Below are 135,918 nucleotides of genomic sequence, written 5' to 3' on the forward strand. Positions count from 1 at the left end.
ACGGTTTGATCTCAAACAATTATAAAACATTCATATTATAGTAACTAAAACTGTCAAACAGAAGAAAAATGTTCCTCTGAAATGGAGTGAAGTAAAAGTACAAGGCAGTGGAAATATTCATGTAAAAGTATATGTAGCTCAAAACTGTGTGAATGCACTTATTTAGTTTCCACCTCTGCTGTGATGGGGTGTGGAAGTGAAAAAGATAGAAACTGTGGCAGCTGAAATCAGAGAAGTGAAGCTTTCTACTGACTATCACTTTCATGGTTCTGAACTGCATGGTGATTTCCAGCATGTTATATCCGCAGGCTCGTCAGAATCACAGCTGTCAGATAGCAGCGATGCAGACCAGGCGACGGAAGAAGCTGAAGGATCACAAGATGCCAAGATCTACATCCCCTATGAGTCAGCCGAGCACTGCATCACTCAGGTAAAATGATGAGCGTCGGCAGCGCACAACAAATACTGTTTCTCATTCAGGCAATGTATTTATATTCAGAATAGAATCAGTTTTAAACCATTAGACATGGATACTGAAAAAACATTGCAGAGTGAGACAGTGAGAGCAGATAAAATAAGCTTCACTTTATTTCATGAAATGGTGACGTGTGACTTGGGGCTCTGTCCAGTTGTTCAGTGAGAGGGCATGCAGGCACACAATGAACACACTGTCAGACACTGTGTTGTGGTCTCGCTCACACTCACATGGTTAATCTGATGCTGCTACTGTGGCCCTGGAAGGCATCTCATCAGGACCATGATACTATTTTGTGTATGTGAAGTCTGTGTGTTTGTATGCACTCCACAACAGATAGCCGAGGACATGGAGGCTATGAAGAGACGACACTTGGAAATGGTGCAAGAGCTGGAAGAGAACTTTCAGATCACAGCACGAGAGACACAGGTGAGGAAGTGTCTGTGCTTGCACGTGTGCGTGTGTGTGAGAGAGAGAGAGAGAGAGAGAGAGCATGCACTAAAACATATCTAATGCAAATGACGGTGTGTGTTATCAGGAATGGACCATGCAGAAGATCAGATCTCAATACCAGAACAAGTTAAACATTCTGCGGAGGATCCTGGACCTCTACCAGGAGAAGGTGGAGAAGAAGAACGCTGACTGGGAGAGGAGAGTTGCGGTCGGTGTCGTCCGTCTTTCCTTCAGAGTCATCTCTTACTTAAGTGTCTCTTTTGTTTCAAACCAATTCCCTGTCCTAACGTCTCCCTCATCTAAATATCTGGCTTTCCCCCTGTGATGCCTGCAGCTCTCTTGTGGCACACTTTGTTCTTTCTGCTCATAAAGTTCAACAACACAGTCAAACTCTCTGACCTCTGCTCCAAACTTTGGAATTAGTTAATCAGCAATACTTGTGCACACATTGTCATCAGTATAGGTGACATATCAAAAAGTAATTTATCTATTCATCTCGTCGCCTGGCCCTGTTTCCTGCAGGCTTTGACTGCACAGAACGAGCATCTGCTGGAGGAGCAGAGAGCTGAGAGGAGGAGGAGCAAAGAGGAGACGCTGCAGTGGCACAGAGAAAAGGTGGAATTCTCTCTCTCATGTCTTCCTCTGAACTGGAGCGCCCCCCTGTGGCCATATTTCAGTATAAACCGTTTAATTTTGTTACATAATTATCTTCTCTCTCTCTCTCTCTCTCTCTCTCTCTCTCTCTCTCTCTCTCTCTCAGAGCAAAATGCTGGAACTGTTCTCCAACAGGCTGGACGTCCTGCACAGCCACCAGGCCTCCAGTGAGTCCACGTGCATGCATTCATATGCATGTGTGATCATTACATATTACACCTTTATTAATGCTCTGTGACACTGTACAGCACTGCAGGAGCTGCAAATGGCCAGACAGGAAGTAGGGAAAGTCCAAGAATTGTTGATGGTATCATCACAGGAGCAGCAGGAGGAAGCAGAGGAAGGTGAAAGCTCAGAGAACAAAGGACAACAACAGACTGTGGTGGGTTGGAGTTAGTTGCCATGGCAGTGCTGCTCATATCTCAGAACATGATCTAAGATTATAAACATGTGAACAGAAAACCAACAAAACAATCTAACCTTCTTAAGAACATGATCATATTACAAAGACATTAAACATTAAACATTAAACATGTTTGAACTGATGTATTGGATGGTAGCTGAAGTTTCAGAGGTCGATATCGCAAACATTATGCACATAAAAACAAAACTATTCGCATGGCTGGTGGTACAAAATAAGTTTTTGTGATTTGGGTGTACTGGCCTTTTGTATTTGCAGGATTGCAGTGAGTCAGATCTGCCACTGGAGGGGGCTAAAGCCCGTCTAGAGGAGCTGAGGGAGAGTTTGTACCAGAGGGAGAGAGAGATCACTGAGCTGCTGGAGGCAGAGAAGAGCCATGTCCCTCCTGTTCCTCCGCCACCCTGCAGTCTTCTGCTTCCCACTGTCATACACAAGGTGCTGTTCAACTATTAACCTATGTGTGAACTGTTAACTGTCTGCGTATTTTATTATTATAGATGTGGTTTTTGCTGCAGTAAATGCTTCATTTCTCCCTGAAAAATGATCACCCTGATTTTATGACTTTCTTGTACCAATACCATAACATTGCTTTGTTTTATTTTCAAGGCGCATGTAATCTGCAGTGCAGTGACTGAGACCAGAGCTCTGTTGGACCAGATGATTGAGGAGAATCAGGCTGCTCTGGTTGAAGCCAGACACAAACTAGACCGTCTACAAGCGGCCAAAGAAGACAGTAATGGCAAAGAGGATAAGACTTCTGACCATGAGCGGTTAGATATCATGGAAACAGTTGGCAGATATAAACAATATATGGTTTCTTATTGGTTGAAATAGCCACAGCCAGTCTCATTACAGAAGTGGCTAGTTTAAATTGAGCCAACTTTTGTATTTTCTTCATTCCTTTTGTTGTCTGAAATATAATAATCATGAAAATGATTTCTCTTCCACACTTCAGGTCATATGAATATGAGTCAAGTTTGTCATTACTACAAGCAAAAGTGAGGGAGTACGAGGTCTCTCAAGTGGCTTTAGACTGCATCAAAACTGGAGAAAGCTCCGTAACAAATGGTAAATAAGTAACTTAAATCCCCTGAATATGTTTCTTGCTAAAGCTAAATGAATCACTACATTCACTTTACATGCATCCAGCAGTCATGTTGACATGGACTGTGATTGTTTCTACATTAGATTTGACTCACTGAGTGTACAGTGCATCCACTTACATCAGTGGTTTTAATTTTTAATTTTATTTAATTTTTTTTGCTCAGATTGTGACACAGACTCAGAGTTGGATGACATCTGGGGACGAGGGACAATCCGAACCACAGAGGGAGTGAAGAGCGTCAGTCAGCAGCTCCTCTTACTGCAGGATCAGGTTGGTTTTATATCACATAGGTCAGTGTATCAGCTCAGATCAAGCCTCAGGGGTAAAAAAAAATACTGATGATAACCTCCCAGCTGCCCTGTACACTAGTAAACAACAAACTTATGTACCAGAAGAAGTATTTGTATTAACCTGTGCCACTATATGACATCAGTGGTGATCATTGTGAGCGTCCACAACCTGCTACTGGGTCATACTCCGACCTTTGACTTGACTTTTCTATGGGTTTTTAAGTTTCCGGATGCAGAAGAGGTTTTGGATTATTAAAAACTGGTTTAGCTTTCTGTTGTCATACCTGTGTGTTATCGTGCTCTTCTCTCAAGCTCAAGCAAATTAAAGAAGAGAAAAAGAAAATAATTGAGAACTACACTTCAGAAAGAACAATGAGGAAGAAGTACTACAATATGGTGGAAGATATGAAAGGTACACGTTAGCCAGCATTCAGTGTTAATGCATGGAATTAAACACCAGAAAGTGAGGCCCTCTCAGTTTAAACCTCAGCTTTTTGAGGTTATTTATGTTTTTTTTTTTAACCCCACAGGTAAAATCCGAGTGTTTTGTCGGATTCGTCCAGTGAGCAGAACTGAGGATGTGCAGGGTGAGGCCGTTGTTGTGTATAAAATAGACGATTACTCTGTCACCGTGGAAACCCCTCGTGGGCTGAGGGAGTTTCAGTTTGACAAGGTGTTCAGTGCTGAAGTGTCTCAGGAAGACTTGTTTCATGACACCTACAGGTGAGGGGTAATGTGCTTCCAAATCAGGGACTAATACAGTATGTACACATATCTACAATAACACACGTATAATGGGCACCAGATGTGTCTCGTCTGGGTTCTGATAGTTTATAGTACATCCTGAAGTTTAGGTACAAGTACTTATGTAATATATAATGTATCACACTGATGGAGGCCCCCAGATAATCTACAGATGTTTTAAAGCTCGCAGCTCAGAAATATTTTCCCCGCAGACTCATCCAGTCGGCTATTGATGGTTACAACGTCTGTATCTTTGCGTACGGCCAGACGGGCTCAGGGAAGACCTTCACCATGGTGGGGGACAAGGAGCAGAAGAATCCCGGGATCATACCGAGATCTTTTAATGCCATATTTGATATCATACGGGAGAACAGTACCAAATTCGACTTCAAGGTAACAGACCACTGTAATTAGATGTTACTGGGAGGAAAGATCTTAGATTTTACTTGAATTATGAGAACCTCCCATCAACTCTTTCCTCTTGTCTCACCCAATTTCTTCTTGTCCCTTGTGCTTCTTCATCTTTCTGCCTCAGGTTTCGGCCTATATGCTGGAGCTGTACAATGACAAGCTGCAGGACCTCTTTGTGAGCCTGGCTGGTGAGGCCCATGCACAGCCCCAGTCCCATGGGCAGGCCAGGCGGGTGGAGATCAAGAGGAACAGAAAGGGAGTTGTGTTCGCCCAAGGAGCAGAGACAAAGGAGGCTTCCAGTGCCCAGGAGCTCTACGCTCTGTTCCAGCAGGCCTGCGCCAACCGACACATCTCTGCCACCAGTGAGTTCTCTGTGCCGTGCTGTTCTGTGCCGTGCCGCCCAGTTCAAACAGTGTCCTGCTAAATGGTTTGGATTAATTGTGTTAGTTACAGTCAGTATGGCTACAGCAGCTAGGTACATCATTACTGGACGGGACGGTGAGCGGCAGAGCAGCCAAATGGTGAATCAGCAACACTGTCTTATAGGTGCACACAGGTCATCAGAGGCTGTACAGGATACACTTAATGTTTTAGTTTAACAGAGCTAGAGCCACTACAAAATTATTACTAACTATTACAACAATCTATAATCTATTGACAGTGGATACTGAAACATTTGTAAAAACCTCACACACTATATGGAAGGAAGGACGGTACAAAAAAACCCACATTTTTTGTAAGAATGTTTTTACAGGTAATTACGCTATTTTTTTCACCTTAATCATTAACAACTTGACTATAGGTGAAATGATTAGACGATTAATTGAAGTCAAGTCATTTGTCACAAAAAAACGGCATTTAAGACAAACAATTGATCAGTAATTAAAATAAATTTTAGTTGTAGCTCTAATCTTGACTACAAGTTTATTTGAGAGAAAAACTAAATTAGTGAACTTTTTTCGGTTATGTTTCACAAGAGATGAATGTGGAGAGTTCCCGCTCCCATCTCATTGTTGGAATCATGGTGGAGAGCAGGAACCAGACCAATGGGAGCGTGATCACCGGGAAGCTGAGCCTCGTGGACCTGGCTGGCAGTGAGAGAGCAGCCAAGACTGGCGCCAAGGACCACCAGCTGAAGGTTTGCATGCATATTATGTTTTTGATTGGCCCATCAAGTGACAGTAAGGATGATTGATATTTCTAATGGCCTCTTTAAATTCCCCTCTCTTCAATAGGAGGCTAACTCCATCAACAAGTCTCTGAGTGCCCTGGGTGATGTGATCTCCGCCTTGTCTGCTGAACTGTCCCATGTACCATACAGGAACAGCAAGCTGACACAGGTAACTTTTTAAACCAGTAAAGTTTAGCAATCCAGTTTGATTCAGTTGTGAAGGAATTCAAACTTTATTAACTTCAGACACAAATTATAAAAAATAGCAATGAAGTTTCTTGTGATTTCTCATGTGTGGTCATGCTAGGTCATCCAAATCTGACCTGTGCTTTTAATGTCCCTTTAGGTGATGCAGGACTCCCTGGGTGGCAATGCCAAAACCCTCATGATCGTCAACATTTCTCCTTCAGAGTGCAACCTTGATGAGACTCTCACATCTCTCATGTAAGAAACAAAGACAGAGAGAGAGAGAGAGAGAGATTATTATCATTTATTTGAATATTAACAAACTGAATAACACCTGAACCTCCTGAACCTTCCAGTTACGCAACAAGAGTGAAGGCCATAACCAACAATGCTCAGAGGAATGTGGAAAGCAAAGAGATTGCCCAGCTGAAAGAGGTGCATGTCACTATAATGTGCTACAGTTGTGTCAAAACCATGAATCTATATTTAGGATGAAACTGAAAGAATTTGATAACCCCATTGAAACAGTCATACCAACTTTATTTCTGTTTTAACTTTTCTCTGACAGGTGATCAATAAGCTGAGGTCAGGACAGACAGTGGAAGAGGAGGATGTTTGATCTGGACTACACTGCACATTGTGCACAATAATGCACTTAAGTGGTGAAATGGGATTGTTTGGACCATTTCTTGTATCTTGTATGCTTAAGCCGCAAATACTTCTGAACTGGCATTTTTGGGTAATTTAAATCATATTTAGTCACATGGAGGGATGGGTGACATCACTATAGGGCATTCAGGGCGTACAGCATACAGTGGCGGGGGGTGAGAGCTTCATGACGGTGGGTAAAGGCAACCGTTAGACGGGCACTGTTTAAAAGCTGCCAAAGTTTGCAGGGGAAATTTATGGATTTTTGTTATTTATAGGCATTAATATATCAAACGAGAGAGACCTCCAAGGTTTTATTTCCCTTTAAATGTCTATATACTACAGTTTTATGTAATCATCCATTTGAAGAAGGCAGTAATTTAATTGAGGAGTCATACAGAGATTTATTCTGCTGTTTATTGGTTTGTTGTTCTCTTCAAGCCTTGGCTCAGACTGGAACAGTCACAGCAGATCCAAGGCTTCAAACAGAAATCATTTGAGCCAGGATGGCATTTCAGTGCTGATGGGGGATAACAGGTTCTATAAGTAGGCTGCCTTTTGTCTGCATTTGGGCCTGATCTTAATTGTTCATCATTTTTTATCGATACCGCGGGCCCCACAAGAAGTTTGTCTTTGTTATGCCACATTAGCTAGCTTTGCGTGCTGCGTTTTATTGGCTGCTTTAGATCAGAGGCCACTCAGCACATGTTCACCGTGATTTGTTATTCTTTAATGACGGCCATAGTTTCAATCATACTGCGAGCTCTGTGGACTAGAACAAAGTGAGGGACAAAGACACAGAGTGCTACAGAGAGCACATGGAGAGGGAACAGGGTTGATGAGGGGGCTGAGGTCTCATCCTCTGGGTGATTTTTGTTAATCAATCAACACAAAGCAATTCACTGTAAATGGTTTGCATACACGACCACCCACTGGCAAACAGTGAATGATGCCTTAATACAGTTAATGACTGCAGGCTTGCTGTCACTATATGACTTCTGTCAGTATACATTTGTATAGAGGACAACTGAGAGTTATCATTCTTGTACAATAAGCTTTAAAGGACAGGATTACCTTGGAAATAGAAATATTACAAGTACAACACAGAGGTTAAGCACTTCTTTTCTTATTTTCATGTTGCATGTTTCACCACAGATATCACGATATGCATCATACAAAGGCAATGTTAGATGCTGACTACTGTTTTACTTCATAATTAGTGCTTTTATCTGAACAAGATTTAATGAAAGAAAAATCTGCACATATCATGGGGTAAGTTTTATCTCACTCTTATTGGTCTACTTTTCCGTTTTAAAATGTTGTAAAAAAAAAAAAAAAAAAAAAAAAAAACTTAAAGCCTGCTGATAGTATAAACTATAATGACGAGAGCCCGGTGCTCAGAGATTTAGTGCTCTGAGTTAATCTTTTCAGGAGGTAATTAAAGGTAATTAGGTATTATTAAAAAAAAGTGAATACCTGAATACCTATGACAGTTATAACGCTCACAACAAATGTCCAAGGAACGTGTGTTGAAAATATGTCCACACACACACACTAACCAGAAGGCCTGGTGGTAACTCTTTTAATCTCTCTAATTTCATTTCCTTAGTTTAGGAGTCTTTCGGCATGATACTCAAAACTCACATATACAAAAAGATCAATAATTGGACACATAGCGTTTGGTTTGATATAACATACAGTTTTATTAGCCATTTTTGACAGTATAGATATCTATTTGGGGTGCACACATTCAGTTAACTTTCTTTGTCGATTTTGATATATTAGTTTCATAAACTTATTTCCAGGATAATTCAGTTTTCTTTGAGTTACCAGTTCCAGGGGATTGCAGCTGGAGTTGCCTGGTTTCTCCAGTGTATAGGCTGCTAGCTCGGAGGCTGTTGTTTCCTGTAGCGAAGGAGATTTTTAAAACAGTAACAGGCAGGGAAAGTGGAAATGGAGACATGCTGCAAATGGAAGGCTTATACCCACAATCTACATCCAGTGAGTCAGACTCATGTCAGATAAACCTTGGTCCCAATCACCAGCTCTGACTTGGCTTCCTAGCTAACTTAGCTTGCAAAGTACAGATATTATTTTACTCCTTGTTTTATGTAGCATAATGGGTATCCGAGGTAAGCTATAGCGTAAGGATATGGAAAGCCCCACCCCCCTAAATTGACAGGATTGGTTTGTTATGTATGAATCCTTGGCTGTATGAATTTCTGCTTGTTTTGTCCATGATATGTCTTGTATCATATAAATAAACAACATATGATTTTTTTTAACAAGGTTAAAAGTTTGATTTTCATTGGAAGGGGTCTTTAAATTTTACACTGCCTAATACCATTCCTACACAGCCTAGAGGTTGGGGAAGGGTATGACCTGAGGGTTGCCAGCTCAGACTTCTCCAGGACAGAAGAAAGTTTAAAACAGAGAATAATGTCATGAACACAACTTTCAAACTCTCCATTTAAGGGCGAAGTTTCCATAAGTTATTCAAACACATACTGCCATGCTTCTTTACATTTAACTTATGAAAATAGAACTGCCTGATTTCACACTTCGCTGTCCTCTTTACCTCCCTCAAAGATGTCTGGGACTGTGTCTAATCTGAGTGTGTGGGAGGTCACAGTACTGATGGGAGACGAGGAGGAGGTTCAAAATGTCTGAATATATACTTTTGCGTCATTCCTCAGAGAGCCACTGGGGGAGACTGGAGATGGGACAGATGAGTTAGCTCGGCAGTGTTTGCCTTGGAGCTACAAAAAAAGAGGAGGAGGAGCCAGGGCAGGGGGATAAAGACAGGAAGAAGATGAGGACATGAGGGGGATGAGAAGATGAAAGGGAATCTAACAGATGAGGAGGCAATAGGAGAAAAGTTGAAACGAGGAAGGAGAGACGAGGGCCAGCGAGAGTGAGGATGAACCCTGCATGAACACAGTTTGAGGCCTGAAGCGATGATCACCAATCTGAAACACCCTCTCTCTCCCTCCCTCAGTGTTTAACTGTAACTAATAACTTGAGATAAAGACATTTAATGAGGGGCTGTTTTCGAGCTAGTTTCATTTTTAATGTGTTGGGACAGGAAGGCAGAGGGACCCTTTAGAAGTACAGGCACAGAAGCACTTTGAATGACCCTCACCCAGTAAAGATTTTGCTCAATACAAACAAGTTAGTCCATGGTAAATGCTATGTCTATCTATTTTTTGATATCTTAGAAATACTTTTTTACATACAGTATATTTCCCTTTTGTAGTTCATGTGTGTGCTTATGGTTTTGACCCCTTTTGCCAAAACAAAAACTCCAGTCTATGAACAAGTTATAATGAGAGGTACTATATCTCTGTGGTGTTAGGAAGGTTAGCCAAAGATGGTGGCTAATAGAAATAATAATTAGTATTTATGTTGTGATATTCCAAAACATCCACACAGAGCATCATTTGGGTTTTTTGAGGATCTAAAACCTCGAGGAGATCATGATCCTGTACGGACGTGGTTTCATAGTCAGACCGAAATCAGTGCTGAGATCCAGCTCCTGCCCTGGAACATTTTCAATCCGCAGCCCATGGAGCAGCGTGGTGAGAAAGACAAACATCTCCAAGCGTGCAAATCCATCACCGAGACAGCGTCTCTTCCCCATGCCAAAGATGAGAACCTTCTCCGTCAGCTCCTTGTTGAGGAGTCCTGATGGACCCAGGAAGCGTTCAGGCCGAAATGTGTCCGGGTCACCCCAAAGATCACTGAGACATCGTGAGAAACACGAAGACCATTAAAGTATTAAAACACAAAAACACTATCTTCTCAGCTGAAAGAGATCAGCATACTTCAGTCTTTACTGATACAGCAGCATGTCTTATTAAAATCTAATTCAAAGTCCTTATTAGGTGATGATTGCTCGTGGCTACTCACATGTCATGATTGACTTGATACTGGTTAATGAAGACACATGTGTCTTTGGGAATGAAATATCCATTCAGGGTGATGTTTCTTGTCGTACTAAAAGAGCGGAAAGGCGAAGACTGCATTAGCAACAATACAGACAACCTGAAATTTACTGTATAAAAACATTTTGTCTTACCAGTGAGGTATGGTGAAAGGGACGTAGGAAGCATGACGAAACACTTCATATATGAACGCCTCTGTGAAAGGCATCTTGGGCTTATCTGAAAACCTGGGCAGTCTGGCTGTGCCAATGTGGTCATCTACATGAGAAAAAAAACACCAAACCTATTAGAAATGAATGGAGAACTGAGTTTGCACAACTTGTAGAACTTGAGTGTTATGTCTGTTGAGTGACTTCAAGGCCAGACTGACCTCCCACCACCTCCCCCAAATGTGATGGTCTATCCTTACAGAGACAAAAGGAGAGGTGCATTCAGGCGCTCCTATTAAGCTTGCCAAGTTCAGAAAGTTCACCCAAATGGCTGACGATGAAGTGGTGAGTAGCAGTGATAAAGTACAGCTTCATGCTAACATGTTCAGGCTGTTTACAAGAACAAACACTGCTGTATTTCCAAATATCTTACCACACATTTTGGGAGTTGCAATAGAAACTAGACACAATGCACGGGATTTATCACCTCAGCTGGGATACAGGTTAAGTCAGGGTATGGCCAGTAGAGCCCTTGAAGTCGGGGTCTGCAATGACATCAAACTAATGGGTTTTTGATATAAGTGATAAAACTGCATGATCAGTGGGTTTCATTCAGACTTCAACAAATGTTTCCTGTCTGTAAAATTCAGCTGCACTTCAGTTCATTAGGGGATAAAGGGCCGAGATGTGTTTGAGTTTGTCACATTTCATTAAACATGCACTTCACAAATAATTACTATGACATAAAGTTGTAGTACAGCTACTGTACCTTCTGTAAACAATAGAATAAAAGCTTCTAAGTCAATTCAAGTTTAATTCAGTTTAATTCAAGTGATGAGTATGTGAAGAATGTTAGACAGTCTGTGTTCAATGCCTTGCGTGTTACTGCCTTTGTGTCAGTCTGGAACAACTCTCTAACCTTTCTCTCTCTGGCTGTTTGTGCCTCCCTCTCTCGTTCTGATTCATCCTGCCTTTTCTTAGTGTCTCCCTCTCTCTCTCCCTCTCTCTCTTTCTCTCTCTCCCTCTCTCTCTCTCTCTTTCTCTCTCCCTCTCTCTCTCTCTCTCTCCCTCTCTCTCTCTCTCCCTCTCTCTCTCTCCCTCTCTCTCTCTCTCTCTCTATCTCTCTGTCTGTGAAAATGCAACGTGCCTCAGAACAGGCAGCACCAGTTCTGTCAGCCCACTTCAAAAGTAGCTCTGGCATCAGCAAATTGGACTGATCTTTTGTGCGTTTCTCTCGTGGCTGTCAGATTCTGTCTGTTCGGGAAGGGCACTCGGGTTGGCTATTGTTGGGTCTTTATTGTGTTGATTCTGCCTGTAATGTTGATACTTCCTAACAGACATCACATTTGCCTGGTTAGTCCTGTGATGATGATAAATTTGTTACAAAGAGATGCATTTTCACATGTTTGTGTCCTTGAAAACATCTTTCAACTTTCTGAATCCTTTTTGGTGCATATTTTATGAGATAGGTTTGACAATAGTCTGGTATTGGACTCTGCAATAGTCTGTATCTCAAACATTAAGATCTACCATATGTGAAGCAACACCTATAATAAACCACCGGCCAAAATCTTTTCTCATTAGTGATGTGCAAATCATTAACGAGCAACCTTCTATTTCTGAACTATGAGTCATTCATGAGACCCGACCCTGGACAGGCTCTCGCTATTCAGCATAGCATGGATTCTCTCTCCTCTGATGCAGTAATGCTCTGTGAGCAATGAATTAACCACAGTTCCCTCTGGCTCCCTTTCTGGTAAAAGTTTATCTCGGTATACAAATTAAAATGGAAGCACAGCACATTTTGTATCATATAGAGAGCAGAGATTTGTCATATTAAAACATAAGACAGCACCTATATCCTGGTGTATTCTGTCCTGGATGTTGGGAAACTTGATGAGGTACAACAGGCTCCACTGTAAACCAGCAATGATGGTGTCGAATCCTTGAGCAAAACACAAACAACACAACTGCAGTGACAAGAGAGTCATCACCTTCATTAATATGATCAGTTTAATGTCATTACCAGCAGCTTTGTCAATCGGTGTTAATATAAGTGAGATGTCACTGATTTCCAGTGTGTCTAACCTGCGCCAAAGATGTCTATGACAGTGTGAATGATCTGAGAGTTGGAGAGCACAGACGTTTCCTTATTTTCTTCCCTGTCCTCGCAAAGTGCAATCAGAGCATCTGTAATGTCCCGGATACAGTTCTGCAATCACAAGCACGCACAAACACACACACACACACACACACACACATACATAAACATATATAAACATATATATGATATATTAACATTTGACTGTAGTTCTGTCTTTGTTAAATCACTGACGAATCACACTGTTATTATTAACAATAAGGTGATTTGTCAGAAATAGAGGTTCAAAATTTAAAAGCAATAATTAGGGCAGAGACAGTAATCAGTTACGGTACGGCGCGTGTCTTCCAGTGGGTTGCTAATTCCTAATTAGAGTGCGTGCGAACATTTTAGCCACTCTGCACAAGAACAAAGGTCCCTCCCAGGGAACTTGTTTGTTATTTTTTTGGCTACAGTTGCACTCACAGCTACTACTGCATGAGTGCAATGTCAGATTAAACAGTGGACGGCAAATTAGTGGAACAGACATACTGTAAAAAAGAAAACAACACTTACAGACACGCCATCCACCACATGAGGCCGTTCTGAAAATATCTTGTTTGTATTTTGTGGTCACTGTAGCAATAGATTGGCTTAGGTCAAGTTTAATTAAGCATAATCAAACCAGTGATCAGTCAGTCAGTATAATACATTTTCATGTTACTTAACCACTCATTAGGGTATATAAATATTTATTTCCTATTGTGTGTCCTTCAAATAAAAGTGTAATATTAAAACCAAAATAAATATGTAATGTACTTAGTCGTGAAATTCTGAGATGCTGCTTTTGTTCCTCAACAAAACCGTAATGTTTCGTCATACAAAGCAGGGGATGCTTTCAATTTTACTGGCACTGCATTAATGTGTAATTATGCATTTCCCTTTTCATTTCCCCCTACTTAAACAATATAAATTCTGGTCTACTAGGGTGTCTACCAGGCTCCTTACTTTATCAAAGGTGTTGATGTGTTCCTCAATGCTCCTCTCCATGAATCCATTCATCCGGCGGATGTGCTGGACCATCTTCCTCAGAGAAGGACTCGGAAAGTAGCGAAACACGGGAAAAAAATCAGCCAGGTTCCCGGCTGCAAAGATCCTCAGCACCTCGTTGTTGATGTGGACAATAGTGAGAAACTCCTTGTCATTATAGTCGTACCTTTTCCCAAAACAGAGGGCACACACAACATTTGCCACTGAGGTAACCAAGGGCACCACTGGATCTATACCCGTCATTTCTTGGCCCATTTCCCCTTTAGCAGCAACCTGCTCCCGAATCACCTCCACCATCTCAGCAGCCTCAGCACAGACATGCTCCTCCAACAGGCAGGTGGCACCAGATCCCCTGGGCTCAGCCTGGGAGAAAGACCTGAGGGCATTCTTACACAGCTTCTTGTGGAGCATCCAGGCCGGTCCATACTTCTCACTGAAGGTCATACTGGTCCCGTTGGCTACAGCAGAAAAGGTGAAAAGGTCAGGCCGTCCAGCAAAAGCTTCCCCCTGCCGAACCAGTGCCTGTCTGATGGTGGTGTATCCACTCAGGACCACAACAGTCAGAGAGCCCAGACGCATCTGTGGTGAAGGAATGAACAAATGACTGAATGAAAGAAAATTCTTAAAATCTTTTGCCCATCTAAAATATTTCACATACCTTGAAAACATCACCGTACTGGAGCCTCAGATGGGTTAGAGAAAGATGAATCTGGTCCCCCATTTGGAGGAGATTGCCAACAAGCGGCCACGGTGTAGGGCCAGGAGGAGGGGGATATTTTGTGCGGTCCAGTTGGGAGGCGTGATGGCTCTTGCGGCCCCTGAGGGCCATTAGGAGGAGGGTGAGAAGACACAGACCAATAGTGACACCAGACAGGGAAGCACAAGGGTTCTCCTTGATGGGCAGAGTCCCAAACGTCAGTCTCATCTTGCCTGGTAAACTGCAAAGATACTGAGACATGGAGAGTGAAAGTGAAAACTTACGTATAAGAAAGAAAAAAATAGACCCTTATTAAATTAATGTATGTCAAAAAATTGTGACAAGTGCTAAAAATATAAGTATTTTTTCACAGAAAGTAAGTAAGAAAGCTATTAAAAGAAAGAAGAAAAACAAAGGAAAAAAAACAAACAAACACATATATAAGAAAGAACAAAATATGGGAAACAATTTTGTTAGAAAACTCACCTTGCAGTGTCCTCTGTAACTCTGGAGTAAGAAAAATAAGTAGAGAGCCAGACTCAGATGACAGAGAGCAAAGCAGAGACAAAATCCCTCAGCAGGCAGAACTTTGAGGTCCGATCCTGGGGAACTTAGTGAGAGTAGCTCACAGTCCGGGACGTCCCTTTCAGCAGCAGCTGGGCCCCCTGCAGAGGGAGCTGCTGCCCGCTCACAATAGAGAGGCACACATGGCGAGAAACTTGGCTCAGGGTTTAGGACGAGTCCGGCCAGACAGTGACCGTATCGGCCCATTTGACCGCCGACCGGAACCATTCACAACATGGGCCCCTCCCCTCCTGTTTCTTCTGTCCTTAACGAAGTTGGAGACTGTTTTTTAGAGTGTATAGGTTTAAAAATAATTTTCAAGGACTTAAATGTTGTGAAATGTGTTTTAAAACATAAAGGGATGGAAAAAAAGCCAAGAAAACAAATACTGCCGATGAGCATCCTGCAAATGTACCACAGCCATCCACTGATTCATACATTGTGAAGCAAGGTAGTTTATAGCTCGTGTGCAGATACATTTTTTTTTTTTTTAGCCAATCTCTAAATGAAATTAAAATATGTAAATTTACTTTTGTGTTTTGCAAGGAAAAGGGAATTTACATGAATCCATTGTTAGTGAAATATATAGTTATGTCTGAATTGTTATTATGGAGCAATGCAAATAATGAAACATCCCTGTTAACTCTTGGCCACTCTTACAGCACTTTTGACACTTTAAAGTAAGTTTTAAAAGTGTGGATGGATATATATCTGTGGTTTTAGGTACCTGACCTTTGAATATGGGACTTTTAACCCTGTGATATTAAAACTTTTACATCAGGAAAACACCTGAGTGTTTCCTCCATCACTGGTTCACAGACCCCACCACTGCTTTATGAACAGTGTAATTGCCATATTGTGTCACAAGGGGACGCTCTCTGTCTGCTAGGGGTGACTTCATGTCCCTGCAGTTTGACTGCAGCCTGCAGTTCATGCTCTCGGGCTGCATATCAACTAGTCATGGTAGTAATGATATGTATACGTATCATACATGATACTGTCACACCGCCAGGTCTATCAGTATAATCATTTCATTTAATAACATTTCCCTTTCATTCAAGCAGCCATCATTTTTACTTTTTATCATTTGTAATATTTACCTTGTGGCCTCTAATAGATTATTAAGGTCCTTTGTTTCTCTCTTATATTCTCTCCTTTATTTCCAACCTTTTCCCTTGTGCCCTCTTCCTTCATTTTCACTATCTTCATCCATGCCTACATTACATCCTCCTGCCCAGTTCTCTCACTGTCTTTCACTCTCCATCTTTCATTCCTTTCATTCTCCTTTCTTTCTCAATCTCCATCGAACTGTCAATTTAGCTCATGCTCAACTGTGGGACACCCGGTGCTGTCAGGCCGAGCGACAGCTCCTTTGACCTAGTAGTCCAACTCCTCTCCAGGCCGAGGCGGTCCAGTCATGTCATTAACTATGGCAGACAGAGCCAAGACACACTGACTCTGTGGAGCCAGACTAGATGGTGAAGTGTCTAGAAGGAGATCGTGTTGCTTATATTCAAAGATTAAGACCAGGGTTACTGACCTAACGTTCATACATGACTCAAAATACTTGAATGAGCATATGCATGTGTTCAACATATACAGACTGCTACTACTGCTAAATGATATTAATATTTAACAATGATAAATACCAGGCAAAAACTTTGCCTTCACAGTACAAGCTTCAAGTTATCTAAATGACAGGCCACATACATTAGTATGGGAAGATGGTTTCCACTGGTTTTGCACATTCCCTAAATGCAGTTCTGCTGATCTTTTCATTGTTTAACAAGGGTTAATTATAGAGGTTGTGTTGTCCCGGGGGATATTTCTCAAAGGGATGTGTGTATTTCTAGACCAAAATAGGCGCATCAGACAAAGTTATGTGATCACATTGTTCCTGGGAGACAGTGAAGCAGCAGGAGGCCCCTTATCAAAGCAAACATCTTCCCAATTATGTTTGCTGTGTTGTAGATGGGCCTATCCAGGCAGTTTGGCTGAATTGATTCATAGACAACAGAAGAAATACAGCAAGTGGCCCTCACTTGACTGAACACAGCTTGTGGTTGCCTTGATTTGCAGCATAAAAAGTTCATGTTTATACAGGTGTAGGTTATCTCTATAGTAAATTAGAGCACAGATAGACAGATGAAGATAATGTCATTGATAATGTTCTTCAAGTGTCAATAATAAAAGTATTTGTCATGGAGACAGCCTCTGTGATTGTTATATTGTTAATTTATCATTGGTTTATTGTTTGGCTACTAGTACAACAATGTGAAAGCAGCATTTTACTGTTGCAGTTTGAGGGTGCTAATTTTAAAATTTTTATCTGTTTAGGAATGTAGCTACCATAGCTGAAAAATTTAATCAGCAAAGTAAACACTAGGCTAACTCTAGCTGTCAGATAAACTGTGCAGTAAATTTAAATTTCTTTTCTAAATATAGTTGAATATAAGTAGTCTATGAAGTTGCGTTTAATGGAAACATTCAAATTAAAGTACCTCAAAACTGTACTTAAGTGTGTTGGGGCTACTTGACTAAATGTAGGTTAAGTTTTACTGACTGCCTGTTACATATCAAATATACACAATATATATGAAAAATACATATTTTTTAAGGCTAATATTTAAAAACTTCACCTTACCACCTTACTGTGTTTCACGGTCACATCATCATGCGCGCGCCTGCCTCACAAGGGCACGTGGGGTAAACCGCTTCCGACTGAGCGGTGATAAGCGCGTGCAGGGGAGACCCTCGGATGACCAGAGAGAACTCCCGGTGCGTAATGCTGCCGTTTCCTGTTTTCTAGCGCTGACAGCTGCAGGTATATAAAGCTGCTCGGCGGAGAGAGAGGAACCGGAGAGAAGCTGCGACATGCCGGTGACCGGAGTAGGAGTGCACCAAGCTGAAGGCACCTCATCAGCATCACCCACAGGTAACAGAACTTCTCATACTTCGGAATGGTAAAGCTTTACAACCTTAAAACATTTTAGTTTTATAGTGAAAGTCTATACTATTTCCTCTTCAGCTATTTTCCAAATGTAATCCATTTAGTTGATTTTTGATTATTAGTCAGTGTGATATGTTGATTTTTTTTCTCAATGAACTGATAAACTGGTTTGTCGACATAATGTCTGAATATTACTTAAACTGACATTTTCAAAGTCCTTGTTTTGTCTGATTAACAGTCCAAAATCAAAAGATATTCAATAATCTATTTAAAACAGACAAACAGAGAAAACACTCAAACAGAAAAAGTTGGAAATAGAAAATGTTTGGCACTTTGCTTGAAAAGTGACTCAAATGATCGATCAATATTAAAAATGTATTGTTTATATTATTTTATATTTTGTCAATTGCCTAATCGATTGCATCTCAGCTCTGAAATGCTGAGTGCAGGTTTATTCAGATTAGTGGTATTTTTTGTGAAACAAAACAAAATATTTGTAGATAATGAGCAATATGTTTATGTTTGCTGTGAATTTGTGGGCGGGATTAAACGTAGTTGGGGGTATCTGTGTATGTAAAGTGGAATATTCTTAATCATCCATTTTGCATAATGCAGATCTTCATTGTTTTTTAAATTGAGCCCATTTGTGATCAAAGCTTTGAGTTTTTTCGGCAAATGTGATAAACCACACCTCTGGCAGTTTTTTGGTCCGGCCTGCATCCTGCTGTTCTCTGATCCCCTCTGATCAAATGAGGTCAGTCCAACCCACCGCTCAGAGCCAGCCCGACTTTACGGTGCCAGTCATAACCCTTGACCCTGTGGTGTTACCCCGCTGCCAATGCCAGTAGCTCATTTGGCACAGTTTCTGTTACTCCACTGGGTTGGGATGGCATCTCATGCACAGGGTTATGACAAAACACGAAAGGAACTATTCTCACTCAGTGATCCAGATATTAGCTTTCACAATCAAGAGGTCCCACACACATGCAGTACAGTATATGGGTAAACACTCAAACACGCTCGGGTGGACACCGGCTTCCATTTGTGTGTTTTTCAGAGGGAAAACATGCAAACATGAACTCCCAGCCTGACCATTGCCACCAGCAGCACGCTGGTAACGGGTGCAACCACCAGGGTCCAAACCAGAACCACAAATCACAGCATGTAGGTGAACCTGAGGCGCAGGCCCTGCCCATGCCGGTCCCAGACCCCCCAATACAATACACAAAGGTAAGCTGTGCCGAGCAGTCAAGGGTCAAAGACTGAACCAAATGTGAGGAATGATCCAAGCTCCAGTTTGGCCCAGATGTATTTGTTCCTGGGGGGAAATTTAGCTCATAATAAAAAGTCAGAGTTCCATATAGTTTACCAATAAGACACTCGTATTTAGGATCTTATTATAGAAAATGTAAATCAACCACATATGTAGGGTTTGGCTTTCTCAGTCATTAATGGGACACTATGTGCAGAAAAATCCACTGCAAAGGGATCTGTGTAGGTGTTTTATATTAGGCAGTCAAGTTTTAATTACAATCCTGATTTGATGTTAAAAACTGCAGGTTTTGTTATTTTCCTTTTATCCTCATCTTAACATTTCCCATGTGTCTCAGTGGTCAATTTTCTAACTGTGTTGCTTTGTTACCAGGCGGGTTGTGAGTCTTATCATCTGGTCTGAATTTGGGTGAATCAACCTGTTCATAATTGGTTCAGTTGCCCTTTAATATTGGATTGTGTACCAGTGATGTAGTAATTTAGTATTTATGGTTTGTGTCCAAACTGAAAAATGAAAAATAAGCTGTGTCTGTTTGTAATTAGACAAGAAGTGAAATGTGGTTTTTATGAGATGAAACAAGATGAATATGGGAAAATAAGTGCGGGTCCTTTATCAGTTCGGGTACTGATGAAGGCAGTTACCTGAAAATACTCTACGTGCTTTACAGCATGCAGATGCACCTCATAAAAATATCAGAGCCAGCAAAATGACTCCCACTAAATCCAGGGAGCCTGTTATTAATTTCATCAGGCTGAGAAGAGCTGATACGCTTCACCATGTGCTCAGGACCGTCTTTGATCTGCCTTGAGACAACATGCAGAGGAGATACTACTTGAAGGAAAAAAAATTATCTGTGCCGTTTCTTTGAGTATTACTGCTCTTTACTTCTCCTCTGGTATCTCAGTTGTTCATCAGTAACGAGTGGCATGAGTCATGCAGCGGCAGAAAGATTCCTGTGTATAATCCCGCCACAGGAGAGCTGCTGTGTGAAGTGGAGGAGGCTGATGCAGTGAGTATATTATACATCACCAGTAAATTAGATGGTCTTTTTACCTCTGTACCCGCAAGAATTGGATAATGAAGGTGGTGGAGAAGTGCATTGTACCATCTTATGTTTTTTTATACAGTTGTTTGAGTCTGTAGAATTTTCCGTCCTGCAAGAGGGACCCTCTGGTATCCATATCCAGGGTCCAAGGATGGAGGGTGTTAAATACATATTGTAAAGCCCTTTGAGGCAAAATTGTGATTTGAGATATTGGTCCATAAAACTGAAACTGACTTGACTTGACTTTTGTGACCACTACCTCAAAGTGTGCCTTCTCTTGTAGGAAGATGTGGACAAGGCAGTGAGGAGTGCCCGAGCCACCTTCCAGGTGGGGTCACCATGGCGATCCATGAACGCCTCAGACCGAGGTCATCTACTTAGTAGACTTGCTGACTTAGTGGAGAGAGATCGGCTGCTACTGGCAGTGAGAAACACACACACACACACACACACACACACACACACACACACACACACACACACACACAATAAATCCTCAGTTTGAATGTTGCTTCATCTTTTTCTATTTCTAGACCCTAGAGGCCCTGGACTCTGGCAAAGTGTTCCTCATGGCATATTTTGTAGATCTGATGGCCACAATCAAAACCTTTAGATATTATGGTGGCTGGGCTGACAAGATTCACGGCAAAACCATCCCAGTAGGCGAGTTCCCCTCTTTTCAACACTCCTCACAACTTTACATATAGACGGAGATACTGCTATGTTTGACAACTATTGTTTTGTTGTGTTTTTTTAGATGGAGAGTACTTTACTTACACACGACATGAGCCCATTGGAGTCTGTGGACAGATTATTCCTGTGAGTAGATAAAATAATTCTGTCCAAACACTAGAGAGTCATACACTTAAAGGACCTGTTTGTAAGTTTTGTTCTTGCTGCACAGCCAGCGTTAGCATTAACAGCTGTTTACTTACCAGTCTAGATGAAACGTTGCAAGTGTGAGCATAGCATTAAGATATTTATATTTCTGGTTAGAATATTTTGTACTAACAATAATGTGATCTCTACCCGTGTCAGTTTAACAACAGAGAAGAAAACACCCTCGTGTATTTTAATGCTTATTAAATATGAATTATACTAACCAAGAATTTAGTAATTTTCCCCATGTTGTTGAAACTCAAACATGTTTGTGTATTTCGGCCGACAGTGGAACTTCCCGTTGATGATGTTTGCGTGGAAGATTGCGCCTGCTCTGTGCTGTGGGAACACTGTAGTCATCAAACCTGCTGAACAGACCCCATTATCAGCGCTGCACATGGCCGCGCTCATAAAAGAGGTACTTGGATTGTTACTGTTTTCCCCCAACAACGATATAAGAACAAAGAACATGTGGACAAAAGCCATAAACTTGCATTCAGACACTGTCGAGACCTACGTGGCTGTAAAAGTAGAAAGACTGCTCTAAGATTATGTCTCAGTTAAAGCTGAGCATGTGTAGTTTAGGCTGTTTATTATATCTTTCCCTCCGTCTCTCTGGGTCCAGGCCGGGTTTCCCCCAGGTGTGGTGAATGTGGTGCCAGGTTATGGTCAGACAGCAGGCTGTGCCATTTCCCACCACATGGACATAGACAAAATAGCCTTCACTGGATCTACTGCTGTTAGTATCTACTGAAATCTTCTCTTCTCTTCTCTTCTCTTCTCTTCTTGTACTTCTTCTAGTGTTTTAGTGTCCTTTGATCCTATTTACTGATCTCACACTGTTGTCACTGGTTGCCAGGTTGGGAAACTCATCCAGAAGGCTGCAGGGGACAGCAATCTGAAAAGAGTTACACTAGAACTTGGCGGCAAAAATCCAAATATTGTCTTTGCAGACTGTGACTGTGAGTATTTTTCTTTTCAACAGTTACTTGATTACTTGCTTGAGTACTTGCTTTTTAAATATATCGTTCTTTTTCTACTTTCAGCATGAATTACAGCGTACATACACTGAGTGTCACTGAAGAGATTGCTTTATTCTATGCGCTGTTGACAAGAGCAAAAAGCTTTAAAACTACTCAATGTAAAAGTAAAGGTGTGACAAATCAATGGACATAAAATATGAAATTCAAGTAATCAGAACATGGAGTGTGCATGCAACTCCAAATTATGTCCTTTAAACGGTTTTAAATGTCACTGGTAAAAATTGAATCTCAAACAGGGGTGATACTGTAGTAACCCTTCTTACTGCCTGTCAGTAGTCTAGCTGCAGCATTTTAGACTAGAGTATGTGTCTGTCTTGCAGTAGAGTACGCAGTGGAGCAGGCCCACAGTGGTCTGTTCTTTAACCAGGGCCAGTGCTGTCTGGCTGGATCCAGGGTGTTTGTGGAGGAACCGATCTATGAGGAATTTGTCCGTCGCAGTGTAGAGAGAGCCAGATCCAAAGTCCTGGGAGACCCACTGCTGCCAGGGGTGGATCAAGGGCCACAGGTATACAAGAACCCTATTTATTTGACAACTGATACGGGTAACAGGTCAGGAAGCAAAAAAAAAAAAACCCAAACACACAAAGAGAAAATAATTTGAGCTGCTGGTTGCTCTTTTCTGTAGATTGACCACAAGCAGTTTGATAAGATAATGGAGCTGATAGAGAGTGGGAAGAGGGAGGGAGCCACGCTGGAATGTGGGGGGTCCCCATGGGGTCAGCAGGGACTTTTCATCCAACCCACCGTCTTCTCAAATGTCACAGACGATATGCGTATCGCCAAAGAAGAGGTACTCTGCTCTCAAACACATCTGCACATACACAACCATGCTCGATGGTGCGCATGACAAACACACAGATTATTTGTGTCCTCATTTGAACACTGTGCTCTGAATTTCCTCCTCGTATAACATCTTTATCCCTGTACTCGCACTCGCTCAGATTTTTGGTCCAGTGCAGCAGATCATGTGTTTCCGTAGCATCCACGAAGTCATCCAGAGAGCCAACGCCACACACTACGGCCTGGCAGCAGGAGTGTTTACCAACGACATTGACAAAGCCCTGACAGTCTCCTCTGCTCTGCAGGCTGGCATGGTGTGGTACGGATCAAATCCTCTACAGTTTAGCTCTTACAGTTAATCTTGAGTATCAAGCAGATCATCAAAGAAACTTTCCTTAAAGTTATATTAGAATCATATTAGATATCATATCAATGCGTAATACATGCCTTTGTCTGTTATGTAATGAGGTGGGGGTTTTTTCTAGGGTGAACTGCTACAATGCCATGAGCGCTCAGTGTCCATTTGGTGGCTTCAAGATGTCTGGCAATGGGAGGGAACTGTGAGTATAAACTTTCAGGCAGTAACCCTTTATACTTGCTGTATTTATGTCCACCACACAGCTACATACAGGTCTGTACTTGTAACATTGCAACTTCACGGGTAAATGTTGATCATTTAATGTGAGGAAACACTATCACAAGTGGCATATAGCACGTTTTCATTGCATAATCTATGTTTTTTTTTTATTATTATAATTTTAGGGGAGAATATGCTCTTCAGGAGTACACAGAGGTCAAGGCAGTCACCATCAAAATCTCACAGAAGAACTCATAACACCGTGATATCACAGGAATGACTTTTTCCTGCCTTTTAAATTCTCTGCCACCCTATGGCTTCAGATCCTCTACAGACGTTTTGTAATAATCAAATGACACCGGGATGTTTTTGAAGGCATCGTCGATTCTGTGTCACTTTATGTACGTTCATTTCTGCTGAGATAGTCACTATTTTTTCAATACCCTGTCAGTGTTACGTCTCTGTTGCTTGTTATTACTGTGACAATGTAGACTTCTGTGTTCCCCCAGTGTACTATCTCAGATGTTTTACTTTAACAGTTTAGCGATCAGTACGTTCTCTATAGCAGTGTCTCTTTTGTGTTTGTTAGTTTAGAGAGCCTGTTTTTTTGTTCAGACTTAATAACTTCAATAGCACTTTGCCAGAGATGAAATATTTTAATTGGTGTCATACAAAAAAATAGACAAAAGACATTTTACAAACTATTTACAGGGATTTCAAAATGAAATCAATAAAAGTTTTGACCTATATCGATAACCACTAAACATTATCTGATTTCAGTGCACTTAACATGAACATGTCCATTTCTTGCTATATGTCTGTATTACAACAAGGTACAGTGCCATGGTGTTTGTTGATATTTTTGCTGTGGTAATTCTAGTCATTTCTGCGTCTTTACTTTACACTGCAGTAATCATAGACTTTTTCTGTGGTTAATCATAATTAATGCATGTTTAAAATACTAGCTACAACACTTTTCAGTTATGCAGTAGAAAAAAAAACTATAATAATGTAATAAATGATTGATGAAAATGATTATTATCCATGCAAATGAATTTCTGAAAAGTCTATAGTTATCGCAGTGGTGCATCCGTCCTCCGTATATATGACAGCGACTGCAGCATGCATGCTTACAGACACCTGTTGTTCGTTGTTAGTTGTAGGTCTCGTCTGGGTTTTGGTCCATGAACCGTGTCTCTCATTGCCTCGGAGGCCCGCCGCGACCTCTTCCTCTGCCCGCCCCAGGTTGAGGCCCCCTGGCATTTCGAGGAGGCGCACCTCTCGGGCTTGGGGCACGGGTCACTGGCCTTCTGGGGTTTGGGGCCGCCAGTGACACGTCCTTTTGCAGATTAACCCCTTTCCCTGCCGCACCTGGCTTCGTTTTGGGAGACTTGCTGCCCTTCTCAATTACGACATCTGAGATGACAGATGGAGAGCGAAAAGAGTGGTGAGGACAGTCAGGTGCAAATTGGCTGATAGCATGTGCAATAAAGGAATATGCAGGTGTGTGGGTTCACCAGGGGAAGGGGGCTCTTCCTCGATGGGGGGTGGTATTAGAGACTTGTCTGGCAGCAAGTCCTCCAAGTCTTTCATCACTTGGTTAGTGCTGTCCTTGTTGTTCCTGCGGTTCTTCTCCTCGTCTCGAGCCTAAAGTGTCCACCAATAAATTAGACAGTCATTTTTTTTGATTGAATCTTTTGAAAAAAGAGGGAAACAAGAAGAAAACACTCATACTAACCATTTGCATCTTCCTTTTAAGGTCCGTGTTCGCTTGTTGGTATCCTTTTGACACTGCATTCAGGTAGTAAATGGCCAACCTGTTATAGAGGATTATAAGTCTCTTAGGTGAAAGCCATTGTAAACAGTACAACAGCTTAGACCACAGGGCAGTCGACAAGTTTTATCACTTTACTTTCTTCAATTACACACAATAAGAATACATAATGTATAATGTGAAAACAATCTTGTTATGTTATTTCAATGTCTACTTACATTTACCTTCCTCTCCAGTACATGGGATGGTATTTCACTCCCTAATTTTTTTTTTTGATATTTAAATGATACATACACCATGAGAAGGACAGCAGGCATGATGAGTCCGGGTTGGTGGCATAGGTAAAAATGTTCCCTATGAAGGACGGAAGATCCTGTTCTATAGTCTCCATGACCACATCATACATCTTCTCTTGACCACTGGTGAAAAAGACATGGACCAAATTAACTGTTTGTTGTATCTAATCTTTGGACAAAAAGAGAATTTTAGTATGTTTAAGCACAAATGTGCTTGTATGACCTGAAGGGGACAGCAGAGGAAAACTAGCTTCATGCTGGCTCTTTAAGCTACATTCATTTGTGTTTAATATTGTACATGTTCCCTTACAAATAAACAAATAAAGTAAATAAAAATACCTTTTGCCCAGGTGTAATGTCTACTAGGGCTGCAACAATGTGAAAAATGAATGGTGTGATAATCCCACTACAACCCAACAGAAATGTTCCTTCTTTTACTGAACAGAACCAGAAACAGATGAAAAAAAACAAGTTGTTGCTGTCTCTGTGGCTTACTGGTGTGTCACAAAGTCAGGAGCCTAAAACACTAAAAACAACCAGTACATATGGATAAATTGACTTTAGAAGTTTTAAATTGTTTCTTGTAGATGCAGTTAATTAATAAATTGAAGTACTTTTAACATGCAGAAGAATTCACCGTGAACTATTAATTCATATTTCACTGTCTCGTAGTCAACTATTTCAGTCCTACAGACCTGAATGGCCCGCAGTCGAAGGAAGGGGGCAAGGTCATGATGGTGTAGACGACTGGAAGCAGACTGAGGAACAGCACGAGCAGCAGCAGGCCCATGTAGAAGTTGTTTGAGCGTGAGGCCTTGAAAACTCGCTCATGAGGAACATTACAGGCCATCACTGCCCAGCACTGGTAGTACATGGAGCACAGGAGGCGCAGAACATTCATACCCACCAGACCTGGAGCATAAAATGCCCCCATCCTGAGGAAAAACAAGATGATCTAATCATTTATATAAATCTGAGTCCTCTAATGAGTGCAATATCAACAGGCAAACAAATAAAACATCTTGAAGAGTCAGGCACTCATCAGTCTGTATTTTGTTAATGAGTGGAGACAGACAAGGACAAACCAGAAACATGAGCTGTTTTTCATCAGAGAGAAGCTCATTAGTCAACCATAAGTCCCATTAGAGAATCTCTTGTTATATAGAAAGAGGCAGAAAATAAAATATGCAGATGTAGAGTCATTCACCATATCATTCCTTGATTGAAGACAAGCCCCAGCACGTTTCCACTGATGTCAAACTCTCCATATGAAGGCTGGTAGAAAACACAACATGATTAGCATGTTCGCCTGAAATGAACAAAGAACAGGTTGATAAACTTTGCATTTGCCCCTCTCTCTGTGCCTACGTTTCGCTCTCTCTCTGTAATTAAGTTCTCATTGCAGTGTCCTCTTTCACTCAATGTTAGGGATCACCTGTCTCGCAAGATGTCGTGGTATGGTATCAGGTGGACTCGGTTCCAATAGGAACCTTGCTGTGCTATCACAGAGCTGAATGACATGTTCGCTATACAATGATGCCATGAGCACTCATTTAACTGATACACCCACTTGAAATTCACACTGTATAACTGCAGAGACAAGAGGCACAAATGTCAGGCTTAATTTCATGTAAAGGCTGGTTTTAACGACAGGATGTCAAAATGGTGATGTTTTGATAGATAGGTAAAAAGAAAATAACTCTTTAATTGATTTAACAAAACAAACAAAAAAAAGAAACACACATAATCTACAATCTACACTGAAACACCGAGACCCACTGACACACATTGCCAGTACTCACAAATCCAGCTTCCAGGTCCCAGCACCAGCAGTAGTTGAGGAAGCGCACAATGACAGCTCGCAGGAAATCACCAATCAGGATGGTCAAATAGGTCACTTGCATGTCTGACACGATTAGCTTCACAAATTCCTGCACAGAAAAAGACGACAGCGAGAAAAATAGCAAAGGAAATAAGGACAAATATAGACCAATGAAATCAGATGTGAGGTCTGTTCTGTTTGATTTGAAGTGTGGTGAAGTGCAGGAATGATGCTGCAAATGGAGTTAAACTAGGCTACTCTGCACCCCCAGTTTCCCATTCACCAAAGGACAACAGTATATAATGCCACTACTGACTATTCCCACTCCGGTCTCCCAGCAGGGTCCTCTAATGACGTCAGCTGGGTTCACATCTGGAGGAGGCACGTCTGTCGTGTTGAAGTGGGAGGTGTAGTTGGCATAGTACAGATTCATAGACCATTCAGTGGCATTCTTGATTGTCTTCTCCCTCTCCAGCTAAAGAGAAGAAAGTACATCAAAGAGCAGTCGAGGCAAAGCAAAGTTTATGTCAAACAACTTGCAGACAAAATACTCAGTTCACAGCCTTGATTCAAAGGAATTGTTCCATATTGGGAATTACTGCTCACTTTCTACTTGAGAGTTGCATCAGAAGATTGATACCACATTAAATATAGCTAAAGCCAGCAGCAACTTATTAGCTCAAACACTGGAAACGATTAATATAGTTTTTTAAAGGCCAGTCAGAAATGTAGCTATTTTGCTCTTAAATTGTTAATATTTATATAATATATCAGAGGGCAGAGCAAACACAGAGAAGGTTAGTGACTCTCATCACATGAGATAGTGTCCATTAACGTTGGTAAAAATAAGCCCAAATGTGTATTACTACCTCAGGGTCATACATCATACCTTGGCAGTAACCTCATCAAACAGGGCAAAGAGGAAGGTGTAAAGGTTTCCCAGGAAGAGGGCAAAGATTCGACCCAGCTGCCACTTGAGGGCGATACGAGGGTGGTAATCCTCCAACTCTGCAATGGTTTCAAACAGAGGAGGACACACCAGCCCCAGCAGAGACATCACAAACTCCACCTGATACATCAGACAAGAGAGGGGGAATATTCATCTTATTTTTCACCCTAATTTTCAAGCCTCAGCTCTCCCACATCGCCAAAGATCCTTGTGAACTCTATAAAATAATGATCTGAAAACTCATAGCCTAAGCAGAGAAGATAACGTTTTAATGTTTAGTGTCAACCTGCCTCGTTCTTTTCAAACCATGAGAGATCGTCGTTCTTCCTATCAGCAAACTCCTGAGAACGTTTCACAACAAAGTAGATGAGGTATCCGCTGCCTCCAAGGCAGCACAGGATCATAGCGTTTGCAAGGACCCTGAGGAACCGCCGGAGATGGATGTTCTCGTCTTTCTGGTTCTCCTGTTCATCCACGATGGATTCCTACAGTGGGGAAAAATTACCGGCCTCTTCAAGTTTTATGTTTTATGTACCACATTGCATGTTTCAGAATTTGAAATCTCACTGCAAACCCTGCAAGGAAAATGAGATTAAAGGAAACATCCATCCTGTAATGCTCTTATATTGGTGTAAACTGTACTTTATTATTCTGAAATGTGCAGTATTCCAGCATTTCATTTCTTCTAGTGGGTTGTCTTGTCTCATTAAGGATGTCACCTTCATGACTGTTCAATTTTGGTGCAAAATATTGACTCAAGAAACCTTTGCTCTCAAAAGACATTTTTTTCATGTTCCAGAGTTCATCCTCCAAACACAGATACACAAACACACCTGCTAACCTTGAAGCTGGTGGTGATGGAGGCGTACTTATTGTCTGCAGTCTCAGGGTTTCCTATCAGGTAGTCCCAGCTGGTGAACATCTTCCAGCTGAAGATGAACTCTCCCTCCTCCGCCCCGTCTCCTCCTTCATTTGAGTTACGAGCCATTCTGCGAGAGAGAAGGATGAAAAGCAGCTCTCAAACATCTCCATACACATACATGTACTGTACATCCGATTGCCTGCATTAGTGCGTCTCGCTTACGTTCTAATGACAACCATCAGGCTGTATCCAAAGAGGCCAACACCCACCAGCAGGTACGACAGAGGGAGTCTGAACTGCAGCAGTCCGATTGTCCGATCGCTGTTGTAGTACCCGTAAAACAAAAAGGAGTACTTGCAGTATCCCTGTTGATGAGGTGTACAAGGAAATTCTTACGGACACATATCCAGCTGCACAAGCAGGTGCAAAGCAACTTTCACTTTTTTTTATTAAACAAGACTAAGAAAAAGTTCAAATATAGCAAATAAAATAGTAACTTCTAAGAACCTACAGACACGCTAACGGCCCTGTGAGGCTGTACTTGGGACATTTCTGTTGAAGCATTTCCCCTCAAAACCACATGTTGGCAGCAAGGGAAAAGTCAGGGGATCACCAGCATCATTAGGATTCGTCCTCTGAGCACTATGAATGTCTGTACAGAATTTCATGACAATCCAATGAATGGTTGATGAGATATTCAGTCTGGACCAAAAATGGTGGACTAGTTGCCATCCCCATAGCCCTGCCACTAACACAGCTTATCTGTGGTATACCGTGTCTTTCCTATAATACTGATTGTAAATGTCACCCACATATTGTCATAAGTTGAGTCAGCTTTGATAAACTGATAAATGAAGCTAAGATCCTCACACCAAAGTCAAAGAGCACAGAGAAGTCCATGGCTGTGGCCTGCTCGTCGCGGGGCACAGTTTTCCTGGGAATGGAGCCGTAGGGAAGACCCATAAGGACCTACACACAGACGAGAGGGTCAGAGGTGAGGAGGGAGAGGGATCGGAAAACTTGCACAGTGTATTATGGGAAAGTCTGTACCTCAGGCAGCACCACCAGGCCAAACATGAACCCAAAAAGGACCAGATTCAGACCGTACATCCACCTCAGGAAGATAAAGTAAGATGCCACAGATGACCCAAAGTGACCTATGGTTAGGAAAACAGGGAGCCTGACTTAGAAATGTAGTAACAGGTTATTAGAAACAGTAAGTTTCTTAGTGTTAGTATTAGTATCTTTCACATAAAATCATCGTGGTACCAACTTTCTACTTCCTTTATCTTCCTCTCCCAGGGTATACAGGCTGTTTTGAAGTTCTCAAAGTCACGTTTGAACTTGATAAGTTTCTGGGGACAAAAAAATGTTATTTTAAGAATATAGTTCACATTATAAATTGATAGAGTTTTGTTGTTGCAGTAAGTGTAACATGAACAGATTACCTTTGTGAGCATGACTTTGAAAGCATACAGCTTCCTGCCTCTTCCTTTCCCCAGAGCTCCCTCAAACTTTTCAACAAACTCCTGAGCCTCCCTGTGTGAGCAATCGGAGAAAACACAGACAACCATGACCTACCTAACCCGTGAATGAATTAGTGAGTGGTAAGCGGATGTTGAAACGACAGGTGTGGGATGTTTTAGTGATTGATAATACATCACTACTTAGACTTGGCAAGCAGGAGGTCAGTCAACCACAGCGACATGCATTAAACAGTGTCAAGCTCATTAAAAAAATAATGCAGCTCACATATCGTATTCCCTTCCCCAGAGCCATGCTTACACTGATCTGTATGCAGAGAAACGTACACACTTACCTCACACACACACACACACACACACACACACACACACACACAGGAATACACTCAGTTACATAACTCCCAGCCTTGGGCCTGGCAAGGCAGCCTGAACTGTTCCCAGCCCTCTCATACTGAAGATGTCCAACAGACTGAACTGCAGCCAGCCTTGTGTGAGATTTATAGACAGCTGTCGTTTCTACTTTTTCTACTGTGCATCTCACAGACGGTAAAAAAAAAAAATCCATAGCTGATTAAGATATTCAGTGTGAGTGAACAAATACAGGCTTGGATCTAATCACTTTCAGGGGTTTCAAGATGTTGATTTTCTGTTGAGTGCTTTTATTTCTGTGCAAAGATAAGTTCATTGAAGAGAATGTGATTAACTGGGCAAACTATGGCATCCATCCATCAGAGCTCAGTTTTGTGTCCAGCAGATTTGTGAAAGCATGATAGCTTTGATTTGTAATATGACAAAACAGGGTCATAGGAAACCTGGTGTGCCCTCTCTGTAAAGCATCTTTTTTAAAGAACTTTGTTTTGACTGTCTATAGATCACAGCACTGACAAAGAGAAATAATAAACAGCTAAAGCAATGAACAAGTTTTAATAATGCATTATCAGCATCACATGTACATGACATGAGTGATGGTAGGCATTAAGAGAAGTGGAAAAACAAATGAGTGACACACAAAGTGCCAAATTAAAACAAGCATAAAGAAGAAAATGTAGCAACAACATTCACAAATTGAAATAACCACAAGCAAACAGCCGGAGGACGTGAGTCACTGTTTTGGATTTGGTTTTTACTTGAGCAGTATGAGTCTCCTCTTCATGCGCCAGGGTTTGTTCCTTAATGTAGCGATCAGCTTCTTCTTCTCCTCTACTTGTTCCTTCAGGGCTGCGATCTCTCCCTCCGACAGCGATTCTTCATCAGAGTCAGAGGAAGAAGAGGAGCTAATAAAGGGAAAGATGTGTCACGTACCGTGGCTTTGACAAGGTGCCACAGGATTGAAACATCAGCAACTTGTGAAAATCCAACACCTCAACTCATCTGTACGTGAAGATCAATTTTACAATATAGTGGAAGAGCAGAAACTCAGTGAAGCTCAACTCTCAACTCTCGAATTCATGTGAGACAGTTTGTTTTTTATGTTGGTTGCGGTTTTTTTTTAGACGGGCGCTTTAAAAAGGTTTCTTTTACCTTCTAAGCTGCACTTTGTCGAAACATTTTGTTTCAAAAAATCTACTCAAATTGAATTATTATATTAAACAATTTTCAATGACAGAATTAAGAGTTATTGTATGGCATTGAATTCTGCTTTTAAAAAAGAAGTTCAGATCTTGTTTCTTGACCCTCAGAACCAGCAGTAAGCTGCTTTTTAAAATGCTGCCAACTCACACCAAACACACCCAGTGAAACAGTAGGAAGATGAGGTTACTCGGGATGTTTTGTCCCTTTACCTTTGTTTTAAGGCGGCAGTAAATAATGGATGAACTAACGAGGATAACACCATCACCATTACCAGCAGCCAAAAGTCTTTATCACCCAAACTTGTTTACCGAAACTGAGTTTTGCTTGTTTTGTAAATCCTCTGATAGGATGATGATATAACCTTTTCTGTTACCTGGAAAGACTGTAAACCACTGGCCCACTAAATAATTAACCTAACATTTGGTTGTTGCGGCACAGTGTTCCCCATAAACAGCATCTGACTGCTGAAATGTCACATTAAAAATCAACCAGATGTACTGTACATGCCATTTATTCAGGGAAACGAGTGTGTATTCTGTCTTTTTATAATATTGAATTGAGTTCCTATATAATTTGCAGTGTTTCATCTCCCTGAATACATGGCACATAGTAATTTCATATCACTAGTCTGCATGAGACTGCATGGACAAAAGCGCGTATGAGTGTGTGGAGCCTGCAGGTAGGTGAGAGACAGCTCTCAGAGAATACTGCACCTGCTCAACTTCCCATTCTTCCTTTTCTTGTCCTTCTCATCGTCTTTATCCTTCCCTTGTTTCCCTTTAACATTTCCCTTCTTCTCCTTGTTCTGCTCCTCTTTCTCCTTCTTGGACACCGTTCTCCCTCCTCTTTTCCTCTTCTCTCGGTCGTCTTCGCTCTCCTCATCGCTGTCCTCCTTTGCGGCTCTCCTCCTGGAGGCTTTGGATCCTTTGCTTTTCACACTCCTTTTGTCTTCTTCGTCATCTTCATCACTGTCTCTGGGCCTGGCCTTCTTCCTCCGTCCTCTTTTCCGTGGCTCCTCGTCCTCATCCTCCTCATCCTCCTCATCGTCACTGACCTGTTTGGCTCTACGTTGTGGCCTGGCTCTTCTGTTTTTACTTCTCCTCCTGGCCTCATCTGAGACACACATGTATGCATTTTTTACACAAATAGCTTTATCCAGTGACAACACAATTTATACTCCCAACTTTAATTTACATCATCACACCATCGGATTGTGACAAATCTTCAAGATATAGACATTTCCTGCACAACTTAACTGTACCTCCGATAAAAATGAAAATTGTCTCACAAAACTCACCTTCACTCCCACTATCTAACACAGCATCAACCTCCATCCCAACTGGAGCATGTGAACAAAAACACACAAACATAAAATCAGCTGATCAATCTCAAAAATGACTTTTTTCAGTCATTATCAGTATAATGAAAAAGGGTGAATATTTAAAGCTGAAAAATTGACAGACGTAGAAAATATTTGAAAAAAAAAATCTTCTCACCATCTTCAACCTTAACTGCAGCATCGTTTTTTCTTTTTGGAGGCATTCTGCTCGGGTACTTTCAGTTATCTGTGTGCTCCTTTTGTCCAGTTAGACCTCGTCCGCTCACTTCAGACTCTGCCTCAGCTCCATCCATGAGTCACTCACTGATGCACCTGTGACGGTACTGTGTCAAAAAGCCAGGATACACACACACACACACACACACACACACACACACACACACACACACACACACACACACACCCACACACACGTAGGCACAGGTGTGTCTGTGTTTAGGCTGTTCAAAGCCCAGGCTCCTTGACAACCGTCAAAGACACACAGTCCATTAGATGATAATCAGGAGCCCGGGGAGAAAACAGAGCCAGACAATGGACTTGTCAATCAAATGCTAATTGATATTTGATTAGAGCAACAACAGCACACATGCAGTCCACATGCTTTAAATGCAACTTGTATTATTGTCATATACTATATGTGATTATACAACACCACAAACTGATGGTTGAACATTTGCCATCATTCAGTTGTGACCCAGAAAGGAGACACCGGGGCAAATGTAGACATAAAGGTCAGGTCTCATTAAAGTTTGATGGAAGCTTAAGTAATCCTGAGTGAAAAGAGAAACAACTCACTGCATTTAAATACTGTACCCGGCGTCCTGTGTGACTCTGAACTCTGGACTTACTGTACTCCAGTGAATAAGTGATTTAAAATAAAATGTTTTATTTAAGAGAGAAGTCAGACGATTTTACAAGCTGTTTATTAAAGGATATGGTCCCATTTTTTTCAAGTCTTATCATAAAACAATATTGCCATGCTCATATGCACATTGAAAGAGTAACTGGTCAGTGCAATCATTGCTCCTGTTTGTAAAGCATTTCCAATATAAATCCACAGTCATAGTCCTGTTTATAAAAAACAATAATCCCAAGTTCAGCTGAAGCTAAAATATGAGTTAGTCAAACTAAGCGGGTTTGAAATAAGATATAATCTTTTTGTTTAAGATTCTGTCTTTGTGTTACTGGTGTTACTGTCTTCGCTCAATGAGGAAACAAATAGGACTGTACGTCTGAAAAATACCCACTTGATCTCAGACTTGATTATTGGCCTTGTCTAAACTTTTGAATTTGGTTTTGCCATTGTTTTAAGACAGAGTTAATAAAATGTGAACCTGTCTGTCATTAATAGCTGTTATAGCACAACAGTGAAAGGGGGTGAAAGTGAGGCCTGATGGATGAACGGTGCAGCCTGAATTGTCCACATTGCATGTTTCAAACACTAAGATGCAGGTACAACCTGTGTGGTTATGGTCAAATGTCAGATCTGACCTTTTGAATAATGCAGGAGGAAACAGGAGACTCTGCTGCTATTCAGCTAATACACAGAGGAACACTCTTCCGGGGTTATATGAATGCTGGCTTGAAGGCTTGTACCTGAGAGACAAGCTAAGTCCTCGGGGTTGGAGCCTTTCACGTCTTCTTCGTCCAGCTCCTCCTCTTGCTCCTCCTCCTGATTGTCCCCCTCCACTTCCAGTAACCATTCAAATGCTTCCTTCTCACTATACTGTACTTAGTCTCGGAGAACGCCTAGCTGCGTTTATTCTTCGGATCCATTAACTAAAAAGGGTCTAACTTTCCACCAGTTCACATCGAGGCTCAGCACCAACCTTTGCTCTCCAAAGCAAAACTGGACACCATCCGAGCTGTCAAATCACTGTTGATCAATGTCTCACTCTTCATTACTGTTAGTGAATACAGCGGACATTGAGATATCCGGTAATGTGCAACCTGTCATGGCTCGGTTTTCTGCCACATTGTACCAGCATGGAGCGAGCCTGGGACAGGGCCAAAACACAGCTCCAGTAGGAGGGTGAAACAGCGGGCATGTGGGGGTTGGTATTACCTGGACAAATAATAGCCAAGTGGATTAGAGAGTCAGAGTCTCCAGTATACAGAGAAGACGGAGGGTTTACTTGACTCCTTAACAAAGTCTTCATTGAATAATGTGATTGACACTCCTTGGCTCAAGACGAAAGAATAAAGCATAGGGACTTACTTCATCCTCTGGATCTCAAATAACTGCAGAATTAATACTTAATGTTAACTTGCCATGAATTGATCATGAGCATCAATGGAAGTGGGTTTGATTGACACTGTGATTTAATGTCAGTTGCATTATGAGCTTGTTGGCTTGTTGTCTTAAATGGTTTAAGACACAGAAAGTATCCTATAGACCTTGAAATTCAATTAAATCTGTACAGGGCCTGACTTTCAACGACTGTCAATATGTAGAATTTCAGGTTAATAAAGTTTAACTAATGGGACAACACTGTTATTTTCAGATTTGACTGACATGTGAGCTGCAGAGCAGAACCAGCTCCTGGGACACTGTATATGATCATGCAGTTATCAGATTAGCAGAAGTCTGATATCCATGTTAAATGATGCGAAATAAGACCACAAACAAGTTTTGCACAGGTTATATATGTTCTCATTTGTGCAAAACTTGAATAATCTGACACAATCTGAGAGTGTTTTCCAAGTTCAGAGCTTACTCGTGTGTCAAATGTATAATATACGGCTGAAAAGCAGATTTAAGTTGAGTGTGTAAGTCCAGCCTGAGTTGCGAACTGATCTATTTAAGCCTACCTAGATAGGTTAAACAGCCCCAATGTCTAATGAATTGTTTAATACTTTGGTCCAGTTACAGGTCCAGGCCCGGTTGTGCTCAATGTCTGCGAGGTTAACAACCAAAGTTAAAAGGTGGTTATTACATGTGACGTCATATTTACATCTTTTAAGACAAAAGGTTCATCAGAAATAAATTAATGCAATTTCAAAAAACCAACATCTGCATGTTTAGTTTACCCATTTCAAACACATATCATAAGATAATAGCTTTGGAGTGATGAGCTGCTGTGATATGAAAGATTAGGTGACACCTGTCTGTAGTCAATGTAGCATAAAGACATATTTCCCCTGTTGTGTTGGCTGTATAGGAAGACAATTATCATCTTATTCAAATTTCAGATTAATATTGCAGATTAAATTTACTCATTTATTGATTAGTGGTTTCAAAAGACATTGACAGATATACGAATTGCTAAGTAACACTTAAAGAAAATGATATGCTGCTCTTGTTAATGTCTATCTAAACAAAGCAACAACTGCTACTGTAATTCGAAATGCTCACAATGTCTTTTTTATCATGAATGCATAGTTTAAAAAAAAAAAAAAGTTTCAAGTCAGTCATTCTCACTACTCTCAGTTCACAGTACATCTAAACATCAGGTTCTCAGTAAAGTGCTTTGTTTTGAGTCTCTTTTGCTAACATGCTGGTCTTCACTCCCTCAGTGTCTCTGCAGGCTCGGCACCCTGTACATCCTGGGTTCACTTTGCCGAGAGAAACCGGGCAGGTACCCGGGAGCCCTGTGGTTGCCTTGGTGATAATTCCTGGTGACGGGGGCTCTGGTGGCCGGGGGCTGGTGTTCTTGGTCTCCAGCAGGAGGAGGAGGGTCGCGTCCATTCTTACCATGATACAGCCTCTGATGACTGCCATGGTTTTCTTCCTCATCGGCTGAAAGAGAAGGTAGAAATCAGAGAGATGAATCAGATGTGGGCAGAAAATGACAACATGGATTATTAACATTCAGTAGAAAGTCAAATGGATAACATTTAACTGTTGTTGAAGGAAAGCTTTACTGAAAACACTTGTAGCTGTAAGCACCAGCTTTTTCAGCTAGATACCGAGATACCAAATTTGTTATATGGAGGAAGAATGAGACCCATCTTTTAATCCTGTGGTAAAAATTATTTTCATTCTGTTTCATTTTCATTTAGAACTGAACAGTCTCACTCTCTTGGTCTTGTAGTGAAGCGTCGTTGTTTTGTTGCCCTGCATCCTGTGATGCTGCTTTTCTGGCCTCCTCTAGATCCATCTGTGCCTTCAGTGCTGCTCGTTTGTTCTTCTTCTTGTTTTCCTCATTTTGCTTGAAAAGGAAACACAAGCAATTGTGAGTTTCAAAACAGAGAAAGAGGCAAAAGGAAATGTAAAAATCAGCTCTTGGATGAAACAAACATCTTCTGCATTTGACAACACAACGACGAGTGTTAAGTATCGAACCCTTTGGTTCGTGGGTACATATGAACTGTTACTCTGCTGCTCTCTGCTGGAGTGATGAAACTAATACAATTACAGTGGTCACAGTCAGACACCTCAGGCGGTCTGTTTGTGCACCTACACACTGTTGGGAAGTTTTGAAGCTCAGACAAACCATTGGAAAAGCTAATGTGGACGACAAACAAATAACAAACATGAACATTCATGAGAATTAGTGACCTTTACTTGCCTAGAAATTCAATATAATATAGTATATAAATATGAGTGATAGAGTACTAGGACAAACAAAAGCAAATGTCGGGTTACCGCTTGTAGTTTTTTCTTCAGTTCCACATTGGCTTCTTTGTAGCTTTTGGATGTGGATTGTAAGTAATAGATGGCTAGTCTGAAAAAGAAAATAACAGATTATTATCGTCAAATAACCTTAAACGTTACCACTATAATGAAGTTATGACAGCAATGCAAAATATCTTAAACTGTGTAAAAAAAAAAAAAAATTAGTGCAGTGTTTGCTGACTCACACCATAAGCAGTATGAAGGGCAGCACCAGTCCAGGGTTAGAGGCGTAGCTGAACACTTTACTAAACCAGGCAGGGAAGTCTGACTCCAGCGTCTCGTGGATCACATCAAACATACGTTTTTTCCCACTAAGGAGAGGAGAATGATTATGACAGAAAGTCAACTAATTAAATTGTAAAAGCCAGATCCCCTGAACGAGTGTCATTACCTGAAGGGTCCACAGTCAAAAGAAGGAGGAATGGTGACGATGGTGTAGATGGCAGGCAGAGTGGACAGGAAGAGGATGACCAGCAACATGGCCATGTAAAAGTTGTTGGAGCCAGAGGCCTTGAAGACTCTTTCCTGCGGCACATTACAGCACATCACGGCCCAGCATTGCAGGTACATGGACACATGGAGCCGGAGGACATTCAGGGCAGGTAGGCAGGGGGCATAGAAAGCACCCATCCTGGAGCAAACAGAAAAGAGGGAGAGGAGGACAGGCTGAAGGTGCTGCTCTTCATCACTAGTTAGTTTTACATTATACCCCTGCAGCTAGTTGTAAATAATAACACAAAGATTATCAAATCAAATCAGTTTCGTTTTCTTACCATATCATTCCTTGATTGAAGATCAGGCCCAGGACGTTCCCACTGACATCAAACTCAGAGTAGGATGGCTATCACAAACAACACAGGAACGACAACAAGACCAGGTCAAAACCTAGTAAATGCATTGTCGGCTATTTGCATCCTGCCCAGTGTCACCCAGAGTCCGCCCTTTATCTGTTCGCTCCTCTCCTACTCTCTGTGCTCACATATACAGTATTTTAATACAACTGAATTTCCAACAAAACTGTTCTCATTTACATGTTTTTCTGTTTCTGTTGTCAGAGACAATTATGGGACAATTATGAAATAGTGACTGAAACGTGGCCCATTAAGAGTACATGTTAACGCCCAAGCCATTAATAGGCTGCTGCTCTGCTGCTGCTAAAATCCTGATTTTATAACAGTGATTTTGCCATGTCCTCATCCACACAGACTTGCTATTGTTACCAGTGACCGTAGTTACGTCAATATGTTTTTTTGAACATCCCAGTGCAATAGCATGTGATCTGTCTTTGGCAGAGATAAAATACAATACAATACAATGGCAAAAGGCAAAGCAAACCTGCAGTGTTTTGTGTTCACAATGCACATGTTGAAGGAACCACTACACAGACTTGAAATGCACCTTGAGAGGTGGGCTCAGTGAACCAATCTGAGGCCAAACTGAAACCTTAGTTCGGTCTAAATGCACTATGTTGGCAACACTGCAGGCTGTATACACCCTCCTAATAGAAACTAACTTATTTATTATTTTTATTATTTATTATTTTAAAGAGCAGCAGCCAATGGGGTAACTCCAACTCAGTCATGTTACACTTGGCTGTCCAATGGTGGAATTATGATCACTCATCAGTCAGCAACATTCACAATTATAGGGCTGGTCTAGCCAGAAATAAATCTGCTCTGACTCATATTCTCATAGACAGTATTTCTATTCACCTCCGGAAAAACAGGCACATCTTTGATGTGTAATAACAAATAAATTATACACTGTTGAATTTCAGCGGCACTGTCACTGTGATCAGTTAGAAAAGATGACTCACGAATCCGGCCTCCAGGTCCCAGCACCAGCAGTAGTTGAGAAAACGAACAAGCACAGCTCTCAGGAAATCACCAATCAGCAGCGTGATGTAGGTTGTCATGGTATCAGATATGATCAGCCGGACAAACTCCTGCATAGGATGGAGCAATCATATATATAATATAGTATAATATCTATATATAAATATTTGATAACAATAACACATTCTAATTATACGGATAATTTAAAAGAAAGAATAATTTTTTTTCCATGTTTGCATTATGATGATCATATAAGGTTACACTTTTTATTTACAACTTTATCATTGAGTATATGTCTCAATATTTAACATGTATGGTTTGTTTAGATTTATTGTGTATAGGTTTTATAAGCATATGTAACTATTTGTCCTACCCAATGTAAAATATACTGTGTTTTATCTTTAACCCATTGTATTTTTTTGCACTTATTATCAAAGATTTCTAAAAGCAACATAATGTGATCGGAACACATTTTAATTAGAAATCATCGTTAAATACAGTTTGGTTTGATTATGGTGTCAAGCAAGGCAGTGCAGTAAAAATGAAAGTGAGCATTATGAAATAAAATAGTCGAATGAATAGAATAAAATGCCCTTGTGAAATGTAAACTGACTTTGCTAAAAGGAGATTTTATATTCCACATTTTGTTCATTCATATGATTATTTCATAAGCAGTCACTTTGAGTATCCACAAGTTTATGATGCATCAACATTTACGTCATACAGTTATATAATGGTTTGCAAACACATGCACACTGACCTGCCCCACCATGGTCTCCCAGCAGGGCCCTCTGGGTACATCAGCAGGTTGGATAGTGATGGGCGGGGCAGTGCTGTTTTCTGATACTGTGCCATTGTAAAGACTGGCTTCCCACATGGTTATATTAAACTTTATGATCTTTTCCTCCTCCCTCTGAGACATACACACACACACACACACACACACACACACACACACACACAAACACACACACACAAACACACACACACACACACACACACACACACACACAAACACACACACACACACACACGCTTGATATTGATTATAATGTAACATTACAAAAGCATCTCACACATCTACTCACACTAGCTCTCACTTTGAGGTTGATCTCATCCATGAGTGCGATGATAAAAGTGTAGAGATTTCCCAAGAAGAGGGCAAAGATGCGACCCAGCTGCCACTGCAGAGCGACACGAGGGTGGTAGTTCTCCAGGGTGCTGATGACGTCAAAGAGCATGGGGCAGAACATCCCCAGTAATGACATGACCATGTTTACCTGAGGAACACGTGTTTTTAGACTCAAGACAGCTCATATCACACGTGAGGACAATGGAGTGTAGCCTATTATTTTTTTTACCTAGTATGCAATGCCAGTCTGTTACTTAACACAGTAACTGTGTCCCAAACCTGCACTAAATACTAAGTCTAAGCAGCTTTAGAGTAAGTAGTTTATTCATATTGATAAAGTGACAAAATGAGTCAACAAAAAGCTTAGATTTTTGAGAATACTATTCCTCCACAAAGTAATGCACAAAGGAAAGAGGGAAGCTGCTATTCTTGAAATGAGAATGTGGTGCAAATGCTTTAACCCCATATATAGCACCACTCTACATAATGAACTTGTTCAACAAGTCTTGCCTGCCACTAAAATGATCCACATACTTTTCCCCTCTGTATTCTGTCTCTTTGATTCCCCACGTCTCCATCTCTCATTTCTCATTTCTACCTCATTCCTTTCCCACCAGGTGTGATTCTCCAGTCCATCTAGGGCAAACTTCTGAGAGCGACGCACTACAAAGTAGATGAGGTATCCACTTCCTGCTAAGCAGCACAAGACCAAGAAGTTGGCGAGCACTCGCAGAAAGCGAGTCAGATGGATGTTGTCATCCTTTCGGCTCTCTTGCTCCTCTAAGATTGCCTCCTGGAGAGGTAAAAGTAGGGTTATACAGGATACAGATAACTGTATAATAAGTGGTGTCACTTAGCTACTATATTGGAGCACCAGTGGTCATCAGTACTGACCTTGAAACAGGTGGTGATGGAGGCAAACTTATTGTCTGCAGTTTCAGGGTTTCCTATCAGGTAGTCCCAGCTGGTGAACATCTTCCAGCTGAAGTTAAAGCTGTTATCATCTCCAACCCCCGACTCATTTGCATTACGGGCCATCCTTTAACCAGAAATAGTCACAGATTCAGTAGATTATTGTGCCTCAAAGACATTAATTAGTTCTTTGTAGTCATAATAGACTCACGTTCTTATGACCACCATGTAGCTATAGGCCACTGTTCCCACACCAACCAGGAAGTACGACAGAGGCATACGGAACTTAAGCCAGCCAATGGCTCGCTGGTTGTTGTAGTAACCATAGAAGAGGACTGAATACTGAGCGTAACCCTGTGGATACAAATCATAGTTGGAGCACAGTCATAGATTCTCATATTTGTAGGTGTTGGTAGCACTTAGCAATTTTCTTCCAGAACTTTGGGCAACAATACATCTTCATTTAAAAATTGTAGCAAATAAAAATATAATGTTATTTAAATTGGGTGAGGTGAGCATGACATATGTTGTCAACTGACCCCACAGTCCCATAAGACAGCAAAGTCCATGGCACTGGCCTCCTCAGCCCTGGGGACAGTCTTTCTTGGGATGCTGCCATAGGGCCTCCCCATCAATGCCTGTAATAATAATAATAAGAAGAAGAAGAAGAAAGTCAAACATTTAATATACTCAAAGCAGTATTTTAGGGCAACCAAACTCCACCATACCTCAGGCACCATAACCAGGCCAAAGGTCAGACCAAACAAGATCATGTTGATGCCATACATCCACCTCAGGAAGATAAAGTAAGAGGCAACTGAGGAGCCAAAATGACCTGAAGGGCAGAGGGAGTAAATATGAGGATGATCATTACACTGATACTCAACTCTTCAAGCAGAGAAACTAAATGTGAGGCCTGCAAAACATGTAAACTATACTATAGATGCATTTACTAGAAAACCATACATACTCTATGTTAATGGCTTGCATAGTTTTATTATACTCATTTACTTATAATAAGTATATTGGAAAAAAGATAAAACAAGCCTACTTTCAATCTCCTTTATTTTCATCTCCCAGGGAATGCAGGCCGTTTTGAAGTTTTCAAAGTCCCGTTGGAACTTCATCCATTTCTAATTAAAAAAAAATAAACGAGATGCATAACTAAAAATGCATCATATATTCCTTTACATCATCTAGATGATATTGTAAATAAGTCGAAGTCAGTGACTTGCCTTTGTCATCATGACCTTGTAAGCATAGAGCTTCCTGCCTTTCCCTTTCCCCAGAGCTCCTTCATATTTCTCCACAAATTCCTGAGACTCCCTGTAACAAAGCAGGCATCTGATTAAATGATTTATAGGTGACACTTTGAATTGCAGCTGAGAATTCAGGGGAATCTGATCACTTCAGGATCCTACTTTTATCAATGAGAAAACAAAGTACCGTAAAGTGACGAGTTTCTTTTTCATTGGCCAGGGTTTCCCCCTCAGACTTTGGATCAGTTTCTTCCTCTCGTCCACTGCCTCCTTCAGCTTCTCCAGCTCCTCCGGTGACAGAGACTCTGGCCTCACCTCTTTCTCCTCATTTTCCTCCTCTTCATCATCTTCATTGTCTACTTCACTTGTCTCCTGCTCTGAACTGAGGCATATAAGAGTAGTGTGTTTAATGTCCATGCACCTTTCTTGTGAGCGGGATAGGACAGTTTTCCTCTGTAAGAAACTACAGATTTGTGAGATAATGATTTACCTTGTTTCAACTACTTTCTTGTGCTTTTTCTTCTTCACGTCCTGTGTTTTGTCCTTCACTGTACGTTTCCCTCCATCATCTTCTTTCTCTTCATCTTTTTTGGCACGTTCGTGTTTCTTTTTTCCCTTGGCAATTCTTTCTTCAGCTTCTCCCTCCCCCTCCTCAGTTTTTCTTGTTTTTTCATTTTTGATATTCTTCCCTGTTTTTGCCATCTTACCTCTTTTTATTTTGACCTCCTGCTCCTGCTCTTCCCTCTCTCTTCCTCTTGTTTCTTGATCATTCTTTGTTTTCCTTCTCCTGCCCCTTTCTCTTTTCTCCTGCCTGACCTGTAATTCCTCTTCCCCTTCCCCAGCTTCTTTCGATGCTCCTTTCTTCCTCCCATTCCCCCTCCTCCTTTTCTCTCTATCACCATCCCTTCTTTTTCTTCTGTGTCTGTCCCGCCCGTGTTCCTCATGAAGAGTGGAAACCTCATCCTCGTCACCTGCAGTAAAAAATGTAGACACTGTGTTTATTCAGTGATAAAATAAGCATTAACATGCTCCATAGATTATTCACACTCACTCACACATTCACATCATTCTCTCTGTATCCTACAATATTGTGAAGTTGTTCCCTATTCAATTAAACCATCTCATTTTCTCTGTCACTGAAATGTTTTTATCCAGGTGTGATAATCCTGTGGTAATTATGGACACAGGTCATGACAGAAGGGCAAATAGGAGTATGCAAATTACACAGGACTGGGTATGAAAAAGAAAAAACCTCCAGTGGATGAACTGGTAGAGCAGCGGTGACAGATTGGGTTTAATGGTGGCAGCAGAGACAGTGGAGCTTCTCAGAGAAATTAATGAATAAAATAATAAAGACAAAAGGGGACATTTGGAAAGAGACTCCTCTGCCTCTCCAGTGTTCTGTAAAGTAGAAACAGTCTGAACCACTTGATGTGTCAGTGATTAATGTTATGATATAAGAGAACCCACCCACCTGCAAACTCCAGCCCAACGTCAACTGTGGAACAGACATAGTTTCAGTGTAAAAATTAGTGTTCTCCAAAAAGTTTTCCAGCTTTGAATGGTCATTTCTTTCAGCCTATACGACAAGTTGGAGTTAATTTGTTATTTTACATCGAACCCTTTTTTTTGTGAAAATAACTTGTACCCGTTGGTGTCCTCTATGTAGCACCCTTGAGTGATGCCTCCTGATCCTTAGCATCAAATCCTTGCATCTTTTGCTGCATTGCCTATTTTGACACCGTCTGACCTTGAGCACTGCTGTGAAATAAGGCATTCATAATGTCTCTATCTTCATCTTTACATTGTTTTCATTTTTATCACAGAGAAGATTACGTGATTCATCTGAGACGCAATTAAAACAAGACACATAACAGCCTCAATTATCTTCAAATTTGAAAATCAAAGGCTTTTTGGGAGGATTCTGACTCCATGAATATACTAATGAGCTAAATGTGTTTGTAACCAATTCGATTTGATGAGTCAAGTGAAGGATCAGTTGGACATTTATTCAACTCATTATCCGAAGTTACACTACAGGACTTTTATTTATAAGTTCTGAGAACCAGAGAATTATAAGCTGATCTGAGGTCAGCACTGATGTAATCATCAAAGAAGACGAGTTTATTCATTATAATTGACAATGCTTTCACATTGGATGCGTTTGTTTTATTTTACACATAGTTGTATTGCATTGTTTCTTACATCATATTTCTGTAAGGTAATGTGTGACTTTGTTTTGAACTTTGTGCTGTTGAACAAAAGCTTATTATTAATGTTGGTGTTATTAGTATTTTTTAAATGATAAGATATACTGCATCTAATCACCTCCAATGGCGTAACCAACCTCCGCCTGCTTTGATGACCTCAGCGTTAAAAATCCAGTCCATTTTTTATATCCTCAACACAACCCTGACCCCTTTCACTGGCAGAGCTTAGCCTACCTTATTGTGTACCTGCCACTATTGTCCTGCCTTAAAGGGGGATGAAGAGGACAACAGAAAGGACCACTGACAGACTGAACAGATATTTATGTAGTCGGCCCTTTGATGTGTGTCCTTAGTGTAACCGGAGTGGCCAGCACACAGGTCATTACGGCCATGTGCAGCAGAGGGACACAAAAGAGACAAACAATGGTCTAATGAAGGGAGACGGGGTGGCTAAGCCCAAAAGGATGGGGGAGACAGCCAGAGGCCAGAGGCCAGCTCCCAAATATGCAGCGGAGTGAGTGGGATGGAAGAAAGTAGTGTATAAATATGTTTGTGGTGGCGGATGGCTGGCCTTCCTTTGATCATAAACTTTGATCAGCTGTAGTATTTTCACTTGTATGTTATACATATATATAAATGAACTTCAGGCTCCATTAAACTCAATAAAAAGGGACGGTTTTGTCCAAAAATAGGTTCAAAACAATTATCACAAATACATCATAAACACACTGCAAAGACAGAGACCAAAAGGCCTTTCTTTATTTAAAGAATCAGTAATATTTTCTCCTACTGAACATCCAGCCATAAACTAAAAATTGAAAATAATTTATAGCAGATTATGGCACAAGAATCTATGAACAAAAGACCTGTGCCATAAAATGTGAAAACCAGAATAGCAATTTGGTAATGAAGATATAAAGATGGTCACGGTCTTACTGTCATTCTCAGAAGTGATCAGACTGTCTCCCCGAGGCATCTTCCTGTCATGGTCCTGTATCTCCTACAACAGTCGTCCCAGCATCCAGTGGAGGTGAGGTGATGTGAGGTGGACCAAGCGGCAGGGTTTGAGTGGTCTCTCTCCTACTGCATCTTTACAGGAAAGGATGCAGTGTGTGTGTGTGTGTGTGTGTGTGTGTGTGTGTGTGTGTGTGTGTGTGTGTGTGTGTGTGTGTGTGTGTGTGTGTGTGTGTGTGTGTGTGGAGGGGCTGGTACATGATGAGTAAGTCGCATGAGAAGTTTACTTTTTCCTCGCCACCCATCGACCCGAAACAGGGACAATGACAGCATGGAAACCCTAGAGCCACGCAATTTCACTAGCAATCAATTATTCAAAACAGTTATGACTGCCTTTATGCAGCTGTGTGTGTGTTTTGTGAATGTTTATGAGTGTGTGTATGTGTGTGTGTGTGTGTGTGTGTGTGTGTGTGTGTGTGTGTGTGTGTGTGTGTGTGTGTGTGTGTGTGTGTGTGTATGTGTATAAGACAAAAACATGAGGGTCATGAGAGCAGTAGGCCTAAGTGAGGGACATGGCTTTTGTGTTTTCATTGTAGCATAACAGATGACTCAGCTGCCAATTTTTTATTCACATACCCATCAGTTTCGATATACTCACTCACATCCTCATCATTTCTAAATGAGTACCTTTGGCTAAAAGTAGTTATATGAATCTATGTAAAGCCACAGTGAAGAGGTGAATAAAATGGGACCATGATACCAATACTTGACCAACTGTTTCTTTAAATTCACATTTCATTTTTTTGTCTCTTTCAATAAGTGTCTCACAAGTTTGTGTAAAAATGACTAATAGAACAGCATCATTCAGTCTGTTACTTTATCCTAATTATTTATGTGTGAGTTGTGCAGATGTTTCGGGATATAAAGCCTTTCCTCTGTCACTGTCAGATGAAACTATAATAAAGACATTTCGCAATGTGGTAAAGAATATGAAAACAGCCACAGATGTTGTCTCAGTCTTGTGTGATTGAGATGGTTTCTGGACTAATTCAGCCATATAGCACATCTAAATGTGTATGTTTGTGTGCATGCCTTTACAATTATTTTGTGGTGAAAAAAACTTTCGCACTAAGGCGACTCAGTGAAATGTAAACTATTACATTTTAGGGTTGATATATGTTTGTTTTTTTTTTCTTGTTTTTTTTTGGTTACCTCTAGGGGTCAGGTTAGTGTAAAGTTTGGGCTTGCTTATGCATTGTACTTTTCACTTAGAAGGATGTTGTATGTTGTTGAATTGTTGTATTAATTCCTTGGAGACTTACAACAACCTGGACCACTTTCTCTCAAGGTTTTGGCGAGTTTGACAAAAGAGATAAAAATGTGATGTTTACTGTAAGAAGCCTGTTGAGCAGAACAAACCATGTGACCTTTTGAAATATCAGAGTTAATGTAGCATGAGTATGGTGGAGTATGGTGTCATCCTGACATGACTGAACAAGTGCGTTCAACCTGCTGTGCATAAAGCTACAGCCTGTAAGATGAAGGCAAAGGGGTGAGCTCCAAGCTAATTAACCTGTAGAGGGCAGTGTTGCTCTATACTGTAATGTGTAGGAAGCAACACCTCTGCCTGGTAGAGATGATTTTTATCTTTAACTGACTTGTTTTCTGCATGTGTGTCTGTGTATGTTTGTGCTTGCACGTGCAGAGACAGCCCAAAGCTTAACAGACATATAAGCATGTTTGTGTACACGCACATCAACTCACGCGTGTTGTGGAGGAGAGAGAGTAGGCGAGAGATCGGTTTCCCAGTGCTAAAGTTAGCTGCAGCTACGAGGAATCATTGAGCAGAGAGGCGACGGAGGTCATCAAGGCCACTTGAGTAGAGAGTAGAATCAAAATATACTGCAACAACTCCAAGATGAATCTGACTGTAAATGGACACATCACTGCAGTGCAGCTGATTATAAATTACAGGCCACCAAACTGTAAGAGGAGATTTCTGTCATAAAACTGATACACATAAAACTGGGTACAATGACACAACAATACAAATTTACCAAATTTTGTTATGTCTGAAGTCAGGGTGATCCAGTTTTCATTTGAACTACTTTCTACTACAAAAAATAGTCCCTGGACAAACTATCCATGTGGCGAGATGCCAGCCTTTAAGTTTGGGTGATCAGACAGAGCTTTTAAGGAGCAGGATTTATACAGGTTATGTGGCCTTATTGGCACATACAGTGTTTTAATGCACACTTTCAAAGTCAAATTTTGAGAAGCTGAGTATGAGCACCTATGTGACTACACATTTGGAACATGCAATGCCTTTAAATTAATGCATTTTTATAATTTATATACAGAACAGGGAATCAGAATGGGACATATTCATGGGAAAAAGAGGATTATCACAATCATGGAGTAAAACTGACAAACTGCTCAATCAAATCTAATCAAAAGTTCACATGTGTCTGTTCGTCTTGTCTCAGTCTGTTCTGATAAGTGTGCCTTTTTTGTTGAAACACTAAAATCATTTGGAGCTATCAGTGTGCAAGGGGTTAGACAGTGATTCATCCATCTGTTGGCATGATAAAAGGCTAGCGAGGCCTGCAAAGTGCCTGCATGTACCGTATGAGTCAAAGAGCAGCTCTGCAACAGATGATCAGTCTGTCACCAAGCTCCCTGCCCCTCTAATGCAGGTCACAGAGGCAGGAAAAACAGCACAGCCACAGAGGAAGTCTGTCGAATGAGGTCTAAAGGCATTGTGCTGTACCTTGCTAAAAATAAATGTCAGAAGTTAACAGAGAAAAACATACTGTATCAGAAGCGTTGTGGGTTATCATGAATAACAATCTGAAAAACATTTTTTCCAAAGTCAAAGTGCAACACAAAAGACAAAAAAAATGCACAACCACTGTCTGTATGACTGCCTCTTCCTGCCCCTCTCAGCTGATAACAATCAACTGGTGAACTTTGTATAGCATTAAAGTCTCCTCAGCTGTTGACGCTAAACGTAAAGCAGCAGGGAGTTGTGGCTGCAAGGGTGAAACCTGGCTTGTTTTTGTCAGAGGGAGAGAGAGCAAGAGAGAGAGAGAGAAGGAAGCTGAGGAGGGGAGAGTGCAGGTAATCAGGTGTGACTCAGACTATAAACACATTTTTGCCTCAGGGATTCAAAATGGGACAATCACTGCATACAGAGACATGTCATTAAAGACGTCTAAAGCACACTGTATCATGTGCAGTTTCACAGTGATACAGGCTGTTTATCTGGAAGTCTGTCTGGGATGATTGATTGCTTTTGAGCAGAGGTTATACTTGTTTTTGCAGTTTCAGAGAGATTGCAGGAAAACAGACTTCTATGAATATTGCTGCTGGAAAGTCGTCCTAGTTTAAAATCAAGTCATTACAACTTCCATGGAGGGGGAATAAGAAAAAAATGGAACATTTCAAGTCTTTTCTTTGAAACTTGGCAGTTGCACAGCTGGATTTTCTTTTCTCTTTTGTTTTCCCCTTCACTAAATTCCTTCTTCCTGTTTCTGGGTGTTTCTCATGAGGGGGACTGACTGTTGCACCACTGTGGAAGTAGAGGAAAACAGAAAACTTTTCAGGAAAGAAATTTCAGGCCTCAACATATCAAGAGCAAGAGAGAAAATAAGGTAAATAGAGAGTTTACATAGATAGAGGAGGAGAAGTGTGTTGCTCAATTTTGTACACCGTGTCCATGGCACAGCTACAGATAGACAGTGTGTAGGTGTGAGTGAGGAAAAAAAAAAAAAGAAAAGAGAGAGAGCATGGTAAGTATGCGTGAGTAAAACAGCGTCATTAAGCATGGAGGCGGGCCCTGTCAGACTATGGGTATCGCGAAGGGAGGGACTTGGCTCCTGCAATTGACAGATTATACAGGCGGAGGCGTGGCTTGTCCTTGCAGACAGAGAAGCACGTGGCTAGACCCGTCTGCACGAGGGAGCAGCAACAAAGACCAGCCAGTCCAGGGAACAGAACAGAACACAGGACATCTGCTGCACACACATGTACACACACACACACTCGCTCTGTCTCTCTTTCACACGCTTACACACACATACGCGCGCACTCACATGCAGGGGTTCACATTTGCTCGGCACAGGCAGGGCATGCGGTCACACGTATAGTCTCATATATCAGCTGCAAAGGACAAACCCACACAGAGCAGGGTATAAATGTAAACGGCAATATAAAGACGTTGCTATAAGCATATGTTCTGCTTGACCACAGAGCCACACTTGCAGAAACACACACATTTATACACACACTTTGTTAGTCCAACAATCATCCAGATACCCATGTAAGGTGAGGTTTGTGTGTGTGTGTGTGTGTGTGAGAAAGGGAGGAGAAAGTAAGAAGGAGAGAGCTTAGACAGAGTGAGCTGGGGGAGTTTAAAGGGACTCCTCCCTGGTCAGAAATAACAAGAAACACATTCATGAGAGAGGCAGAGGAGTTGTGCAGCAGCACAAGTGAGAGACTGAATGGTCAGTAGGTGCTGAATCAGCAGATCACATTCATTTGATACCATTTTTATTGCTCTCTATTAATCTCTCTATTGCTTTCTGTCTATTTTGTTTCTTGTGTTTCACCCTTTTCCTCAAAATTTGCAGCAACGACAGTGTAAATGGAACTAAAAGGACCAAGGCTTTACAACAAAGCTGTCCCTCATCTCCCCTGAATCATACAGACAGGCACCTTCTGTTCAAGAAATGTTTCCAATTACTTATGTTTACACACACAGGCCCACACGCACACACACACACACACACACACACTCACACACACACACATGCATTTCAACCCCTTCATAAGGGGTTGCACGTGAAGTTGAATGTGGACAGAGCAGGGTGGGGGATCAAGTTTTAAAGCAATGGTTTTAGTCAACTTCAGTGCAGAGCTTATCAAGCGCTGCACACAGTTTATGTAAATGGATAAGCTGCCATTTCCACCAATAGCCCCTTTATCAACAGTGTCTCACCACGCTGACGCCAGACACAGGCAAGCTGTGCCTGTGTGTTAGTGTGTGTGTGTGTGTGTGTGTGTGTGTGTGTGTGTGTGTGTGTGTGTGTGTGTGTGTGTGTGTGTGTGTGTGTGTGTGCCTGTCGGGATGGCCAATATCTGCCTAGTAACTACAGACAGGCTGTTCCTGATTCACATAAGTAATCTTCACACCCTCACACACACACACACACACACACACACACACACTTACAGACTGAAACACAACAAAAAAAGATAGCTGCAAATTGTATGCATATGTTGTCATGGCAACATTTTCACTTTCACCTGCTTATGTGTATCCATCATGGTGGTGAAAAAAAATAACAATTATCCCCCCAACCACCCCAACACACAGAGAATGATACCAAAACATACAAACACACACACACATACACACACATATAGAAGCTAAGCTATGACAGCGAGGGGGGATGGGTAATGATACTTGACACCTCCCACTCTCTCCTCAGCTGCCCCCTCCCCTCACTGAAACCCATGAACCTTCACATACTAAACAGACATACATTTTACATACACATGCTCCTTTTCTGCTCTGTACAGGGGCTGCGTTAACACAACATACACACACAAAGACTTCAGTGTAAAACACAGACTAGCCCCCCCCCATGCTTTTCTTTACTCACATATGAAAAGCTTTTGAGCTTATATCCATACGATAAGTGAACCGTACTATTACTGTGTCTGTACACGGAGGACAATTTGCATAAAGATGCCACATGATGAGTTTTAACAAGCAATGCTCAAATTTCACCTTGCATATTAAAATCTAAAGTGTGGCTCTTGGCCTTTCAGTGCCTGTCAGTGTTTCACTTGCTCACCCGCATTTGATTGCATTGTTTGATTACACTGTCACTTTAATCAGACAATAATGTTCCTTGCTGTTAAAGACCCTCCCTTGATACACTGGTTGTAAATTATATGCAAATGAGCTCACTGTCATCAAAGCAAGTCTTTGTGAAAAGGCTATAGACATCATTAACATCATCTCATATTGAATAAATTACTGAAAATTATTTGTGTGAATGTTTTGCTCGTGCCCTTGTGATAATGATGACTCCTGTTCTTTTTCTTTCTTTTTTTCCTCATTCCACACAGTAACAACTGATATTAAAGCTTGTAAATGACTCAGATAACTGCTGGCCGTCCTGCAGTTATGGTGACTCAGACAGTCACCAACTGTCTCACTACAGTTATCAGAGATTAGCAATCTGATCAAAGATGATCAGACTTTGTTGTTAAGCAAATATTCAGAGTACTGCTGTTAATCAACGACCAGTTCTCCTCAACTGTCTCAGTCTTTATGACTGGAAAATATAAATTTGTGAGACTGTTTTTTTACAGTTTGTATGTTTTATTTATGTGGAAAATCAGGTCACATTTACATTCCACACTTTTACACTAATGTTTTCTCCTGAAAATCCCCCAAATACATGCATACAGCACAGACAGATCGACGTAATTGATTAATTTATCTAGACACAGTCTTACACTCACAAAAAATTAATTTAATTAATACATTCCTGTCAGACTCCTTTTTTAGACAAATTGGCTTAAAACATTTTTAATTATACTATATCATAATAAGTATATTCCCCTTTAAAAGTTAGGGGAAGATGAGCAGCAGCCGACACTTTTACTTTCACCTGGCTGCATGTTTTCTCAGTTTCTATATGAATTCCAGTTTGAACTGGAGCAAAACATACTGCTTCGAGACTATACTAGTCTTTCCACGAATCCACTCACTGATAGATGACAGCATATTCTCTCAAACACACTAGCACACAGACACACACACACACACACACACACACACACAAACACTATGCCGTCCCACCCCAAGTATTTGTTTTCTGCTCAGCATGGCCTGTAGTGCCTGGGGATGTGTGTGACGCAACACTGACAAGGTGGGGGAATATGCTGGGACTTGTTAGACCTGCAGGGCAAATTTACAGTGCACATGACACACTGCAAGGAACATTTTTTCATATTTCACATAAACTATGACTGGTACATGATATGCCCGGGTTACTGATGGTGTTAAATTAGAGGTTAAAGTAAAACTTGCTAAAGTATAAAAGCTCACATGTTTACCACCAGGGCCGTAGCCAAAATTTTAGAAATACCTAGAGTCCAGAGCCCCACAGTTTAATCCCATTTCCTCATGAAATATTTGACTGACCACCAAGAGTCTGTGAAATTTAATTTCAGTGTTAAAATATATATTCTTCTAATTTTATCTACCTACACAGTTTTCTAAATGCTATTCAAGACCTGCCATACAATGCTATGTATAGAGCACAATCCCCTTATTTTAATTTCTGTTTTTAGCAAAAATGGTCAAGTTTAAGAATTTGGACTGTAAATAACATCAGAATCAGACTTTAAAACTCTCAGTGTGTAATTTAACTGCAGAAGAGAAACTTCTCCTCGGGTCCTTTAAAATCCCCCAAATTCCCTGAAACAACTCTGAGCTCATGACCTCAGTGTCCTCAGTGGTAGTTACAACACTGTTTGCTGCAACTGCTCACATCAGAGACCTAAATGGATTTCACAATCATTTTCCAACAGTGCATCCTGAAAATATCCTGCTCTCTAGGTGCTGCTCAGCTCTTATCTTTTGCAACCTCCCACAAAACATGTTTGCACTCTCAACATCAACACAAGCATGTCTGTATGCTCTTGTACTTTATGTTTATCTTTGTGAGGACGTATTTGAGGTACAGACGAATTGAGGACATGTTTCCAAAGTGAAGACATTTTGGCCTCACTTGGGCCAGATCTTCTGAGAGGTGTGTGAGGGTAAAGATTTTGTTTTGGGATAAAGGTTAGAATTATGTTTGGGTTCAGTTTAGAGTAAATGCTTGGGGTTGGGCATGTAATGGTGATAATTAAGGTTAGGATTAGAGGCTAGGGGCTAAGTAAAGCATTATGTAAATGAGGGTCCTCACTAGGGGTGGGAGGAAACACCTTACAGATTGATACTATCTATTCAAAGTCTAAGAATCATTATTGAAAGATTCATTGGTTTTACAATAGATCGTATTTTGTGCACATGAACACTCAAGAATTCACACCATAAACATACTTGGTAACTAATTAGATAAATAAGGTAATACATAAATAAACCATTGTGTTTTAAATTGCATTTACAGACAATAGCACTGTAAGTTTGGCATAAACTATTTTAAGTATAAAAAAGCATTGGTTTTAGTATCAATATCTGTGATTCTGGTAGGCTATTACTGGTATTACTTGGTATCAGTTTGGATTACCCACCATCTTATTTGTTGTTACCACCTAGAAAACATGTTTACACTCTCAATGTCAACACAAATGTGTGTGTGTGTGTGTGTGTGTGTGTGTGTGTGTGTGTGTGTGTGTGTGTGTGTGTGTGTGTGTGTGTGTGTGTGTGTGTGTGTGTGTGTGTGTGTGTGTGTGTGTGTGTGTCTGTGTGTGTGTGTATCTAGTGTCAACTCTCTCAGCTCTCCCCTAACAAACAGACTTGTATATCTTTTTAGTCATAAATCTGCTCTGGCTTTGTTCCTCTGACAAAAACAATCATACTATGTAGCAGGAGGGGCGAGGCTGTTTTTTACCAACAAAAAGTGTCCTCTCACAGAAATGGGGGATCTTGTACAAAGAGGCATTCCCTGAAGATTGGCCTCTTAATCATAGTTTTTTTTTTCAAAGACATTCATCAGTCATGTCAGCACCATTATTAATTTATCCATTCATCTAGGTGGATTACTCAATAAAAAGATTCGTGTCCTTGTAGGAGGATGACGAATACATGTGTAATAACGCAACACACGCTACGCGCACGCGCACACCCTACTACCCCCCCCCCCCCTCCCCCGTCTCGCAGAACTGTACATAGAGCTCGGGGGCTCCGCAGGCAGCCAATGGCGACACGTTGTTTTACCCGTGACATCATCCGCCACCCCTCTTACTAAAGAAGGAAACAAACATCCATCCAGAAGGAACGGGAGACGGAGAGAGAAAGAAAGAGAGGCAGGAGGGCGAGGAAGGGACAGTTAAACCCATCTAAACCTGCCTGACGGAGGACAGCGCCACAGAAACACAGCCAGACACAGAAACGGACGTTACCAGGACCCTGAAACCCACGACCTTTTTTCTTCTGCCAAGACAAACGGCCACTTCCCCCCCCCCCCCATCGTCGTCGTCTCGCGAGAAACTTCATCGATTTTTAGCAGGTGATGATCTTGGATTATTGTTTTGTTTTTGTTTTTTCTTAACGACAAGGATGAATTTTGAAGTGAGCTCAGCTTGTCGAGGTAAACAACGAAAAGAGGGGTGTTTAAACTAAGCTGATGGTCGGTCATGGCGACCTTTAACGGTGGATTGAAAGGTCAGGTGGTGTGTGCGTTATGGTTTTGTGTGGTAAACAAGCTTTTTTTTCTTTCTTTTTTCTTTTTTTTTCCGGTCGTTTGCTGGTGGATGTTGTCACCACCAACACTACCTCTATCATCTCATCCTCCTTAATGGAAATATCACAAGCCCTCGAACGTGACTCGGTCTGTTCGAGGGGAAAAACAAGGGAGGGAGCTAGCTAGTGCTGGTTACTGTCTCTGTTTTTCTATTTGCCTGTAGCTGGGGGATGGGGAACCAAAGCCAGCTAATTCCTGTCTACAAATAGAAAATTCATAAGCCGAATAGGCAAGTAGAGCGAGAGAGTTGCTCTGAAATTTCTACAGAGCATTTGCTTAAATATTAAATGAAGTGCCAGTACAGCTCTGCCCGGTGTTTGCAGTAGTTTCAGCTTTGGAGAAAACGAGATTTGCTCGGTGTTAAGAGCTATGTGGCACCACCAAGTCGTTTCTAAGTACTTAAGTGTGATTATATAATAGAGGTTGTTCTCAATGCTTCGTTGAAAATACGTAGAAAAGGTTTATTAATAGAAATGCTGCGAGAACGAGGAGATACAAAACGATGTCTAAACAGGAAGCAGAGAGATTGCAGACAAAGGGAGAAAGAAGAAACAAAGGGAGCAGAGACCACAATGTCTAGACTGTGGGTTATTTCAGAAAACATCAGTGCTGTTTCCTTACCATCGCCTTTAATGATTATTTGCAACATTTTGCCCCTTTTTAAAGAGAATAATCACTGTGTGCTTGTAACAAAACAACAGGCTTTTTTCTGTTCTGTCCTTCAGTGTGACTCAGTAGTTTTTACCCCAGCAGGGCCTGAAATATGAGCTAAGCTTGCGGCTGATATAGGAGCACAGTCTTCCCCTTTTGTTTGCTAGAGATGATCACACCTTTGTCTTTCAAAGTGCGTTCAGATGTTCACCCCATAGAAACCAAATGGCACAATTTCAAGTCCGACAAGTTTTCATATTTTAATGTTGAGTGTTTGGATTTTTTGTGAAAGGAAGTTGGTGGTGAATGATTGTGACCGGTAATCTCCCCCTGTACTGGAAAGCCCCTGACTTGCCCTGTCTGATGTATTTTACAATACACAACACGTGATAAATGGCATAGTCTGGTAGTTTCATCTCCCTGCCAGTGTCAGGAAACGAGACACAGGGTATTTGTTATGCTTACTAGCAGTAATTACTAATATAACTGTTAATTAATCAAGGTTGATGAGTGATGATCCCCAGTTGGTGATAATGACAACATAAACAAAAATATGTTATATTTCATGAGCAGCATGTGTGCTCTTTTCTCTCTAAAAGACCTCCTTTGATCATTAAACATTCAAAACTTCTCAAGTATGCAGTGTATGTGTGTCAGGTTGAAAGCTAGGCACATTTAAACATGCTCAGCCTGGGTGATTTTTACCTCCTACCTTATCCCTGTTTGTGAGAAGTCTTAGTAAAGGGTAGGTTAACATGCTTGCTGTTTGTCTGACAGCTGGGGCCAAACGTGACAGCTGAACCACACTGTCCATTGTTCCTTTGTGTCAGAAAGTCAACAGCCATGGTTAATCTGTTAACTGCTACGGGCCTTGTCATGTTTGTTTGTCGTTCCTTTTTGGTGTACTTTTTGTTGTCAGCTGTGATGTAGTCTTGGTTTAAATTGATATCCTTCTTTTTAGGGGCTGTTTTAGCTCAGAGACCTTGTCCAAGAACATGTAATCTAGATGTGTAGCTCAAATCTTACAATCTAAATGTAGCTATCTATATAATAAACTGTTGTTACTGGGTTTAAAGAGACTGATTCTGCTGGTCATTTGTTAAGAAAAAAATCTTTCAAGCTACACCAACCTCTGGCTCAGACCTCATGTCTGATATTTTTCAGCAGTCAGCAGTTGAACATGTGACGCACAGGGAGAGAAGGTCTTTGTGGGCTTTTCCAAGGAAACCCTTTGTTGACACGGCTGGGATAGCATGCAGGGGCACAGAAAGAGAGGAGGAAGGAGGGGTTGGGTGGGGGGTAGCTGAAGATTTAATAGCACTTGTTGGTGTGATCAGTATACCTCGAGTGAGTTGACAGGACGTTCTGAAACAACTGCCAGCCTCTCCTGGAACATTAAGCTCGCCTGTCCTGTTTGTGTCTGTGACCAGAATATAGATGAGCAAGCAGCTGCCATGTTAGAGCACAACAGGGCCAAAGGTTGTTTACAAGGGAAGTATGATACTGTTGCCAGATGCTTGTTGTGTTTTTTGAGTCTAGTATCAGTTGATCAGATGATTTGTAAAACAGCCAGGGCAGGACTGGCAGACAGGATACCTCTTAACTAACTAATCTAGTCCTTCCTGTCTGTCTGTTTGTTCATTCACCATGGTGTTTTTGATCTGTTGCCTCACAGGCAGCGTCTCCCACTATGCAACTTCCTGCTGTATTGCATTGCAGCAGGACGGGGCAACAACGTCATAGGGCTACACGTTTCACCAACTTACGCACATACACGCTAGTTTTCTGGGCGTATGTGTGGGGAGAAATGACTCTGGAAGTTTTGAAATGCCTTTTGTGGCAAGAACCACGGGGTGGGGAGGGGAGTACTTTCTGAAACTGTCGACCTGCTTTGTTCATTCTCATTCATTATCTTGGTGAAGACTGAATATTGTTTTACCCAGTGTGTTGTTTTTGTTCTTTGGCTGAGATACTGCTAGTGAGTCTGAGCGTCATTTTTTGTCTAGATAGAGGCGGAGAATAGGCCGTTGAGGGAGTGGTAGTTATTGTCAATAATTGTTTTTGTCATAATCATGACACACAATTACTTCATAAGTCATAAGGTTTCAGGTTAGCCCGGAGGCCTATTGTTCAATTGTGACCTTTTTCATTAACATAAAACATAATTGCCTTAAGTTATGAGGAAATGACTATAACTCTGTGTCTGTAATTAGCTACGAGGAAGGAAGACATTATACAAGAAAGTTTAAAGAAAGCGGTTCACAGATATGAAAATGAGGTGGGTCAAATTCCAGGAAGAGCCAAACTGTTCTCAGAACTGTGAAAAGGGGTGAAGGGGTGGAAGAGATGGAGGGAGGGAAGGGGGACACAACAGTGAACAAAGCTGTGGGACAGAACAGAGTCCAGCTTCTGCCAAAGGTGCTGAACAGAACACACTGAGTGTTGTTTGTTCTCTGGGCTTCCTGTGGTGAAGCGTTCATTACTGTATTCATGCTAAAGGGCAAGTCAAAACAGGCAGGCATGCTGTTCTTAAATTTTCATAATACGACTCTCCTGTTATCTGTCGGCCCTGTTGACACTGCAACACACAGGGAAATGTGTCCTGTGATGGAAAATGTTTTAGCCTTCAGTTGTATCCGACATCAAGGTGTTCATGCAGAAAAATGCTTTCTATGTGTGCGTGTGTGTTTTAATAAGCATTCTCACTCTGTCTCTCTTTTATTCTGTTAGCAATGGCCCAAGAGACGAACCAGAGCCCGGTGCCCATGCTTTGTGCCACAGGCTGCGGTTTCTATGGCAACCCGAGAACCAATGGTATGTGCTCCGTATGTTATAAGGAACACCTGACACGGCAGCAGAGCAGTGACCGCATGAGCCCCCTCAGCCCTATGGGTAAGACAGCACACAAAAATACACTAAAAACAGATAGTATGCAATCCAGATTGATTACAGAGGCCATGTGTTTATGATGTAAACAAATAAACGAGGCTCGTTCTATATATTTTCAGCTAGAGATAAGGAGTGACTTGAGGAAGTGTAGACATTGTTTTGAAATACAATCAGTTCTAGGCCAGTCAGTGTATTTTCCCAGCTCTCCTCCCCCTTGCCCTCCCTCTCTGTTTTTCCACTCTGTGTAATGAAAGACAGCTGTTTTTCTTCATGACACTGTTCAAGGTTTGGGGGGTGTTCACTCCTTTTAGACATTTATGATGTCAAACAAAAAAAAAAGTATTCCTCTCTGACTTCACCCATGATTATACATTTTTTTGTACTTTGTATTGATTGTAAACAATTCTGTTTTCTGTTTGAGTTTTGTCTAATGGAGTTCTCTCCATTCTCATCCAGGTTCAGCTGCTAGTCCTACCTCAGAGGCCTCAGCCATTCAGAGACTAGAAGCCAGTCTAGCCAAGGTTGATGCCTCCCCCGCCTCTTCACCCGACATGTCTAGGTCAGTGTTGGATGTGTTTGACTGTTCGAGGTTGTTCTTAAAATTGGAGAATATGTGAACTGTTGGTTGACTGGTCTCCTGCTCATCCCTCCCTGTCTCCCTTTATGTAAACCTTCAGAACTATTCAAGGCTCTCTTCCTGTGACTCAACAAATGACAGAGATGAGCATCTCGAGAGAGGACAAGCCAGAACCCCTAGAGCCTGGTAAAACTCACAGACACGCATAAAGACACTTGAAGTTAACAGACAGGCGAGCAGACATTAGACACACATGCACGTGACTTCTTACATACAGACTTCTTAAGGCAAACATCACCCCATAGAACCCACTGTAGCCTCAGTTTATTTTTAATGCTTCACTGCATACCTTAAGCCCAACTGTTGGTTTTACTTACAGCCTCCAAGAAAGAGAGGCTGCCTAAAAATAAATCTGTTTAAAAATACCTCCACACCAGAGGGCATTCTCAGATTTGATGCAGACTGCCAGAGGCTTTCTCAGAGTAATGCGCTAGTTTCTGCCAAGAACGAGACAGGGCAATTTACAGATAAGGAATGCACTAATTAATATCGTTTAGGACTAAAGTACACAATTTCAGTTGCCAGTGTGTTTGCATGTCATACAGAAATATGAACAAAACTCGTTCATCTGCTGCTTGCAGGTTAAAGATATCAGATCATGGTAAATTAAACCCAGCATGACTAATATGTATGTTTTCCCCCTGTTTTGTCTTTATCTGTAGTTGTAAGCCAGCCTGCTGCTTCTAGCCCTACTCCTGTAGCTTCTTCCAGCAGTGAAGAAAGCAAGGGTGACACCCCCAAACCTAAGAAGAACAGGTGCTTCATGTGCCGCAAAAGGGTGGGCCTCACAGGTGAGCAAGGGGGACACGACACGAAGGGGCAGCTGATTCAACACATTATTATTGTCAGTGATAACTGTTTTACTGGTCAGAGATGGAAAGACTAGGAGTGTTCTTAGCACCTCTCTTGTGTAGTTGTTCACCTCTCTGGTTCTAGCTTTGACTCCTTACCTTTGTGTTTCCAGGCTTCGACTGTCGCTGTGGCAACCTGTTCTGTGGCATCCACCGGTACTCCGACAAGCACAACTGTCCATATGATTACAAGGCCGAGGCTGCCGCCAAGATCCGTAAAGAGAACCCCGTTGTGGTGGCTGACAAGATCCAGAGAATATAGATTTGACAAAATCAGGAGTGACGGCAACGATGACAACACCTTTGACAAAGACTGGAGTATGAGTGTGAACCTTTGAAATGAGCACTGGCATGAGTGAGGATTGAAAGGACTTGATTTACAAAATTACAACCTCAAGAAAATAATGGGAAAAAAAGAAGAAAAAAATGAAAAGATCCTGTCTGAGGGAGATGCATGAATGATCACTTTTCTCCTTTTTTTGATTAATTCATTAGTTTGTTTTATCCTATTTTCTGTGGTGTGATTTTTGCCGCTGTTGAGTCCTTTTTTTTTTCTAAGAATATGTATTGTCTTATTAAAAGCAGCCCAGGCTAACTGTCCAGGATATGCTGTGCTCCTCTCACCCTAACCAGGCGCCATTTTGTGCCAAACCGTAAACAGCCATTTTACTCGGACCATGTCATGTGTCAGACACTGGCTGGTCTTTCAAAGCGTTCAGACTACACAGTAACAGTCCACAAGAGTTGTGTCCTTCAACGTTTTGAACTTCGTGTTCCCTGCCCTGTTGCCACTGGAGTCAGTCAATGTTTGGAGAACCGTACAACTGTCCCCCACCATGCACAAGGGGCTTTGTTACTTTGTCTCTGTCTTTCCTAGCTTTACCTACCTCACAGCTGCTGCGTTAAGCTTTGTCGTCTTCCCTTTTACTTTGTTTTCATCAGCTTTGACCCCAGCAGAACAATGGATCATCTTGATAGTCAGCCTCAGTGACCCTGTGATCAAGTCTGTGTCGACTGTGATCGGTTTGATTGTGACGAGGCTGCTTCCATTATGGCTGGAGGTATCATGCTAGACAGGGGCAAACAAATTACTCCACGTTTCACTGAGTCTAAACATTTTCAATGGATATAATGGGTAAAGGAGTTCCCCAACTGGTCTGAGCTCAGATTGTAATCTCAGACGCCTGGTGCAGGGCTGTGTGTACCGACGTGTGGCCTGAGAGGAAGGATGGCACCCTTCCCTGGCAGGGCTGGTAACTTGGTGACTTTAGGCTACAATATTGTAGGGGCATGAATGAATGGGATAAATGCATGAGTTACTCTACATCTGCATTAGTGTTTCAGAAATATTTGGCATCACTCAACTTAGGGTTTCCGACATTTTATTTGCTGAGAGACAATTATCTGTTATGTTGTAATAGCTTTTTTTTTTCTCTTCCATTGATATTGTACTGATGTTAGCGCATGTATTCAGTGCATTTGTGGAGTTAGAGTATGTGAACCATGATTTTCTTTTCTGTTTTATTTTTTAAAATGCGCTAACAGAACGTTCATGTGAGATGTGTGTGTGTGTGTACGCGTGTGTGTGTGTGTGCGCGTGTGTGTACGCGTATGTGTGTGTGTGTGCGCGTGTGTGTATTTGGGTGGGTGGGTGTGTTGTTCCCCAACCCTTTTGTCTTTGGAGCTACCCGGTTTATCAGCACATGTTTACAGAACTACAGGAGCATGCCAGAGCTAGATTTATGAAAAATAATAGATACCAAGATTAGATGTAACTTCTCATCTGTCTAACAGCTATTGGTCTGTGTGTCTGCTATAGAGCACCGTAGAGAAGTGTGCGTGTGTGTATTTGTGCGCGTGCACGTGCACATACCTGTGCAAAAGTGTGTTTTCATGGCTGCCTGACACATTGAAACCCACGTATGTTTGTGACTTGTGTTAATCCCCTTTTTTTCCTCCCCTGTAAGGATGTGTTTTTCATTTAAAAGATAACTGTATGTATCCGTTTGAGTTTTTCCTTTCTGATTCTTAGTTATATGCAAATTTGTACAAAAAATGAAAAAACAACAAACTGTGTTGATATTTATGTATTACATATAATCTTGCTATCCAGCATTACGACAGAATAGTATCATGTAAATAAAACTGTACAGAGAGACATTACCAAGCCTCATTGTGTGTTGACTTGCACAGCTCACCATTTCTCAGTATTGTTGGAGTTTTAGTAAAATGTGTTTGGCTATTTCAACCTTTTGTTTTCAACAGTTTCACACAGTTTACGATCCTTTATGTGGAGATAAACCCGTCGGAGTCATCAGGTGCATTATATTTTAGCACAGTAAATATGACTTTGAAAATGAGGCTGTTTTGGGAAGATGAAGTTAATGATGAATCAGCACAAGCTGGTGAAGAGTGAACGCTGGAACTAATTTGAGTCAGGACAAGAATAGTGTAGGAGCCACATGTCAGGAACTCCAGCATTACTCTGTAATACTTTACCTAGGCTAACCCGGCCTCTTTAGCGTCCTCGTGTTAATACAGAGAGCTGGCAGCACAGGCTGTAAACTTTGCTCAAGAGACTTTTTTCCAAACCATGTCTGGGTCACACAGGAAGTATTAATCCCCAGACCCTGGAAGAAAATGATCCTGTTCCACTCGATCTAGGCCAACGCTGTACATGCAGGACACACATGATGTGTGTGTCTCAGAGACAATGTGTTTTCTCGCACTCCTGTCAGGAGCTCCGGGGGCAAAGTGTGTTCACAGATGGCATCATGGCAACAGCTGCTCAGACAGCTGAGGTGTGCTCATGTGGTGTCCCTGTGACAGAAAGCTACAGAGATCACATTGTCTGGAGGCAATTCTTAAGTACAATGGAGGATTTACACAAAGGCATTTTGGGTGAAAAACATCAGCTCCTTTTAATATTCAAACTCAAGGTTGTTATTAAGGTGTCTAAATTCAGTCACTGAGAATGTATTATAAGGTAAAGTCATCACTGACGACGTCTGCCTGTCCTTAAAGCCAGAGGGGACAGAAGAGTGCACTTCATAACTAATGCAGTGACAGATGAGAGGAGGATAACCACACTCCAAATATGACCTGGAACAACTGCAGACATCCTGAATCACACTTTGTGTGTGTGTGCACATGTGCAAAAAAGCTGGACACACACTCCATTGTCAGTAATCTCTCGCCCACCCACCACACACGTTAACCTATAATTTGTTTCACTGATGTGTGCAGCCCATTTATCCATGTCACCCTCTCTCCCTGTCTCACTCTGTCTGTCATTGGGTGCGGCTGAGGTTAAAAAGCTGGCTCACTAGACGAAAGACTTTAGAGATTATGGCCACCTGAAAATGGCAGATGTTGTTGCCAGATGTGCAAAGTGGTTGGAAGTTACATGAAGTGACATGCAATAAATACAAACATGAAGACACCTCCTCTCTTTCATGTAAACAGTCACACCCACATTAACTGCATCTTCCTCCTCTACTGTGTGTGTGTGTGTCTCACTTACGTATCATTGTTTCTACATTTTATCTTAAGTGCCCACTGCATCTCATAGTACATTAGTAAGAGAAGTAATTTGGGTTAAAAATAACACCTTTTTGCATACATACACACAGCATGCACACACAAGCATGTTCAGCATTTGCACATACAATTGTCATATCACTTCACTTTCACATCCATGTATAATGAATACTCACAGGAAGCATTTGTACATATTTGCGGGCATCTATGACTCAGGAGACCGTCCATTGATCGCCGGGTTGGTGTTTGATCACTGGCTCATCCTGTCCACAAGTCAAACTGTCCTTGAGCAAGACACTGAACTCCAAGTTGCTCTCGATGCTGCCATCTGGATGTGAATGCTGTATTAGCACGGTCCATTTACCATACATCAAACAGGACCGACACATATCCAAGTGAAACACATCACTACATAATTACTAAGGCACATGCATACATACTTAGAGTATGTACATATTATATGAACAGGAATAAGATAAGATAAACCTTTATTGATTCCACACCGGGGAAATTCACTTGTTACTACAGCATAGGAAAACGAGGTAGAACAAAAAAGTATAACAATGGAATAAAGTAGAAAAAAAAAGCAACCATAAATAAGAACATGTGTACAATATAAGTACTTGAATTTGAAGAGATATTTACAAAGATATGTACGTAATGTGCAAACAGAGAAATAAGTAATTGCATTCAGATTCAAAACAAAAAAAGTATTGAAAATATTGAAACATATTACACAGAGCATTTACATTATATAGCATTTTAAAAAATTGCACAGCGTTATTTGCATCCAGCTATTGTGTACATTGCACATGTAATTTCATGGAAACATAAAGTGAGTTTATGGTTATTAATAGAGAGGGATGTCTCCTCCTTTTTGACACAACCAGGAAGTTGGCAAAGATCTATATTCACCAGTGTATTAGGTTATAGCCTTTTTAAAATGAATAGATAAATAATCATTCTGATATTTTTTAGGAAACATAACAGGGGTTTCAGGTTTTCAAAAGAGAACTGCAGTGTTTAAAAAAACAAACAAAAAAATCAAAAAAGAATAAATGCTCCACAGATGAACTATATACAAAGTATGGTTAAATGGATTTTGTATCTATTTTTTTGTGGGACAGAAGGAACTGTTGATCAAATCTGGACAAGTCTGATCTCTTAGATAGATCAACCATCATACCTGAATGCAACATGAAATCTTTCTTTTTAAAATATTGGGCTTGGTTTGCGGTCACGGATGGATCACTAAACTGGCCAACCCACAAGAGGAAACAACTACAAAGAGGTGCAAGACCACAACAAAGACACACAAAATGACAAAATGATAGACAAGACAGAGTGAGGAAGATACAAAATGACCACAAAGAGATGCAAAATAGCAGCTATAAGGTGACACAAGATGACCATGAAAACTTAAAATGACCACAAAGACAAGTAAAACTGCCAAAAAGATGCAAAAGGCCACTAAAACACCACTAAGAGAAGCAAAACTAGTAAAGAGACATACATAAATGTGTAAAGAGATGGAAGAGATGTGAAACAAACACAAAAGGATGTGAAATGACCACAAAGTGACACAGCTACAAAGAGATCTACATGTCTGTATCAAAATCTGTCCGTGGATGTGGTTTAACAGACCATTCACAGTGCAGTTGTACCGATAGGGTTAATCATTGTTAATCTATCGTTATATGCAGCCAAGGATGAAAAGGCAAAGATGGAGGGGGTTGTCTGTAAATACTCTATTGTGGGTGGGAAATTTTAAGACCGAAAGTGTGCTGAAATGAAGGAGGCCTGCAGGGGGCGCTACTCGTTTTTGTTGTCTGTACCTGATCTAACCTGTGACACCGGAAAAGGAAAGTCTCGGCAAAGCTTGTTGTGCGCTCGTGTTAGCGGAGCCATTGTAACGTATGGGAAACGCACTTTGTGTGAAACTCGGACACTGTGAAAAGTACCTTATGCTACAAATCTAAACTCTGCACCGATGCTCTCAGTGTCTCCGTGAAAAAGGCAGAGTCAGGTCAGCTCTGTGGATGTTTAGAGTTGGCGGTCTGGTTCACTGGCAGTAAAAAGAGCGGTAGAAGCTAACAGACGAAAGCCGCACCATGGCGGATGTTACTGCTCGTAGCCTGCAGTATGAGTACAAAGCGGTGAGTATGTCTGCATAGAAACACATAAACACCAACATATGAGAAGTGGGAAGTTTTATATGTTGTTATATTATCGAACTAAAAAGCGAGGTTAAATGTTTTTAATTCGGGTCGCTTCTTGTTTAGCTAGCCTTCTTGCTAACTAGCAGTTAGCCTAGCTGTAGCCGTGAACAGTGGGGAAAGTCATTGACTGATCCCGTCGTCTTTGTGTTTTGGTTGTTAGAACTCAAACTTGGTGTTGCAAGCTGATCGCTCTCTGATCGACCGCACACGGAGAGATGAGCCCACCGGAGAGGTCCTGTCCCTGGTGGGGAAGCTGGAGGGGACCAAGATGGGTGACAAGGCACAGAGGACCAAACCTCAGAAGCTGGAGGAGAGACGAGACAAGTCAGTACTGTCAACAACATATTTCGCTGTCTTTGCCAAGTTAAAGCAGCAAACTGAAATTACCTCCACATACACTGAAGTGTATGGGTTGAACATTTAACGTTATCGAGTTTTTTCCCCTTGAAATTGTTACATTGTCTTTTACATTGTGTTCAAAAGGTTTTTGGGAAGCTGACATTTTTCATTTTTACTTCACTGTTTAATGCTTTTCTTATCGTTGAAATTTCAAATCCAGATAAGAATAAAAACATTAATCGGTATAATCTTTGTTTTTAAAAGAATAATATAAACAATCAAGTCCAAAAGTCAATTGCAAAACAGTGATTGCCTTTTGCCAGCGCATATGATATTCTCACCGATCACATCAAATTCATTGATGTTATCACGAACTGGTGTTTCAAAACAATATGTATTTTCATTTGGTTTACAGCTCACTGATAACATAACTTTGAAAAACTTATAGTTTCTAAATATTGACTGTAATGGCTTATCCTTCAGTAATGTTTGAAGGCTCTGCAAGGTGATTCTCGTTCTGCATTGAGATGAAGGAAAAACAAAAAAATCTGTGCTCAACTCTGGAAAGTATTGGCCATTGACATGGCTAAAGCTTTTCATGTATGATCTTTTTAATGAACATTAGTTTTGTTGTTCCTGTCCCTGTTGAGTGACACTAGCCTTAATCCTGTCTCCTTAAACCGGTCTATACAGGAGGCGAAAAAGAGATGAGGACAGGCACGATATCAACAAAATGAAGGGCTTTACCCTTCTGTCTGAAGGCATTGATGAAATGGTGGGCATCGTGTACAAGCCAAAAACCAAAGAAACCAGAGAGACCTATGAGGTGTTGCTCAGCTTCATTCATGCTGCTTTGGGAGATCAGGTCAGTCAACATGACAACAGCTGCTTTTGAAAAGTCATCTCGTGTTATTTTCTTTTCATCAGTCACCAACACCTTATGTGTCATTTCACTTGGGTGTTATATCTCATCTGCAGCCACGGGATATCCTATGTGGAGCGGCTGATGAAGTGTTAGCAGTGCTGAAGAATGACAAAATGAGGGATAAAGAAAGGCGGCGTGAAGTCGAGCAGCTTCTTGGACCCGCTGATGACACTCGCTACCATGTGTTGGTCAATCTGGGCAAGAAGATCACAGACTATGGGGGGGACAAGGATTTACAGAACATGGGTAAGTACATGGGAAGCAGCTACGGAGTAATGTTATAGTACTTTTTGCTCTAGTCTAACAGAAGCCACTTTGCTGACGGTCTCATGTTATCTGTCAATTTTTTTGTGATTGCTCACTATATTTTATATCCCCAGATGACAACATCGATGAAACGTATGGTGTGAATGTCCAGTTTGAATCTGATGAAGAGGTGAAGATATTTTTTTTCTTTTCTTTAAGAATTTCAACTCTGAAGTTGGAGCAGATGCAGCTCAAAAGTTTTAGCTTTGAAAAATTTGGGCTGAATAGGTTGTGTCCCTAATTTTTCTTTTCTTATTATGTAGGAAGGGGATGAAGACCAGTTTGGTGAGGTACGAGATGAACACTCGGATGAAGACAGTGAAGGAGAGGAAGCAGAACTGGGCTGCACTCTTTCAGCCAATGTAAGTGCAACATCTACATCAATACCTGTACTGCATTAAGTTTTTGTGAATTAATACAAACTATTGTAATAATAAATTATTTCTCATGTAGCTTGGCGCCACAGGTGATGTGATGACGGTGAAGAAAAAAGATCTGCATCCTCGAGACATCGATGCCTTTTGGCTCCAGCGCCAGCTCAGCCGTTTCTATGACGATGCCATTGTCTCACAAAAGAAGGCTGATGAAGTCTTGGAAATTCTGAAGGTATGTTTGTCATCTTATTTTGTTTGGAGCAGATACATGTATCTTTGTCATACTGGCTCATCCGTCGTCTTTCTCTGTATTTCACAGACGGCCAGCGATGATAGAGAATGTGAGAACCAGCTGGTGTTGCTGCTGGGATTCAACACCTTCGATTTCATCAAAATCCTCCGTCAGCATCGCCGCATGAGTAAGTCTGTGTTGTAATATGACAAGGTTTCAGATCGTTGTATTTTTCGCCTGTTTGAAGTTGATCATTTTGTTCTTCCTTCTGGCACACAGTTCAGTATTGTACCATGCTGGCAAGCGCTCAGAGTGAGGCAGAGAAGGAACGGATCATAGGAAAGATGGAGTCTGATCAGGAGCTGTCAAAGATTCTTTACCAGCTGCAAGAGACAGAGAAGGAGGATATTATTAGAGTAAGACCAGTTGTCTGTTGAATCATGTGAACATTTTTGCATAAATTGATTTTCTTGTTCAGTCCGTCACATGTGATATTTTGTGTTTGTAGGAGGAGCGATCTCGCAGGGAGAGGGTGAGGAAATCTCGTGTTGATGACTTGGAAGCGATGGACATTGACCACGGAGAGGTAAATAATGCAACACTGTCACATCATGTGAGCAGGTTGACAGTTGTAGTTTCACTACATTGGGTGATAAAATTGGCATCTGTATCACTGCCATACAGGTATTTATACAATAAAGTTGACATTTTCTTTTCTTCTTCGCCAACAGTCATTGGCCCCTCGGCAGCTGCTAGACCTCGAGGATCTGGCCTTTACCCAGGGCAGCCACTTCATGGCCAACAAGCGTTGCCAGCTGCCAGACGGCTCTTTTCGCAAACAGCGCAAAGGTTATGAAGAGGTTCATGTGCCCGCCCTCAAACCCAAGCCTTTTGCTGACGATGAGGTTTGTTGGTTGTGTGTCTCATTACGACTCATTTCAAAGGTTTCTACTTGATATCCACTGGTTAGATTTGTTAATGACCTAAATCTCATCATGTCATCAGGTACTTGTTGCTATTGAGAAGCTGCCAAAGTATGCCCAGGCAGGATTTGAAGGATTCAAAACCTTGAACCGCATCCAGAGCAAGCTGTTCAAGACCACCATGGAGACGGATGAGAACCTGCTTGTTTGTGCACCTACGGTAAGAAAATGTTGTTAAAGCCAAAAGCATTGTAACAGTTTCTCCCAAGTGTACTTTTTTTTTTCTATAATTCTGATTTTCTTTGTGCACACAGGGAGCTGGTAAGACCAACGTTGCCCTGATGGCAATGTTGAGGGAAATTGGAAAGCACATAAATCTAGATGGAACCATAAATGTGGATGACTTCAAAATCATCTACATCGCACCTATGCGCTCACTAGTACAAGAGATGGTGGGAAGTTTTAGTAAGGTAAGCCTCGTCTCTCCTCCAGAGCCTTGTATACACACTCTGAGGTCATTTACATGTTGAGATCTACAAAAAAAACGCTTTTACTTCTCTTTTCATCCCAGCGTTTGGCAAGTTACGGCATCACGGTGTCTGAGCTGACAGGAGACCACCAGCTCTGTAAAGAGGAGATTAACGCTACTCAAATCATTGTGTGCACCCCGGAGAAGTGGGACATCATCACCCGTAAAGGTGGAGAGCGTACCTACACCCAGCTAGTGCGCCTAATTATCATTGTAAGTGATGTCAATGTGTTGAAGAAGGGTTTTGTCAGGAAACACGCATCATAAACCAAATTTATTCGACATAGACTCTCATGATAACTAAGTGAATGTATCACGCAGGATGAAATCCACCTGCTGCACGATGACCGTGGACCCGTGCTGGAATCTCTCGTGGCGAGGACCATCCGCAATGTGGAGCTGACCCAGGAGGATGTGCGTCTGCTGGGTCTCAGCGCCACACTTCCCAACTACGAGGATGTGGCCACCTGCCTGCGTGTAGATCCTGCCAAGGGACTCTTCTACTTCGACAACAGGTAAAAAAAAAAAAAAAGGTTAACACATGAGCAATCATGTTTGGAGTTCAGACGACACTTTCCACAGCTACATGCTTTTTATCAGTTGCACTTTTTGCATATTCATCTGATAACCACCCGTTTTTCCTCTGTAGTTTCCGCCCTGTGCCCTTGGAGCAAACTTATGTCGGCATCACAGAGAAGAAGGCCATCAAACGCTTCCAGATCATGAATGAGATTGTGTATGAAAAGATAATGGAGCATGCTGGAAAGAACCAGGTGAGTCCTGTCTGACTTGTTCTTCCAAGGTAACCTCATTTACTGACCTTATTACTGTGAGGAAGAAACTAGATCCACAACTATTTAGAACTCTGTAACTACATATGCAGGTGATCACCACTACCTGCTGAACTAACGTTGGTCTTCAACAGTGTGTAACCAGATTTGAAAGACTGCTGACATTCATTTGTCTCCAATAGGTGCTGGTGTTTGTCCACTCCAGGAAGGAGACGGGAAAGACCGCCAGGGCTATAAGAGACATGTGCTTGGAGAAGGACACACTGGGTCTTTTCCTAAGAGAGGGGTCAGCATCCACAGAAGTGTTGAGAACTGAGGCAGAGCAGTGCAAGGTGAGTTAACTCCACCGAGATAGATGACCAAATTCAAAGTTTCTTTGGTGCTCGGTCCCGTTTGATTTACACCTGAACTTTCAAATCCCAGAACCTCGAGCTGAAGGATTTGCTGCCTTATGGTTTCGCGATCCACCATGCTGGTATGACCAGAGTGGACCGTACGCTGGTAGAGGATCTGTTTGCTGATAGACACATTCAGGTTCTGGTGTCTACAGCCACTCTGGCTTGGGGTGTCAACCTGCCAGCACACACCGTCATCATCAAAGGAACGCAGGTGTACAGCCCAGAGAAAGGCAGATGGACTGAGCTTGGAGCCCTGGACATTTTACAGGTCAGTATGGACTGGATCATTACGAAGCTGCAGTGAAGCAGGCTTCGTAACGTCACTAACAGTAATAATTCTGATTTCAGATGCTCGGTCGAGCTGGTCGTCCTCAGTACGACACCAAGGGAGAGGGAATCCTGATCACGTCCCACGGAGAGCTGCAGTATTATCTGTCCTTGCTCAACCAGCAACTGCCCATCGAGAGTCAGATGGTGGGCAAGCTGCCCGACATGCTGAATGCAGAGATCGTACTGGGCAACGTGCAGAATGTAAAGGTTAGTGACTGTCGTGTACAGATGCTTTGTTAAAGGCGTAAGGACCTGATCAAATGTTCTGTTCCTCTTCAGTTTGGGTAATTTCTCATATTTTGTGTGTCAGGACGCTGTGAACTGGCTCGGCTACACCTACCTGTACGTCCGCTTGCTCCGCAACCCCACTCTGTATGGAGTCTCTCACGATGACCGCAGTTCAGACCCCCTGCTGGAGAGGCGCAGGATGGACCTGGTGCACACGGCAGCAAATGTTCTGGACAAGAACAGCCTGATCAAATATGACAAGAGGACCGGCAGCTTCCAGGTATAGACCTCTCCAGATGGGTTGGCGTTTTAATGTCTTTTTGTGGTTCCAGTGTTTAACTATGAATTGGATTTCATAATATTAATGGTTGACTTTTGTGTGTCTGTACTTAAAGGTTACAGACCTGGGACGCATTGCCAGTCACTTCTACATCACTCATGACTCCATTCAAACCTACAACCAGCTGCTGAAACCCACTCTCAGTGAGATTGAGCTCTTCAGAGTCTTTTCACTTTCCTCAGAGTTCAGGAACATCACAGTGAGAGAGGTATGTCGACTCCAGACAGATACGGTGGTTTGAAACATGCTGAAGTTAAATATTAACACAAAGCTTTGTCTTTTAGGAGGAGAAGCTGGAGCTCCAGAAGCTGCTGGAAAGAGTTCCTATTCCTGTGAAGGAAAGCATCGAGGAGCCCAGTGCCAAGGTAGCACACATAAGCAGTGATGAGGAAAACTGAAATTATTGTGTTTGGTCAGAAAAGCAACAACCAAAAATATTTCTCTTGATTAGTTTTCATTTATAAGTTAATGATACGCTGCCACAGTTAACTACTATGTATGATCTAGTTCGGATCAGGACTGTGGTTTGATGTGTATGTTTTTCAAGTGCATAGATTTAACAAGCAGCATTAAAGTGATACATTGTCGTACATCTCCGTGTTCTTATTTCAGATCAACGTGCTGCTGCAGGCGTACATCTCCCAGCTCAAACTGGAAGGCTTCGCTCTCATGGCAGACATGGTGTATGTCACACAGGTACAGTGTTACATGCAGTTTTTTCATTGTTTTTCTGTTGACGTTTAGTTTTTCCTTTTTCTTTTGAATGGCTGTTTCCATAAACTTTACATGTAAATGAGTGCTTTTCCTAAAATGTTTTTAATCTTGAATTGAAAGAAAACAGAGTCCTATGACGACATATTCCATATCCATATGTACTGATGCCAAATGTAACTATCCATAACTACTCTTGTCGTCCATGATAAATGTATATAAAAGTTTTTGAATGATTATATATTTTTTCTTCCAGAGTGCTGGACGACTTATGCGCGCCATATTTGAGATTGTGCTGAACAGAGGCTGGGCTCAACTCACAGACAAGACCATGAATCTCTGCAAGATGATTGATAAAAGAATGTAGGTCTAAAGGTTTTCTCTTCAGAATTAACATAGACTTTGGCGAGCCAAGGCAAGACACTGATAACTCTGCATCTCCACAGGTGGCAGTCGATGTCTCCGCTGCGTCAGTTTAAGAAACTGCCAGAGGAAGTGATCAAGAAGATAGAGAAGAAAAACTTCCCCTTCGAGCGTCTCTACGACCTCAACCACAATGAGATTGGTGGGTTTTCTTCCCCTACAACATGATCATGGAATTCCCTCCTCAGCCTGGAGAGTACTTGGAAGTCATATGTTTGATTTTTTTTTCCCTCAGGTGAGTTGATCCGAATGCCTAAGATGGGGAAGACCATCCACAAATATGTCCACCAGTTCCCCAAACTGGACCTGGCCGTTCATCTGCAGCCCATCACCCGCTCCACGCTGAAGGTGGAGCTCACCATCACTCCTGACTTCCAGTGGGATGACAAGGTCAGTAGTGAGAGAAGTATTCATCATGTGCTGCACCTCAAGTGCCTCTGTTTCTCAGCCTGCTGACAAACTATAATCTTCCCACTTAGATTCATGGATCATCTGAGGCGTTCTGGATCCTGGTTGAGGATGTGGACAGTGAGGTCATCCTCCACCACGAGTACTTCCTGCTCAAAGCCAAGTACGCCCAGGACGAACACCTTGTGACTTTCTTTGTCCCAGTGTTCGAGCCTCTGCCGCCGCAGTACTTCATCCGTGTGGTTTCAGACCGATGGCTCTGTAAGTAATTAGATACGCGTTACAGAATTCACATGATGTTTATGGAAGCATTTCAACTAACTGCTTTATTTATTTCAGCCTGTGAGACTCAGCTGCCGGTATCCTTCCGTCACTTGATCCTACCGGAGAAGTACCCCCCGCCCACTGAGCTGCTGGACCTGCAGCCTCTGCCTGTCACCGCTCTCAGGAACTCTTCCTTTGAGGCTCTCTACCAGAACAAGTTCCCCTTCTTCAACCCCATTCAGACCCAAGGTACAGAACAAGAAACCAAAGTGTCCGCTATTCATCCAAAAGACGTGTCATTCATCAAAGGATAGGTGAATTTCATGTTGCTTACTTGACTCATTTGTTTTGTTCCTGTCCCCACAGTGTTCAATGCTGTGTACAACAGTGACGATAATGTGTTTGTGGGAGCTCCTACTGGCAGTGGGAAGACCATTTGTGCTGAGTTTGCAATTCTGAGGATGCTGCTGCACAATGCAGAAGGTCGCTGTGTCTATATCACACCCATGGAAGCACTGGCTGAACAGGTATAAAGTCACTTGCAAGCAGAAAGTGTACTTATCGCAGCTTAGCGTTGCTTACTTTTCCCATCTAACATAATTAATAATCATGTTAATCTTGGTCTTGCAGGTATTTGTCGACTGGCACCAGAAGTTCCAGGACATCCTGAACAAGAAGGTGGTGCTGCTGACGGGGGAGACGAGCACAGATCTGAAGCTCTTGGGAAAAGGTGACATTATCGTCAGTACCCCTGACAAATGGGACATTCTGTCCCGCCGCTGGAAACAGAGGAAGAACGTGCAGAACGTCAGCCTGTTCATTGTGGATGAGGCACACCTCATCGGAGGAGAAAACGGGGTAAGAACACAATCCCGCTTTGTGCTGCATCTCAGTGAGAGATGTTGCACACATTGTGTGTGCACTGCAGTAGTCATTTGTAGGCAGTGCATTTTGTTAATGTCCCTTGTTTCTTTTCATTAGCCTGTGTTAGAGGTCATCTGCTCCAGGATGAGGTACATCTCCTCTCAGATTGAGCGTCCCATCCGCATCGTGGCCCTCAGCTCATCTTTGTCCAACGCCAAAGATGTGGCCCACTGGCTGGGCTGCAGTACCACAGCCACATTCAACTTCCACCCCAACGTCAGGCCCGTGCCTCTGGAGCTGCACATCCAGGTCTGTGAACAGTGTGCTAGTCAACAAACACAGGGATTTGTCTAAGCTAGAAGATTCAAATTCACGATTTTCTGTTTTTCTTCTCTGTCCTGTTCAGGGCTTTAATGTGAGTCACACTCAGACTCGCCTGCTGTCTATGGCTAAGCCAGTGTACCACGCCATCATGAAGCACTCTCCCTCCAAACCGGCCGTGGTGTTTGTTCCCTCCCGCAGACAGACTCGCCTCACAGCCATCGACATCCTCACTTTCTGTGCTGCCGATGTGGTTCCTCAGAGGTCAGTCACTGCAGTGAAATTGTGCCTTCAGATGAGGAATGTTGTCGAGGAATGTTGCTGCTACATCTCCACACTGGATGAAGAATAAATTTCTCTTTCTCTCCAGGTTCTTGCATTGCACTGAGAAAGACCTCGCACCATTCCTGGAGAAAATAAATGATTCAACTTTGAGAGAGACTCTGGCCAACGGCGTAGGCTACCTGCACGAGGGCCTGTCTGCAACTGAACGTAAAATAGTGGAGCAGCTCTTCAACTCCGGTATGACTCACTCCTGCGCTACACTCTCAGCTTAGACTGTGTAAGTTTAGAACTGAATAATAATTTTCGGTATCTTTGGTTCTTCTCCTTTCTGTACAGGAGCTGTTCAGGTGGTGGTGTCCTCTCGCTCACTCTGCTGGGGCATCAACATCTCGGCTCACCTCGTCATTGTCATGGACACCCAGTACTACAATGGCAAAATCCATGCGTAAGGCTCCCACTAGTTAAATTTCAAAAGGTGTGTATGTGTCTGATGTATTGTGTTAGTGACATTGTTCCACTGTTTTCCCTCATCCTCTCAGATATGTGGACTATCCCATATATGACGTCCTGCAGATGGTGGGCAAGGCAAACAGACCCATGCTAGATGACGAGGGACGTTGTGTCATCATGTGTCAGGGCTCCAAGAAGGTAGAAGGACCTCTGTTGTTTTCTGTCTTTGGAAAACTGTTACTTGGGCTAAAGCAGCGACTCTGCGACAATAAGAACAAGCCAAACGATTCCTTTTTGTTTTCTTGATAGGACTTCTTCAAGAAGTTCCTGTACGAGCCGCTGCCGGTGGAGTCTCACTTGGATCACTGCCTCCATGACCACTTCAACGCTGAGATCGTCACCAAGACAGTGGAGAACAAGCAGGACGCTGTGGACTACCTGACGTGGACATTCCTTTACCGCCGTATGACCCAGAACCCCAACTACTACAACCTGCAAGGTGAGTGTCTTCCTGTTGGTTTTATATGGCAAAAAAAGATTTTTGAATAAAAATAGTTTTGTTTTTACTGGATCAGATGTATAGAACAACTTCTTAGCTCTCCTCTTACCTTGTCAGGCATGTCCCATCGTCACCTGTCAGACCACCTGTCTGAGCTGGTAGAAAACACATTACATGACCTGGAGCAGTCCAAGTGCATCAGCATAGAGGATGAGATGGATGTAGCACCCCTCAATCTGGGCATGATCGCTGCCTACTACTACATCAACTACACCACCATCGGTTTGTTGAGAATCTGTTATCATTGCCTGACTGTCACGGTAATCATAGATCCTTCATGTTGGAATTCAAACATGACTTTGTTGCTCTATTTTTGTGTTTGGCAGAGTTGTTCAGCATGTCCCTGAACGCCAAGACAAAGATCCGTGGCTTGATTGAGATCATTTCTAATGCCGCCGAGTACAAGAACATTCCCATCAGACACCACGAGGACGCTCTTCTGCGACAGGTAAGTACAACAAACTGACAGGACACAAATAGAACTAATAATCTACACAATAATATTAACACATCCATACTTTGTCAGTAAGAAGAAATTTCATTTTGCTGCTTTATTCTTGCTTTTCAGCTGGCACAGAAAGTTCCCCACAAACTGAACAACCCTAAGTTCAACGATCCCCATGTGAAGACGAATCTGCTGCTGCAGGCTCATCTCTCCAGGATGCAGCTGAGTGCTGAGCTGCAGTCTGACACAGAGGAGATCCTGAGCAAGGTACAGATTAGTGATTATCTAGCCACTGAGGAGAACTAAGCTTCTGACAGTCATGTTTCTGGTTTCTGATTGCATTATGTATATTAAATGTCCGTGTTTGTTGTGTTTGCAGGCGATCCGTCTTATCCAGGCCTGTGTGGACGTGCTGTCCAGTAACGGCTGGCTGAGTCCTGCACTGGCAGCCATGGAGCTGGCACAGATGGTCACCCAGGCCATGTGGTCCAAGGACTCGTACCTCAAACAGCTGCCCTTCTTCACCTCAGAGCACATCAAGCGCTGCACAGACAGGGTGACAAAGTGTTTTCTTGCACTAAATGCACTTCATAAAATCCAACTCATCACGGATCATACGCTTATTAAAACTGACCATTTTATCCCTGTTCTTCTCACCAGGATGTGGAGAGTATCTTTGACATCATGGAGATGGAGGATGAAGACAGAACTGCTTTGCTGCAGCTCTCAGACAGTCAGATGGCCGATGTGGCTCGCTTCTGTAACCGCTACCCCAACATCGAGCTGTCGTACGAAGTGGCAGAAAAGGAAAACATCAAAAGGTACGAACAATTCTCCCTGTCTGCAGCATTGTTTGAAGACTTGACTAAATGGATATATAAATAAAGTAATAATGTTGCAAAGGAAGAAATACAGAAGTTATAACATCCCCTTAACAAAGATGATGGTGTCATTTTTTCATCACACATTGTTATTTTTGGCAAATGTTAATGTGTGTTTCTTCATGTTTGTTCACAGTGGAAGTCCAGTTCTTGTTCAGGTTCAGCTGGAGAGAGAGGAGGAAGTGACTGGGCCTGTCATCGCTCCTCTCTTCCCCCAGGTAAATCCAATGTGTTTTGGCATTTCCAAAGGCCTCTATAATATATTTTTTTCATTGACATGTAATGGCTTTTTTTGTGAATACTTGTCATTGTTACAGAAACGTGAGGAAGGCTGGTGGGTGGTGATCGGAGACCCCAAATCCAACAGCCTCATCTCTATCAAGAGGTTGACTCTTCAGCAGAAAGCAAAGGTCAGTGAGAGTTTCCCACTTTATACAGTATACTCTGTGGCTTCAAATGCTCTTAAAACTGACATTGTGTGTATGGGTTATGTCCCTCTCTTTGCAGGTCAAGCTGGACTTTGTTGCACCAGTGATGGGCGTTCATAACTACACCCTGTACTTCATGAGCGACGCGTACATGGGCTGTGACCAGGAGTACAGGTTCAGCGTGGATGTGAAGGAGGCCGACAGCGACGGAGACAGTGACTCAGACTAATCAGTGACTCGATCATTGCAGCCTCAGAGGTTTTGTTTGATATAAAGGATCAGCAGGTGTTTTTTCCTTGTTTTTTACTGTAGATATTCAGCCTGAATCGTGTCCCCTCACTCTGTCTGTAAACACGTCATTATTCATCCTCTATGCTCTTGTGAAAATAGCAATGTCATTTTATCCGATGGTTGTTTCTCAGTTTAAATCATTTGAATGATGTACACCAGTCCAGAATTATAGTGTACAGGGCCTGTATACAGTTAATATAATCAGACATGTATTACAGATACATGGCAAACTGGAGCCCCGCTCTGGGTTTTGAGTCCATTACACTCTGTACTTGGTGATCTACTGTCAGTTTTCAGGTCTGACTGAAATGTGATAAACACATTTATCAAGCTGGTCTGCTGTGTTGAGTTAGCGATGCTACACTCTTCTTCCAGATCAGGAGTTTAAATACAAAAGAAAACTGTCCAGTTATATTTTTCACTAATTGTTTTATTATGAAAAGTTCTTGGACTGGTCTAAATGTTTTTTAGTATGATGTGCTGTCTGGAATATTTTTTTTTTCAATAAACTGAAGCCACATAATTGTTTTTTAAAATGTTTGTTTTATTTATTTATTTATTTATATAAACATGAATGAATAAATTCCCACTTGAGCTTTTAGAAAGAAATATTTAGACTGCAAGATGCAATGAAGCATGATTATCAGTTTAGAAACAGACATGACAGATGACAGGTGACATGTTTAAACACCATATTAAGCAGAATCTTGCTGTGAGAGTTGAATGAACAATATTGTGGTGACCTCTGGACCACTAAGTTCCCAGTGTAACTTGCAGTAACTGTTAGTTCAGTGAGCGACCACGCATTCAGTCTTCTTCTTGGAATCTCCAGATGGCGATCTCTCCGTTATCGCTGCAGGAGGCCAGCAGTCCCACCTCTTTTGGGTTCCAGGCGACACAGTTCACGTCCTGGTTGTGAGCCTTGGTCACCTGAGCAGCCAGCGAGAACACCGGCTGATCGGGATCAGACGACTCGTCCTCCTTAAACACTCGCACTGAGTCGTCACCGCTGGCAGTTACCAAGGCACCAGTCAGCCGACACCTGAACACAAACACATAAAAATCTCAGTCTGCTCTAACAAGATGACAAACTCAGATGAAGATCACATTTGACATGAAAATTAAATCATCTTATTGAGCCGGTGATCAGATAACCTGAATGGAGGTTTCATGTAATTCCTTCTTACACAGAGAATTTACCCCTGCACCAATACTAAGGAAGTCTGTATGTTTACCCCCAAATGTCGCACTTCCCTCGACTTTAAAAAGATTCTACCTATAGTCTGGAAAAACAAACGTACTGCACTACATAAGAAATGTTGGAGCCGTTACACCACAGGCATGAGAAAACTTGGATGAACGAAAAGACTGATCTGCGATGAGAGTGCACTGTACCCGTACAATCTATGAAAATGAGATGTGTCTTACCAGGCGATGTCATACACTGCTCGTCCATGGTACCCAGACAGAGTGCAAACACACTTCCATGACAAGTCTCCTGTTTAACAAAGCAGAGCGGAAAACTAAATAGTTTGAGATAAAATAGTCCACCAGCATCTGTCCAATTACCCACGTGTTTGTCGTTTTCAGATACTTTTTATATGCTTTGACAGATATTTGTATCAAATTTAGGTTTGTATAACAATTTAATTACTAACAAACTTAATAGCAAATGATTTCAGGCATCAAAAATGAGAAACTGACGACAATCAGGCGCAACTAGAGATGTCTGTTATTTTTAGAGGGTTGTCAAAATGAACAAAAAGGTGCTATGATGTATAAGACTGATATTAAATAATGTCCCCGGTGGTAAACAGCTTCTGGGCTCGTTAGCCTTTAAGAGCCAACTATGACCGTGGCCTAATGAAGTGCTTTTTGTTGGTAAAATTTTCATCAGTAATCAAATGAATATGAAATTATGTCAGGTCAAAACACATTTTCTTATTGAGACTTTTTTTTAATTATTATTAATTCTACAGTGAGACTAATAGTCTCTGCTGCTACCAACTCACCCTGTCCAGCTTCATTTGGATACTCCTTCCAAATCTTCACGGTGCGGTCATCGCTGCAGGAGGCCAGTCTCTGTCCAGTCGCATCAAAAGACAAACTCCAGACTGTGGATGTGTGTCCTTTCAAAGTGGCCCGGCACTCCCAGTCATCATCCTCTTCCCTGTAAATACAAATGTTGTTGTCGTAGCTGGCTGAAGCCATGAGCTGTGAAAACACATGGTAAATACATGGTAAGCATGGTGCAACAAATTGAGGAATCATTCAGGTGCATGGAGAGCAGAGTGGGACCCACCTCCTGGGTTGGGTGCCACACAACATGCTTGACATCTTGTGTGTGGGAGTTCACAACAGTGACGCATTCATACTCGTCTTCTTCATCCACTGTGAAACACAAAGGGAAAGAGATCATTTTTATTAACAAACTGGGAGGGACAGGTCAATACATGTGCTGATTTCCTACTATGAATTAGATTCATGCCATGCCTCTATGAGAGTGACACACTGGAGTTCAACACAAACCTTCCCAGACCCAGACACTCTTGTCTCGGCTACATGTTGCTAACAGGTTCCCTGAAGGGGCCCACGCCACACATTTGACCTCGTTTTCATGTCCCTCCAGCACAGTCAAACTCTAGAGGAAAAGGTGAGACAAGGTAAAATCTGCAAAAGCTCCAGAATTTTACAAAGTGAAGATCTAAACATCTCATCTTACCTCAAAGCCATCGTTCTTCTTTTTCCAGATGCATGTAGTTGCATCAAAGCTGGCAGAGGCCAGATAATTCCCACAGGGAGACCATGCCACCTTCCTCACAGTGCGCTGGTGTCCGTCCTCAAGCACACTCTTACAAATCCAAGAGTCACCTAAAAAAGAAAAGAAAAGGTCAGGAAGGTTGTCAGCCATTATGAGGCCTTTCATTCTCTTAATAAACACAGAGGGCAATTTTCAGGTCTGCAAACATAACTGCTTAATGGCAAAATTAATTTACAGGACGTTGCTGCATTAACCAAAACAGACATTTCTATCTAGTTACTTGATGTAAGAAATCGTTTCTCTATTGAATTTACAGAAATTGTAATATATCATGATATATAATTACACACCTAACCTGTGCCTGTTGTAACAAGTTATTTACCATTTTAACCTTTTTTTACTTCTAACTACTCATACATTAGATATTACAAATGGGGAATGAAGGTGAAGATTATTTTCTATGATTGCAAGTGTTATCACTAGTTTGACTTCGTAAGAAAAAGAAGCATCACAGGAACATAAAACATCATCACCACTAACTTTTGGGATCACACGTCGGCACATCCTGTCAAACTCTGCTGTAGTGTTGCAGTATAATGTTATCTGACCTTTATTCAGTCAGTGTAACCTCATGTTTTGCTCATTCAGTTAATGCTGGTGGCAGCTCACCCTCTCGTCCCCATATCCGGATGGTCTTATCGCCCCCGCATGAAGCCAGCAGCGTCCCAGACGGGCTCCAACTGACGAACCAGCACCGGGAGTCCGGGTGTGCGTTCAGTCTCTGAAGCAGGGACAGAGCCTCCTTCATTTCTGGGCTGGTGAAATCTTTAATGTTTCCTGTCTCCTGTCCGTTACAGCTGACAGTTAACTGACGCCAGATAAACGCGTCAGAAACACCGCGACGCGCTGTAACAATCCGAACAAACAAGCAGCGCTGCTGTACCCAAATAACAGTCACCGATCAGATTCAAGAGGAGTTGGGTGAAAAGTGAGAATGTATTCGCAACAATTAGCACCAGAGAACAAAGTACAAAAGTTCATAAAAACAGCTACATCGGAAATGCCGCCATCTTTGATTACAAGATGCTTCACGCGAAGCATTGTGGGTTATTTTTCTTTTTTCTTGTCACAAACGTGAAGAAAAACTAAAACATAACTTCCACCAAATGGACAATTATTTCTTTCAGAATTAAACATTTAAAAATCAGTTATTACTGATTAGCTGAGTCGCCACAGAATATTTAGTTATTGTCTTAAAGGCAATTCTTATTGAATTTATTGATTTATTTATCATAATTTGAGCCTGCATAATGACTTATCGTGCCTCGGTATATAATATATGACTTTGTAGATTGTTCTTTGTCTTTGACTTAATGTAGCTATTTACGGCTTTACACACCAGGTACCTTCCAACTTCATGTTTTAAGTGGCTCATAAAATAAAAATAATATATATTGCAATAAAAAATAATGGCGTTAACAATGTAAAGCAGAGAATCATGTTTACTGCTCCAGTCACCAGTAGGTGGGAGCACTGATCGCTACTCTCGTTTGGGTTGCAGTGTATTGAAGCCACGAAGAAGAATGGTGTGAACAAGGAAGTCGATATTTTACAGGAAGCCAGCGTAAGCTGCTTTTGTTTTGTTTTCTCTTTGTTTTTCTGTACCAAATCGATGGTCGTTTTTCATCAGCGTAGGTAGTAAAGTAGTTAGTATGTTGTAGTTTATTTAATTTGTCTCTATTAAGTTTATTTTTGTATGACAATCGGTGACATTTGGCGTTAGCCGTGAGCTACCCTCAGATCCCAACAACAGAGCTAACAGGCCTGAAGGCCATCTGTCTATTGTGTTTCCGTCAGTCAGATACTTAACCTGTTTTTATCAAGGACGTAGTTGTAAGGTTACACATCGTTTAGAAACATAATATATCACAGTGAACAAAGCGACCGGACTGCTGTCATTCGTTGATCGCCCTGGTAACGTTAGCTCTGCGGGCTAACTGGTTGTATTGTGGTTAGTCAGTCGACTGACCTCAACGTTACCATCGGAGCGTTTAGTGCAGTCACATTACCGACAGTAAGGGGACAACAGCACCAAACACACAATAAGGAGATTGGATGACCATGTACGCCCCACCGGGTTCTACTGTTCCTGGAGGCCGGAGGAGGAGAGGAGGCACCTCCCTGCCCAAGCAGCCGGAGCGGAGCCTGGTCTCGGCTCTTCCCGGAGCTCTGTCCATCACAGCGCTGTGCACCGCTCTGGCGGAACCGGCCTGGCTCCGGGTTCATGGAGGCACCTGTCCTAGACAAGAGCTGGGGGTGGCAGATGTCTTGGGGTACATTGACCCCAAGCTTCTCGATGGTGAGGACCAGCACATGCTTGTTAAAACCAACAGCAGAGATGAATCTGGTATAGCTCACTTGTAATGCCTTGTGATGTCTCTGTGTCCTCCAGATTACTGTGTGAACCCGCAGACCATCTTGCTGCTGAGGGTGATCGCTGCCTTCTGCTTCCTGGGCATCCTGTGCAGCCTCACTGCTTTCCTCTTGGATGTGTTTGGACCCAAACACCCAGCACTAAAGATCACACGCAGATATGCATTTGCACATATTCTCACAGGTATTAATCTGTCATACTACAGTTGTTTTCAGGTTCTTTAAGAAAAGACAATTTGTCATTTGTGACTACTTAATGTTTGTTTCTCTGTCTCTCATCAGTGTTGCAGTGTGCCACAGTGATAGGCTTCTGCTACTGGGCCTCGGAGCTCATCTTATCACTACAACAGCAACATAAAAAGTACCACGGCTCTCTGATATACGTCACTTTCGCCATCAGCTTTTACCTGGTGGCCGGGGCAGGTGGAGCCTCTATCCTTGCGACAGCCGCAAATCTCCTGCGCCACTACCCCACCGAGGAGGAGGAGCAGGCTTTAGAGCTGCTCTCGGAGATGGAGGACAGCAGTGAAACTTTTCCTGCTGATTATGACATTGCCAATCAGTTTCAGCCACCACCTGCATACACGCCCTAATGCCGCCAGACTGGCCCTGCTAACACACGCTTCTCTCTCAGCACGGCTATTGGCTTGATGAGCAAATCCCACTCTTTATCAAATGGATATCTTTGCAAATACTCTCTGTAATGAACACAGTGTGTGCACAGTTAGTGCACAGACTCCTTGACTGACAGTGCTTGGGTGCATGAAAGCTTTCATTAGTGGTGGCAGAAATTTAGGGGATGATTCTTTCTTTCGCCACTGAAGTTGTTCGTAATTTGCATGTAAATGGCTTTTAGGATTTGGTCCTTACATGTAAAACAAACTCAACTGCAAGGAGTGCTCAACATGGCTCATCACAAGTAATTGATGAAACAGCCACAGTCTGATCAATGCCATTTAATGAAGCTGAGCTGTCGGCAGATTGTCAGCGGTTGTGTTGCTCTTCGTTGGACGTGGATGGGGCTTTGTTAAGCATCGTTTTGATTTAATTTTTGATATGCTTGCCATGTGTATGATTTTATTTTACTGATACATCAAAAATGCAGAAATACACTGAGAAGATTGTTTTAGACGTTTTCTTTTATATGAAATATCAAATGGACCTTATTTATTATTTAGTTATATGTGCCGTGTCCTATTTCCTTCCTTTTGCTTTGTAGACATCTGTCACTGGTTTAGTCTTATTTATTCACATCTGTACTTGAAATAATACTAGGAAATTGTCAAAAAAAATGTGAGACAGGTCTTTGTGGTGTTTTTTTTTTTTTTTTTTTTTTTTTTTTTTAAAAGGATCATGGCATGTGTTGTATGTTTTTAGAGCTAGCAGCCATGGAGAAATGGAGAAACATTTTTGTATGTTTCACAAGAAGGGTTACAATTAGTAACAGAAATTTCACCACGTAAGTCGGTCATGTCATGTTTCCTGGATTTAATTTCAAAAAGAAACCTTATTTGTGTTTTGTGATTGCCATATGTGACAGTTTCATGTGTTTGCTGTGCATGAGGTCTTTTGTGTGCAAATTTTAAACCTCTTGGCAGAATCGTGTGAACATCCCACGTAAGTTGCCAGTTGAGGCTTAAAATTGTGATTGATGTGGTGATCCTAGTTGGTTGTATATTGTTCTGTTCACACCATTTTCTGCATTTTGTTCCTCAAAACCGTTGCTATACTTTCATCACCAGTGTGTAAATATTGATTGTTTATACATAAAAAAAAAAAAGTGGTCATAATAAAGTAAATGCCATATTTTGCCTCACGTTTGTCATCTGTAACTCGACACTGAATCTTCCACCAAGTGCAGCCTGTAGGTTGGAGCTGTGGTTTGGATTTAATGGAATATTGACTTTGACATTCCCGTCTGACCGAGGTATTTCTGGGTTTACCGTCTAGACGTTGTAGACGCAACTTGGCATTACAGTGAGTAAGAGCCTTACAACCTAATAGACTTTAAAGGGCATACAGTATGCCTTGTGCTGTATAAAGGCATTGTATATACTGTATTGTTAGAAGCATTTTCAATAACTGCACACAGATGCAGAGTGTTGTGGGAAAGTCATCAATATTATTATGATTATTAGCAAACTGCCCTGACATGTAAAACTATAGTTTTAAAGACTTTTTTTTTTTTGCATTGTTTCTGCAGCTTTCTCCACTCAGATACTACGTCAAGAGTTGAAGTCTAAATGGGTCAAGATATTTCATGGGTAAAAGCACTACATGTTTATCTTACTCTCCAAAGCTAAAGTGCCATTATGTGGCCAAATAACTTAAGTTAATCAGATGAATAAAAAAGGTATTAATAGGGAAGGGTTTTCATGAGGTGAATAGGCCAGTCAAGGCTTCTGAGAAAATAGAGCTTACAGGGAAACGTCACTTGGCCACACTCTAGTGGTATATATACAGACAGCCACAGCAGAATAAATACTACAACCATCTAAAGTCTTTACGGGCTCGGTGGCAAACTGTTGAGTCATATTTTCCTCCTAACACAGTGAGACTTAATCTAAACCATGCTGGCAACCAGGACTTTGCTGTCCAAACAAACACTGGCTGTTCTCTCTCGCCAGCCTGCCTGCTTTGTTCACCACGGTGACTATGGCAATTGGGGAAATACCAATGTTGCAGTGGTAAGTGAAAGAAATCAACAAAACATCAGGCAACAAAAAGGTAGGCAAAATTCTAGTCTGGGCATTATTGTGATTCGTGAATCACAATGTGTTCCAGGTTTTCTCAGGATGTGGCTGGTGGGATGGGACTGATGTCCATGAGGGAGTCTAGTGAGTATGAGTCAGGACAGGAATATTGCATTAACATATCGCCATGCAGAGATGGTAACTCACATCTCTTGTCTTCAGCACCATGTACCACCTCAGCCGTAATGGTGCTCGCTTCCAGATGTTTTCTCCAAATCAACAGCAGATGCATGTGATGGACCACATGAGAAAGCAACCTGGCTCTGGCGAGAACCGGTAGGCTTGTTAGGAAACACTGATGGATCTGGGTCCCAGAAGGGTCCAGTGACTTATGTGACTTTGTATGTTACTACATCTGAATTGACTAATTTCACAAGGTAGTATTTATGATTATTTCTGGCCATTACACAGGAACATGATGACGGAGTCAGCTCGTTTCAGTCATGGTCAGGGAATGATGCAAATGCAGGACCTGGCCAAGCTGGATGTCAACAGCTTTGATGCTGTCATCTTTCCTGGAGGCCACGGCATCACCAAGAATCTGTGAGGATGAATTAGATGCGAAGTAATCGCTGTGAGGATATGGAGTGTAAAATAGAGTAAAATGAGATAGAATACAAGCAGGCATGGTGAAGATGGAGTACTAATAGTCGAATATAACTCTCAACTCTTTAGATCCTCTTTTGTGAAGGATGGCAAAGACTGCAAACTGCATAATGATGTGGAAAGGGTGCTTAAAGACTTCCACCGTTCACGCAAGCCTATTGGGTATGTATCACCTAGTCACTCTTAATCTATCAGTGCTGAGGGAGCAATACTGTAAATCACTATTTATGTGTGATGAGTAGATTCAAATAGCAGGGGAGCATTCTTTTATTTTTAAACATAAACAACATAACAAATTTTGGGCAACGCAGTCACTTAAAATTAACATTTTAAATCTGAACATGAGGCAAAATTGCAGACTGTCATTGACTGGTACCATACTTTAAATCAGATTAAATTAGATCACATTAGACTAGATAAACACCAGATTTAAACAATCCCTATAATTGAATTGGGACATTGGAGCAGCTGTAGAAAGGAAAAAGTGAGAATACAGATTGAATACTTAGCTTTTATGGATGGGAAAAAAAAGAACAATCAATCAATATTTACATTTTGCAGAATGTAAATAGGCTGTAAATATAAAAAATATAATTAATATAAATATAGATAAAAGAAACTCTTATTACCATTGCATTAGAATTTAAACTGTGATATCATCTGAATTTTATTTGGTTTCACATGGTCAGTATGATGTTTCCTAGACACTAAATTTTACTTTTACCACATATACCACCACTAAAAATGATTATTCAAACACCTATGGCATAAACAAAGGTGTGAAGCAACTCAATGCCGTTTTGCTTACACATGTGCATTTGCATTTGTGTTTCATGATGGTAAAACTATATATTCACAAAAATATCTATCTAAAATATAGAAATGTGATTAAAAAAAATCTGCATTAAATAACTGAACTTGAAAGACTTTGGTTTCAGAAAGTGTGTAAAAAATGACGTATTTGAAAAGTGGCCACATTGTCACAGACTGTACTGAATTTAAACCTCAGCAGACCGTTGCATACACTGTCAACAGAAGTCATTAGAGTTTTTAACATTTATGTTTCTTAAAAATGCTCTGCAGATCAGAAATAGCTCACTCTGATTTTTTAAAAGCATACTGTGGCCATACTGTGTCTGTATGTTGTGGTCATACATCTACTCGATGCATTAACTAACTGTATCTGTGGCTTATTTACTGAAAAATCATAAGGGAGACACGTTAATGGAAGAGAAAAACTAAACAGCCTTTACTCTCCATATTTGTGGAACATGTAGAATACACAGATGACTATTTGACTGATATTATGTCCAGGTTTGTCACTGTAACAGCCAAATATCACTCTCTTTTTCCACTCTTTCTATCATTCTTCATGCGTACTAGTATCATCTGTCAGCGATCAGAGCAGACACAGCAGGAAGAGCAGGTGCAGTGAAATCATTCTTTACCCTCTGAAGAGGACAGTTCAGGTAGTGGCACGACAAGAAAGCAGCGAGATCAGGCAAACTAATCCACAGGGTTAAAGCAGGCAGGACAGAATGAAGGCAACATATAGTATGTGATCTGACTGATCCTTTAGGCTGCCACACTGGCACAGGGGGACTGATGGGGTGATGAGGTGCAGCTGTGCAGACAGGTGACAGGGTCAGGAGAGAGGACACCTGGTGGCCAGATGTAGAATTTAAACTGAGATGACAGGAGATGCATGATTACAGGAATTAAAGAGTGGAGTTGGAAGTTGAGGAGGAGCAAGAAGAGGATGAAGCAGCTTTCACCATGACAACAGAGGTTTATTTGACTTAGAGTCAGCTAGTGTAATCCTCTCCTATTGCCATTTATCCCTGTAAAGAGTTTAAGAAAATAAAGATCATTTGACCAAAAATGAAAATACAATGTAAAAATGATTAAGAGCAATGACAATTATCAAACATGTGCAAAATGGACGTTGCTGTGCAATGTAGGAGTCAGAATTATCACTGGGTTTCACATGTTGCTGCAGCAGACAGATGCCGCACTGCTTTCAGATACACCCAGTTCCATTGTTCTGTTTTGTCAGAGCTGTAATTGCTGTCTTGTTAAAGTGATCTGTCGACAAAACAAGCAGTGTATAAATTTAGAACCACATCATCTCTCAAAGCAGTAATTTAGCCCTTGGTGGCAAACCTTAAGACAGCCCCTCTGCAGCCCCCGCCACAATGCAAACTGTTCCTCTGCTCATGTGTGTCCTCAGATTTCATCAGTGTTTCACTACTGTTTGATTTAGGAGAATAAAAGACAAGATGTGAATCATTTGGTTACACCCTTACCTAAGAACTGTTTTTTTTTGGGTTTTTTTACAATTTATTTGAAAACAAGCATGGAGTAAATGTGCTATACTTCCAGAGCTTCAATGAAGCAATCCTGTTAGATCACAAGGCATTACTGCAGTGAGCTGTGGTTTTACATTGCCTTGAAAGTCTCGGTTAATTCCATATACAAACATTTTATAAGCTTGACGACTCAGCTTTTAAATGCACTAGTCTCATGGTCCTGGTACACTTGAACAAAACAGAGCCATTTTTAATGTTATTAGTAACACCTGTGTTTTTCCTGCAATGAAAAAGGTGTAAATTTAAACAGCTATTTCAACTGCCCAGCAAAATGTACACCATTCCCTTATGTAGACTACATAGAGCAGCAGATAAGCGTGTATATGAAAGGTATTGTGCATTTTATGACTAAAGCATGAAACTTTCTCCACTTAACCATTACGTTTATTTTCAGACATGGAGGCGTTTCAGATATGACCCCCAGGACAGGGCAGAAACCCCTGGAGCAATGAATGTAGTCCAGACCAAACTAGCATGCTAGCTTAGAGTGTTCACTAATGTACCAGCTAGTCATGTGATTCCATACAACAACTTACAACTTTTAACAAGCTATAGCTACCTTAACACCTGGAAATGGTGGGCTCTGCAGTCCCCCTGCAAAATTGGTGCTCTAAGCAAAATTATGTCACATGGCCATAGCAGCAAATACGCATGTTCATGCAATTTTGGTAAAGATGATTATAATGGAGAAATGGGGCAAAAACTGGAGAAATGCAATGCTGAGGTCAATGACCTCTCAGCGTCACCAGAGGTTAGATACAAATTATCTCCCTGTCTGAAATAAAACCTTGGAATATGTAGATTATATGCTGAAACGTTTATGCTTTAGTCATAAAATGCACAATTGTCAATTTGCCCCACTAACAAGATGTCACTGGACTGTACTGCTGAAGTCTCCAATAAATAAGTATAAGCATAAATAGCACCTATATTTCTTTAAAGGCACAGCACACCCACACAGGTGTTTCCACTTCGGCTGATTACATCTGCGCTAAGGTTCATGCTGTGGGAGGAGCGACGCTGACAATGATCTGAGGTCACCAAACTACATATCTTTGCCGCTTGCCCCTCCCCTCTCATTCTATTTCTGTGTTTCCGGTTTGTTTTTACTGTCAAGTATCCAATGAAAATAACTGGAGCGTGATAGTGATATGAGCACACACCCACACAGGTCTGAGAGAAGGTCCAGTCATGTCCAGGAAGGGAGAACTCCTGTGTGGGTGGACCATACTGTGGGTGTGTGCACGGGGGCTTTAAATAACGTGCTGTTACATCAGATGTGGTCTAAGACTGCTGTTTAAAATGTGGAAAAGGGATTAAAGTTAATTAAGTTCCTGTTGGCATCAACTCCAGGTTCCTTTGTCATTGAAACAGAAGTCATGTCAGGTAGCAAGGACAACTACTGACTTAAACTACACTGAAAATTCAGTTTAATGCTGCTAATCCCACTAAAACTGCACAAACTAGTGTGTTTTCGTTCTCCCTTGGTTTTATTTATTGGCAAATGGTGATGATAAACAGCTGACAGTCTGTATTCTTGTCTCATACAGTAATAGTAGTTTGCACTGAGCTTCACACTGCTTTCCCAGGGCTCTGTACTGGGAGAGCTTTTCTTTCTCAGGCTTCTACCCCCTCCTGTTTGATACTGTTAAGGCAATTACTCTCACACCCTGATCAGTCTTAATCTTGACTTACTAAAAACCTCACAACACTTGTCTGCTCCTGTTTTCAGACTGGCCAGCATGGCTCCTATGCTGGCCTGCCGTGTGCTGCCCGGCATCGAGGTGACCATGGGCTATGAGCGGGACGACAACACTCGCTGGGGGAACTGGCCTCATACAACCATAGTGCAGGCTATAAAGAGCATGGGCGCACGCCACAATGTCCGCGAGCCATATATATCCTTTCAAAAATCTCTATTTAACATGTGCATTGGTTAACAAAATCTACATTTATTTGAGTTCATGTTGTCGTTATTTTTCTTCCGTATTACCTCATGCTTTGACCTTAACCTTTTCTTGCACGAAGCCTATGTGGATGAGAAGAACAAAGTGGTCAGCACCCCCACCTTCATGTGGGAAACAGAGTATCACTATCACTATATTTTTGATGGTATTGGAAATATGGTCAAACATGTCATGCGTATGTCAACCAAGTGAGCTGAGACAATGAGCCAGAAAAAGCAATATAGGAAGTTGGTGTTGATAAACAACATACATGTCTGTATTGTGATGAATTCTTACCTGAAACAATATAAATGCTTTAGTTAAAGAGCAGTTGGCTTGTTGTGTGTAATTGATGGTATTGGGTTATATGGATAAACACGCCACATGTATAGTAGGTGAGCCACATGTATGAGTCCAGGTAACATCGACAGAGAGCAGATCTGCACTTATGGGTCATTACTATTACTATTCACTTTGACCCATGTTTGGAACTGGAGACATAATTTCTTAATCATGACAGGCAGGGAGGAGTTCATTGTCCTCACAGTGACACATCTGTGTAACAGTCAACGTGATCAAAGCTGAAGGCTGACCTTGTAAAAGATACGGTCAGTACTTTAATGACAATTGCTTCTAATCTTTTGTCAGTTTTACGTAATATTACAGATTCGGGATCAAGACAAAAACACCAAAACAGTACATTACAAAATCTACAAACATACGACAAACAAACCAATTATATGTCTTTGGTCTCATTTGGACTAAACCACTGAATCCTATGTTTGGAATACACACATACGGTACAAAACTATCAGATGTTGAATCTCTCATCCAAATCCTTGAAATAAAAAGTAATGTCATGGACAGTTTCTGGCAATGTTGTGCAATGTTTCCTTGTCACATCCTTCTGCATCCTGCAGTAAGATGGCTCATTTCTCCCCTAGGATAACTCAGTATCAAGCAATATGCCAAAACACAGGAGGTAATTCAAGGATGAAAATAGCACAGTGACTCTGTCAACAACTCAGTCAGTTGGTACTCACTACTTCAGTCCAGGCTGATATATTTAATAATATTATATATATTATATATAGTAATATATAATTAGACATTCATGGTCCCCAGGGGATTTATCAAATGATCCCCAGACTTTTACTCTACCATCACTAAGGGATTGATATTTTTGGCTTTTAGTGAAATGTCTCAGCGACTACTGGATGGATTGTCATGAAATTTGACACAGATGTTCATGTTCCCCTTAAGATGAACTTTAATCACTTTGATTATTCTTTGACTTTTCATGTAGCCTCAACTTCAGGTCAAATCCCCATCAGCCTCAGCTGTACTACTACTACAGCAGCTGTAGATGGTGAACATTGCACCTGCTAAACATTACCATGTCAGCATTGGCGCTTCAAGTGTGCTCACATTAGTATATAGCTCAGAGCAATTCTATATTTAAGGCCTTACAGAGCTGCAAGCGTGACTGTAGATTCTTACTCTCTTAGTTTTAGGACTTTTACAGTGTGTATGGATTTCCAAAGCAAGTTCATGAGGAGAATTAAAGAAGTGGAGCGCAAAAAGGTAGAGACCTTTTAAGCCTGCTTCTTTATGTGGCTAACACAAAATATGTGATTGCTATACTGACACAAACATGTACACTGAATATGGATAAAATTGTTTCACTGGTGAGAGCCACACCACGCAAGTGTGTGATTGAAAGTTAATATGAGAGAAGCATCTCCGGTGTTGTGCCTGCCAACCCTAGCTGGTACCTGGATAGGTGAGTGGCATGCACAGGTTTCACTGAGAGAAGAAGAAAGGAGGGATAAGAGAATAAATGAGTGTGAATAGGAATTGGCAAAGGAAGGGATGAGAGGATGGATTAACCAGGTATAGGCCGGCTTGACGGATTATCACAGGTGTGGCTGTGCTCTGGAAATGAAGTTAATGAGTTGGCATGATCAAGTTAAAGAGTAACGAAGTTCATTGTCACATGCTGTTCCTCAAAGCACTAAAAAGAAGCAACACTCACTCTTTCTGGTACATTAAGAATAAAACAATTTATTCATTACAAACATATAAAAATGACAAAAACAACCAGGTGGCAAGATATAAAAATTTCCAGTTTGTACAAAACTTCCAAACCCATCATCAGAAATGCATACTCACTCCATATGAAGAATTTCATCTGGATTATAATTAAATCTAAAACGAACGCTGAATCTCTCCAAAGTATAGCTACAAAGATATTCTTTAAATCTCTGTTTGTCAGGTGATGTACAAAAACAGCTTTTGTCATTTTTCAGTAAAAAAAAACAAAAAAAAAAACAGGTTAATGGGCACAAAATTCATAACAGACTTGTAATTCCAATGCAAAATCAGAAGTCAATGAAATATTCACAGTGTTGCCTTCACATCCGTGATGTGAATTGTAAACATTGTTGCATATCGTAACTCACCTCAGTAAATATACAGAAATATTTATCATGAGCAAAACTTATGTCAAGAAAACGTTCAATCATTTTTAATCCTCTGATCAGTTTTGTCTGATGAGTGTGTCGGCTCAACCCTTCCAGTGTCAATCAACTAATATACTCCCAACAAAGTATATAAGGCAAAATTTGTTTCCCCTGTTTTACAGTATCTCTTATTTAATCACAGAGGAACGTTTGACGGATTCAGGTTGAGTAAAGTAGCATTTTTTCATCTGATGAAATGATGAAGAGGAATATACAACAGCAGGGTCCATTTACATTAAGGTACATATAAACATTTGTACAATTTGAACAGATAGTAGGAGGTTATATGAATAAAGTCTCCATGGGGGAACATTACTGTAGCAGATAATATGTAGGAAACATGAAATGAATTCAGGGAACCTGCAGGTAAATCACAGTGGCAAATTCTTCTCTTAAATACAGAAAAGTATTGTTTGGAGTTTCAGTATAAAAGTTAGGGAGCATGAACTGATAAGCGCTTTTGTGTCAAAGTACAACTGTCAGAGTTGTCTAATCATGTGATCTTTAATTACTATTAGTTCAGTACTTTTTGTCATGCTCAGAGGGAGATGGTGGTGAAAATGCTGTGAGCACTGTTTGATTGGGAACACAGACAAACAGATGCTATCTTGGACAGAGACTTACATAATTGTCATTAGCATCCCTTTATTATCAAAGGGAAGTGTTTGCAATAGAAATGAATTTGAGATACAGCCTTCATTGTGTAGCATGCATCATGCTGCTGCTTTTACAATCGGGTCTTTCTAAAGTCTCTACAGTAAACCTGTCTTAGTCAAGGGTAAGCATTTCATTACTCAAAGGAGCCCTGCGTTCCTGATTGTCATGGTTTAAACAAAACAAAATCCCCAAACGAAGTTCAATGAACTTCTTATAAAAATAAATAATCCCTTCTCAGCTTCATTATGCAAAGCACAGTGGAATGAATATGTCATTTGATAACAACTGAGGAGTTGCAGTCTCTATAAATTGCTTGACTTTAGTCTGCCGTAACAGAGGATAAAAACTTTAAACAATGAGTTCTTTCACATAACAAAGCTCCAGCGAGGTGTGACAGTGTCCAGGACCACAGTGCTGTCGTCTGTTCATTAAAACTGCTATTTGGTGTCTGTATTTGATATACCTGTGAAAGATAAAGAGCAGAGCAGCATTAGAGAACAGTCCTTAAAAGGGACAAGGTTAAAGCATGTTAACTATAAATTGAGCAGCGTAGGTTTGGGCATGCACAAATTCACTGCAGATGGATGATACAGTAACAGGCAAGAAAAGGATGCAGGCAGGCGAGCAGTGACAGGTGGAAAAAAAAGGAAAAAGGTGAGAGGGCAGGCAGAATAACGGACCGAGTTAGGCTGCTAGAGCAGTGCGGAGTTGGAGTCAGAGTCTGAATCGTGGCCAGGGGTGAAACAGGGCTCACGGTAACAGATCGATTCCTGAGCCCGCCGGTACTCTTGGTACTCCTGGCGGAGAGCGTTGAAGCGCGCCTCACTTAGGGAGTGGCTGAGCTGGCAGCGAGGTGCGTTGGAAACTGGCGGGCTGACTGAGGGAGATGGGCCTGGGGAGGGCATCAGGGAGAGGAAATGCATGGATGGGCATGTCATGGGACAAGCTCACAATAATCACAGCACAAGGGCACAGGAGGACGAACACATGCAGCACCATCACATCAAGCATTACACTCACAATGAAGCATGCAACATAAAAAACATCACACCCATGAGAATGTAAAAAAAAAAAAGATCACCTTTCTGTTGCTGGTCCTGGAGGCCACTAGCTTGATCATATCTGAGCTCCCCCCTCCCTCTCCGGGAGCCCATTTGTGATTGATCAAACCTCATGGCATCCAGGACCTCCGAGTCCACACAGGCATCAGCAGAGTCCCACTCATAACTCTCATCTACTGATGTGTTCCTTCTAATGACATACACAAAACAAGTGGTCAGATAACAGTCATCACAAAGAAGAAACAAGAACAACTAATGTTATTTTGGCAACATAAACAAATCCCTCTGCAAAGAAGACACTCCAGTGTGTTGGTTGTTATTGTCCAAGTGTGGTGGTGTTTCACCTTTTCGCTCTCCTCTCAGGCAGCTCCATCTCAGCTCTGTGCTGCTCGCTCTCTTCTGTGGTTTCGGGGGAGCTGAGTAGTGTGGGAGTGATGGACAGGGAGTGTCGGAAGAGACCAGCGCTACCCCTACCACTGCTCTGACTGGCATAACTGGCCCTCCCTCCCTCCCTAATCTCTCTGACCTCCCGGATATCAGTCTCCCCCCCTCTCCCCATCATCCTGTCTGGCTGTCTGTAACTCTCTCCCTCCCTAGGTGGGAAAGGGGCGTAATAAGGGGAGGGCCAGCTAATGCCCCTGGGCAGGTAGGACCTTGGAGGACCCCTCCTAGGGTCCATGGGTCTCATGCTTTCGCCTCTGGAACCTGGCCAGTGTTGGGGCTGGGGCACAGGAATGGAGGAGGGCATGGGAATATATTTATGCTGAGCAGATCTCAGAGTTTCATGATAAGAGGGAGACCACCTGGACGACTCAGGGAAAACAGTAGCTTGCCGTCGTGGATCGGAGGGTTCTAGCATTGGGGAGACTGAGGTTTGTCTGGGTGGGTACATACAAGGAGTGAGGTAGGAAGGACTAGCTAAAGATCTTTGTACGTGATGAGGCCTCTCTAAACTCCCCATGCTGGGGCGTCTCAATGGGACATACTCCCTCCAAGAGGGGCCTGGCCTGGGATGGGAAGGTGGAGTGCGGCCCAAACTGTACGACTTCACCCTGCCATCTGGGTTTGGGAACTCGTCCCAGTAACATTTCTCAGAAATATATGTCCTTGGGCTCTCAAAGTGCTCCCACCTCTGTGAGCCTAAACTGATGGATTTCTTTAGGAAAGGACGAGGCTGTCCCATGCCTGAGAGCGTCCTACAAGGACCTATACTTAAGGATTTCTTCAGAAATGGCACAGGGGCTTGACAGATCCGGGACGCAATGTTATTAGTCCTGCTGCCCTGAGAGGGCTGTCTTTGAGATTGCTCTGATAAAGACTCACTACAGTCTACAAAACTTTGGGAATGTTTGGACACTATATCTGCCATGCCTCTAGCTGCACTGAACAAGGTGTGAGCTGACCTGGACACAAGTCTAGATCCAGGTCTGTCTGTGCTTTTATTCCCGACTCGAATTTGTGTTTTCTCATTATAGAGCTGCTTGCAAGTTTTCTCTGGACCAGGAGATGATGGTCTTGGCTCATCTGGAAATCTTACTCTATGTGAAGACTGTCTAGCTTCCGCATTGAGGGAGCGTTTATAGCCTTGTCTTCTACTAGCATCAAAGCTAGCCTCTGCAGCACCCACAGAATGACTCTGTTCAAAGAAAACTTCCTTTTGGTTTGAGTCCGTTTCCCGGTTTTCTTGAACATGAACCTCCCAGTTTTTAGGAACTACATCAGGCTTGGCCACCAGAGATTTTTCTGACTTTAGTTCTGAACTTTGTCCAGCAGCATCTGTGACTTCAGCTTCTTCTACAGGCTCATCCACGCTCATTTCAATGAAGCCTGGAAGACTCAAGTATTCAAGAATTGCACTTGTCTGCAGTGGGGACATTTTGGGAGACGGGGCTGCAGGCTTGGCCTTGAAAGACTCTGACATTCTGGGCACAGAAAATTGGGACTGGTCACTCTCGACCTCTTCTACAAGAGTCAGTGTTGAAATAGGGCTGGGACTATCAGAGAAAAGACATTTGTCACTCCTCCTCGAGCGTGTTCGGACACCCTCTCTTTCTAACTCAGAGTAAAACCCTGAACTCCGGCGGCCGTCCCGACTCTGAGTCTCTCTGTCTTTGGCCTTTGCCCCTACGTCATGATGTTCATAGGGTAAGGTAGAATAACTTGAGGGACTTGGATCCCTTGTGGCTGTGTAGTCTGCAGTCCTCTCAGGCTGATTATATGGTGCAGAAGCTGAACTTTCAGGCCTCTCACGGTCGACAGAAGGACGTCTGGCAGCTGAATCCCAGGGCTGAGTGCCTGCATAAGCATATGAGTGTCTGGACCTTGAAGCAACACCTCTGTCCTGTGTCATTCCCCTTAAGCCCTGCTCAGTTAAAGACTTCCTGCATATATCTGGCTCTCTCTGAGGACTCAATGACCTGGCTCTGTCTGGTGTTTCTAAACACAGAACAGGTGGGCTTTTTGGGGTGACGTCAGGGGAGAACATGGGGAGGGAGGTGTTCTGGGTGACCGGAGACCTTGATGAATCAACAGCAAGAGAGTCCTCTGAGGTTCCCCTGCATGTGCGAGGACGCTGCGACCTGGGCAATGTGGTCTCCCCAGGGGTCTGTACAGGAATGAGGCTGGTGACAGAGCTAACAGGGCTAATGTCCCACTGTATGCGAGACGTAGGGAGCCGGTCCATGGGACTGCTGGTGTTGCCAAAGTAGCACGCCCTCCTATAATCAGATACCCGACTTGTCTGACTTGAAGGCCTGTGTTTCTGTCTGATAGTAACATCTTGTGGCTTCCATACTGGCTCTTCTTCTGACTTGACTGCATCCCTTTGAGGTTTCTCTGTTGTTTTAGACTGTCGCTTATCTCCTCCACAACCACGGCTTCTTTGATCAGCTGTATAGCTCTCTAGCTCCCTCTCCATTTCTTCCCTCTCCTTTGCCAGTTGGACACACTTATTAATGCTATCCCTCTCCAGCTCACTGTCTAGTTGTGAGACCAGGGTGCTGTTATTAGTCAGGTGACTTTCCATAGGCTGATAGCCTGAATGGTGAGGTCTGTCTCTATCTCTATCCAGAAGTTTTGTTCTCCTGCCCAAACTTCTTCTGAGAGAATCGCTTGGTTTTTTCTCACTGTTGTCTGAATAGAAGCTGGCTCTTTCCAGTAGTGCCTCTGAACCTTGTTCATCGTCAGAGTAAAAGCAGCCATGACGGGAGAAGTTTCTGGCCATGGCCCGTACTCTACCAGGAGAGGAAGGAGGCCTGCTCAGCTCTGGGATGTCCACAGTGAGAGGAGAATCCTTCCTTTCGTCTTTCTCTGAGCTCAAGATGCTTGACTTTGGAGAGTCCCTGAATGATGTCCGGTTGCTCCCAGAGCCACTTGCCTCGCCATTACTTTGCAGGATGTCCTTCTTCAAGTTTTTCTTATTGGTGGGACTGGAACCTTCTGGCAGTGGTTGGACAATGAAGCGTCCATCTGGCCCTCTGGAAATGGACTCCAGAGCAGTTGGTGAGGGAGCCTGAGACCCCAGGTGACTCTCAAAGAGTGTGTAATGAGGTGGTGGAGACGAGTTGGACAAGAGTTGTTTCCGCTGGTCGTGGTATTCCCCACGGCTGCCTTTATCAAAGGAGGACCGATCCGACTGAGAGGAGGAGGAGTTGGGGAAAAAGGGAAGTGGTGGACACAGCTTCAGCTTTAGGACACTGTCTGGGCTGCGAGGAGGCATGCTGAGAAAGACGAAGAAAGAAGAAGAAAAAAAAGCTTAAAACAACTACACAACAGATCAGATCATGTAAATATATTATTTACTTGCTTGCTTGTTGATTTTAGTGTTTCATCACATTCTACAGACGGCTATAATAATGACACATTAATTTAAAAACATCCAAACTTAAATAATTTTTTTTAACAGAGCCACAAATACAGTAAGTAATACAACACAAACTGTTAAAATCACCATATAAATTAATGAGCAGAAGTGTTAATATGCAAGATATGCATGTATATTGGTATGGACACTTACTCTGGAGATGAGGTCTTCTGGAAGGCAGATGGCAGATCTAAGAACAAAGAAGAAGAAACAAATAAAATGTCAAATAATAGCACTGTCGAAATTGTCCAATCACGGCAAAGTGTATTTAATATAAACTTTTTGTGACATATATGTAACATATTAATTTTTTGTGCATTGTGTTCTGATGTTTTACCTTGTCTTCTCTTTCTGCGCCGACGCTGTCTCCTGTGACTCATATAGCATGCTGTCACCAACGAGAGGATGATGGCCACAAACAGGAAGCACACTCCTCCTAACACACCAGCCAACAGGGGCTCCGGGATAACCTCCAAGAAACTTGGGCGCAGGGGGTAAATCTCCATCCCTGTCATCAGACCAGAGTCAATGATGGTGGTCACAAATTCCATTGCTGGAAAACACTACTTATTTAAATATCCAACAATACACATGCTGAAACTCATGTCGACTCAATATGCATGTTCATCTTTGTTTATACAAAGCTGCTTACCTATGGTGGATACATTGACAGACTCACTGGGTTCACTAAGTACTTTGCTGCTGCGAGACATCAGCCTCAGATCATAACTGGAGTCCTTAGAGAGAGAAAGATCCAGGGTTTCATTATAAATTATCAACCAATTTGATAAAACACAATTTTTGGCACAATAGCTATTTAATCTACATACAGCCAAGTTGTGAAAGCAATAAACACAGAAGCCACACTGGCTGATCTTTGGAAAGTACAGATGTTAAGTAAGAAATAAATGGATCGTTACCCTGAGCAGTCCATGTACAAGTAGTTCACTTTGGTTGGCAGTGATATTGCTGCTGAGGATGACCCACTGGCCCTGATCTCTGCGGGCCTGCAGCACAAAGCCTGTCAATGGAAAGGATGGAGCCTCTGGAGGCGACCACTGGAGGAGAACACCTCGCTCGGTCCGGTTGGCTGACAGGAATATGGGAGGATCCAGGATTGGGAGAGTGGTGACGGCTGTGGGTGCTTCTGTTGGCACAGCTGATAAGAGGACCCGATATAAGTTCATAATGATACATAGTGAAGGCAAAACAGAATTAAAGAAAGTGAAGGAAACTAAAAACAGAACATGACTTCACTTGCACAAACCTTGTGTTCGCACTGAAACTATTTCACTGAAAGGTCCAGAGCCAAGTTTATTCTGAGGTAGGACACTGAACTGATATCCTGTGCCAGCAAGTAGCCCAGTCACCAGCAGGTAGTTTTTGGATGTGGGAACAGGCAAAGACGCCCATTCATGTTTCCCCCTGGATGCCTGCTTGACCCTGGAAAAATGTTCAAAACAGCCAAAATTAAGACCAAAATAAAACAATTGCGATTCTTATGGCAGTTTAGAACTGCATCATTGTGTCTATTATATATTACTGACCACACTGTGAACTTCTGGGTGTATCCACCATCAAAGCCAGGCACCCAGGACACATTGGCCTGGTTCATCTCTGTGGTGACAGATACTGAGGACACAACATGAGGACTGGTGCCTAAGAAACAGAAAAACAGTTCTGTAAGTTTGAACTGCCGACACTAGATGTGATTCAGGTTAAGTATCATACATCACTATATTAGTTTGCAGAAATAAGGTTGGCCCACTCACCCAGCACCATGACCACAGTGCCTGCACTGACAGTCGCTACACGATTAGTGGCCAGGCACTCCCAGCCCCCGTTGTGATCTTTACTGAGTGGCTGCAGTAGTAGGGAACCATTAGCCAACACAGTGTACGGAGAGCGAGGAGTTGGGCCAATCTATGAGACAAGGCAGCCACAACAAGTTAAACAGGGAATAATGAGTGTTTCCACAGCACATCTATTATAGTTGAACATCTCCCCCTGTACCTTGCTCCATGTTACGTTTGGAGTGGGGTCTCCAAAGGCTTCGCAAGGGATGATCAACCCTCTGCCCACCTCCTGGAGATACTCAGGCCGTGGAGGCACTCGGAGAGATGGTGGGTCCTGAAGCAGGGAAGGAGTCTTGTTATGTCAATCCATGTATAACTGTGCACTCAAAGTAAAAAGAAGCCCAGCATTACCTGCAGAATGACTTGTGTAGGTTCAGACTGGCCCATCGTGCCATAACTGTTATAGGCAGTGCAGGTGTACATGCCGACAGCATTGTCATTGGCTGTTGCTATAAAAACTGAGCCCTCAGAGTTCACCATCCAACCTGGTAACTGGACACGTAAAAGGAGTTAAAAATACACACAGTGATTCTGACGTGAATATAGTGAGAATTTCCACTCCATGAGACTTTTCATTTCCATGGCGCATTAACGTACGTTGTCAAGATTTAAACCGCTCCCGTCTTTGGTCCAGTTGACATACAGCACAGGCGGATCAGCCTGGACAGGACAGACAATGACCCCCTCCATACCTGCTGGCAAATATGTTTCTCGAGGCATTCGGCCCACACGTGCAGGGTCTAAGACAATGGAAGAAGAATTAATCACAAGACCTGACTGAAGACAATCTCACCCAGGACATGCTCCAACCTCTGTAACCCTGACCAGCAGGGTTACCGAAAATGGAACTTTAATAGATCAACCCCTTACGTTTCACTTTCAGATGTGCAGAGGCAGAGGGCGGGGTCAATATCCCATTAGTTGGGGTGCAGGTGTAGTTGCCAGCATCTTCTGGGATGAGATTAGGGATAAGTAGTGTTCCATCCACCAAAATCTTCACTCTGGATTTAAGGGACCTAAAGCCATAAGATAGAAAACAGAAAGATAGAAAACTTTAAAAAGTCATCAAATCGACATTGACACAAAAACTCTTTGTTGTAGTGAGAAAAGGTTGCTTTCTTTATAAAGGTTATTTATCGGAGCATAACCTTAGAAGAAGAAATCACCGTAATCTGAATTGCAAGCTCCTTTATCTCAGGTTTATAGCGTGCTCATGACCACATGCTACAATGGTCTTATAAATAATCTAATTAGAATTGATTGCATTAACAACATGCTCTGGAAAAAACATCTGATTGATCCATTGTGTTTGGCACAATAAAAACCTGTGCACGTCAGAAAAGGTTCCTTCAAACATTGTTCTTAGTATGCCATCGAAATAAATCAGCATCATGTGAATGATTGCTGGTGATGTGTTTAACTATGTTTTACATTAGACTGAAAAAAGATGTATGAAATATCTTCTGTTCATGGATATTGTAAAGACCTGGACTCACTCAATGTGGTAAACATTCTGTCCTTGTTTTAACCACTCATAGGTGAGATTGGAAGGGTAGGCATCAGCCTGGCACTGCAGAACTGCATCCTGGGACATGTTGAGAGTGGTGTCCTCTGGAGAGATGATGATGATTGGAGGACCTTTTTGACAAAGCAGAAAAAAACATTAAACATCCTGATGTAAATATTATGCCTGTCTAAAGTGACGCAGTCAGTCATGATCTGGATTAGTAGTAAGATCAGTGTTGAGTAGTGCAAAGTCTGTAGTCTTTAATCAATGCAGCAGCAGGGACTAGACTGTAGGTGGCAGTACAGACTATGTAACCGTGATTCTCAAACTTGTTAACTGGGATTTCAGTAGCACAGGTAAAGCCTTTGAGCAGGACAGAGATGAGAAGACTGCTTCATGTATCTGAAGTGACTTGTCCATCGAAAACATGCGTTGTTAATGATGAAGCTGTGTCTTGTTACCTGCTCATCACAGCGCATGCTTAAACATGAGATAACATTCTCTACCTGATGATTGACAGTTCAACACTGACCTTTGACCTGCAGCTGCATAGAGTGGGTCAGGTTCCCCTCTGAGTTGGACACGTGACATTTGTACACGCCTGAAATATTTCTTGTGACAGAGGCCAAAGACAAGGTACCATTCAGCACCTGAAATGGGGCGAAGGTAAAGATCAAAGAAAACGAGAGAAAAGTTGGAGGAAGATTGTGAAGCAGTCATGGAGAGGACGACAAAGCAGTTGGCTTCACAGAAACATTGAAGCTACAGCTCCTACAGAAAATGCTAATTAAAAAAGTAATAATAAAAAGTATTTTATTAAAATACTGCAAATGCCATCTGTTAATCATACTCACTTTTATTTTTTCGTGTCTCTCAATTGGACTCTCATCTTTATGCCAGACAACAGTTGGGCGGGGGTTGCCATGAGCTCCACAGCTGAGAGTCAGTGAGTCTCCCAGAAGAACCTCCACAAAAGTTGGTGGTTTCTTGATGAACACAGGTGGAGCTAGAACAAAGACAGCACAGATGGAATAATTATTTCATTTAAATATTCACATGGGACATTGAAGACACTCCACACTAACTTGACTTTGAGCTCTAAATGCAGAAGTTTACAATTAACCATAGCATCTAAAAATTGGACAATGTCTCAACAAATGTTTGTCTAGATAATCACCAGATGTTGTTGTACCCTCTGTGTTAAGCTAGGCAGTTGGTATACTACAGTGTTCTCATTGAACCTGCTACAAGATTTACACATCTTCAAAAGTAACTGTGTCAGTATATTTAGAAAGAGAAATTGTTCATGTTTCCAAATGTGGTGTTGCTTTGAGTATCACAAATGTAAATGGAGCACAATAGCTGAGATACCACCAACTTCAGCAAATCCCACTTAAAGTATATGAACTGGCAGACAGTATATTTCATTGTGCATATTGCCTGAGTTAGAGAGAGCAGAACACAGACCCAACACTGCTAAGGTTGGTGTTTTGTCTCCAGTGACACCATCCATGGTAAAAATATATGTAACCACTAAATTGTAGTGAGCTTTGAATAAAAATGTCATCGCTTTCTGTGTACAAGGTTCTGTGTTTTGTGATTATTGAGCATATTGAAAAGTGTCCAGTGCTCATCTGCACTTTAGCACAATTATATAAAATTATATAAAATCCCTGTTTTTCACCCTCTAACTCTACTGTGCATGACTACTGTGTATATGACAGAGAGTGACAAGTATGTTGGTTAAAAAGACATAGATTTGAGCTTTTAACCTTAATCTCTATCCCACACAAGCAGCATATACATTGTCCTCTTCCTGTTATTCTTAAAACCAACTCCTACATTGACATCAGCTCACAGCAGGCTGGGCACGGACAAAGGCAAGATTTGATCACCATGTGCACTGTACACACAGAACCTCCTCATACACTACAATGACACTCAGGATATTCAGCTTGCCAGGGCACTTCAGAGTCCCAGCCAGGCCTCATGCTGTGGCTGTTCTAAACAGGGACAGTGCCAGTGATGAGTAACGAAAGGAGCTGCTCCTGTGTCCCTAAAACCCTGCAGTGCTGCACCTGTGATGGAGAGGAAGGTCCATGTGCCATTACGAAAGTCGTCTGTTTTGCTGTCCAGGAGCAAGATGCGGCATTCGAACCAGCCCTCGTCCTCCAGGGTCAGCCGTTCCAGCACCAGAGAGGCACCCTGGGTCAGAGACACACGGCCTGTGGGAGGAGGGGTGAGGGTGGGAGGGCAAAGAGGAAAGGGCGAGAGACAGGGAGAGAGAGGGTCAGCACACAAACACACACAGCCAGACAGGCAGAGTCAGCACACTCAGGAAGAGGGCTTACCATGCAGAGGACACAGGCATCCAGTGTCACAAAGGCCACAGTCAAAGTCATAGACTTTATGCTGTGAACTTCAACTGCAGCTCTAATGTTTGTAACAAATAACGAACCACATAATTAAGATTTATGAAAAAATGAGAGATGGCAGCCAAAATAAATATGCAGCTCAGGATGAGAAGTCAGTGGCTGTCAAATGGTAAATGGAGTGCAAACACATGAATCACTCAAGTGATGATTGTAATGATATGCCAGATTATAGATGAAGACAGTGTCCTGTCATTTTGGGTTTTGGGTGGAGTGGACAGCTAGAATGAGCATGCCAGGAATTCCTGCATGCAGCTTCATTAAATCACAAAATAGAAAAAGATTTTTTCTACTACAGTTACATAACAAAATGAGTCACCTGTTTTTGTTTATCAATGTGGGGCACTGGGCAGTGATAAACATTGTGAGGCGAGGCATGGCAGATGCACGCTCTGAACTAGATGGATCCATGCACGAGCACACACACATTTCCCCATCACACACACCTTATTACCCCCCACCCCCCCCCGCTCCTCTCTGCACTTCTTACAACTCCTTGTCAGGCTTTGAAACTTGATCTGTTGGTTGCCTGGTGACTGCAGCCTGGTTTTCAGGGTACTGAAGTTACCCTTCGCCACCACCCCCACCACCCCCTCCTTTTATTCTGTCTCTCAATGAACTCTTTTTTCCCCATTTCAATCTCAGTCTTTAAACGACAGGAGGATGCGCGCAGGAGGGAAACACACACGTTGCTCATACCAGGCCCTGGCAAAAGCAGTTTGAAAGTAAACAGAGAAATGCAGAGAAGTTTCTGGCATTCTGTCATTCTTGCTTGCTAACAACAAGTTGCTTAAATGATACCGGTGTTGGCTGTCACATTCAACCTTCTGTGCAAAGTATTAAAAAAATAAAGCACTGCAAATAGAAAAAAATGAATCCTCTTTATATAATTTTTAAGTTGAGCACAAACATCATCTCCTCCTGCATAGAAAATGTCTATAGCAGGAGAAGTTATGAATTTCCCTGCAACCTTGAAGCAATAATATCACAAGACACACAGCATACTCACTATTCACACTGATATCCCTCCAGACAGCAGTGACTGAAGCAGAGCCTGAAAGCTATGAAATTCATTGAACTCTATACACGGCCTAAAGACAGGGTGAAACACACACTGGGATTAAAGACAGACATCAATAGCTAACAATTAAACCTGCATTCCTGACTGGGGCTGTTGCTGTGTGTAATAGTTAGGTTTAATGATTGACTGACCTCCTAAAAGACAGACCAGCGTTTGATGGGCGGTGCTCACTTAAGAGTCTCCATAAAATGAATGCCTCTAATTTCAGGTCAGCATCGTTCAAACAAGTGGGTAGGGCTCAGAGAGAGGAAATGTGCAGACAGATGATAACAGGTATGGGGATAACTTTAGGCATTTTCCTCTTATCTCTCTGTGAGGGATCCTCCCTGAGCTGCCCATTTCCCTGAGCTGTAACCTTTTCCAATCAGACATGGAATTAACTGCCCACTGCAGACTAAAAGGAAAAACACTTTCACGTGCAAAAATCACACAAACCCTCTTTAGCACACACTTAATCCTCGTGTGGCTAAATATTATGTGATTTAAAGATCACTGTGGCTAATAGCACCTCTTGTCATAATTTGTAACATAACTAAAAAGCAGCCCGTGAAAATCCCAATGACTGACCATGAGCACTGGTCTTGTGGGGTCAGATGCACGTGGGTGTGTATACATGTTGATTTTCAAAATTTGGCCAGTGCCCTGCCCCCTGAGTCTCAACAGGGGGATTCTGGTTTTGGTGTCGAACACTTAACCCTTTCCCGTAGCCTCCCTCTTGTCCATCACTACAAAGAGACGGCAGCCACCCCCCCAATCCTCATTCTCCCAGGTTACCATAGTGATGAGACCAAGAAAAGCCCGGGCTGTAGGTTTAGATTTGAATTCAGTTGCTTTAGAAACACGGCGCGGCCAAACATGGTATGGGCGGGTTGATCAAGCGGGGGAGGGGTGGGTTTCTTCTGTCAGAGATTTGAAAAATTACAAGTCTGGAAAAAACATGTTTAGCTTTAAAAAACAGTCTCATGTCACATCCACAGCACATGAGGCAGCAAAGGGAGAAAGAAATGAGTGAGCGGCAGAAGAAGCGAGGACATTGTTTTCCTTTCAGCCTGTGAACAGACAAAAGGCCGACGCTGTGTGACAAATGTTGCTTTATTCAAATTTGAATGTTGCATCCTTGGCCTTGAAATGGGATCTTAAATGGTACGAGGCAGGTGTTCTTCCCCAAAATTGTTCATGAAAAAAAGGTTGCTTTTCTCTCATGTGGCCTGATGCACACATACAATGGAAATATGTTGGAATAATTGAAAAATGATCAAACACATCAGCAAACACCCACCCTGTTTTTAAATCAAAGAGGAACTGAACGTGAGGTTACAGAGAGGTTACTCAAATTGTGTGCATCGATAATCCACTGACAACCAATGAGAGGTTGACCTTTCTGACCTCAGTGCTCCGTAACTCCCCAGCAGACACATTCATCACTCCCCTCGGTGCTACATTAGCACAATGTCCACGAGTATTCCTCAAGAGACAAACATCATAAGACACTATGGTGAGCAGAGAAAGGCCGAAACAATAGCTGCTGCTCCTTTCTTGTGTCCACCCTCCTCCCCCTCCTCTTCCTCACTGTTTTTCCTCCAGCAGCTATCACATGACAGCTCCGCTCTACCTTAAAATGAGCCCTTGTTTCCAACAGGTCGAGCTGCAGTGCAGCCAAGGGTAGAAAATGGAAACGCTAATCCATCGGTTCTGTGTGAACCTCTGAGACGCACCCTCTTCATATTGGGGAGAGTCAGGTTCTCGCCCAGTGGGTGGCAGGTTAGGAATAACTCAGCTTTCAGAGCCGTGCCGCTGGCCAGGAGCTGGGCTTGTCTCATAGTTTCTGATCTCCTACTCTTTTTTTTTGAAGATTAATGTGGCTTTTGTGAGTGAAACCACTGCAATGCAACTGAGCTGAGGGCAGTTTACACCACATACATTTTACCCACACAATTCTTGTTCATATTGGGTTACATTTGTGATATAAGGCACATTATTTTCATATAGTACAGTTATATTATATTTTTACTTAGTTTTGTGGCTTATAAGGCTGCAGGACAAACCTCTTCTTGGTCCAAAGGGAGGGAATCAACATGTGATCTTTGCATTGAGGGTTCCCACTGGTATTTACTGACAGTAATACATGAGGTATTGTGAATTACATGTGATACAATAGCAGGGGTAACTATGGAGGAAGAAAGATTATTCTGTTTGGAGAAGCATCAGCACTGCTTTTCTTTGTCTATCAGTATGTTCATAAGAGAGCCAGGCAGAGGTGCATTGTGGGATGTGTTTTGATTTGAATACAATCATAAGTCTGGGACCGGCCCCCTGCCTCTGACAGCTCACCCCTCCCACTCCCCCAAATTTCTCTCTTCAATCCTCCTGTCTCCCTAATCAGTTTAACCCTCTTATGAATAGCTCTTTGTCGTGAGATAGATTACAGTTAACTCTGTCCCTCTCGCTCTGTCCGGCATGGTTAACCCCTGCACCAGCTAGTAGCACACACAGCTCACGTGCCAAATTACACTACAGCCGCAACTTAACTTACCACAAACATTAGCCCTTATACATGATCACGAAGCAAAGTATTAATTTTAATATTTTTTAAATCTGGGGTTCGGTGCAGTACGGTTACAATAGGTGTTTGAGGTGTTATCCAGTACAGAACTCTAGCTTTGTTTTCAGGTCAGGAATAGATAACACTGATGTTAGAAAATGTTAGTTACTTGAAGTTTCCTCAGTGGGACTGACCATCAGGAAAATGCTTAATGGGCAATGTTCCTAAAAATAAAATGCAACTTTACCCAACTTTACACTCACATTAGGTAATCTTACAACAGTGGATTACCTAAGCTATTAACCTCCTTCTGTTTACTCAAGCCACACAAAGACACTTGGACTCCATATCCACAGTAGAGCAGGATTTAATATGAATCACTGACTCTGATCTCATGCTCTTCATTGAATCTGACCAGCGACACACCTAAGGCACGAGGTAAGCTGCTGCTCTCAGCTGGCAAACATGAAATTCCCAAGTTGCAGCCATCTATTCTACTTTCATTGTGTCATTGTTTGCTGCACATCATCCTGGTCTAGTTGTAGCAGAAAAACTGGTTGCTGATGATAAAGGTGATCGGTTTCACCTTTCAACTAGGCTATTTTTTTTTTTTGCTTTTGCAGTTACCAAGTAGACTCATGTTTGCAAAAGCAGAGTTGTAAATTCCACTTTAGGTTTATGAAGGAAAAGGTTATAGAGTTCAGGGTTTGTGTGAGTGCGTGGTAGATGTACGTTTGTGTGTACATGACTTGTGCATGTGTGTGACAAATGCAGGCCTTAACTTCTCCAGTGCTCAGAGGTCACACTGAGAGCCTGATGGAGGCCTGCTGAGCTCTGGGGTTTTGCCCATTGTCGTTCTAACCTCAGGTCGGAGTCCCCTGCTCACAGTCTCTACTGATTTACTTCAGCACACAGGAGACATTTGATCTAGCCCTGCAACAGTAAACCATCCTGACAATGCAAGACTTGAACATATTGTCTCAACAAATACAACTCAAACAGACTATAATAGTGTGTCAGTCAGGGTTTATCCGGCTGTTTCCTCTTTGTTGTGAGTTGACTAATGTTCAGTCCTGTAGGGCATGCTGGATGTGTAACAGAGAGGGAGCGGGATGAGGGGGTACTAATACCTTCCCGATTCACTTTAAGTAGACAAGAGAGGCTCTCTGAGATCCAGACAGGCTGGTGTCTAAAAGGTTCAATAGAAGGACGCTGCTCTCTAGTCATGACACTCCTCAAATACAGAATGCAATCTCAAATACACCTGATATCATATCAAAAAATTGTTGGTTTAATGGACTGAAATAGTCATCCAAGATATCGCCTGCTCTGATTCTTTCATCTCAGTTTCTAAAAATGGCAGATAGCATCAGTGAGTTTGAGACAAAGCAGCAGACCAAGGACAGACAGCATTTGGGAATGCTTTTTATGGTTTATTTTAACCTACTTAAATGTGTGGCATTTGCAATGCAATGAGTCTGCCAAAGGAAGGACAGGAAACACTTAGAATTAATATTACATATTCAAGCCTGACACCCCACTTAGCTTTATTGGAAGCAGCTATTCTGCTGTAGATCCACCCAAGCTCTGAACACCAGTTCAGGTCGCTGCAATACCCATAATTCATTTTGTTGATCTTTTAACTGTTTTTGATCTGAACGCTTGAAATGTAAATCACCCCTGCTCTCTTGTTCCTGTTCTAAGACAAGCCAAGACAAATATCAGGAAATGGCTGCCTACTTGACTGTCTTGTGGGCTAAATCTGAAATCCCCCAACATTTTAATTTGAGGGTAGAATACATTAGACCCACAGCGCTGACACGCTTCACATGCTGCCATCTGCCTCCAGAGGGAGGGGAGATATGAGGATCTATGGCAGACAGGGGTAAAGCCCAAACCAGACACGTACACACAAGGGATGGATATGGAAAAATATCGGGACATCCCAAACAGTCCTCTACTCTGCTACATCTCTGTAATGTTGTTTACTTCATTATGGCTGCTTGTGCATCAGATGACTGCCCCTAAACAATGACATGGTTAACGGCCTACAAGAGGGTTAACATGCCAAACACATGTAGCCCAACTGTGGAGGCAGCCTGTTTGTGGTTCAGCCCTTATAGACCTTAAATGTGGTTCCTGGGTTATCATGACACTGCAATCATGTTTCTGGATCAGTGGGTTTCTGTCTTTGTAGGCTCTTCTGTCAAAGTAAGTTCTAACATGGCAAATGTGGACAGCTTTAAAGCAAGGTCCCCATGTACATTTCAGTGACCTAGTTGGGACAGTATGGGATTTTGGGTGTCCTGTTAGCTTTGGCAAAGCAAGGGGAGGTTGTGATACCCCTCTTTGTCTTTTGTCTTCTGGTAGACAATGACAGGATTATAGGGCTTCAGTAAGAAAACTCCCATTATTCCCAATGCTTCATCCATCCTCCTTCCAGCACAACAATCTCCCCTTACTGGGTCACCCCTCAGCATACTAATAAAACACTGTCATCAGACCACCAAGCCCCCACCTACACTCCTAATCCCCCCCATGCACAGCGTTACTGGTACCCCCCTTCTTCTTGCTCAGCTACCCCACCCCCCTTTAACTGCCTCCATTAAAGCACATGCATTCTCGCCCTTCTCCTTCTCCCTGCAATACAACTGCAGTCTGGAAACACACAGACTGAACACCAGCAGTAATTACAGGGATTGTGGTTTGGCTGGATTACCTATTTGGCGTATTGTTTCATCTAAACCTCCCCTCATCAAGTCTTCATAAATACCAGTGTAACCTCCCTATGTCTACCTTTGCTCACACAGGACAGATGAATGTAACTCAAGGTAAAGAGAAAAGTTGCCACATTGACACCTCCCCTCCCCTCACCAAAATCTACTGAACCATAATTATGAAAATCTGTCAATAGGTGGTCAGTCTCCTGAATCCTTTCAGAAACAAACTGGTATGATAATAGCTCCAAGTTACTCCTCCTTGTTACACTGTGAAATGTTTTCAAAGCCCCACATCCAAAAAAGGATTTAGTCGAAGCAAGGTCTTAAGGAAGGGAATGAACTTCCAGTCAAGTAAATGCAGTTTTCTGAAGGAAGCGTGTAATTGAACGCATCTGAATAACTCTTACCCTTATAGTTTGGGTGAACACGAGGCGCATACACTCCAAATTTGATGAGGATGGGAACGTTGTATCCAAGGCGCACCCACTCCACCACATGTAGAGGAAAGAGATTTGGTGTGGTGGCTTCCTTGGATGTAGGAGTGAGACTGCAGCCCAGCTCTGCAGAACCCCCCTCCCTGGCACGAACCAACGATGACACACCTTGAGACACACCTGCAGAGACAACAGAATTTCACCAGGATAAAGCACAGGATTCACTGTGGACATTTGCTGATAGCATAGGAGGCAATAAACGGTAGACGTGAATAAATAACATAAATCATGTTCTATAAGGGCCTGGGAAATATGAGCCTTTTAAAGAGAGTTATGGCTGTCAGGGAGGCCAGATTAACCTCTCTGGAATTTTGTGGTCATTCATTCCTGTGAAAATGGTTTTCTATGCAGAGAAGAGTTTATAAAGGTTAAAAGTAATATCCTTGGAGTGAGAGGAGGGAGCTTGACCACACAGGCAGCAAGAGGTCAAGACACAGAAAAGTTGGTGGGATACAGAGTGAGAAAGAGCCAACAATAGATCCCTAAATTCTTTGTTGAACTGGACCTCAAATCAGCCACTGAATATGACATCCCCAGAGTGTTCCCTGTTAAGAGCTGGGGCATCAGAGGGCATGTAAAACAATCATGTGCCATTTGGTGACAAGATCGTATAACTGCAAAGCCTGCAAACACACAGCAATCCCATTAGTGACACCTGGAGCAGTGTCTCCTCACCCGATCTCCTCTCTCTCCCTTGCTGCCATGTGCTCACGTGGGTGTAAGCGCAACTGGGTGCCAGTGTTTGCTCTGCTACTCATCTGGCCTGGTGATTACTTAAATCTCTGAAGGGGGGGTGGTGGTGCTGATACTCTGATGCAGGGCAGCAGGATCCTCTGTGCTCTCTCTCCAGCCGACCTCCCACCACCCCCTGGGGTACACACATGGTCTGCGGACCAGCACAATCAATCCCACCGCCCCCCTTTACAAACACATGCACGCACACACAGAAGCGTGCCTAGGGTTGGGGGTAGCACAAATCCAGGATTGATCTAAATCCACACCCAGAGATATTATTTAAGTTGGATTTTGGCCTTGTTCTCTCTCGTCCACTCATGTCTGTGCTGTAACCCCCCCTTCCTCTTTACTTTCTCCAAAGCAAGGCAATGGGAGCTGTGCCAAATGCATTATGGTGTCGCTCAAACTGTATGTAGGCAGCTAAACGGCGACATATGCCAACTGCTTTGCAATGCTTTGCCATAACAAGGGACATAGGTCTTGTTTATGCAAGTAAAAATTTAACATTTGGTGAAGAAATGCAAACAAATGGCAAACAGACAAATGGAGAAAACAACTGGTTGTGGTACAAACTAAAAAAGCGCAGTCAGAAAGTCTTACAAAAAACAAATTTGTTTGACTGTATGACATGATATCACTGGACAAAGCATTTTATAGGACCACTTTTCAATATCACTTTATGCAGTTAGTGAAAAAGCCAACTATGAATTTTGTTTTCCATAGCTTTGACACAAAATGAGTTAAATGTGCACAAATTCAACCACTTATTTCACTGAATTTAATTTAAATTAATTCAATCTGAAATTAATTTAAATCCTAACACTCAATTAAAGGCGACACATACAGTATACTGTAATTATGCTACATAATGTGGTGAAGTGTTTAAAACAACTCATCAAAGACTAAAGACAAACAGTGACATTATAAAGCAACACCCTCATGTAAATGTGATCATACATAGCAGACTTTCATCACAGTTAATCTGTACTGTACATGTACAAGTCCTCTTTACACATGTTGAGTCCTTTTTCTCTGTCAGTGTTACATAATTGTGTCTCTTTTACTGTTTTTGTTTATTTTTCCGAGTTGACAGAACACAGTCTACAACAATTTGTAAAATGATTCGCTTTGTTGTCTGTGCCACATTGCATCCAGCTGCTTTCGATGACTTATTCAGTTTTGGAAAGTGTCTTTAATGATTAAATAAAACGAATACATTTAGTGAATAAAAGTTTGTGAGCAGTTTCTTAAAAAGCATGTATATTGTTTGACATAGACAACTTAGTACTGATAAATGCCTATTTGTGTTTGTGAAAAACTCCAAAAGCTCAAGAGAAGAAATTAATTGTGGTAATGTATTGTAAATGTATGCAATGGGTCCATATTTGCATTAGCATACTTACTTAGCAGACAGATGGCTACAGCAGTGATGACAGCCTGAAGCCACTGTCTCTCCAGTCCCATGGCCGTTCGTCACGCTTCTTCACACATCTCCCAACCTGAAAGAGAAGACCACACATCCCGTTTACTCTTCAACACAACACTACTGTACAATTCACACATTCACCACTGCACAAGGACATCCCTCACATCCCCGCTCAGACAAATGTAATCCCTCGAGTTAACATCAACTCATAATCCAACAACTACACCACATTCCAGATGCTTCTTGGTTAATAAATAACTATATTCTTTGAAAACATTAAATCCTCAGGAAAATTGCATGTCTGAGCTGTGGTTGGATTATGGCAAATGAGCTATTCCAACAAGTGCCACAAATAAAGACAGACAATATAAGACATGAGATTGCTGAGAGTATGCATCCTGTGGAGGTCTGCCTGCCGAGACCAAAGTGTGTGTGTGTGTGTGTGTGTGTGTGTGTGTGTGTGTGTGTGTGTATGTGTGTGTGTGTGTATGTGTATGTGTGCACGTGTGTGTTTGTATGTGTCCACACACAAGACCTGTACAAGGCTCTAAGTGTATGTACAGATTAACCTGATGCTTGTGATTGGTCCAGCTCATCCAGAAGGTCTCGTCTCACGCTAAATAGGCTAACAGCCATTGACAGGTGACACAAACAGCATTGACAGGTGTGTCCGCACAACTCCAGATGTTATCTTATTACCTTTGCTTAAAAAAAGAACTTAAGTGGCATAAATAGACTGCCATCAGGCAAGGTGCTTAAATTAAACTACAATCAAGACTCTGTCAACTAAAGCACAAACCAAGCAGTTCACCTGAGTTTTACAGGAAATGCACAAACAGCTCATTTAAACCCACCAGCACGAGCCACTGATTTTCATCTCCTAATGAGCTCCACAAACAGGCTCCACTTACACAAATTGTGGACCTACTTCACAGTCTGACCGATAAAAACAGCTGCAGCAACTCAGGAGGCCCTCCATCTCAAATTGGATTGGAGGCACAAGTTTAAGTTGTTGCCCTTCAAACATAATAGAAGACCTCGCCCCCCTCCCCTTAAGTCACTCCATTCAGTACCCCTAATACCATCTTATTACTTTAAGTTCATTTAAGTAATATAAGAAGGAGGCTATTCTTGGAAACCAGGTAGGTGTTGGTTATTAACTGCTGATATAACCACAGATGCGCTGCAGAAGCACAGGATAACTAAATCATTCGAGGGATGTGCTTAGTCTCTTAGCGGTAATGTTTGCACTTGAGTAAACAAACAGCCCAGAATAGAGCAGGAGAAAGATGCATTTAATTCCTTGCACTTGACAAAAATAGGGATGGGACTGTTGCTGATGAAGCATTGAAGCAATAACTTTTGTTTAGCACCTTTACAAAACAAGGAAAAAGACAAAACCAAGGTTGCACAAGCACTGAAAAAGAGTGGGACAAAAAAACATTACAATGGTGCTTGGTTTTAAAGTAAAAGCTGATGAAGTAGGGAGGGTGGTAGGATACCACAAATGGCTGAGCAGTTTTTGCATGACAGGATCATTTCAGTGCAATGTTTGTAATGGGGAAAGGATTACTCCCACTGAGCAAACATTATTTGCTCAGTGGGGGTATAGAAATAAACAGGACTCTTATAATGGATTAAAAAAAATAAAGAAATAAATCTTTTCAGTCTAATCATTTGTGTGTCACCTCCAGCAATCAAAAAAATGATGGAAGTGATTGCACATCACTGCATCATCCTGGCTGCCGTCTTCACAGTCAGTTAAATGACATCACAGCAAAAGTAATGAGAAAATCCCATCATATATCTTAAGTTCTAACTCATATGTAGTCTAGTAACTTTTGACAACCACAAAACATAACAAATCTTGTCTTCTCTATTGTGCTTCCACTACGGAATATATGACTGGCTTGTGGGAACAGACAGACAGGGCTGCGCCCACACTGAGCCGATATAATACAGAGGACGCCTGGAGGGGGCTTTGTCTGCAGGTGCAGGAGTAGACAGACGACAGCCAGGTTATTTCCTCAGGCAACAGAGCAAAGCATGGGGCCATTTAATTGGTATGTACACAGACAGGGCCTAAAAAAGAGAGTTCAGATGTTTAAGGTGTGACTAGTCAAAAAATAGTTAATAGCAGAACCTTTTGCTATTTATGTGACTCCAATCTGACGTTGGCACTTGCAGAATTGTAAGGAAGTATGATTTACATCCCATATTAACTTACAAAGAAAGAATAACTGTGGATTACAGCTCTCATGTGAGGGCATACACTATACATACTTGTGCATGTGAGAGGTGAGAGGGCTTTACTCCTAGACACTAATCTCCTCACAGGGGTAACTGAGGGAAAGTGGACATAATTAACCACTGTTTGCAAGTTGCACACGACAATGCTGAGAGACATTGGCGTTACAGAATATGTCAGAGCACATCCTGCCTTCCCTTGAAATTAAGTTGTGCGAATGGCATGGACATCACCAGTGAATCGACAGAACTTTAGTGATCTTTGACTATCTAACAATGAGATTACCGGGATGTGCCTTTCAAATGTAAAAAGCGATGAAAAAGCTCAACACTCAAATAACAACTACATGAAAATTAAATGTGACTTAAAAATTAGGCCTTCACATCATGAGTTTAGAAAAGGTTATCATGGGTAAAAAAAAAAAACTAAGGGGGAAAAAACAGTAAATTCCTGCCTCAGCACAAGGCATTTAGCTCTGTAACGTGAGTGGACACTGCTGACTGGTGCAATGTTACACTGGATTTCATTGACACAAATTGCTTTGGATCTAGTCAAGTCTTTGCCTTCTGGACAGAACCGTTCTAACACCCAGACTAATCCTGCCCTGCTGCTTTGAGTGTTAATAGTGTAATTGAATTAGAGATCAAATTGGTGAGTCAAATCAAGGACGGTCTGTCATCTGGCTGTGCAGTGATCAATCACTGGTAAATAAAGTCACTAAACACTTCAGGTTATTCTGCCTACTGAGATTCTACCAATCTGTGCCGGTGAAGATAACAGCTGGTAGTTTTGTGTTGTCCACATTTTATGGAGGATACATGCCTCAATCAATAAAGATCAACTTGGGTCTCAACCCATTAAGTTATAGATCCACTTAGAGACTGGTTTTCTCATCCCCATTGCCTAAAAAAATAAGTTTACTTATGCACAACTTACAGTACTTCATAAAAAAAAAGAGACGCATACTCTTCAAAATTCAAATGTCATAAAGAAGGGTTTCCAGAATCAGAGTCTAAATGGATGGATGGATGACCTTGTCTGAACACTGACATAAAATCATGCATTAAATGAAAGTAAGAAGCTGATTCCAAGCTGTCAGCCGCAACAGCTGGTAAGCCTGACCTCTCCATATGCATCTCCTCTGTATCACACTAGAATAAACTGATCGCGAGGCATTAACTGAATAATGCAAAAGTTAAGGTGCACTTTGTAATGTGCATGAGTTAAAAAGGACAGCGCAGTAGTCTTTTCAGCTGTCTTGAGCACTTGATAAGAGACAATTTAATCGGTTTCTCCTTTAAAGCTAATGTCTTTTCTGACAAACAGAAAACTCAACGCAAAAAGTGAACTTTTGACCTAAGGTGTGTGAAAGTGTGTGTGTTATCCCGCATTACCTAAGCAGAGCCACCAGTGATGCTAGTGACAGATACAAGCCTGATAAGAAGCAGCATTACTCTTTTAGTAATCCTTGTTAATCCTGACAGAGGCCGTAGCTTCAGAGCAAACCAGCCTGTAGCAGGAAGTACAAGTGTTACTTGACCCGAAACTTTGAACAGAGGTGCACAGAGGAATCTCAAACTGATCTACACAAATGCTACATGTGAACCTCAGCCATTTACACAGGAATAAGTTGTAAACCACCAATCCAACCTTGACTGGTTGGACCAGCCTACACATCACAGCAATCAATTCATGGATTTTGTCCCTGGCACTGCAACCCAATTTAGAAACTGTATTGACAATTTATTTAACTAAAGGAAATGAACAGGGCACATACTGGGCACGGGAGTGAAGCCCTAGTCTCGTGAGGGGAAAAGCCTACTGTACTGTACATGGATTAACACAGTGGTCATTAGAAACCTAACACAGACTGCTACAGGGAATAACAATATTGAGTGTTAGTGAATGTACTAGTAGTAGTAGTAGTGACTAGTTTTATTCACTCACACAGAGAAACTTGGACAGTGTTACCTTCACTTCACAATGAAATGTGCAGAAACTATATGCTTCAGGCATCTCTGGAGTGGTTTCATATGTTAGGGGAGCAGAGAATGACATGAGTCTAGTGAAAACTAAGCAGCTAACATCCTTTTTTTTAACTCCTGAGACTTTGTCCTTCCCTGCCCCCGACTTTCAGCAACAGGTCAGTCTCATAAAGCTACTTTCAAGACATGAAACTGAGAGGAACCAAGGGTCAAAAGCCAAAGGTAACAAACTCAAAAGCTGCAGTCAAGTGTTGAAGCATGGCACTGGATTTATTTTAAAACTTGAAGATCGATGAGCCACACTCTCAAAGGACCACAACAGACCCTAACTGTTTAAACTAAAAAATATTCACAGATATGATTCACATTTTTTCATTCAGCGGTTACTGACCAGATGTAAAGGGCTCTATCAGAAAGGGCACCACTAATGAGACATAAAACACAAAGTACACTGGTGTCCACTTCCCACTTAAGTCTCAAAATCAACCGCACCAAACAGTGTCAGCAACATAGAACAAACAATGCTTGGGACATACATTCACTACATTAGTCGTATCCATTTATGATGCATGGCTTTAACTTTAGCAGGACCTCTCTCTAATCAACCTTAGCTTTCATTCAACACACTCATTTATATGGGCATTTTCTTGTATATTCTTTACTATTCCACAAGATTCAGAGCTGTGTCACGACATGCATTCACTGTAAAGGACTAGACTCAATCTTAACCACATTGTAACATTGTAACCACTTTAACTCATGAATAATTAGTTCCTCAATTCAATCAATTTCCTTCCAACATGTAAATGTGCCTGCAGGCCACAGTTGGCCACAGTGTTTTGAACAGTGCAGCATAATAGTGAAATGTCAGGTCCTGCTAAATGTTGAAATATGTAGGATATTACTGTGTAAAATGACACCTGAGCCTGGATGATATGCTAAACATTGACTTAAAGGATTCTGGGAGAAAAATGCAAAGGGTGCTTCTTAACATAGCTGTCACCCTGTAAATAAGGCAACATCAATCTCAAAAACTGACTTATTATTTTTGCCAAGAAGACCATAACGGAAGTAGATATTTCTCACTGGTGTACCATTTTAAGGAAATAACAAATTTCAAAATTGACTAAAACAACCCACTAGCTGATGAAGAATGAAGACAGCTTATATTTATGAAATCAAACCGTGTTCCTATACAATCTAATGGCCCAACACAAGGGATTACAGGCATCATGAGTGATGTGTGCCTCTGAGCACCTCACGTCTAACCAAACAGTATTAACAAGCATAACAAAAACAAAGAAAGGGAAACACTAGGGCAGGGAGTATGCACAAGACAGCTGCACTTTTATGTACACAACATCTGAAATTAGGTTGTGTCCATTAGATTGCACCATGCTGTGGAGCAGCAGACAAATAAACTGTGTGGTCCATATAAAACGGAAACCAAGCCACAAGCTTTTTATTTCTGTACCCCTACAGTGAATAGTGATGCTGAATCCTCCATGTCACTATGCAGACCTCCTGTAAAACAAAACAGGTGCATCTTTTGTCTGAAAGGGAGTCTGGTACAAACAGAGAGCCCTGAATAAAAAAAATAAAAAGCAGTATTTTTACTGGGTATTGTTCTCACCATTTTAATCCAGGATACAGAGTTCAGTTTTGGGTCAGTACAGTGTGTTAAACCTGTTCACTGTGATTTAACACAAAAAAAATCCCCCAGACTCATTCGGGGATTTCAAGTGGTGCATGTGATACACAAAACATAAACAAAAGCGCAAGGTATAATAGTATTACTACAGTACATTGTACATGGACCCTAGACTAATATCACGGCATGGTATGGGTCTTTCAAATAATATTTATGTGCTAAAATCAGGAAAGAAAAGGAAATACAGTAAGGTCACTGCCGAATCACACATGCTTATTATGAGTGGTATAGCAAGAACACTACAGACATTTAATAGATTTCCATCCAACCAGCAGTGTGTTGCTGGTGTATTGCAGACGAGATACAAACTACTAGATGTTTTCTATGTTTAGGTGACGGGCCTGTAGAGGATGCTTTGCCTCTGCCCGCATAGCTCCTTACCTTGCTTGAGGCACTTTTCACTTGAAGCTAAAAGTACAGTCTTTCAATCCATTGATGCTCCTCTTTTAGACTCGTTTAGCAGACCAAATGTAGTCGTTCACAACTTTCTCTTCAGGGAGAAGTTAGATCGAAACATGCGACTTTAAAAAATAAAAAAGAAGACGATGTTGAATAAAACGCAGGTGGTCACATTTTTGTTCTCAGTGCGTGCGTGGATCAAAAGGAAAATAAAATTAGTCCTCGACATCCATGGTTTCCAGACGTCCTAAAAAGATATCTTGTGGTGTCAATAAAATCCATTAACCCAGGACACCTTCATGGGTCCGACATCAGGCCACTTAAAGTCCATTTAAACTTTCCCCGCCTTGGCTTTTATGTCTGCAATCTTCTTAGTCCAAACTTGCCAAGTACCTTTAATCATAAGTGAGAGTTTATCATTTACTTCATAAAAAATGTAGAAATGGCTCTCGGTCGACGCAGTGCGCATTTAACATGACATAGAAGCAAGTTTCATCAGAAAGGGGGCACAGCGCACGTTTAGTTAGAGCCCTGCTGTTGATACTCTCCGTGTCTCCCCTCCCATTATTATCATTCCCTCCTCCTACTACAGGAGCTTCTTGAACGACTGCCACTCACAACTAATACAACCACAACACTTCCTGTTATACCTTTCAAGATAAAGCCCTCGCTGAAGAACAACGATAATACGGGAGGAATTGCAGATCTATTGTTAAAGGCGGAATTGGGCTGAAACATATCATCAAATAATCGATTCATCTAAGAAAAATATCAATATTAGTTCAGTTTTCTCTGTTTTATGTGATTACATAGGCTATTGAGTATATTTACATTTGTGACTGCTGGTTGGACCAAATTTTCAAAAAATCTTAACATTTCATGTCCTGAAAATCAACAGTTAGTTGCATAAATAACGCATCACTAAGTTAATCAATGTAGGCTGTTTTCATGGAAGACATTTACAGAGGGCACAGGTGCAAACACTAAAATTAATTATGCCTGAATTTCATTTAGTTGCTTTGGTTTCAGGGTCCCGGTATTGTGCTAGTGCTAGTTCACTGACATAGGGGTTACTGAGACATATGGACAATGACTTAAGACAAGATTTAAACCAGAAAAGTCTGGCTGTTATGAAAAGTCCAATCATGTCAAGTTGTAGTCAGAGCATAGTCCGTGGGGCTGAGAAAAAAAAAGCTTTTATATTGAAGGAATCTGTACCAACTTCCTCTACTTTGCCACCTGTCTCTGTGTGGCTTGATGCTGCTGGTGTTTTAGCGCCTCAAACAAAAGCGCCTTTCCGTGGGAAAGACTTAAGGATCGTAACAAAAGGCAAACAGCACACCTAAAGGACAACGTTTGACTCAGAGCGTTTGGTACAACAACCAGCAAATGTCCAACAAAAACATCTCCTACCGAACAGTGGGGACATATAAAATCACAGTATAAAATACAAAATGGAAAACGGGTGTGATGCATTATAAATAATTTATTGGGTTCTACCAAACACACCCACACACAACATACACAGCACCCCCCGCCCAAAATGTGTCGACAATTGTCCTACAAAGAGGAGCGAGGATCATCACTTATCATACCTTACTTATGTCTGTTAATGTTAATTATCTGCACTGATCAGCTTGTTCAATACGAATAACAACAATGGCATTTATTATTACAAACTACTACTTTAATCACTGCACATTCAAAGTTTTAAGCTAACGTTAGCTTTCAGCTAGCTAACGGCTCAACATTAAGCTAGCATTAGACCGCAATTATTCTCTTCATAAATGGTATATGTGCCATTACAATACATGTATTACAATAAACCTAAACCGTTAGCTATATGTTATTTTGTTAATTTATCTGTTGAACTCAATAATTAGTTAAAATAGAGGGCTCATTCACACCCAGACTCTGAAGACAATTGTTCAAACTAATTTGGACAACCCTCGAAATAACAAGAAAAAAAAAAGAAAAAGAGCGGCAGGGAGTTTTGTCACTTATACTATCAAAGATTTTGATTATCTTACCTCAGAACCACTTCTTTTGATGTCGTCCTAAACTGAACCGTACATCATTCAAAGATGAGCTAATCTCCTGTCATACAAGAGCTGATGGGGATGTGGTCGGTTGGGTTGTTGAGGGGACACTTTGCTCCGTCTTGTTTACCCTGCTGTTTAAAATAATCAATCCAGTACCAAACTGTCAGTATCACCACAGGGGGGCGGTACTAGGTCTGGATCAACAGAGATCAATTGGGTTCATGACAGTGTCCATGAGGACCGTAAATGACAGGCCCTTGTGTATTGATGCACAGTGTATTTGAAGAAAATAAAATATAGTTAACTTAAAGACATAATTTAGCACTATCATTATTAGTTTATAAAATCTATGTGCATTGATGATTTGAGACAAAATTAGAAAGTAATATGTACTCAACTGTGGTTGTACACTATTAAATTACTATAGTATCCCTAGATTATTACTATACACTTATTATGTCTGTGTGTGCTTATTGTAAAGCAATGTCTGCCTGTGTAGTAATGATTAATACAATTAAAATCAAGGGTTAATAGAAAGTACACATTACCAAGGTATAAGAAATATATGATTGTTCAGTGGTAAATTGTAAAGCATAGATACCATGAACAGAGCAGCCGATCTCAGTCTTTTCTAAGTGAGTTTGTATGTAAGCGTTATGCAAGTACTTCCTGAAAAGGTAGGCAGCCCAAAAAAAGTTTTTCTAAGCTTATGTAAAGAGTGTGATCTAATCTAATGCCTGGTAGTTTGTGATTGGTGGCTGATTGAGTGTGTGCAATGGGTAGCAAGAAAAACAAAGAGAACACAAGGTACTGTCCTTAAAAACAACCACCAGTAAAGCTGGTTGCCAAGCATCTGAAAGGATTTTATAAGTGCAACCTTTACTGACAATGTGCTTTTCCTATGACATTATCCTGCAAAGGAAATTGAGGTGGTAGCCTTGCCTTTCACTAGCACACTTTCAAATTATGTTACTGATGATGTTGATAGGGCAGATTATAAGAAAGGTTTGAGACGCAGGTTATCAGAATGTCAAGCTTGTGTGCTTCCCTGTTTGACGATGTTTACTCTCACAGGGCAGGTGCACCATATGGAGATCAAAGGATTGGAATTAATCACATGAAATCCCCTCTGCACAGTGAGCAAGAATTAACTAGAGGGTAAGGCAAATTGTGTTATAAAGTATACTGATCATATCATACACAAACCAATATTAGCCTTTTATTACATATTGTTTATCTGACTTGCAAGATATACAATATGATGTAAGATGCCGGTATGTCACTCAGCCTAGTCTGTACAACCTGTAATATTGAAAAATTTAACTGAATTTTTCTCTAAATCAATTCCTTGTCCGCCAGTTTTTTATGAATTTTCTCTACCACTGAACATGTGGGTAGATCACCTCAAATTTAAGACCCCACTGAATAAAATTTCAGTTTTATTTGGCATGAAAATTATTGTGTGAACTGTCTCAAAAACTCTCTTCAATTAACAGTCCTGTTTCAATACATAGGTAGCCACATTGGTTGAGATTACTCAGTGTAAAGTTATTGACAGTAACAGTGGGCCTGTGTAATTTCTGTTCACCATAGGCCATCATGTGAATTATGAGTATGATGGTTAAATGATGCCAATATTTCTCAGAGTAGAGGTGATCTAAGTAATACAAATAGCATACATATAAAAGGACTCATCATCAATCATAGTTTTATTAATTAATCAAGCTAATAAAAACAAATATAGAAATCATAGAGTATCTGATACTGATGTGGCTTCATAACAGCAGGCATTAGCTACCGAGGCATAAAAATCTATCAGAATAGTATCATTGTTTACAGCAACAATTACACCTCATTTTCTTTAAAGGTATCACTACCTAAAGTTCAGCACAAGCAATACTGTATATAAGTGCATGTAAGCACATCTGAAGCTACAGTGCAGGTCAGTCATCAAAGTCTGGGATATCATCATAGGAGTACCCTGGGTAGCCCTTTGATGCATAGTAAGCTATCCGTAGGTGGTATATTCCAGGCAGGAAGACAAGGATCCCAATGATGAGGACAGGCACAGTTCGGTCTGTGTGCTGAGGGACGGAGAACATTTCAGACATTTATTTAATCAAGATATAATATAATATGTATATATATATATATATTGCTTTGCTGTTAAAAAAAAAAGTACTCACAGTGACCTCAAAGTATCCAGCCAGGAGAAGGGCGCCAATAATGATTAACAGAGAGCCGATTAAGAAGAGGACTGTGGCTAGTGCTATGGCTTTGTATGGGACTTTGGGTGGGCTCTTTTTGAACTGTAGAGGAGAAATATTTAATTAAAACACTTTTCTCAGACACAGCAGGCTTTATAGAGCACTGCCCGTTTTCCCCACTCATACACTACACATGCTAAATTAGTCTGGCTCATAATGTACTGGAACTTCTTGGTGAATGTGACAGTCCATGACTGGTTCACAGATATTTTCTATCAAAGGGATTTGACTTTATGAGCTATGAAACTGTCATGATAACACTGTGCATTTGAAGATGTTAATATCTTAGTTAATCTTGGTGACTATTGAGCTTTTTCAAGAATGAGAAAATGAGCTTGATAATATAATTAGGGTTATCTCAGCCTGGGCCGCCCCACGTGTTTGGAGCTTGACCCACAAATGGCACATAGGACTCAGGAAATAGCAGCCCCTGCTGCTTCAATTTTGACCTCTCTTTTTAAATCTGTCACTCACAAGTACCCTAATGTTAATGAAGCACAATACTAAATCAATAAGGTGCCCCTTTAAGTTAATTATTTATCATTATAGGTCTAGAATTGCTGTTATGGAGTTAATTTTCAGAAGTGGGTGAACTCATGACAGCAAGTCAATCATTGTTGATAGAAACAGAATTATTCAAGATATAAATTGTTATAAATCTTGAAACACTGATTCAGTTTGCTGTCCTCCCCCCTCTCTTCATCCAACATGGATCATCATGATACACACTATAGTGGGCTGACCTAGCTTCATGCAGCCTGTCTTACCTGTAGGTCAATGTAGCCGTCATCATCAGAGGCTAGCCTTGAGTACCTAACTTTGCTGTTAGGAATCCCGTTGGACACAACGTTACGAGCAGGCATCTTATCCAGCAGTTTGTTTTCAGTGTTTTCAATGGGGCAGAAGCAGCTCGGCTACACAAGCTTTAACAACACTGCAGCCATCACCCGGATCATTCACAAGCTGTCTGTGTCAAAGTAAAGAAAACTATTACACCAGATCTGATGAAGTATTGCTACTACTTCCTAAAATAGGTCTTAAAAAGAGATTGCAGCGGGGTGTTGTCTGTTTATGATCTATTAACATGGATCTTCCGTGTTTACGACACGCATCTATGTCCCGCGCATGCGCACAACAAAGCGGATATTATGGATTTCCAAAATTCAGCGTTACTCCAAGATTAAATGCTTTGTGTGCCATGCTAGATCAAAATTGCTTTTAGAGCTTCATATCAATTTAAAGTTGTCCCATTACTTTATTCTGATTAAGTGTTTTCCTTATGGTGGTTTGCACAGCTCCATGGCTGCCACGAGGGGGCGCTGTCGAATCTCATTTATATGACCAGGTCACAGTGAGCCGCAGACCTGCACTCTGAGATTCATCTCTTTGTGTGGAGGTTCATTTCCTGAGGTGTTCTCTCAGGCCAGCTTTATAATCACACTGTGTTCTCAGAAGATAAAGTTTCTGTCTTGGCTGCAGATTTTTGATACAAGGTGAAGGTTGTTTTTAGCCCCAGAGATGCAATCTGGTATTTCACATACAATATTTATTTCACATAAATTTTACAAAATAGAAATTGTGAGCACTCCTGAGTCCACCAAATTAAATAAGATACCATTATATTGAAATAATTAAATATATAACCTCTCTAAAATTGACACATTAATAAGTCTCTGTGACATCCATTATTCATCAAATCACATTAAAGTCAGGATTTGATAATAATTGGTACATCTAATTGTTTAATGTTTAGAATTGAATAACTAATATTCTCTGTAATTTCAATCATGGAGGAAGCGGACTCAATTGTTGGTGTATTCCACTCATCTCTGCCAGATACTGTCATCTCTCAGTTCATGCACAGCAGTAACCTGACTGACCGTGAAATAGACAAAACACACAAAAAATAACATTTGCTGGCAATTCCCTTGAAATGAATAATTAAAGCTGTTGTGGGAGGTATATTGTCTTTTTTCCCTCCTTTTTTTTTTTTTTTTCTTTTACAAATTGTGTTTCTCACATTCCCCTGCTGGTTTGTGGAAAATTGAACTGTCACATAGACAAATATAGACTCTCCTGTAGGCAGGATTCAGATAGCTGCCTAGCCCTGAAGCTACACAACAGTGGATCGTTGTGATTCAAGCTCTCTTTCAGAGCTGAACACTCTATATTCAAGGATAAATGTCCACAGGTTGTAAATCGCCTAGAAATATACTGTTCTTTTCATAAGCAGCAATAATAAAGTCAATGCATATTCTTATTGGATGCGCTCGCAGCATCAATAATAGACTTTTGCTGCTTTTAAAGTACTTGTTGGCGGAGAATGAGTCTCAAGTGATCATTAGTACGCTTTGTGACCTTGCCTGCAAGTTGCATTGTTGTAGTTTAAGGCCATACTGTTGCTCTCTGGAGGGATGTAAGGCTAATTTGTGTTTCATATTCCTGTTGTTTTTCACTGCATGTATGAATCACCATGCACTGTGCTGCACCATATTCTCTCTGTTCAATTTATCATGTATATTACAAATATATCCAAACTTCCGCAAAAAGTAATCTCTATAAATCCATCCTTGATGCAGCCGAACTTCATCTCTGTTTTAGGGGGATTAAATGTAAATGCATTTTCTCTTCAGACTACAGACTGCTTTTAAATGCACAATAGCTCCCACATATCTCCTCTTGTCCTCACTTCTCCAGAAGAAAACCACTATGGAACCCACCTATGCCCCCCTGAAACGACTGACTGTGCAGACGTCTTGCATGTGCATGAGTTCATCTTCACTGTACCTGTTAACGACAATAAGAGACTTAAAATTTGCCCTTTGCTTTATGACTTAAGGAAGTTTCCTTGCTCATGTCTCACTCTGCTGTGTGACTGCATGTTTGCTGCGTCACTGGTGCGTATTCCTTTGTGCGCCAAATCGTTCTCTCTTATCTGTCCCGTTTCCTCACTTGGATGTTCAATACTCACAATCAAGGTCACTGCACAAGCTGCTTACCCTTCCCCAGTCTGAATTTAGAAACATGGTATTTAATTTATCTGCCCCATGGTCCTGAAACAATCTACAAGCGCAGATAAATCTGCAATTATTTTATATTCATGTATTCAAAATGAATGGGCCTCAGGATGAGACCACTGATGGAGTAATCTATCTGTAAGTAACCCTTTTGCCCTTTCTGTTCATTTTCGGACATGACTTCATGCATTGTCTAGTTGTCTTGTCCGTCTTTTCTTGCTGAAATACACATGGGTTTTAGGATTTCAATGGGATTTCCCATAATATATTGGTGCAATGTGCTTAACAATACAAATCATAATGCTGTTCAAGTGACATCTGGAGTTATTATTAATTAATCAGATGATCGGCAAGACTGTCATCAGTCAGAGGGGGGGCAGAGTGTGTTGTCATGTTAGATAATCCCCACCACTAGACCATAATGCCTGCACAGAAGAGCATCAGAACAGCTGAGCACACTGAGTCCTCAGGCAGTGTGTGTGTGTGTGTGTGTGTGTGTGTGTCTGCTTGGTAAGAAAACAGCAGCAGTCACCCCCTTATAACCCCTGAGTATGACACTGAACAGTAAGAGAACAGCGTTTAGGCCATAATTAGAGTCCTGTTCAGAGTAGAGTTCTGTCTGATAATTAGGTCTGTCTTCATTACAGCAATTGCAGATAGCACCACGACTGGAGCCCAATAAAAGCCAGAACCATTATACCACTTGAACACCATGCAATCTCCCTGTGGCTCAGCCTTTTTTCTTTTAAAGAACCGTCAGGTTTCAGAAATGATTAAATGTGGCATGTGGTGCAAAGGTGCTGCTGAGCAACAAGCTTTTCAAAATTTAAGATAATTATTCAGAAACTAATATAATTCTTTATTTTTGGGTTGGTTGAGCCACATCTGGAAGAAAGAAATGATTGAGCTGAGCTTGTGATTTTGTGCTTTGCTTGTTTGTGTGCTCATATATTGAACATCTGATGAACAGTAATATGTAGGTGGAATATTGGCATGGATAAGGTACAGAAAAGGGTTTCTATCTCTTTTATATTAATGCCCACACTAGCAGCACGACTAAAGGAATGGAGATGTTGGTCAGTCGGTCCACCACTACTTTCGTCCAGACTGAAATATCTCAACAATGATTCTACTGACTTTGGTAATCTCCTGACTTTTCTTCTAATGACTCCAGTTCAGTTTCCACTTATCCAGTGAAATATCTCTCCTGAATGGATTGGCACAGACTGGTGTAGACATTTATGGTTCCCGGATAATGAATCCTAATGAACTTTGGCGAACCTTTGATTTTTCCTTTGTCACTACCATTAGACTATTTGTAGTTTTAAGAGAAATATCTCAACTTTCTTGCTCCCTTCATGGTAAATTATATATTGAATTTTCAATTTGTCCAGTATTTTGCTTTATTTAGTTTGTCACGTATTTGCTGCAAAACCTTTGCCATTCCCAACAGCCTCAGCTATACATTGAATTTAGTGCCAATTAACAATTTTAGCATGTTACCGAGCAACATTAGCATGTTAGCAGTGTCATTGTGAACATGTTAGCATAATGAATTGTAACTCAGATCGCAGGCTCTCAGATTTGCTAGCAAACTTTTAGTCTTGTTAATGTTTTATTGTTAATGTGGGAGATGAGAAATCATATCGTTAAACAGATATGATCATTTTAAACAACCATACTTCATCACCCCAGTAATAAGTACATCACGCTCATGTCGTAAAATCACTTTTTAATGGCTGACTTCTTGCTTCATTAAACAGAAACACTGACATTTGTGAATGCATAACTATATCAGTTTTGTGTATTTGTTGAGAGCACTAAAGTAGTGAAGGATTAGTCATCTTTGATTGAATATTCTCACTTTGGCCAGAACACTGGGAGCTTGTGTACGAATCATAGCTACCAAGCAGTAATGATGAAGGAATGTCTCCAACTTTTCTCTTACGACTTAATGTATGTCATACACCATGGTTACAGGAAGCTGCAGTAATATGTCTTGTACTTCCATTGCTACTGATGAGTCAAGTGTTCTTTTTCCTCTTTAATCTGGATTTCAGGTGCAAGGTTCAGGTTAGCTGTGTTTGTGTGTGGGTGGACAGCTAAATGCTGCAGGACACTTTACATGAGGAGCTTCCGCAACGCAGTGACGAATATATCACCTTTATTTCACAATGTCAACTCAGTTTATGAAAAAAAAAAAACACAATCATAGCGGGCGGCACAGTGGCTTCAAGAACATGATTCCAAACTGACACATAAAGCAGCTATTTCCATTTTGAATTATAAAGCATTTCATATCAGTTTTCTTCTAAAGCTATACAGCATTTCACAGTAGCTGTCTGCATTTTCCTGTTCTGATGATTGAAATCTGTGTATGTCACTGTTCTCAGGGAGGATTTCTGTGAAAGCCAGAACCAAAGGAGAGTAAAATCACTGTAATGTCACTGTAAATGCCAAAATTAGTGTGAATGCTCGTTTCAGGTTTGTTGCCTCCATGACGGGAAATGTTTCTTCCAGAGCAGAGATATTGATTTCAGTATCTTTCAAACTCAGCAGCCCGCCTCACTGCATGGGCGGCTCAGACAGGTAATTGCTTTTCCAACAGGTCTTAGATAGAACGATAGACGCTAACAAGATGCAAATACGCAGAAATCAACAAGCATGGGAGAATCATTATCATTATTTTTGTAACATTTTTTTTATTTTGTATTTAACATAGTCTCAGTGAGTTCCTTTTTTAACGCATACATAATTACACAATAATTGGTCTGTAGCTGCAGTAAACACTTATTTAGAAAGTGCTCTGTCTGTGCCAGTGCAAGGCAATCATGCGTGCAGAATAATAGGCCATCATCTCTGTAAATGTTAGGGGTAATTGTAACCTAAATTGCTGTGAAAATTTTAAAGACTCTCCATCTGTGACATTTGCTTTTATAAAATAATCAATTTATTGTGCACACAAAATAGAAATGTCTGTTCATGTTAGTGCATTCTGCTGACTCGAATGTACTTTCAAAGAGCCCAGAGGTTTGCTTACAATTTTGCTTTTGATATGACAAAAGAGATTTGTCCCCGGGATGTAACAGAAAGTAGAAAGACAGATGGTTGTAAGATTGATTGAGCTGAGAGGCTGTCCTTTAAATGGTCAAATGTTTACTTCACAGATGGGCTTAACATCTCTCACTGTGAGCCAGCAGCAGTCCCAGGTAAAGCCGTCATATCCACACACAATTGGAAAAGCACAAAATACACCACTGGCTAAACCAAGGATTTGTCCACAGTGGAAAGAAAAGAAAAAAAAATCAATGTTCTTTGCTTATTCATGTGTGCGTGTGTTGGTGTGCTTGTTTTTGCTTCATCTCTTCATGATAGCTTAATTGAAAAAAGGTTTAAAGAAAAAAAAGTACAAGCACAGGCATTGAATGATAAAGTCCCAGATGAAATTGCAATGCCAGACAAATTGCAATGGACTGTTACACCTCAGGCATTAGCCAATGCGTATTGACTGGGTTGTGCAACAGATAGACCAGAGAGTCTTAGGCTATATATTGCATGTTATGTTTATATGTGCATTACTTCTTAAATCTGAAAAAATAATCTTTGGATTTCATGTCAAAGCACTTATACTTACATTTATTTAGATTACAGCCAGCAATATTTACAGTGTAATTATTCAATATATACTATTTAGTATACAGGGGGTATCAATACATTTCTTACTGGGTGCCACCACCAAGACAATATATACAAAGAAAGAGGACAAAAATTTGAGGAATAAGCAGGGTTAGGGTTACACTGTGAGTAAATTACAGCTGCAGTTATATTGTTGCCAAGGTAATATTGTTGCTGAAATGGAGCAAACGGTGCAAAACTTACATAAAATACTTGGGAAATTATATTGTTGAAAGTTTTTCAATATGGGAAACTTTTTATTGTTAGTATGCATTATTGCTGTTTCTGGGGAACAAAGAACTGAGTGATGCCTGGGAAGGAGGGTGTAGCTTTACAACTGTAAAATAGTCATCTGTATGTTTTTAAAATGATAATAAAACACAAAATGCTTACACTGTAATTTATGGGCTGTTATCTAACAGACACTAAGTTGATAAAACTGCATCATAAAAACTAATGAGCTACCACTTAGGAGAAAGAATCATCATCTTCACTTTTATATTTCATTTCACTCATTGAATCCAAACTAATTAAAAAACAACCACCAAGTCATCAAAATGAGTTTTGAGAAGTGATTTGATACTCAATCAAGCAGAGTTTCTTCAGGTAACTCAAAAGTCTGCGTAGACATAATAGAAAACAATGAAGGTATCTAGGCCACCAAATTCACCACTGAAGATTGAAAAGCACATTTATATGATACCTTTGTCTGTTTTAAAACAAAAAGTAAAGCACAACATCTCACAACTTCTCCAGTCATTGTGTCCTCCTGCAGTGTGCAGACAAGTGGCAAGGTGAGTGACGCCCGTTAATGAAACATTTCTGAATGAAAAGTCATTTTGGGCAGACGGTGACTGGTTGTGATGACGCACAGCGAGTGATGCTGAAGGGGGGTGAGGTGATGTGAGGATGAGGATGAGGATGGTTGGTGTGGTGGTGAAAGGGTGGGGGAGTGGGGGGTACACGAGGGTTACGGGAGGGGAGGGGGGGGGGGGTGTTGGTTGGAGGAGAGAGCAGTGAGTCATTTGGTACTCATCATCACATGAAGAGACTTGGAGCACCTGAAGTCGGGCGTTGATTCCTGCAGATGTGAGGGGCTCTCCGTGATGAGCGCACTTGGCTTCCCCCCTCACCGTCTCCCGGTGCGAGTCAGCAGTCACCACCGCTTCCTAACGCGGCTCCGCCGAGATGTGAGAATCAAACTCAAAGTTGGGTGAGTCCCGCAAAATTTCATTTCAAGCCGTCAACTCGAGCATTTTGACTGAATAGTTAATTATTTCCTATTTACTTAACGCGTTTCCTCATTTGCTGTCAGTGCTGATGGCAGTGCAGACGCTCGTCAAATGTCATTGTTTCTGACCAAACGAGCGGACTTTTGCTAAAAGAAGAGGAGCGATTAATCAGAATTTAAGCATCATCTACTGATAAATTGAGCAGAAGTAGCCAGAAATAATGTTTATTTAATTTAGATATCAATTCAACTCCAGGCCATAATTTGTGAAGTAGTTAAGCATATGATGTATCCTCGCAAATGGGCTTTGCTTGAATATCAAGGCTATAATTGTCTTTCCACTCTGCCTGTCTAAAATAATAAGGCTGGGCTGAACTGATCTATAAATAGATGATTTATATGATGCTATTTCTGTTGTTTTTAAATCTCTCTTCAATTTATTAAACTTACGACTTATACATAATGAGAAACCACCCCTGGATATGGGTAAAGATAGTAGACCACAGCAGAGAAATGCAATATGAGGTCTCAAGTGGCAATCGACCATCACAAGTGCCTACAAGTCCCTGTCACTGTCATTTTTATTAAAGTGGATATCACTCTCTGTCACGTATAGTCTTGCACTGTGGCTTCAGCTTATAGAGCTGGGAATTACCCAGCATCCCAGTGAAGAGGCTGAGATTACATTTGAGCTCGAGTGGATGTTTACTCCTGGCCAATTAAAATAAATGCAGACATGGAGAGGCTGCGCTTGTCGAGCTGTCATCAACGTTATTGTTGATTCCTGTCCAAACCTCAGCACCAGCTGCACATCAAACACATCAACACATTGTCATGTTTCAGCCTGGAAAACAGCCAAGAACACAAAGCCAATATTTGTAGACTGTTGTGCGGTGGAGAAACATGCATGTAATTGAAAGGGAGCTCCAATGTTTTAAAGACAAAGTGAAGATGAATAACTTTAAAAAAAAAAAAAAGCCCTTCAGCAAGGCATCTAACCTCCTGCTCGCTGTTGCGCTTCAGTATGCCTGCTCTTTCACTGGGCAACCCCCACTGTAGATGTGTGTTACTCTCAATGAATATTAAACAGATCGATGACTAACCAGTGTGCATTACTGTAGTGCACCTGGAACTATATAAATCCCAGCTGATATCCCATACTCCTCAAACTCTGACTGCAGTCTAGTGAAATCAACAGGTCCTTTATCCTGTAATAAACGTGTCAGTTTTCATTTACCTCAAAGTGAAAAGTTTTAATCAAGAGTTTATGTCTTGTGAGTATACAGTACAAGCTGAATGAATCAATCAAATTAGGTTTTATTAGTCTCATTGGAAGTCTTCGCAACATGTAAATGGTTCAACTCTCAAGAAATAAGACTTTCCTCTAGCTTGAGCAAATTTTCTCTGATAAAAATGACAAAGAGATGAACATGATGATTTATACGCAATTTAATTCCAACTACTAGCCTCTTTATTGTTAATGTAATACTGTCACTGAGGAGCCTCATAGCTACATCTTGTTACTGGCACTGATATGAACGCCCACCACCTAAATGATGTAATCTGAAACTGACCTGAAACTCAAACTTTACATGTCTCAATGGATCCAGTCAATATGACTGAACTTGTCTAACAGTAAATCCAGTAACAAACAATTTTAATCCAGCAGGGGAACTTAATATTTTAAGATGAGGTAACTTAATCTTTCCTACTGTGCAAAATGATGACGGTGTAATGATCTCCCGCAATGCTCCTGTGGATAAACATGTAACTCTTACTTGCATAATTACCTCGGAGGCATCAGCCCGACACCTCCTTCCTCTACTTGAGTGGGTGGTGGAAGAAGCTCTCAGGTGCTGGCTGCTCTGTTTATCGCATCCTGGCAGCACAGGAGAAAACCTGAGACATGAAACTCCATTAAACATGTTAAACAGCTGTACCTTCTGTATGGAGCAGAGGTTGTGGGAGCGCCGAGGAAAAGGTCAGCCAGTGGTTAATAGTGTGAAGTGATGGAGGAGAGGAGGGGGCTAAAGACATGAGGAGACTGCATAATGCCCTCGCTCTCACCGTTGTTTCTGCACAGTCTATCTTTGTGCGAAGCATATTTGACCCCATCATTGTTGTGGTGATGGATGGATGGATAGATAGATAGATAAGAAACACACTCAGTAGAAAAGAGGGCAACTCAGATGAACTTTTAATTTACTCTCAAATAAAGCAGCTTAACAAAATCCGAAAATCGTCAACATGGCCGCACTACTTTTACTAGTCCCATCTAATCTACGTTTAGTTAAGGAACATCCACATTACAAATGTCAGTAATCTGCACAGGATTAATTTCACATCTGTCAAAGTGAAGGAATTTGCATGGCACTAAGACATTGTTTTCATGTTAAAGGATGAAAAAATTCAAAATGAATTTAATTTGATGTATCAAAGTCAGAGGGAGCGACTCCAGGCCAAAATCATCACTGCTGGAAGAGCAGCGCACAGTGACGTCACTTAGAAATCCAACTGAGCAACTGGATTCCTCATTTAGCTTATTTTATATATAAATAGATAGCCACAAAGGAGAGAGGCTAATATTCTGGGATGACAAATGTTTAGGGAATAGTACGACATTTTGGGAAACATTCACGTTTCCTGAGAG

General features: G+C 41.6%; 13 protein-coding genes across 15 annotated transcripts in view; 7 read left to right on the plus strand and 6 right to left on the minus strand.

Annotated features, from left to right (window-relative positions):
• The window catches only part of si:dkey-96l17.6 (uncharacterized), a 7,287-nt gene extending 682 nt beyond the window's left edge, over positions 1-6,605 (plus strand). Inside the window, exons 2-20 of the mRNA XM_056375767.1 lie at positions 309-430; positions 812-904; positions 1,014-1,136; positions 1,451-1,543; positions 1,689-1,749; positions 1,831-1,964; positions 2,262-2,438; positions 2,610-2,773; positions 2,959-3,071; positions 3,272-3,378; positions 3,711-3,810; positions 3,929-4,121; positions 4,355-4,535; positions 4,678-4,915; positions 5,531-5,691; positions 5,789-5,893; positions 6,071-6,168; positions 6,267-6,345; positions 6,479-6,605. Of these exons, the coding sequence (XP_056231742.1) occupies positions 309-430; positions 812-904; positions 1,014-1,136; positions 1,451-1,543; positions 1,689-1,749; positions 1,831-1,964; positions 2,262-2,438; positions 2,610-2,773; positions 2,959-3,071; positions 3,272-3,378; positions 3,711-3,810; positions 3,929-4,121; positions 4,355-4,535; positions 4,678-4,915; positions 5,531-5,691; positions 5,789-5,893; positions 6,071-6,168; positions 6,267-6,345; positions 6,479-6,529 (2,393 nt within the window). The 3' untranslated portion in view covers positions 6,530-6,605. The remainder of the gene's footprint in view (positions 1-308; positions 431-811; positions 905-1,013; positions 1,137-1,450; positions 1,544-1,688; positions 1,750-1,830; positions 1,965-2,261; positions 2,439-2,609; positions 2,774-2,958; positions 3,072-3,271; positions 3,379-3,710; positions 3,811-3,928; positions 4,122-4,354; positions 4,536-4,677; positions 4,916-5,530; positions 5,692-5,788; positions 5,894-6,070; positions 6,169-6,266; positions 6,346-6,478) is intronic.
• Positions 6,606-10,013: 3,408 nt separating this feature from the next.
• Positions 10,014-15,111, minus strand: LOC130169725 (cytochrome P450 1A1). Its single transcript, XM_056376676.1, has 8 exons — positions 14,965-15,111; positions 14,440-14,730; positions 13,740-14,360; positions 12,740-12,863; positions 12,507-12,596; positions 10,637-10,760; positions 10,468-10,554; positions 10,014-10,298 (listed from the first exon to the last, which is right to left on the minus strand). The coding sequence occupies exons 2-8, from the start codon at positions 14,704-14,706 to the stop codon at positions 10,016-10,018; spliced, it is 1,596 nt and encodes a 531-aa protein (XP_056232651.1). The 5' UTR covers positions 14,707-14,730; positions 14,965-15,111; the 3' UTR covers positions 10,014-10,015.
• Positions 15,112-17,779: 2,668 nt separating this feature from the next.
• LOC130170148 (aldehyde dehydrogenase 1A1-like) lies at positions 17,780-24,624 on the plus strand. The gene is made up of 14 exons (XM_056377311.1): positions 17,780-17,977; positions 19,050-19,222; positions 20,170-20,274; positions 20,594-20,734; positions 20,844-20,973; positions 21,068-21,129; positions 21,479-21,607; positions 21,815-21,928; positions 22,049-22,151; positions 22,553-22,737; positions 22,858-23,022; positions 23,174-23,331; positions 23,498-23,572; positions 23,775-24,624. Exons 1-14 carry the CDS (start codon positions 17,917-17,919, stop codon positions 23,845-23,847), a joined length of 1,674 nt encoding a protein of 557 aa, XP_056233286.1. The 5' UTR covers positions 17,780-17,916; the 3' UTR covers positions 23,848-24,624.
• Positions 24,625-24,771: 147 nt separating this feature from the next.
• On the minus strand, positions 24,772-33,998 carry tmc2b (transmembrane channel-like 2b). The gene is given in 21 exon segments (XM_056377309.1): positions 24,772-25,005; positions 25,107-25,236; positions 25,328-25,406; positions 25,658-25,688; positions 25,691-25,782; positions 26,355-26,594; positions 26,867-26,934; positions 27,462-27,590; positions 27,798-27,956; positions 28,371-28,550; positions 28,721-28,915; positions 29,272-29,419; positions 29,515-29,657; positions 30,163-30,261; positions 30,343-30,449; positions 30,566-30,647; positions 30,741-30,831; positions 31,904-32,050; positions 33,062-33,461; positions 33,646-33,687; positions 33,845-33,998. Coding segments are annotated over 21 exon segments (2,826 nt in total). The 5' UTR covers positions 33,891-33,998; the 3' UTR covers positions 24,772-24,787.
• Positions 33,999-36,805: 2,807 nt separating this feature from the next.
• tmc1 (transmembrane channel-like 1) lies at positions 36,806-46,629 on the minus strand. Its single transcript, XM_056376784.1, has 20 exons — positions 46,590-46,629; positions 44,918-44,941; positions 43,934-44,414; positions 43,631-43,825; positions 43,420-43,510; positions 43,236-43,317; positions 42,913-43,019; positions 42,724-42,822; positions 42,396-42,538; positions 42,167-42,311; positions 41,871-42,065; positions 41,241-41,420; positions 40,901-41,053; positions 40,122-40,250; positions 39,079-39,146; positions 38,697-38,936; positions 38,491-38,616; positions 38,276-38,354; positions 37,706-37,838; positions 36,806-37,426 (listed from the first exon to the last, which is right to left on the minus strand). Exons 1-20 carry the CDS (start codon positions 46,627-46,629, stop codon positions 37,200-37,202), a joined length of 2,937 nt encoding a protein of 978 aa, XP_056232759.1. The 3' UTR covers positions 36,806-37,199.
• An 8,965-nt stretch (positions 46,630-55,594) lies between these two features.
• Positions 55,595-63,289, plus strand: zfand5a (zinc finger, AN1-type domain 5a). 2 transcript variants are annotated; one of them, XM_056376875.1, is made up of 6 exons: positions 55,595-55,945; positions 59,480-59,641; positions 60,095-60,197; positions 60,316-60,401; positions 60,938-61,066; positions 61,240-63,289. In XM_056376875.1, the coding sequence occupies exons 1-6, from the start codon at positions 55,915-55,917 to the stop codon at positions 61,386-61,388; spliced, it is 660 nt and encodes a 219-aa protein (XP_056232850.1). In that variant the 5' UTR covers positions 55,595-55,914; the 3' UTR covers positions 61,389-63,289. The 2 variants fall into 2 exon arrangements, with proteins under 2 accessions (XP_056232850.1, XP_056232851.1); XM_056376876.1 differs by having other exon boundaries at positions 55,597-55,864.
• Positions 63,290-66,536: 3,247 nt separating this feature from the next.
• On the plus strand, positions 66,537-79,453 carry snrnp200 (small nuclear ribonucleoprotein 200 (U5)). Its single transcript, XM_056376872.1, has 44 exons — positions 66,537-66,822; positions 67,046-67,209; positions 67,918-68,089; positions 68,203-68,395; positions 68,530-68,585; positions 68,719-68,817; positions 68,909-69,061; positions 69,149-69,248; positions 69,341-69,477; positions 69,570-69,647; positions 69,793-69,966; positions 70,067-70,204; positions 70,299-70,454; positions 70,556-70,726; positions 70,835-71,028; positions 71,163-71,286; positions 71,487-71,636; positions 71,728-71,970; positions 72,051-72,239; positions 72,343-72,540; positions 72,656-72,808; positions 72,885-72,965; positions 73,213-73,296; positions 73,568-73,674; positions 73,758-73,876; positions 73,970-74,124; positions 74,214-74,403; positions 74,482-74,655; positions 74,773-74,933; positions 75,037-75,264; positions 75,388-75,579; positions 75,677-75,855; positions 75,962-76,113; positions 76,213-76,321; positions 76,416-76,524; positions 76,636-76,825; positions 76,943-77,107; positions 77,212-77,333; positions 77,454-77,597; positions 77,710-77,886; positions 77,991-78,151; positions 78,348-78,429; positions 78,529-78,621; positions 78,719-79,453. The coding sequence occupies exons 1-44, from the start codon at positions 66,778-66,780 to the stop codon at positions 78,866-78,868; spliced, it is 6,411 nt and encodes a 2,136-aa protein (XP_056232847.1). The 5' UTR covers positions 66,537-66,777; the 3' UTR covers positions 78,869-79,453.
• Positions 79,454-82,776, minus strand: ciao1 (cytosolic iron-sulfur assembly component 1). Its single transcript, XM_056376873.1, has 7 exons — positions 82,361-82,776; positions 81,653-81,801; positions 81,460-81,571; positions 81,233-81,321; positions 80,943-81,144; positions 80,359-80,428; positions 79,454-79,972 (listed from the first exon to the last, which is right to left on the minus strand). Exons 1-7 carry the CDS (start codon positions 82,497-82,499, stop codon positions 79,738-79,740), a joined length of 996 nt encoding a protein of 331 aa, XP_056232848.1. The 5' UTR covers positions 82,500-82,776; the 3' UTR covers positions 79,454-79,737.
• A 481-nt stretch (positions 82,777-83,257) lies between these two features.
• On the plus strand, positions 83,258-85,930 carry tmem127 (transmembrane protein 127). The gene is made up of 3 exons (XM_056376874.1): positions 83,258-84,050; positions 84,144-84,308; positions 84,407-85,930. Exons 1-3 carry the CDS (start codon positions 83,807-83,809, stop codon positions 84,715-84,717), a joined length of 720 nt encoding a protein of 239 aa, XP_056232849.1. The 5' UTR covers positions 83,258-83,806; the 3' UTR covers positions 84,718-85,930.
• Positions 85,931-86,606: 676 nt separating this feature from the next.
• Positions 86,607-92,654, plus strand: gatd3l (glutamine amidotransferase class 1 domain containing 3, like). The gene is made up of 7 exons (XM_056376920.1): positions 86,607-86,811; positions 86,909-86,961; positions 87,040-87,153; positions 87,289-87,420; positions 87,553-87,645; positions 91,585-91,750; positions 91,877-92,654. Exons 1-7 carry the CDS (start codon positions 86,695-86,697, stop codon positions 92,009-92,011), a joined length of 810 nt encoding a protein of 269 aa, XP_056232895.1. The 5' UTR covers positions 86,607-86,694; the 3' UTR covers positions 92,012-92,654.
• A 1,188-nt stretch (positions 92,655-93,842) lies between these two features.
• Positions 93,843-121,570, minus strand: igsf9b (immunoglobulin superfamily, member 9b). Of its 2 annotated transcripts, XM_056377307.1 has the most exons (22): positions 121,019-121,570; positions 114,671-114,766; positions 112,446-112,652; positions 105,342-105,488; positions 104,118-104,269; positions 103,796-103,913; positions 103,253-103,394; positions 102,627-102,772; positions 102,354-102,496; positions 102,108-102,248; positions 101,914-102,030; positions 101,673-101,823; positions 101,448-101,559; positions 101,168-101,343; positions 100,821-101,059; positions 100,553-100,637; positions 100,238-100,408; positions 100,054-100,090; positions 96,383-99,757; positions 96,059-96,228; positions 95,658-95,869; positions 93,843-95,440 (listed from the first exon to the last, which is right to left on the minus strand). In XM_056377307.1, the coding sequence occupies exons 2-21, from the start codon at positions 114,729-114,731 to the stop codon at positions 95,670-95,672; spliced, it is 6,090 nt and encodes a 2,029-aa protein (XP_056233282.1). In that variant the 5' UTR covers positions 114,732-114,766; positions 121,019-121,570; the 3' UTR covers positions 93,843-95,440; positions 95,658-95,669. The 2 variants fall into 2 exon arrangements, with proteins under 2 accessions (XP_056233282.1, XP_056233283.1); XM_056377308.1 differs by lacking the exon at positions 95,658-95,869.
• A 3,199-nt stretch (positions 121,571-124,769) lies between these two features.
• Positions 124,770-126,466, minus strand: tmem230b (transmembrane protein 230b). The gene is made up of 3 exons (XM_056375305.1): positions 126,113-126,466; positions 125,265-125,387; positions 124,770-125,162 (listed from the first exon to the last, which is right to left on the minus strand). The coding sequence occupies exons 1-3, from the start codon at positions 126,206-126,208 to the stop codon at positions 125,022-125,024; spliced, it is 360 nt and encodes a 119-aa protein (XP_056231280.1). The 5' UTR covers positions 126,209-126,466; the 3' UTR covers positions 124,770-125,021.
• A 6,573-nt stretch (positions 126,467-133,039) lies between these two features.
• The window catches only part of adra1aa (adrenoceptor alpha 1Aa), a 10,592-nt gene continuing 7,713 nt past the window's right edge, over positions 133,040-135,918 (plus strand). The window contains exon 1 of the mRNA XM_056375508.1: positions 133,040-133,250. The gene's annotated coding sequence lies outside the window, so the exon portion shown is untranslated. The remainder of the gene's footprint in view (positions 133,251-135,918) is intronic.

This window comes from Seriola aureovittata, chromosome 5 (genome assembly GCF_021018895.1).
Source record: "Seriola aureovittata isolate HTS-2021-v1 ecotype China chromosome 5, ASM2101889v1, whole genome shotgun sequence".
NCBI lineage: Eukaryota > Metazoa > Chordata > Actinopteri > Carangiformes > Carangidae > Seriola > Seriola aureovittata.

Excerpts from the sequence above, each read along its gene's own strand:
- LOC130169725 (XM_056376676.1), bottom strand. The coding sequence starts at position 14,706 with ATGAGACTGACGTTTGGGACTCTGCCCATCAAGGAGAACCCTTGTGCT. Across the intron at positions 10,761-12,506 it reads CAGAATACACCAGGATATAG|ATGACCACATTGGCACAGCC; the intron begins GTGCTGTCTTAT and ends TTTCTCATGTAG. Across the intron at positions 10,299-10,467 it reads TATCAAGTCAATCATGACAT|TGATCTTTGGGGTGACCCGG; the intron begins GTGAGTAGCCAC and ends ACGATGTCTCAG.
- tmc1 (XM_056376784.1), bottom strand. The coding sequence starts at position 46,629 with ATGCCTCGGGGAGACAGTCTGATCACTTCTGAGAATGACA. Across the intron at positions 43,318-43,419 it reads ACAAGGTCATGATGACAAAG|AAATGGATGAAGTTCCAACG; the intron begins GCAAGTCACTGA and ends TTTTTTAATTAG. Across the intron at positions 40,251-40,900 it reads GGGAGACCATGGTGGGGCAG|GAGTTTGTCCGGCTGATCAT; the intron begins GTCAGTGTGCAT and ends CATCCTATGCAG.
- LOC130170148 (XM_056377311.1), top strand. The coding sequence starts at position 17,917 with ATGCCGGTGACCGGAGTAGGAGTGCACCAAGCTGAAGGCACCTCATCA. Across the intron at positions 21,130-21,478 it reads TCTGTGGACAGATTATTCCT|TGGAACTTCCCGTTGATGAT; the intron begins GTGAGTAGATAA and ends TTCGGCCGACAG. Across the intron at positions 21,929-22,048 it reads CCTTCACTGGATCTACTGCT|GTTGGGAAACTCATCCAGAA; the intron begins GTTAGTATCTAC and ends ACTGGTTGCCAG.
- gatd3l (XM_056376920.1), top strand. The coding sequence starts at position 86,695 with ATGCTGGCAACCAGGACTTTGCTGTCCAAACAAACACTGGCTGTTCTC. Across the intron at positions 87,154-87,288 it reads CCTGGCTCTGGCGAGAACCG|GAACATGATGACGGAGTCAG; the intron begins GTAGGCTTGTTA and ends GCCATTACACAG. Across the intron at positions 87,646-91,584 it reads CGTTCACGCAAGCCTATTGG|ACTGGCCAGCATGGCTCCTA; the intron begins GTATGTATCACC and ends TCCTGTTTTCAG.
- zfand5a (XM_056376875.1), top strand. The coding sequence starts at position 55,915 with ATGAATTTTGAAGTGAGCTCAGCTTGTCGAG. Across the intron at positions 60,198-60,315 it reads TCTTCACCCGACATGTCTAG|AACTATTCAAGGCTCTCTTC; the intron begins GTCAGTGTTGGA and ends GTAAACCTTCAG. Across the intron at positions 60,402-60,937 it reads GCCAGAACCCCTAGAGCCTG|TTGTAAGCCAGCCTGCTGCT; the intron begins GTAAAACTCACA and ends CTTTATCTGTAG.
- snrnp200 (XM_056376872.1), top strand. The coding sequence starts at position 66,778 with ATGGCGGATGTTACTGCTCGTAGCCTGCAGTATGAGTACAAAGCG. Across the intron at positions 77,334-77,453 it reads AGGACGCTCTTCTGCGACAG|CTGGCACAGAAAGTTCCCCA; the intron begins GTAAGTACAACA and ends CTTGCTTTTCAG. Across the intron at positions 78,622-78,718 it reads CTCTTCAGCAGAAAGCAAAG|GTCAAGCTGGACTTTGTTGC; the intron begins GTCAGTGAGAGT and ends CTCTCTTTGCAG.
- igsf9b (XM_056377307.1), bottom strand. The coding sequence starts at position 114,731 with ATGGGACTGGAGAGACAGTGGCTTCAGGCTGTCATCACTGCTGTAGCC. Across the intron at positions 103,395-103,795 it reads TATGCAGCTGCAGGTCAAAG|GTCCTCCAATCATCATCATC; the intron begins GTCAGTGTTGAA and ends TTTGTCAAAAAG. Across the intron at positions 99,758-100,053 it reads CAGAAGACCTCATCTCCAGA|CATGCCTCCTCGCAGCCCAG; the intron begins GTAAGTGTCCAT and ends CGTCTTTCTCAG.
- ciao1 (XM_056376873.1), bottom strand. The coding sequence starts at position 82,499 with ATGAAGGAGGCTCTGTCCCTGCTTCAGAGACTGAACGCACACCCGGAC. Across the intron at positions 81,572-81,652 it reads AGAAGAACGATGGCTTTGAG|AGTTTGACTGTGCTGGAGGG; the intron begins GTAAGATGAGAT and ends CTTTTCCTCTAG. Across the intron at positions 81,322-81,459 it reads GAGTGTCTGGGTCTGGGAAG|TGGATGAAGAAGACGAGTAT; the intron begins GTTTGTGTTGAA and ends TGTGTTTCACAG.
- tmem230b (XM_056375305.1), bottom strand. The coding sequence starts at position 126,208 with ATGCCTGCTCGTAACGTTGTGTCCAACGGGATTCCTAACAGCAAAGTT. Across the intron at positions 125,388-126,112 it reads ACGGCTACATTGACCTACAG|TTCAAAAAGAGCCCACCCAA; the intron begins GTAAGACAGGCT and ends TCTCCTCTACAG. Across the intron at positions 125,163-125,264 it reads CTGGATACTTTGAGGTCACT|CACACAGACCGAACTGTGCC; the intron begins GTGAGTACTTTT and ends TCCGTCCCTCAG.
- tmem127 (XM_056376874.1), top strand. The coding sequence starts at position 83,807 with ATGACCATGTACGCCCCACCGGGTTCTACTGTTCCTGGAGGCCGGAGG. Across the intron at positions 84,051-84,143 it reads TGACCCCAAGCTTCTCGATG|ATTACTGTGTGAACCCGCAG; the intron begins GTGAGGACCAGC and ends TGTGTCCTCCAG. Across the intron at positions 84,309-84,406 it reads ATTTGCACATATTCTCACAG|TGTTGCAGTGTGCCACAGTG; the intron begins GTATTAATCTGT and ends GTCTCTCATCAG.